This window comes from Vigna unguiculata, chromosome 3 (assembly GCF_037176805.1).
Source record: "Vigna unguiculata cultivar grain cowpea cultivar isolate G323 ecotype 2 chromosome 3, ASM3717680v1, whole genome shotgun sequence".
In the NCBI taxonomy this organism is placed as follows: domain Eukaryota; kingdom Viridiplantae; phylum Streptophyta; class Magnoliopsida; order Fabales; family Fabaceae; genus Vigna; species Vigna unguiculata.
In genome coordinates, this window is record NC_140794.1 from 21,198,712 (window position 1) to 21,342,890 (window position 144,179).

General features: G+C 32.7%; 6 protein-coding genes, 1 non-coding gene and 1 pseudogene across 10 annotated transcripts in view; 2 read left to right on the top strand and 6 right to left on the bottom strand.

Annotated features, from left to right (window-relative positions):
- Positions 1 to 22,492: 22,492 nt before the first annotated feature.
- LOC114177319 (uncharacterized protein At4g18490) lies at positions 22,493 to 30,782 on the bottom strand. 3 transcript variants are annotated; one of them, XM_085670783.1, is made up of 15 exons: positions 30,486 to 30,782; positions 29,986 to 30,072; positions 29,201 to 29,327; positions 28,673 to 28,855; positions 27,700 to 28,539; positions 27,349 to 27,537; positions 27,140 to 27,277; positions 26,845 to 26,982; positions 25,359 to 25,553; positions 25,094 to 25,256; positions 24,664 to 24,731; positions 24,535 to 24,571; positions 23,984 to 24,145; positions 22,875 to 22,987; positions 22,493 to 22,787 (listed from the first exon to the last, which is right to left on the bottom strand). In XM_085670783.1, the coding sequence occupies exons 2-15, from the start codon at positions 30,044 to 30,046 to the stop codon at positions 22,733 to 22,735; spliced, it is 2,469 nt and encodes an 822-aa protein (XP_085526909.1). In that variant the 5' UTR covers positions 30,047 to 30,072; positions 30,486 to 30,782; the 3' UTR covers positions 22,493 to 22,732. The 3 variants fall into 3 exon arrangements, with proteins under 3 accessions (XP_085526909.1, XP_085526908.1, XP_085526910.1); XM_085670782.1 differs by having other exon boundaries at positions 22,493 to 22,987; positions 25,094 to 25,553; XM_085670784.1 differs by lacking the exons at positions 24,535 to 24,571; positions 24,664 to 24,731; positions 25,094 to 25,256 and having other exon boundaries at positions 22,493 to 22,987; positions 25,394 to 25,553.
- A 9,926-nt stretch (positions 30,783 to 40,708) lies between these two features.
- On the top strand, positions 40,709 to 46,098 carry DPMS1 (Nucleotide-diphospho-sugar transferases superfamily protein). The gene is made up of 9 exons (XM_028066075.2): positions 40,709 to 40,850; positions 41,279 to 41,437; positions 41,737 to 41,836; positions 41,950 to 41,983; positions 42,050 to 42,126; positions 42,500 to 42,525; positions 42,604 to 42,768; positions 42,864 to 42,978; positions 45,777 to 46,098. The coding sequence occupies exons 2-9, from the start codon at positions 41,328 to 41,330 to the stop codon at positions 45,879 to 45,881; spliced, it is 732 nt and encodes a 243-aa protein (XP_027921876.1). The 5' UTR covers positions 40,709 to 40,850; positions 41,279 to 41,327; the 3' UTR covers positions 45,882 to 46,098.
- Positions 46,099 to 58,651: 12,553 nt separating this feature from the next.
- Positions 58,652 to 61,440, top strand: LOC114176435 (magnesium-chelatase subunit ChlI, chloroplastic-like). Its single transcript, XM_028061478.2, has 3 exons — positions 58,652 to 58,878; positions 58,960 to 59,072; positions 60,083 to 61,440. The coding sequence occupies exons 1-3, from the start codon at positions 58,803 to 58,805 to the stop codon at positions 61,133 to 61,135; spliced, it is 1,242 nt and encodes a 413-aa protein (XP_027917279.1). The 5' UTR covers positions 58,652 to 58,802; the 3' UTR covers positions 61,136 to 61,440.
- A 1,037-nt stretch (positions 61,441 to 62,477) lies between these two features.
- On the bottom strand, positions 62,478 to 64,727 carry LOC114176293 (nudix hydrolase 15, mitochondrial-like). Its single transcript, XM_028061278.2, has 4 exons — positions 64,274 to 64,727; positions 64,005 to 64,147; positions 62,865 to 62,984; positions 62,478 to 62,783 (listed from the first exon to the last, which is right to left on the bottom strand). Exons 1-4 carry the CDS (start codon positions 64,653 to 64,655, stop codon positions 62,559 to 62,561), a joined length of 870 nt encoding a protein of 289 aa, XP_027917079.1. The 5' UTR covers positions 64,656 to 64,727; the 3' UTR covers positions 62,478 to 62,558.
- A 951-nt stretch (positions 64,728 to 65,678) lies between these two features.
- LOC114179221 (protein IQ-DOMAIN 9-like) lies at positions 65,679 to 70,088 on the bottom strand. 2 transcript variants are annotated; one of them, XM_028065482.2, is made up of 6 exons: positions 69,774 to 70,088; positions 68,588 to 68,700; positions 67,725 to 67,856; positions 67,269 to 67,496; positions 66,429 to 66,542; positions 65,679 to 66,339 (listed from the first exon to the last, which is right to left on the bottom strand). In XM_028065482.2, exons 2-6 carry the CDS (start codon positions 68,660 to 68,662, stop codon positions 66,001 to 66,003), a joined length of 888 nt encoding a protein of 295 aa, XP_027921283.2. In that variant the 5' UTR covers positions 68,663 to 68,700; positions 69,774 to 70,088; the 3' UTR covers positions 65,679 to 66,000. The 2 variants fall into 2 exon arrangements, with proteins under 2 accessions (XP_027921283.2, XP_027921282.2); XM_028065481.2 differs by having other exon boundaries at positions 69,793 to 70,086.
- Positions 70,089 to 70,399: 311 nt separating this feature from the next.
- TRNAI-UAU (transfer RNA isoleucine (anticodon UAU)) lies at positions 70,400 to 70,473 on the bottom strand. Its single transcript has one exon. It is a non-coding gene; the product is annotated as a tRNA-Ile (tRNA).
- Positions 70,474 to 82,091: 11,618 nt separating this feature from the next.
- On the bottom strand, positions 82,092 to 84,611 carry LOC114175143 (zinc finger BED domain-containing protein RICESLEEPER 2-like; annotated as a pseudogene).
- Positions 84,612 to 143,231: 58,620 nt separating this feature from the next.
- Positions 143,232 to 144,179, bottom strand: part of LOC114177852 (Apoptosis inhibitory protein 5 (API5)) — a 12,056-nt gene continuing 11,108 nt past the window's right edge. Inside the window, exon 17 of the mRNA XM_028063430.2 lies at positions 143,232 to 143,764. Within this exon, the coding sequence (XP_027919231.1) occupies positions 143,563 to 143,764 (202 nt within the window). The 3' untranslated portion in view covers positions 143,232 to 143,562. The remainder of the gene's footprint in view (positions 143,765 to 144,179) is intronic.

A 144,179-nucleotide genomic window follows, 5' to 3' on the forward strand; every position in this document is an offset into this window, starting at 1 on the left:
AAAAGGTATAAATAGCACACTGTTCCATGCATTGATTACGCATTAAATATTCTCTGAAACCACTGACATCACTCAGCACTGACTTTGGCATCGGAGTATCTTTTGCAAGCACACATGCGCTATGACTAGAGCCCCTCGAAGCCAGAAGACTCACTCGGCATCCCAGCATCGAGACAGTCCGCAAGACTTGTGAAGTACAACTTGGTCCCATAAGAACAAGTACATTTTCTCTTCTAATTTGAGATTTTGTCTTCTTTTCTTCCTTTCAATGATTCATTTCTGTTTGGGTTTGTGTGTTGATTCAAATTCCATGGGCAACTAATTTCGTATGCATTGATTCCTTACAGAGAATGAAATGAAACCTTAAGATTAATGTTTTGTTCGATTGGATTTTGTTATTTCTCCGTTTTGGATTTGCATTTACGTTTTAATTGAAGAACCCAATCTATTTTTTCTTAATTTTCAAAGTGGGAAATTCATTTTCGTTGACCGTGTTCATGCTTAATGAATTGTCACAAATTCATGAACATGTGAAATACTTAATTGCATGTTGAAGTCGTGGTTAACCTTTACTTAGTTGGTTAATGGCGAGTTTCATGAGGGATAACAAAAGCAATTTAGTTTGTAATCTAGGATGGGTGAAGTTTTATTCAAAGCAAGGAATCAATGTCATTTTCGCTACTGTTTGATCAAACATGCAATTACGTATTAATTTATGTTAAAATTATGAATCTGTCGACCTTCCTCCCACCCCCTTGTGTTGAATGGCAATCTGGAAAGCTTTAAATGAAAGGTTGGTATCTAAGAGACGACCTTGGTTGAACTACTGAGTATTACATTTACATGTTTTATTTGGTTGGGTACGACCTCGATCAATGATATTAAGGTTCCTCTCATCCTTTGAAGACAATTCATGAAAATTGCCAAAGTTATCATAGATGTTGATGGCGACAAGCTCATAATCAGAGATGAAAAGGAGGAGGTAAATTTCAAAATGTCAGAAGGAATTCACAATCTGGAACCAAAGGATATTAATGTTGCTAAAGAAGTATTGTTTGTGACGAGTAAGCCAGCACAAGTTTCTAAACTACTAAAAAATTGTTCCAATTGCTTTTCTCCACAACAAATGAAGGAAGAAGAAAATATTAATTGAACTCAGTCTTCATTTCCACTAATGTAATGATTAATTGAACTAAAATAACATAAACTATTGATTGTTTTACATCCCGATTGTGCATACTGATTGAAATATTTTGTGACATGCTTTGTGTGAGAAACAGTTTAGTATGATGGTATGATAGCTAGTCCTTTTTCAAACATGAGTGTTAAGCCAGAATTTTGAAAAAAATTTAGTATTATTAGCTTGTGTGTAAAGAGTTGTAAGAGAAGTAGTTATAACCATGAAATTGATTTTTGTATGATTCTTGTTAATGAAATCACATAATTGGTTAGAAAGGATAAAGGCATTGTTTGGTATGTTTTGCCACTTAGCCAAATAGCCAACCTGAAAGTTAATTGTTTGTTGTCACCCTCTTTGAGCTAATTGTTTCACTTTTACCCTTACCTTTTAAAGAAAATATATATTTTCACACACCTTAGCACAAACCCTGAAATCTCTAACTTGGCTAGCTTGGAGACCAAGCCAAAAATCATGTCCAAGAGGAGAAGGACAATGTGGTCACTCAAGAAGGTGGGAAATACTCTACATTCCTAAAGTGTCATGTGGTCACTCAAGAAGGTGGAAAAATACTCTCCATTCCTAGAGTGTTATGTGGCCACTCAAGAAGGTGAAAAATGCTCTCCATTCCTAGAGTGTAATTTGGCTTGATCACACCTCCCTTGTTCACCCTATGTGTTTACTATGCAAAGCATCGCTAAACCTAGATGCAACTCGGCTTAGATTTTTGTAATTAAGCCTAATGGATCCAATTGCAAAAGCTAGGTGAAATATGATCCAAAACTACTTCTAGAAATTTATAATTTATTTTGAAAGCATGGCCTAAACAATTAACCCAATTTAAATCTATACTAATGGACTTTTAGGAAGCTTGATGTCTTCCTTGGCGCATGAGATAAGCTTAGTGATTGGCCTTTGATTGGGCCTATGAGGACGATAAATCATCAACTAGAAGGTGAGTTGTTTGATAAAGAGGGAAAAATCCACTATCATTCATAAAAAGCTAGGTTTTACAAAGAATGACCTACCTTGTATAGTGGGAGAAGGCAATCGTGAAAGGGAAGGGACCTAACGACAAAGTTGCTATGTACAAAGGGATGGAAAACGTGAACAAGCAAAAGCCCTAACAACTACAAGGTATGGACGTTCCTTGTGAGCAAGAAACCTTAGCAAAGCCCTTGAGAAGGAATAAGGGTTGGCAATGCATGGGGAGGTTAGAAACCCTAAATGCACAAAGGCCTCCACATTGAAAGGTGACTAATGCAAGAATTGTGCTTCACCACTCATATGGGCTCAATTGACATTAAGGCCCAGTAGCATATGCTAGAAAATGCTGGATGTTGAATACGTAGGCAACGCTTGAAAATGTTGACGTGGTTTTGGCTTGGTCCAAGACATTTCCAAGTGATGGAGATGTTGGCAGTTGCTGTAGAAAAGACATTGGGTTCTCGACCTAAAATGAATTAAAGGAAAGAAAAATTAAAGTTGGGCCTAAATACAAGCCCAAAGAAAAATGCTAATTACACCTAGACATTTAACTAAGTATTTAAAAGCATGTAAACTAAAATGGGCCTAGCCAATGGCCTTTGCAAAAAGCCCTCTCAAGGTGATATTCATCATAAGTGCTTTTTTGGCTCCTTTCTTTGGGTGTTTTGTTTGTTTACCTTTAATATAATCAACACACACGTTCAAATAAGTAAAATATAATACCAGAAAGATTTCGTTCTTTACTAATCTTTGCATCATTTCTTTGGAAATGTGTCCTAAACACTTATACCATAAGTAAGTAGATCTAATGGTTCCTTTTTAAGATTCATGAATATGGTGATGATTTCTTAAGAAAACTAAGTCAAAATCCTCTCTGGACATTAAGATAGCATGATATCTAGATTTGAAGGTTCATTTCACAAAGTTCAAGAGAAGAAGATGATGAATTTATTCAAAACAAAAAGGAAAAGTGGTGCGCATAAATGAGTAAATCTGAGACCAAAATGAAGAAGAAAGAAAGCATCAAATGGCAAGAAAACAAAATGGATGAATGTGAGAAGCACGCCACTACAAAGGATAGGCTAATGCCATGGATTCGTCTTAAGATAAGTAATGGTGCCACCACTTAGTCTAGGCTCAAGATAAGGCTTAAAAATATTCACTTCCTAGGGAGGAAACTCTTACAATGGTTGATACGCAAAGGTATTTAATTATCCAAAATTTCAACTATTGTACAAATAGTAGAGGACCCATATATAGATGTGTTTAGGGGTCTCTAAGCAAAAACACAAAAAATTATTTAAAAATAAAATAAAATAAAAAAATGTTTTTTAGTTAATTGTAAATAAAAAAAGGTGAAATAATTTTTTTTGCAAAGATTTTCAAACCTTAATTTTAGAAAAAAAAAGAAAAGAAAAAGAGATGAAAAAAAGGAAAAGAAGAAAAAAAAAAGAAAAAAAAGGAAGAATTATCACACTCTTTCTCATGAGCCTAACAACCTAACATATTTTCATCCTTACTCTTTGCTTTTCTACCTTTGTTCCTAATAGAGAAAATAGTTATGTGATTCTTATAACTAGAAGCAATATTTCTTCTAATGATTATAATCAATATTATTGATGATGATTGATATTGTACTCTGATCTACTATGATTTGATTCCCGTAATATACTGCTATCATGACCAATTTCTTCCTTATATTGTTCATTACAATTAAAGCTAGGATTACATTAATATTGTAATGTGTAGATATAAATACACAACTATCATATGAAAAAGGATTAAAAAAAATATTTTCTACACTTCTCTCATCCCTTCTCATCAGTGCTTACATGTACAAACCTACTTTTTAATTCTCTTTTGAAAAAAAAAAACATACTGGAAGAGGTAGAAAAAAAAAAGGAAAAAAAAGAAGAGAAAAGCTAGTTGTAATGTAAAGAAGAAGAGAGTGTTTGAGACATTATTTTTTACTATTTACAAATATTTTATTATAAAAATCATTAAAACAATAGTTTTCCTTATTTCTTTTAGAGTTTGGCCGACCACTCACGTCGCATGACACCTATTTTCAAATTTTCTTTCTAAAAATTATAAATATATATATATATATATATATATATATATATATATATATATATGTGTGTGTGTGTGTGTGTGTGTGTGTGTGTGTGTAAAGCACCAAAAATAAAAAATATTTTTTTGTTTACTTCTTGTGTTTGTCGAGCTATTCACGTCGGATGACACTATTTCCAAATAATTCAAAATATCAAAAACAAACATAAAAAAAATCAAAATTATATAAAAAATCAAATCAACAAGTTTCTCAAGTAGTTTTTTTAAATAATTACGTAATCCTGATTCTCTATTGTGAAGGGAGATACGTAACCTTAATTCTCTGAATTTTCTAACTTTTAATTAAAACTCTATTGTTCTAACAATTGTAAAAATGTGTAATTCCTACAAGGCATCTAAATGTGTGATGTGGTATAATAATGAAAGCAAAAGCTACACAACACTACCATCCCAAGAACACAGCAGAACAAACCACATTGGTATGATTCATTGCTAGTTGAACCACAACAAAAGCTAAAATATAACCTCAACAACGTAACACACATAGTTGCAGCAGTCCACAAGGTTTCAGGAAGGGTCAACTACACTACATGTATGGGTTTACGTACCCACTAGGCATCAAAGGAAACATAGCAATAAAAAAAAAAGTGGCACCCAAGCGTCGTGATATGCACATAAATTAGAGAAGAACAAGCAAGCAACATACATCATCATTTCATTACTACATGCAAACACTACCCATTCTCCTACATCAAACTATAAGAGAGGAAATGAATAAAAAGTTCAGTTCCCCCTTACTTGGTTATTTTTCCTCCAATATGTGTTCCCCTTGCAGCCTCAACCTTTGCTCCACCACGGTTTATCTGGGCCCCAGACCGATGTGGCTGCAACCCTTCAACCACCTTCACAGAATAATAACTCTTAAAAAAATCTTCAAATTCAAACAAATTCAAAACAAAATTAAGCCAATCAGAATACAACTTTGTGCAAACTTACAGGAGCACGAATGTGATCACAACATCTGAGAGGAAAAATCGAAAGCCTTGTTCGATGTTGGTGTGCACGATGGTTGCTACGACGAGCTAGTGCGGCAATAACTCAAGGGTGAAAGGAAACCCTTATTCCACGAGGTTTGGTGTGGATGCTAGTGTGCATGACTTCTGGTTTGTTTTGGTGGCTCACTGACGAATAGGGACACTCAGGCCACGAGCGATAGATAACCGTGGGCAACAAAGATAACATGAATCGATCTTAGTGGGCAGTGGAGATGGCACAACAACATTTGGGTTTTAGCTTCGAGGGAGTGGAGAGAAAATGAAATTGGCAGAGAGAAAGAGAAAGTGAAATTGGGGGAGGGAATCTCAATTGAAATTCTGATTTAATCGTCAGTCAATTAATTCAACAATTTCATCACAAACTTTACTGACGAATATATTCGTCAAGAAATTCAACAGCAATATTCGTCGGTAAACTAGGTCAACAATTTCATTGTAGACTTCACCGAGAGATATAGGTCGTCGGTAAAACCAAGAGCTTGATTTGTCGATAATTTCATCGATAATTAGCATTTTTCTTGTAGTGTATACTTCGCGACATTAGTCTACTTAGTGAAACACAATCTATTGATTGAAACTAAATGTAATTAATGTGATAAGATGAACCGGTATAAAAATATCTTGTATATATTTCTCTTTCTCCTAATCCTTTAACATTATATTTTATTAAGTCAAAATCAATTAAGTCATAGTGTTGTGTCTGTTACACTCCACTAGAGACAAAAATCACTAACTAATTTCTTGTCATATAAAACTATTGTTTGAGTATTCTTTATCAAATGATATTTATGAAAAGTTTTAAAAGATAATTAAAACATAATTTAACCCTTACTTCTTAGTGTTTTTCCCATTTTACACATCTACATATCAACAAATTACATGGCACGAGCTAGACAAATGTGGAGATTCTATTCTTCCTATAAATGTGGAGAGTGTCAAAATGAAACAAGTTGGTTCATATTATCAATCCTAGTTATATATATATATATATGTGTGTGTGTGTGTGTGTGTGTGTGTGTGTGTGTGTGTGTGTGTGTGTGTGTGTGTGTGTGTGTGTGTGTGTGTGTGTGTGTGTGTGTGTGTGTGTGTGTGTGTGTGTGTGTGTGTGTGTGTGTGTGTGTGTGTGTGTGTGTGTGTGTGTGTGTGTGTGTGTGTGTGTGTGTGTGTGTGTGTGTGTGTGTGTGTGTGTGTGTGTGTGTGTGTGTGTGTGTGTGTGTGTGTGTGTGTGTGTGTGTGTGTGTGTGTGTGTGTGTGTGTGTGTGTGTGTGTGTGTGTGTGTGTGTGTGTGTGTGTGTGTGTGTGTGTGTGTGTGTGTGTGTGTGTGTGTGTGTGTGTGTGTGTGTGTGTGTGTGTGTGTGTGTGTGTGTGTGTGTGTGTGTGTGTGTGTGTGTGTGTGTGTGTGTGTGTGGAGGAGGGTAAGAGTGAAAAAAAATGAAATCATGTAAGTGAGGATTATATTTAGGTAGATGTACTTTAGTTGCTTAATTATCTTACACTCATCCATAATGATTTAATTTCATTATGCACTCGAAACAAAAACCAATCATTTATTAAGAACTTTGAATTTATTTAAGCTTTTAGTTAATTAACTTAACGAACTATAACGTATTTTTGTTGAAACATATTATAAAAATTAGTTTTCATAATGTAATTTAATATAAATAAGCAGGATTAAGTTTATTTTTAGTCTCTAAATTTTGACACAAAATTAGAATTTATTTCCGTTCGAACCACATTTTGGTCTCGAAACTTTGAAAATGAATTAATATAGTCATTTTAGCTTAATTACCTTCAATTATTTTGACATGGCAAACACGATTTATAACGGTATAAACAACTCAAATACTGGCATGAAACGTATTTGACATGATAAAAAATTTTAATGTAATTGAGTTAAAAAAATTATATCAATTTATTTTAAAAGTTTGAAAACTAAAATATATCAAAATTTTAGATAAAAATAAATTTCAATTTTACGTGAAAATTTAAAAATTAAAAAAATATTTAACCAAAATAAACTACATGACTAGCTCGGAATTGGGCTTAAGGTTTGGACAAAATGACAAACCTGTTACGTAATATTCTACTATTCTCTTTTTTCGGACCAGTCAACACACATAAAATAATTAATGACTAATGTGCCTGTCTGTATTTGAGCAAAATAAAAAGTAGTCAAATCAACTACTTAGTTAAAACTGACCGTTTTATAGTTTTTCTAAACCGAAATATCCGCAGCCAAGTGATATTTGAATTATAGCTTCCGCATAAAAAATATTATAGTGTCATTTTAATCTATTAATTTGACTTGAATATAAAAAATTTAAATGCCAAATTGTTTTATCGTTAGACCCGAATACAGTTAAATTGAAAACAAAGACATGTGCTACCTTTTATTTTAAGAATACTTATGAAAATTAAGAAAATCTTTATAAAATTATATACAAATACGTAAGTTTATAATTTGTAATACTCTTGTGTAATTTTTAATTGTTTTTTAATTCCTTGTCAAGTATCATAGAAAGACCCAAAATCAAATACCATAAAACAATGAGCCCGATCATTAGGATATAAAGAGACTAACCCACACGTGAACTAGCATTAAAATTTTATTATTGCAGAATACTACAATCACTTATTTTTAACACAAAACGAGGATGCATACAATGCAATTGAGAAGTGAAAATGGGAACATATGGAATGTTGATATCAATGATGTTTGGGATCTGGACCGGAAGGACTAAGACGATTCAGCTTATGTTTGATGTTTTCCGTTGCTTTGAGTTTGAATCCTGCAACAACGGTCACAATTCCATCACCATTCAGTGTAAAATCCGAGTTCGTGGTTTGGCTTTCAAAGGACGGAGGGAGAGAACGTTGTTCATACATTGCAACAAATGAACACAAGACCAAGATAATGCAGAACCACAACTTTAACACTGCCATTTTAGATTTTGGAGTTCTAAAATATGAAGTAACTTATAGTCTGGTGCAGAGCCTCTGAGAAAAACTATGCGTATTTATAGGCCGGAATAGTAATCAACAAAAGAATATGATATTGCAAATAGTGTCATTAACAATGTTATTATTATAATTAGCCAATAGGTTAAAAAATTGTTTGTGCTTCATTTGCACATGAAGTAAAGGTTTCGTATCAGTTTTTGTCCATTATGATTTTCCAATAAAGACGTAATGCTTTCTTTTGAGTTAGTCTATGATATGTATTTTCGAACCAAATCCTGTCAAATGTCATCTCTTGCTTCAAATAATAATTTGTGTAATACAACTTTATCAATTAAATACTAAATACTTTCCATATTTAAAACACCAAGATGAGAAGAAAAAAATAATCCTAAAGTCATGACCTAAAACACAGTCTCGTATTTGGATAGCTATGAATCTATAAACCCTAGACTAGCCTACTAGCAAACACAATAGAAACAATTTTTTTAAAGATATAAATTCTATGTTAACCTGTGCGTAAGTTCTTCAATATGCATTTACTAAAAATCAAACTTCTAAAAAATTGAAGTATCTATGAATTGTGTCATACCATGTTTATGAGTTGATCGTGATTCAAATACTTACAAAATTTGTACCTTTTTTAATCCCCACTAAGTACTGGGGGAAAAGGTGTATATATATTTTGGATATATTTTTCTCTTCTCCAATCTCTGCCACCGACCATGGGTTATGGGCTACCTACAAACGGGTCACCCATGACTTGTATATTATGATTTTTCTACTCATTAAATCAAGAATAGTACGGTTAAAGAATCAGAAATACTGAAAGTGTGATCTTTAATGTTAAAAATATATCCCACCAGGTTTTTAATAAAAAATATATATATATATTTATTAACTCTTTAACCCTTATCTTTGAGGTAATGAATCGCAAAACCATACATATTAAAGTCAGAAGCTCTGAAATAGGTTGGCTTGTTTCGTGGTGCACCTAGTGTTTTAGGTCACTCACTACCTTTCATGGTCATTGGACGCTGAAGACAACTTGTTTTCTCTGCCGAGCGTGCTTTTATCAGGCCACACTTCCAATATAGTATGTGACAATATTGCCTTAAGAATTACAACTTTATACACAAATTATACTTGGTTAATCCTTTAGTTGGTGCAGTGGTTAAATTAGGACTTGCATTTAATTATGACGATGCAAGCTTTTTATTGATTAAAAAAATAAAATAAATAAAGAAGGACACTTGAAGCTAGATTGCAAGACAATATTAGATATTAGTAGAGAGTACGTACAAATCCAAATATCTATATATAAATAATACTGCTCGTGGTATAGATTACAAAAAAACATTACATCAAAATGAGAATCATCCAGCCATCATATGGTACTGTGTAAAGAGGGATATTATGAGTCCACAAGTGTCAATTTGGCTTGGCCCATGGCTCGGTGGCCAGGGCCAAAAAAGTTCACAGGGAAAAAAAGTCCTTCGTTAAATAAGTTTACAGGGTCAAAAACTTCATAAAAGTCTCGTGAGTCATAGCTAGACCGTAAATTTTCTTCTTAAACATAAAAAATATATTATTAAACTTTTCGTCTTCGGCTTAAGGTCGAAAGTCCAGGTCCGCCTATGTCATTAGGGCCGTTCGGCCCGCCATGAAAATTCGGGTCGTTTGGCCTGTCTTGGTTGTCGGGACCGTCTGGATTGTCGTGCTTTTCTGTCTCGTCGGCCACGTCAATGTCTATGGACCCATCTAGGTCGTCAAGCTCGCCCGACCCGTTTAGGCTAAAGGCTTGCCCAACCCGTCCAGGTAATTAGGCCCGTCTGGCCTGTCCGGGTTGTTAGGCCAACCCGACCTGTCTAGATTTTCAGGCACGCCCAACCTGTTTAGGTTGTCGAACCCACTAAGCATGTGTAACATCCCTAAGGAATATTACTTTAAAATAAATAATAAAAGAAATAAATCATATCAAAAGACACATTAATAATAATCCCAACGCGGGAAAATTTAAATTTATGAAAATCACGCGCCAAAACTTATAACATAAATAATTAAGCGTTACAAGTTCCCAATATTCGTGCTCATAAATAAAAACATAATGAAATACATGTGAGAAAAAGATCCTAGCTCTAATCCCAAGCTAGCCCTCACTCTGTCGCCTGGACATCCTCATCACCACCTGTATCAACATTTGCTCCCGTGTAACGAATCACACGATCATCGCCATACACAAACAGAAAGGGTGAGCTGAGAAAAAATAAAATAACCGGTATATAAAACACAAGATAAATCATATACCCATCTTATTCATCCTACATAGTTCTTGGCCAAGACCTTAACCCCAAGGCTTTATAGCCTTCAAATCACACAAATGGTTAGCCTTGGACTCGGGAACATGATGCTCACACGAACCTACCCGCTCGTGGTCCTGCCTCTACGAACCTCCCCGCTCGTAGTCCTGCTCTACGGACCTGCCCGCCCGTAGTCCAACACATGTGATCCACCAGCCCCGTACCTCCCCGCACATGGCATCTCTCAACGTGAGCACGGAACATACGAACCTACCTCGCTCGTATCCCCACATGAGAGTAACTGGATATGAACCTCCCCGCTCATATCATCACATGTTATCCACCATCCATGAACCTACCCGCTCATGGCACAGCATCTCCCGATCCAAGCAAAGCATCATCGTTAGAAAACAACACACCAAGAAAGCAAAGAACAACAGCATTTCCGCCTGGCTCGGCCCACACGCCGCCAGGCGAAACTGTTCCAGACCGCCTGGCGGTACCCACTCGCCGCCAGGCGCCAGCGTCCTTCCAATGCTAGTGTTTTCTCGTCACCGCTTGGCGAAGCTCGACGTGCCGCCAGGCGCCCCTCAGTACAGTGCGCTCCCCTGTTAAACCCATCGCCTGGCAGGTATCAGTATACTGCCAGGCGCCATACCAGAATAGTACCTTTCTGATTTATGGCACCTCAGTTAATCCAATTTACTATTTAACTCACTTACATAGACCACATAGGAACTCCAATATCAAACTCCCGCATAGGCTAATCTACAACTATCATATGTAATCCAGTCCTATACTTTGCAATGACCAACCCATCGAATTCAAGTCTCCCAAAATTAATCAAGAACACCCTTCAATATACCACGAAATTTGGTTGATACCACAGTCTCACCAAAGACTTAAACATTCACATCCATTTCCAGCAAAATGATTGTTAAACTCCTAGTTAATTGCTACTGCCTCCCACCTATTTCTTACCTCGTCCAATTTAAAAATCAAACCACTCTAAGGATCCTATTATAATGGTCGCCTCATACCGAATTTCACCACAATTCATCCACAAATACTTTCTCCCAAAACAGACTCGCATACCTTCCCAACAGTCTTGTACATGGCTGGCAGAATTTCACCACATAACCTCTGGACTCGCTATCGCCTGGTGGCAAGCCTAGAGCCGCTAGGCGGCACAACAGCGTCTCCCAAACTCAGAATCCTCCATACCTGTGATTTTGTCAACCCTAACCAATATCCAGTCCTATTCTACAGACACTCCAATACGACAATATATATATATATATATATATATATATATATATATATATATATATATATATATAAACCATGGCTCCACTTCTGTTTGCAAATCCATTCGGAACATATTCCTAGCTTCTACCCTCACGCATATGATCATGCATGATCCATCCCGAGGGGGGTCCGAACCCCACCATTTTACAATTATAATCAGTCCAAGTTAGGATAACACCCAATAGGATGAGCACGTTTGAATTTCATGAATTACACTGACTCTTCACACCCACAACAACAAAAACAGCCAATGATCGCGAACACTGTCGCGCCGCCTGGCGAATATTCATCCCTGCCAGGCGGTTTACGTTAACAAAAGCCAAAATCACACATAGATGGATGAACCGCCTAGAGGGCATGCATGTGCCGCCAGGCGGTTTCTGGGCAGAACCCAGAAAACACGAAAATAGTGCAAACAGGGCAGAGATTCTATATACAGATGATCATACGAGGCACAATGTAATGACTACGATAAAAAGCACGTAAAAACAACTCCCCTTACCTCTGATCCTCGCTCCAAACACGGATTGAACGTGACTTTTAATTCAACCACCACCCTTGTCATTTGCTTGCACTCCACTCCTTGCTCTACACCGTGCCAATTGCCTCAGAAACCTTCTCCCAAACCTTCACACTCAACCCTCAGCCTCTGCCCTCTAATCTCTTTTCCTCTCTCACAATTACTCTCTCTTAATTACCCTTTTAGTGCCTTACACGAATTTTAATAAAAAATCACACTAAGGCTAGTCTAATGTTTAATTATCCCTCTGTTTTCCAGCCCTTAGGTATGGTGTGATATGATTGAGGCATGAGTATGATGAGACATGGTTACACTTGGGTATGAATCTAATGAAATGTAACTTTGAGTGATTATATTGGGGGTGCGCTTGGTCGGGGCTCTCAATATGAGTAATGGAAAGTTGTATACTTCGTTGAGGCTCAATATGAGTAATGAGAAGTTGTATATTTCGCCAAGGCTCAATACGTGTAATGGGCAATTGTGTACTTCATCAAGGCTCAATACGAGTAATGGGATGTTGTATATTTTGCCAAGGCTCAATACGAGTAATAGGCAGTTGTATACTCCGTTGGGGATCTTAACATGAGTAATGGGAAGTAGTACACTTCGTCAGGGCTTGTTATGAGAGTAAGGGAAGTGACATCTTTGGTAAATTGGGTATAATAATTGGTTAAGTGGTTAATTATGTGATAATGTCATTTTGTTTAATATTACTTAGTTGTAATATGTTGATGATTAACATGTTGTGGTTTTGAGAACAAGTGATAGTTATAGCTTGGATGAGTTATGATATATTGTGGTAATACTAGGTGAGTTGTATGTAGATATATATTGTTATGTGATATGTGACAAGGTTAGCTCACCCTTGCATGTTTGTGGTTGTGGTTTCCACCTACGATAATCATACAACTTGTGTTATATGGGAGTAGATGATGGTGCAAATACAATTGTGTATGGATATACATCACTATGTGTCGTCCACAATCATTAACAACATGATTGATATGCAGACAGTCCATTCCTACATGGTTTTGCAACCAAAATGCGACAAGCTCACTACTCAAAGTCCAAAAATCATTTAAAAACCATCATTCTAATAACAAATGTAACATCCCGGTAGGATATTACTGATTTTAATCAAATTAAAATAAATAATAAAGTCACAATTATTTAATTGTCTTTCCCACACTGCAGGAAGTTAAAACTTTATAAAAATGCGATAGAATAAGAAAATCATGAATTAACTTCGAGGTTCTAACATCAAATCAAGTACAAAATCTATTTACAAAGGATAAATGTAAAATAATAACAAAATTTGTAAAAATAATAAACTTTGTAAAAGATTTCCCACGCTAGCCCTTCTTTGGCTTTATGCCTCACCAGCACCACCTGCAACATCATTTACTCCCATGTAACAAATTACACGATCATTGCTAAACATAAGCAGATAGGATGAGCTAACATATAAACATATATATATATATATATATATATATATATATATATATATATATATATATATATAATCACAAAATCAATGTACGCACACTCATCAGAGAACACTATCCTCTGATTCCATAAACCATGGTCACCACCATGTTCATCCACGTTCTACATCTTTAGATGATAATCTTAAGATATCCTTTGTTGCCACCACCTACAAGCCACAACTTGTAGAACACGTGAATCATGCTACAAACCACACTCCGCAATGCCAGGAGGAGTTTCCAATACAAATCACAATTCGTCCTCTCGACACAAGATTAGCACATCACTGGCCACAACCTATGATTGCTCAATCGAGTGGAGACCCTCCGTACAAGCCACAACTCACACACTTACACCAGTAACACACACCATTTTGAGTCACAACTCAAGGAATGTCCAATGTTCATCCTTCATCTCGAGCCACAACTTAAAGGATGTCATTCCGAGCCACAACTCAAGGGATGTCATTCTGAGCCACCACTCAAGGAATGCTCTAGAAAATTCCATCCTTAAGCTATCACCCAAAGCCTTGTAGATCACGCAAATCCAAAGAAACAAGCCATAAGTTATGTAAAACTCTAAATCTCCTCTCGGACATGAAACCACTATTCCAAGCATACCATACAAATACTTAACCATGGACCTAGGATATACATGCTTCCACGAACCTTGCCATTATGACTTCAACAGCTTTTTCACCTACTTCTCTTACTTCCCATTCCATGCAAAACCATCCAATTAGAAACTATTGGCACCAACACTACTTTAGATACTAGTGCAATAAAGAACTTCACCACTCAAAGGTGAAATTCTAGTACCTACCTCAAAACATGTCTAGGACTCTTCCACCATTGAGATCCTCTATGTCTATTCTTCATTGGTCTTTACTAGGTAACTCCTTATTCACGCGACACTCTGCCCTTGTAACATCCCGATCGGATATTACTAATTTTAATCAAATAAAATAAAATAGATAGTAATACATTAATTTAAACTTCCTTTTTCCAAAATGAAGGAAAAATGTAAACCTTTATTAAACGAATTCATCTAAAAACCATAAAGTTCCAATAATCATTACAAGTTCATAAACCAATCAAAATATTGTTTACAAAATATCCAAAATCCATAAAAACAATAAACTCTGTAAAAGCTTTCCCACGCTAGCCCCTCTCCGGCTCTATGCCTCACCAACACCACCTACAACATCATCTGCTCCCGTGTAACGCATTACATGATCATTGCCAAACACAAGCTTATTGGGTGAGCTAACATATAATATAATATATATATATATATATATATATATATATATATATATATACACATCACAATTCAACTATACACACAATCATCAGAGAAACCTCGTCCTCTAATTCCACAAATCATGGCCACCACCATGTTTATCCACGTTCTACATTTTTAGATGATAACCTCAAGATACTCTTTGTTGCCACCACCTATAAGCCACAACTTGTAGAACACGTGAGGGAAAACATGTTACGAACCACACTCCGCAACGCTAGGTGGAATTCCCAATACGAACCACACTTCATACTCTCGACCCAAGATTAGCACATCATTGGCCACAACCTGTGATTGTCCAATCGAGTGGAGACCTTCTATACAAGTCACAACTCACACACTCACACTGGTAACACACACCATTTCGAGCCATAACTCATGGAATGTCCAATGTTCATCCTCCATCTTGAGCCACAACTCAAGGGATGTAATTATGAGTCACAATTCAAGGAATGTCACGTGTTTACCCTTCATCCCGAAACACAACTCAAGGAATGTCATTCCGAGCTACAACTCAAGGAATGCTCCAGCAAAGTTCATCCTTAAGGTATCACCCAAAGCCTTGTAGACCACACACATCCAAAGAAACAAGCCATAAGTCATGTAAAACTCTAAATCTCCTTTTACACATGAAACCATTATTCCAAGCATACCATACAAATACTTGACCATGAACCCAAGTCCTCGCATAATAGCCAAATACTCTTAACCACTTGAGCTAGTCTTGTCCTTTGTCTTCTCTCTCCATATTAATTAACTTAGGGACTCCCGTCTTCATATTTATTAAATAAATATTTATTTATTTATTTCATTTTTCTGGGTCTTACATATTAAGTCTTGTTTTGATGATTTAATCCAATTGGTTGGTTGAACCATATTTTGTTTTGATGAATAAAGTTGTTTCAGATTAATCTTCTAACAAGTGTTATTTTGAGTTAAAATTATTTGGAAAATTCCTATTTAATAGGATGGTATTAGTGTTGTGTTTTAAAGTTTGAAAAAAAAATGTGGCATCTCTAAAGGGGTGTTACACATTACACCAAACTTTGTGAATGAGAGAGTTAGTTACTCCTAGACATACTGAATACAAGACTGATATTGAAATTAAATGTCTCCAGCTTTCAGAATACCCTTCTACCTTCAAGTGTAGAGATATCAAGTTTCTTTTTTTCTAAGTGTGTGTTTTTTACCTATGTCAAACCCTCTATTTATAAACTTTCATAATTGGACTTGGACTTGATTTGGTACTTAAATAAATTGTTAGAGATAATCCTTGATATATATCTTTTAATCTTTAGAGATTCCATATCTTTGAAATATTCTACAATTATTCTGACTTATAATTTGACTAACCAACTTTTTGGATATCTGATATTGTTGATAATCTTTGACTATTCAATATTTCACTCATTCTCTTGATAATCTTTCTAAATCACTGAGATTTCCACTTATTTGAAAATATAATCCACACATTTATATTTTCCTCTTTTATTGAATAAAACCTAAAATACCAAATAAATTTCAAAAATAAAATAACAATTAAACATAAAAATAAATAAAATAAAAACATGATAAGGCCAATTATCAGTCATTATGAAACATTTATGAACTTGTATTTAGGGTCATGTAGTGTAAGGTTTATTTTGAGTCCTTGTATTAAGAGTCAAGTAGTGTAGAATTTTTGAACAATCTTGCTTAAGTTGTAGGGAAATGTTTGCGCCTAGCTTAAGTTAACCTAGGGTGATTAGTTTCATAACCTAGATTGGTGGAGGATTTCCCATACACATGATGCCACATGGCAAGCTCTTAGTGGAGATTTTTCATACAAAGGTAGTGGTCATGTATCATTATCCTAGTGGAGAAACTTTTATTAAAGTGATTTTGCACATGACACTCTAGGAGTTGAGAGTTTTCCTAAAATTGAGAGTGCCACATGTCATGCTCTCCTTCACCGAGATGTGATTTTTAGGGTTTGGTGCGAGATAACATTTTAGAATTTTGGTCCACTTTGGAGACACCTTACTCTATAAATAGAGGTGTCTCCCCATGTATTTTTTTTTTCACTTTGAGATGTGTAATGTTATGTTACCAAAATTATTTTGTGCTATAAACTTGTCTTTTAATCATTCCTAGAGCATCCTATGAGGTCTCTCTAGCCACCTTTCTCTAGAGTTAGTCCAACCTCTCTAAGAGCACCATCAACCACCACCACCACCAAAACCTCCAAACCCGAGACTCGTTTTTCCCATTACTCCATTCCACCTAACTTGAGAAAGAGGCTATCATTTGTCTCCTTGTTTCAAACACATTACTCTTAACATTGATAAATGAAATGAATCAAAGACTCGTAAGGAGGATGTTCAAGACCACATTTGAAAGAAAGCCATGCAAGAAGAAATTTATGCTCTTGAACAAAACAAGACGTGGACTATCACTACTTTGTCCGCTAGCAACACTCCTATAGGATTCAAATGGGTGTACAAACTTAAAACGCAAGGTTGATGGTTCAATAGAAAGCCATAAAGCACGCCTAGCGAAAAAAAGCTAAACACAATTATAGAAGGTATGAATTATCTAAATACTTTTTCTCCAATTGCTAAATTGCCCATTGTCCCGTTCATCTTTACCATTGTTGCATCAAAGAATTTGACTCTGAAGCAACTCGACGTTAATATATAACATCTTTTTGCATGGAGACTTGGATGAGATTATATACATTTAACATTTCTTTGTCCCATGCAAAGCTTCGTCTTTCCTTCAACACTGTGATAAACATGATAAGCAATACCACTTTCAATTTAAAATTTTAAAGAAAATATAAACTACTCGATCTTCTAATTCTTATTCAATGTGACAGCATACATTCACCCTTTCCAACACCAACCCCACATTATTAGTTTGTAAAAGAAAAACATAATCTATTGGAAGTGGTTGCAATTACTGTATTTATTATTGTTGGTCGGCATTGTATAAAAAGACCGACAATTTGGTCCTGTGTGAGAATGATGAATATACGATAGAAGATGAGAGGCCTGCATATATCGATATGATTTTTGAGCAAATTGATGCAACTATAATCTACTGATCAATACTACTGCAGAAGGAACACAACATCTGAATTGAGGAAACCCACTTTGTTACGAGGATATCATTTCAATTATATTCTTTATCTTATCCTCACAGCGTAAATGGCTTTATATGGCTTTTATCTTTTTAACAAACTTGGCATTATCGCAATTGACTTTCATATATACTATTTTAAGGTGCACTTTCATAAACTTTTTCGTAACCACAAAGTATTTTCCACTAAAAAAATGTATTAGCATACCAATTGTAAGGCCATTGCAGTTCTCGCATATACCATTGATTCAGATTCAAAATCTATAATATAACCTGCTTCGAGCATCAAAGTGGGAAAACTAATATTTCTCCCACACACCTTTACGATTGTGAGATAATGAGAGATATATAGTACAATCAAGAAAAGAAGAAAAAAAAAGTAAAAAATGGCACAAAGACGAATATGTAAGAAGGAAGAACAAAGAAAAAGTAGATAAGGAAACAAAAAAAGGAAAAAGGCCATGCATATCCAAATGAACATCAGAATGAATCTTCCAGCTGCTTAAAAAATTATTGTTCACCTAACTTGGATCTTCCTTAGGGACCTCTCAATTGGATAGTTTATCTCCTTTTCAATTAGCACATGTTCCGATAATGTAAAATTTGTGTGGGTGTTGAGATATCCTCAATCTTTTTTAAATATAAATGTTATCTAAATGAAAGATGACAAATTAACTAGTATTTGTAGGTATGAAATGAATAATATACCTTGGTTTTTAAATATAAAGACGAAAATATTTTACACTACTACAAATTCTTATATTACATGATAATTTTCTTGCAAATTTGTTAAAAAAATTTGCAAGAAAAGATTTTTTCCTGTTATTTTTTTTTAAGAATTTTAATTGGCAGGTAATTTCTTCGTGGGTAATTATTTCCTACAAAATTATAAAATTCGCAAGTATTTCTTACAAAATTTGTTGCGAAAAGTGTTTTATACAAAATATTTTGCAAAAAAATTGGCAGCAATTTCCTGCAAATTTTTTTTTCAATTCAAAACAAAATTGGTAGGAAATATGATTTTTTTTTAGTAGTGTTAATATATTAAGTAACTTAATATTTTTATCTTTATTATTATTATTTATAATAAAATATATTATTTAGATAGAGAAGTTTTTTTTAAAAAAAAAAATATCATTTAAAAATTGATTAGAGTAATTCGATTATTTAAAGTTATAGCATTTCGTATTGCATGTAAAAGTACAAATTTGAAATTCTTGATTATTTTTCTCATTTGGATTTATCGTTTATCTTTTTATTTTCTTCTCGATTTAATTTCAAATAGATATTATATATTATTTTTTCAATTAATATTAATAAAAGTCTCTTTTATATTTAAGTTTATTGTTATTTTTTTCATATTTATTACCTATACAAGTTAATATTATTATTAATGTTAGTTAAAACTTTTTAATTAAGTTTAATGATATTAGTCTGGTATTATCACAAATAATTTTATTAGGTTGATGTCGATGTGAACTAGAGTCATTTTTCATTAATATCAAATAAGATTATTTTCAATGAATGTCGACCAAAACGTAAACTGAAATTATTTATTGATAAATGCTAATATAAGTTCTCTTTACTAAAAATTGGTAAAGCTATTTTTCAACAATTATTAATCACGAGGTTGTTTATTGACATTAAGTAAGATTATTATTCAACTTATGTAAGTGAAATTTTGTTTAGTTGATATTCATAGAAGTTATTTTTTAATTAACATTTTTATTAACGTTAGGGAATAATTTGCTGTATTTGTTATCATGGGTCCATAATTTACGCACTCATTAATGCGAAATGGGATCTCAAAATAAAGGAGAAAATGTGTAATTTATTGGGATCAAAGATACTTGTTTCAACTAACAGAGTGCAGTAAAATATTCCTTCGACATTTTTAGAGTAAATGTGTGGAAACTTTGTGGCGTTTGTTTTTATTCTCATGATAATACACGCCACCTTTTTTATTTCTATTATAGATCGTTATTTCATACTAGCAAAACTTAAAAACATACAAGTAGATCTAACTCCTCCATAGCTTGCCCTCCACTAATCATTAATTTCTCAACAGCTTTAAAACAGGGAATAATACGCTAAATTAATTCTTGGAACTATGAGTTTCAAATAATTTAGTTCTTCAAACAACCGAGTCTTTGTTTTGGAATGGATTTGAATATTTAGAAACTAAATATTCTAAAATAAGTTTTCATAAATTATAATTAATTTATGCAGGACTTCAAAAAAATTTAGTAATTTTATTGAAGAGAGATTTATAAATTAACTCATGCATAAATCATCAATTTGATCTTTTAGAAAAACTTATTAAATTTGTGTAGTTATTGAGAAGTGTGTCTAAACACAGTCAAAACAAAGAGTGGTGATTATTTGAAGAGTTAAAGTAAGAGAAACTCGTAGTTTCAAAAAAATTAATTTAGCGTATTACTCCCTGTTTTGAAATGATGGTGTGGATCTGGGCCTCCAGGACTGGCTCGATTGGGTCGGTAGTAGTGGCTTCTTGCTGCATTGCTATTTCTGAACCCATTGGTGTAGGAGGAGACCTTAACACTTTCTTCCATGGCTAGGCTTCTGCCTTCTGATCCTGGATAAAGATAGTGGGAAGAAGAAAATGGGTCATCATTCCTCAAGGGGCGACTCTCCGACATGGAGAATGAGAGTAACAGGAGTAGTAAAGTGCAGAAACAAATACTTAGTCTTGTCATTTTCCCTTCAAGATTCTGAAAAATGCTACACAAATTTGGTGTATATTCTTGCCAAGAGGTAGCATGTATATATATATAGGTATATATGTGCATCAGGTAGGTGTTTACTTCATTATTTTATTTTATAGTGATCCAAGTGGAAGTCCTTATTGCATTTCCTAATTCCTTTTGTATTTATGTGAGCACTTCCCTTTGTACTAATGCTGTGTTTGGACATTTGTGCTTAAAGATACATTTTGGAGGCATGCAACTCCCCAATCTGTTGCCAAGTGAGTGTATAGCTGTGTCGTATACGAAAAAGAAAAGGGCTACTCCCATTTCTTACCATGTTGCCTTTCGACCTTTCAAGGATCCCACTGTGAATGATGACTAATTTCTCTAACTTATTTTTGGAGCTAATTAGAATGCCTGCTTAGCTGTTTCAATTATGTCTTTTTCTGATGTTTATCATGCTTCATCATTTAGTGTTTAGTTATTTGTTTCCTTCCTTGCAGGAGTTTGAGTTCATGGAACAATTAAGTTTCCCCGCCAAAAGAACTTACTTTTGTGAATTAAATTTTGTGCTTAGAAACTATTATATTCAATAAATAATGGCAACACTCTATTTTATCTCAAGAATTGCGAGATTCCTTCTCCCCTGTTCAGACTCTGGACAGAGGAGGAAAATAATAGATGATTCTTGATTATCATGTATAACTTATAATCACTATGCTGTAATTTTGGTTACACACTTTGATTATCGGTAAAACACTAATTGGCAATCGAGTTCTATGAAACTTTGACAACCTCTTCAATTACGGGTCTTCATGTCCAACACTTCCAATCCAATAGCAATACATAAACGACATTTTTATCTCATTATGGTGAAGTGTCAATTTTAGAAAGCATTCTTTTCAATCTCTAGCATAACTTTCACTCGGCTTTTACATGACATTGTCGAAGTCATGTTTTTTAAGGAGTTAGAAAGTCATAAATTTGATCGTCTAAATTTTTAATAAGAAACAGATAATATATTCCTAGATGAACCTTTTCAATATTAATGATCAAACAGAATGAAATATCCCCTTTTTAAATTTTAGATGCATAAATTAGGTTCATTTTTATATTAAACAACATATTCATACTATTATATTAAACTAATCTTTTTATAAATAATTTTGAATATATAAATTTTGATGATCAATTTAAATCATTTATAATAATGCTTAATATATATATATATATATATATATATATATATATACATGCATGTGTATCTCTGTGTACTAGTGTAGTATATTTTCAATATTAAAAATGACTCATCGATGGACGCTTTGCAAATATACTCGTCGTTATGTTCTCTAGGCCAAAAGTCTTGACAATAGAATTTTCAAAGAAATGCAAAAGGATTCAGTTGAAAAAGCTAGTAGTTTCTTTTCTTTTTAATCTTTTTCCCTTTTCCTGTACGTAGTTAAAAAGATAATGAATGTCTAAGGTAAGACGATACATGCATCACAATTGACTTCATACAAATTTAAAACCACAATCAAACAAATGAAATTTTTTCATAATTTCTTATTGTAAGGAAAACAAATGTCAGTTAAGTTCAGATAACGCTGAAGGAATACATGTATTTAGTCCTTAAATTCAGATGATTACTGATACCTGAACATTTTTGTTTAGAATAGGCAACACGTATCAAAGATCTTTCAACATGCATACCTTCGAATGCAATAATTTGTAGCTGATCAAGTTTGGATCTCCTTAGACATCAACTGCGAAGCAAATTTCTGAACCTTCCGAATGTTCACAAAATGTAAGGAAATAACCAGCATTAATCTCTAAAATTAAATGACTAGGAGGAAATGAACAAAAAAATAATGGGAGGATATTTCTTCTTCATAAATGGGGTGATTAAGCATCAGCAAGTTATTGTCGTTTACTATGGCTCGAATTAACAAGTCTTTTGCTTCCTCGTGCTTCTTTTTCAGCATGTTACAAATCTGCAAGAAATCACACTCAGAAGGAAATCCACCATTAAAAATGATGTAATATTCAGGGTGAAAACAATTTGCACCTTGAAAGTGTGCACAGTTATGACTTAAGCAAGCTAATATATAATTTGGTTTTCTTGCATAAAAAATTGAACACAAGAACGGGGAATTTAGGAATAGAAATGGCTTTATAAACAAAGATATATATTATATATTCCCTTGCATGCAGCTTGGTCAGCCTCAGGCCAACATAGTCGTATCTCAAATTCTAAAACGTAAGAAATGACATGCGGTTTTACTTCGGGGAAACAAAAGCCATATTTTATTTTTACACACACCAGTCCGAATTTGGTCCTCAAAGATCTGGTATTCAAAATGGGAGCTTATCTAGTGAGTGTATGAGAGAAGTTAATCCTAGTCATACAACCATGTATAAATGATTAAGATTGTCATAAATTATAATTAGTTTCAGTATTAACTGTTTATATTAATTATAAAAGTTCAGATTTGTTGCTCTTATACTGTCATCTCTCATATGATAACTTCCTTCAAAGTGTCTTAATACGGTGCTTAAAATAAAGTAAATGCAGTGTCACAGTAACTAATTTCAGAAATAGGGTTATTTTGGTGAAATTTATATATATATAACTGTTTGGACACATGCCAATATTGTGTAAATTTTTCCCGCCCTTTTCTTACAGAAATTATGCTGCTTTTTCATTTGTCCACTAACCGTGAAAGCACAGGTGGACTGTTCGAGTGGTACGTTAAACAGAATAAATACAAACTAGCATATTAGCGTGTTTGTTCAGTAGCCAGATCAACTTCTTGAATTCTATGAAACCGTTTTCGTATGCAGATGACAGAAGGTAACCATTCCAGCAGACTATTTTTTTTCAATATCACCCCTATATTGCTAAAATACACTTAGATATTGATAAGATGGTTAGTTGAATAATTTTAACATAACACTAAGATAGATCATAAAATGTTCAGATCACTTACATCTTCAAGTTCTTTCATGTAAGCTTCAGCCTTTTCAACATTGCTGTTATCTTCCATGAGTATAGAATTAGGTATTTCCACTTCCATCACTTTAATCTCTGATGGACTTTTAAGTCCAGGGGTTGAACGATTGTTAAGTAAATTGTTGGGTATACTCTCCACCTGATTTCATAGAAGGATATTTGGGTAATATATAGAGAATAAAACTTTAGTATCTATAATGATCACACTTAAATATTGTCAATAGAGAATTTGTGTCTAACGTTCCCTGTTATATGTGGCATAAAGTCTGTCTATTTATATTAGAAATCTAGGTATTGATTATTTATAATTAGATTGCCCGATTTTAGCAATTAGAATAATTGTGCCATTAGTGCTATTTATGGTTGTAGATATCTATGCAATATGTATAGATGAATGATATCACGATCAATGAAAGACATTAAAACGGAGTTCTTGACAAATATCCGTAAATCGTTGTATTTATCAGTACTACGCAGTAATCAGCAAATATATGACAACACATTAGATATACCAATGCCGTTGTGTACCTCTCCAATAACTTCTTCTGAAGATTCTTTGGAATCTCTGCAGTTAAGAATAGTTAAATGTCCAGTACCAGCTTAAAAATTAGATAATTTTTCATAAATAGAAGTTAAGGCAATCAACTTTCTCAGAACCTGCTTTTACTAAGGGTCTGAGAGATGCGTTTTAGGGACCTCAACGATGTAAAATCAGCTTCTGAAACCTGTGAAATTGATTCTTAGGGTAGCAAACGTAGCATATCTGTAACAATCAGCTTATAAGCATTTCTGTATAATTCTTTGATCACAAAGGTACCAAATCTTCATGTTAGAGTAACATAATTATGAAGTTCTTTTTAGGTTCTACATTTTTTTTTCTTTGAAGGAAAAAAAAAATCATTCCAGCCATGTGAATGGGAGTCAACCAGTGTCCAAGGGGAGGAATGATGCACCCAAAGTAGATAGCAGGAGTCAGTAATGACGACATTTTCAAGTGATATGATGTGGCTTGTGAGTGTCAAATAATTTATGAGATGAATTTTCCCTTCAATCATTCAAACAGTAAAAATCTTTAAAAATGTCAAACCTCAATAGTTTTTCTCTTCAAGAATGTGGTTGAGGGCTTCTGATTGTTACCGATGTCAATAGGATTGTCATTCTTTGATGCTGTATTACCCTGTATCTGAATGCTCTGGCCAGAGCTTACTATGGAGTTTGTTTCTTTTTGGTTTAAAGAAGTTGTTAGAATCCTGTTAGCTCCAAAGTTCCCGATATAAACAAAATTATTTAAACGTTCTCCGCAAGAAATTAAAGAGAACAGAAGAAGGAAGTACAACAACTTAGCACTCAACCTTGAAGTTTTTAAGCTTGAAAGAGCAGGAGTGACCTTGCAATTTTTCGAAGTAAGTTTATTTCCTTCTACGGAAGTTATCCTTGATTTGTGAGAAGATTCCTTGCCTGAAGCTTCTGGTTGAGAATTTACATATACTGCCTGGTTAGTAACTCTCGCTGTCTTCTCTGTTAAGCAGGACAGATTAACTTGAGAACTGCAAAATTCCATAAAGAATGTTACGCTCCAACTTATGATAATCCCAAAGAACTTCAAAGCATAAATTATTACTAGAAACACGCTACACCCAAGCATTAATTTTCGGAAATCAACTAAAACGATGTAAAATATTAGAGTCTAAATACATTGAATGAAAAAATGGTTAGCATTATTAATTAAAAAAAAAGCAAAGAATCTATAGTAAGTAATCTCTAAGAAGTTTATCATAAATGAAACATCCAAGCATCAAAGGAAAGGAAACAAGTTTGATGAAGAATTAGGGACTAATTTTAATGAGAAAATTGGGGTCTACGATCATGGTAAGGACCAAAGCTCATATGAAGAAACATCTTTAGATTCTTTTATCATAGTGAAATAACATTTCTAGAAATAACAAAATTAAGAACCACGTAAGCAACGAGACACAAATACTTGTAAAAAGATCTATCTACTTCATATTCTTCCATCAACAAACTCTTGCCCTTTATTCATCTCATTCTTTAACAATATCTTGGATATTGGATTCATGTACCACTGATCACATGACTCCCCTACCTAAAAATTTGTCCTCCTACAGCAACAAGACAAGGAAAAGTTATAATAAACCAATCCATAACCCTAAAAGATATTCTTCATGTTCCCAAATTATTCGTCACTTTAATTCTTGTTAAGAAGTGGAACTTAAGCCTAACTTAACCCCACAAATGGGTGATTTGTTGTTTAATCCAACAACACACATCCCTCATGCCGAGGTATATACATCTCGAGTGTGATATTTGACATTAATGGGTGATTTGATAGTGGCTGATAGGGCATGAAACAATATGCCTAACAAACAACAAATCTCACTAGGATAGGCTTTAAGCTCAATTTAACAATGGCTCTGATACAATGTTAAGAAATGGACTTTAAGTTTAACTCAATCCTTTGTAAGGTGAAGTTTGCACCCACATATATACTCTAAATTGGCATTATCACAAGTTTACATTTGTTTTTTTCATACAAAATTAGTTGTTTAAGAATTCTTTTTATTTAAGTTTTTTTCGTAAAAGAAAATCAGTTTGAATTAGTATATCATTTTTATCGTATTCTATTTTTTTTTATTTTACTATAAAATTAGTTATTATTTAAAGATTTTGTTCATTTTATCTTTAGATTCATAAGTTTATTTATCATCTTTCTATTCAAAATAAATAAACAATAATTTATGATTCGACTCAATAATCATGGTTGTACATATTTCTCTATTTACTTAGATCAAATCATATCTTTTCCGGAAGTTACCTTACCTCAACATATGAACATCTTGGTTTGGCACGGCCCTTTCTAGAAATGTGATCTTGTTGTTATTTACTTCTTCGCAAAATGATTGTTTATTTCCTGCCAACTTTCCTGAACATGGTGTAACATCAGAAACAATGCCCTCCCTGATCATGATCAGAAGTAACAGCCATGTCACATTCACTACAAGGAAGTAACAAATCTAATTTCTGCCAAAGTATCATTTATGCATATAGTGGAAAAGAGTCACTTTTAAGGTAAGAAACTTATAGCTTTACAGATTTCCAGGAACATACATATTACCTGGTATTGCTACTACTTCTAAGATGATCTTTACTACCAAGCAATGCTGCCGCATCCCTCATTAGTTTGCTCGAATCCGTGATGGAAACACCTGTCATTTTGCTTCCAGATCTTGTGTCTTTTGACCCAAAGTTCTCCCTGTTAAGAGATATAAATCAGACATTCTACCATTGTAGGCAATAACTATAATAGTTTCACAAGCATAACACCGTTTTTGAGTGATGGATCCAAGGACCATGTCAGCATTCTTTTTGTTGCCAAGGGAAATACCCTTGGTCCCAACTGTTGATGACGGTTGTTTTAAAGGTCTGTTGCCCTCTGGTGTGCAAAACACACTTGACTGCATATCATGGAGTTTATTATCTTTAATCAACACCATGTTTTCCACTACAGATTTACTGCATCAAATGAGTGAAATCATGAAAACAGTATATATTTGAAGAAAAAAAAAATGCCTGCTACCTTACAGAACAGAATTGTAAGAAACTCAGCTAATAACAGAAAGAAACTATAACGCTAACATTCGTAATGACAATAGTAAAATGATGTAACAATTTTACCTGCTTGCAAGACCCAAATCACACACTAAAGTTGTTTCTTTATTTTCTTTGCTCCCATTGTCACATGAAATCTTGTTCAAGGCCTCAGCTCTAGAATTATTTTCATAACTTGTATACCTATTTTCTGGCTGAGGGTCATTAGTGACTCCTTGGGCATTTCTTTCTAGAGTAATTGCTTCATCAACACTGTTATCTGACTTAGTGATGTGATGTGGGGAGGAACGCTCCAATTGTAGGTCAACGGTATCAGGCTTCATATTTGTTGCCTTATCATTAATCTCTTGCATGTCATCCGAAACATTGATTTTTCTGGTTCCAGAAGAAAACATTTCCGTACATTGATATGTTGGCCTATGATTAATCTCTTGTTTATCTCCAGATACATTACTGACTCTTGTTCCAGATGAAATAACCTCTGTATGCTGGTCTGAGATAGTGTGCTGTTCTGAATCACTCTGACCTACTGACTGAGAACATGGGACATTGTTAACCTGCTCAGATACTGATTCTGTAAAATTTTCCTTCTCAGGTAAGTCTATTTCTTGCATGTCAAGATTCCCAGAGGATGAAATTCTGGAAACAGGACCATCCTGTCTCAAAACTAGATTTCCTAGGCTACCAACCATAGTCTCAGCCTTAAAAGTTTCAAGCTCCTCTGGTGCATGGGACTTAACAGCCGTGCTATCAACAGATGCATGAGCACCTTCATCATTATTGGTTTTAGGCCTTTTAGCACCTTCTTTATCACTTCCTTCGTTGCTTACAACCTTTTTTCTCGGACTACCGTTGGAAGTAGTATCTACTTGCACGAAGCTTGAATCAAGATTGAAGCTATCCAACCTATGGCATCAAAAGATGCAAAATTTTGAGAATAGATATATATCTTCAAACCACTCAACTGATGCTTCAGAAACCAAAAATAACAAATATGTACATTAAATGATTATAGCCTCAAATATTTTCAACCACTTACTCATTAAAATCAAAGCTGAAATTAAACTCATCTTGCTTTCCTCCTTTTGCACCAGAAATTTCTCCTTTCTTATCCTTAGACTGGGAACTCTTCTTTGGTGGGCATGTAAAATCAAGATCTGACATGTCCAACTTAAATGATGATATCTTATCAAACTCACCATCCAGATTAAAATTAAGGTCCCTAGCAAGGATTATTTGTAACACATCAAATTAGAAACTACAAACTCATAAGTCAAAATTGTACAACATAAGCACATATGTTTATCATGGTAATCTGCTGCTTAAATGAAAATCTCTTTTACATAAAACATCATAATCACAATAGATATGTAAAAAAGATAAAACTTATGAACATGTAATTTACTATATCAACCTTCTCCATTTTAAGTGTAAAATATTGAACCTGTCAAACTAAAGCCTTGTGAAACAGAAGGATTCAGAATGAAACCAATATCAGTACCCTTACCGTCTATATTTCACTTTTTAAAACCTAAATTATTAACTTCAGTATGTTAGGAAGACTTACATTTTTTCAAAATCAAATGGCTTCTTCTTTCCTTTAGAAACAGTGTCAAAGTCAAAGTCAATTGCATCATCATCTGCCATTGACATGGACTTCCAGGAGCTAAGAAATTTCTTTCCAATTTCATCACCTATTTGAATCGAAAAATGCAAAGAAATTGGTAATACTTGCATATATCCTTATTGTTGTTTTTACTCAACCACGAGAAAAGAAAATGTTTGGTTTTCTCATGGACTACGTGAGAATGCAATCTCACAAATTACAAGAAGTTGAAAGCACCTAAGAATGTTGCATCAATATAAAGGATTAAGGAATACATGAATTTAAAATATTTAAATTAGTAGCCCTTAAGTACGGTGTGAAGTTATTTTAGAAAGTTTTTTACTCTACTGAATTTTTTTTTCCCTTTTGTTATTATAATTTTAGTTGAAGATAATCCATGGTCGGATTTGCAGTAAGAGTGTTTCATTTGGACAAACCAAAGTCCTGTTTTCCATCCAAAATGAAATCAAGTTAAGGGAAGAATAAGGACTTCACCCAGAACACTATAAATGAACTGCAATAAATTGCTATGCTTATCTAACTTTTATGAACCATCAACATACTAGTTCCAAAACAGCGGTGACTAGTAAATTCTATTCAAAAAACTTAATGCACTGTCATGCAATCAATTCCAAGATCATCCATTCCTTCCTCTCATACTGTTACCTGTTTCCAATAAAGAACCAGAAAGAATCTACTTCTAATACTCACTACATCATGAAGTAAAAAACATTATAGAGAAAAACCTCGCGATGATTTTTTCTCCTTTGAATCTGCAGGTGAGGATTCCTTGTGTTCTTCAGTCATTCCTTCAGGTTGCTAAAGTTTTTGATCTACACCACAGACATTACAAAATCGCCAAATTCAAATTAAAAAGTAGGGAATAAATATTATCTAACCATACAAGTTCCTTGGCCACTCTTCTCCTAAATCATAAATTTGTTCCGTAATAGATCATCAATCGTAAACATTACCAAAAAGATATAACAACTGCAGTTTGATATATTTGCTAGTGTTCCAATAATCGCATTAGATGAAAATAAACGGAGGCATATGCATGATTGTTACACATAGTTGCTTAAAACTTAAAAGAAACTTATCATAAATCAAGTATACCCTAATCTATGAATGTTCAACAACCGAAATCAGTTGAACTTCATAGACATCAAACTTAATAAAATATTACCGTAATTGCAGCTGAGACATGCACGAAATGTGGAGATTCGCAAAGAAATGCGTGACTTACCTATCCGAGAAGCGTAGAAAACTCAATGGACAAGGAATCCGGAAGATGAAGGGGGTAAGAGAAGGTAGGAATTTTTATTTCCGCGACTGAATGAATGAGAGTGACGATAGACTGTGATAGTGTTTTTGTTAGGTTGTGATGAGGGAGAAAGAAAATACGAGAGAGAATCGTTTGGCTAAAAGAAAATGAACATGGAAATAGGAACTGCTTGATCGAATTAACTTATAAACACTAACGGCTTCTAACTCCAGAGTCCAAACTTAAGAAAGGCGGGAAACACGAAGAACCAAAAATGAAACGAGGATTATAAAAACATAGGTGAAAGAGAAATGAACTGAGACTAACGTAATAGAGGAAAAAATATCTACGGATCAAATCAGGGTATTTTAACTTTTTTTAACCGAGTTACCGCTAAAGGTAAATTAAGGGATTTTGGTTTTGGTTCCTTTTTTAAAGTTTGTTCTATTTAGATTTTCATCTTTTTTAAATCTATGGAATTGTCAAATAGAATATCATATCAGCTGTTCATTTATTACACGTAACAAATTATTTAACTTAAAAAAATTAAATTAAATTTCTAGTTCATCATCTTTCTTCTTTTTTCTTGGTGAACTTATTCATTCTCCACCTTCATCTTCTTCTTTATTAACGAACATCTTCATTATCCAAACAGAGAGCCACAACAATAATCAAAACTCCTTTTCCATTAACATCTATTCTTCATTATCAACCTCACAACCTTCTCGATCCAACCATTCAATTAGCTTCCACTCAAGTCAACTTTAACTTCATCTTCCAAGTATAAAAAATCCATAAAATCACAAATTATGGAATTTCAAACATCACATTCATAGAAAACATAAAATCACTTTAATTACTTTGTTTTTAACGTTTTGAAATCTTTTGAAGGGTTGGTGAAAAATTATAGGGGAAAAAGGATAAAAAACCCAATCATTCCATTATTTCCACTCAACTTTAAATTTTTCAACTATCAAAAATCCCAACCTAAAAATTATTTGGAACAAAAAATTATAGAGAACCCAGAGAAATTAGCAGAAAATTATAGAGAATCCAAATAAATTAATCTTCATACATCGTAGATAAAGGAACCCCACCATCAAAATTATCTTCCTTTTCCGCTCTACTTAATTTTCTTCACTCGTATACACAATCAGAGAACTTGTTACCACCTTCATTCTCTTCTGCAAATCTGATTTAAAAAAAAACATCTTCCAACAGTCACCATTAACACACTCAACACTCACAAAACCCAACCAAAACCCTAATCGCATGTGTTGGTGAAGAAAGTGAAAAGCGGCAACGCAAGTGACGTTTATGGTCGATGTCACACTTCGGCAACCTCTCTTATCGCATTGATGTTAGAAAATGTTGCGGCTGGGTGGTGCTTGGCGTAGGGTGAAAAAGGATGGGGAAACCTCTTGCAATTCGCGTCAAAGGAAGAAAATATGGTCGTCAATGACGACCTCGATAAACGACGCAACGGTGAGCAGCATGGCTTCACTGGCCTCTCATGGTGAATCCAGATCTGAAACACACCAACAAGAAGAAACGAACATCGTCAATCCTAGTTGTTGCGAAGAAGCAAACGACGCCATTTAGAACTTATGGGAGACGGGAGCATCTGTGGTGGGAGGAAGAACGGATGACATGTAATTTAAACATCGACACATGTCTAAAAGTGAATGGATGACGTTGTACTCTGTTTGTCAAGTCTAAAACAATGTTAACGGCGTTAATTTTTTAGGACTAATTCCATAAATTTTAAAAAGATGAGGATCTAAATAGAGCAAACTTTAAAATAGGGACCAAAACCAAAATCGCTTAATAGTTTAGCAACCAAAAACATAATTAACCCAAAATTAAATTACATATATTTTTTTTCATTTGATTAATTAAATTGATTTTTAAAATTAGAAATTTATCTATTAAGTACATGTATAATATAGAAAATGTCCTAAGGACATATTTCAATGACTTGTCTCTATTATCGAAAGGACCTTGTTTATGTATTAAGTGCCGTGAAAGGTAAAAGTAAGGTAAACGTAAGTGTGAGAGACAATGAGGGCTTGATAACTAGGAAGGGTCTAAAAATAAGATAAGATAAAAGTATGTCACTATTATTGGATTTGAGCAAATGAGATCGTGTTATATGAGCTTGTTATTGAAATCAATGAGATTGAATTTGAAACTAGTATGAACAAAGTTGAAGTTGAAGTTGACAAACCAACATGATTATCTTCAAATCATTAAAGTGTTATCAACTTTGATGTCAATATGAGCAAGTTGAAAAATTTTCCTTATTTATGATTGGATCAAATAAATCAAGCTCAAGGTACGCTATTTACCCTTCGTCACATTTTACAAAATGATCAATTGACAATTACACGTGAACGAATCGAAAATAGTTGTCAAATTACTTTACGTGATTTTTCTAAAAATAAAACACAAAATTATTGATCTGAGATTTTTTTTTTCCCTTTCCAAATGGAGATTTAGGCAGAATGCAGACTTAAACGAGTGCAGATTTAAACAAATGTCTACTATATGTAGTTGGATGTGGTAGATGTTGAAAGTGAGTGGAGTAAATGATATGGATAAACAAGAAAGAGTAGTAGATGATATGGATAAACAAGAAATACTAGATGGTATGTGCCACCGAAAGGAAGTTAATGATACAAATGAAACTTGATTTATTATTCAATTACATAAATGTTAAATTATTTGATTAAATAATTATTTAAAAATAAACTTTATATATAAAAGATACTTCAATTAGGTCAAGTTTCACTCTTATGTGCCACTACTCTCTCCAACAACTTTCCTCTTTCTTTCCTCTACAAACATCTATAAATCTCTACAAACTTACCATCTATTTGAACATCTAAGAGCATCGTAGGACTTCTGGTGCTAAGGGATATCTTTTAAATCCATCAGTAGTAAAAGCAAAAGTAGAAAATATGAGAAAATGTTGGTGGTTCGATATCGTGAGTAGAAAATGATTTAAGATAACTAAGGGAAGTTAACTATTATTGTCATTTTAGCTTGTTGATATTTTTATTGTGTGCTTTTGCATTGGATAATGGAAATGTGATAATGTTGCATGTTTAATGGTTGATGATATGAATGTTAAAGAGTTCTTATGATCTTGCGTGTTATTATGTGGATAACTTGTGATTCTACTACTGTTTATGGTTGAAAAAATGGATTGTATTTTGTTGTTGGGTGGATTCTACCAAAATGTATTATTTATAGGATTTTGGAATGAATCGAGACAATGAGGTTTGTAACGTCCTAGTCGAAAATTACTTATTTGCAAATTAAAATAAGAAAATAACAAAAAAATTTACATTCATTATTAAGTACTTTCCCAAAAATGCGGGAAATTTAAATCTATTTCGACATGCCAATTATAAATAAAATTCACGACGTTCATTTATTACAATTATAAACTGTTTATAAAACCATTACAAAATAGTCCATAAAACTTCCATGAAGAAAACTATTAAAACTCTCATAGTTGGCCCCCACTCCGACTCTAGGCATCCACATGCTCACCTGCATCATCATCTTCTCCCATGTAACAAGTTACATGATCATCATCAAACACACACAGATAGGGTGAGCTCAAATACAAGAAAGACAAATACAACATGACATAATTAAAGCATTTCATAACCATGACCCGTGTTAGCAACCCAAATCCTCAATTCTCCCTTCCAAACATTCTGTTGGACGCCTCTTGATTCTACACTCTTTGATGAGTACATCGATCAATCTTTGCTGCACGAGTGTCTATTCGCCCCTCTGACTATAGGCCACCACCTAATAGTCCACAAGCAGGAATAAATTGTCATGGCCATGATCCACGACACCAAGTGGAATTCTCCAATACGAACCATAGTCTGTATTTGTCCCCAAACTACCAAACTCAATCAGTTTCACTAAAGAGGGCAATCTTTCGGAACCCCACCAAGCCACAATCTCGCACACTCCACTAGACTTCTAAAACCACCAGGCTACAACCTCGAGTGGCCACGTGTTACCCCAATATAAGTTACACTCGTAACTGGGCCCCCAACAAAGCATCGCATCATAACCTTCATCCAAAGCAAATCATTGGTGAGTTGGGCACTGAGAAGAGAAAAGATTTCAGAATGGGTAAAGATGGCATCTTGCATTTCAGAGAGAGGGTTTGTGTACCTAGGAGTCCGATATTGAGATAGATGCTCTTGGAAGAAGGGCATAAGAGTCGTCTTAGCATACACACAGGTATGAGTAAGATGTATAAAGATTTGAAAGCAACCTTTTGGTGACTAGTATGAAGACAGATGTGGCAGATTATGTTACTTCTTGCTTGGTATGTCAGAAGGCGAAGATTGAACATCAGAGGTCGGGTGACACGTTGAAGCCTTTTGACATTCCCCAGTGGAAATGGGAAAGCATTTCCATGGACTTTGTTACACATTTGTCGTGGTTAGTGAGGGGGTACGACTCCATCTGGGTAATAGTGGTCAGATTGACAAAATGTGCGCACTTTCTGTCAATTAATCAGAAAATGTCTATAGACAAATTGGTAGAGTTGTATGTCAGAGAGATTGTCAGGTTACATGGAGTACCAACAAGTATAGTGCCAAACCGCGATCCGAGGTTCACATCTAGGTTCTGACAGTCACTACAGGCAGCATTAGGCACTTAGTTGATTGTGTGAAAGGACTTGGGTTCAAGTCCCATGTATGCCAACTATGCGTTATTATTGGGAGTCTCTCAAGATGAAGCAAATTTTGAGTTACCCAGAAATCTTATGCACCGCCTGACGGCACGGGGCTTGCCGCCAGGCGCCATCGCAAAGGTAGCTATCTTGGCGTGGGAGAGGGGTTTATGATGGCTTTGTGATTCTGGAAGGTTTGGGGCTTAATAAGCACAAGGTTGGAAACAGTATTTAGATATAGGCCTCAGAGATAACTTGTATAATTGAAAAGGGGGAATTAAATTCAGTATTTGGTGAAGTGAGGGATTTTATAATGCAGTAGACGTAAGGAATATTGAATGGTATTTGGTGAAGTGTAAATGGTTATTTTGAGTGACTAGTAAGATAATATAGGGAATTCATTGCAAAGGTACTAGTGATATGGGAAGTAGGAGCTCATACAAGTATATATATAATAAATAGGATGAATCCAGGTAAACCTGTTAGACCTTAGAAGAGATTAATATATTTAGGTAAATTTGACCCATGGAGAACTGGGCTGATATCAATAGTGGTTCAATTCTAAGGCAGGTGGGGTTGATATCATTGATAGAAGGCATATGAGGAGTTGGGAATACGTGATACTAATGATGACCATTAACATAATTAGAATTGCAGAACTTTTGGATTGGTAACCTTGTTGGTGATAGAGTATTGTAGGCACTCATGATGTGTGCATTACATGACGAGGGAACTGATTGAGTGAAACTGTGAGAGAGGGTGTGAGAAAGTAATCCAAAACCTAACCTAGAATTCATAATTTATAGACTATTGATATGGCGCCTGGCGGTGGTGTGCGAATCGCCAGGCAATAGCTTAGATTTAGAGAGCAACCTGTATGCGTGATGCTTAGCGGTAGAGAGTGTTCTGCCAAGCGATAGATGCAGGGCTGTGAGGGATGAGGCGCTTGGCGCTTGGTGGTACGTGTTCCCCGCCAAGCGGTCTGGAGGCGAGCAACGCCTAGCGCCTTGTGAGCAACACCAGGTGGTTTTGCTGCAGGGAATTGGTGTTATGCGTGCTATGATGTGCGTGATCTACAAGGCTTCTAAGATACCTTAAAGGTCGGCTTGCTGGTGTTCCTTAAGTTGAGGCTCGAAACGTATCCCTTGAGTTGAGCTCGGGATAGGGGTTAAGCACGTGACATTCCTTGAGTTGTGGCTCGAAATGACATCTCTGGAGTTGAGCTCGGGATGGCGGATGAACATGAGGAATTCTTGAGTTGAGCTCGGGTTGGCGAGTGTTGTTGGTGTGAGTGTGCTGGTTGTGGCCAGTACGAATGGGTCCAGATAGATTGCCCTCCTCAGTAGTTAGCTGACAAGTTTTGTAGTCTTGGGACGTTGCGAACTATGTTCGTATTTGGGAACTCCATCTGACGTTACAGTGTGTAATTCGTAGCATGGTTTCCCGCACGTGCTCTATCGGTTGTGGCCGATAAGTATGACAACAAGACATCTTGAGGTACTCACTAGGAGACGTAGAACACGATTAACATGGTTGTGGCCATGTGGTATGGAATCAAAGGAAGGAATTCCTTTGTTATGATTGTGTAATATATATAACAGTGCTATATATATATATATATGTTTGTTTTGTTAGCTCACCCTATCTGCTTGTGTTTGGCGATGATCGTATACGCGGTACACGGGAGCAGATGATGTTGCAGGTGGATCTGGTGAGACTTAGAGCCGGAGCGGGGCTAGACTTGGGAAGAGTTTTTATCAGTTTTTTCATTATGTTTTGGAACAGTTGTAATAATTTACATTATTAGACTTGGTTTTTATTATAGATTTTATATTGAGTTATAATAGAGATTTTGAGAACATTTATTACTAAATAAAAGTTGAAATTTTCCACGTTTTTGGGAAATGAATTTATAATTAATGAGATTTTATTTTCTTATTTTATTTTATTATTTAAACCCGTAATATCCGGCATGGATGTTACACGACACATCCATGGTTTCACAATTCAAGTTATACTTATTCTTAAATATGATGCAATTCCTTATGTCCTCATTCCTCTACCAGAAAATACAAGCCACATCAAATGTAAATTATCCTCCCAATTGACACGTAATTACAACTCCCATGAGGCAATGAGCAACATCACAGTTAAACACAATATTGCTTTGACACACATAACATCGCCATTACTAACTTATCACACATAGAGTTAATTATGCCACACACAAGATTTCCTTCTCAAACCTTATGCTCAATTACTCACGTTATGTGCCAAATTTATAGATAGCAACACCCAGAAATCCAACGCGAAGCAAAAATTAGCTTGTTATTTGCGCCTGATGTATCGCTTGGTGACAATTCATGTGCCACCAGGCGGTGCATACAAATTATGGGTTCTGTCCAGATTTTCCTGCATCTACGCGAACCCTTAAACTCCCAATTATCAATTCTAGTACGCGTTTTGGTATAATTTTAAATGTTTAACATCACACTAGTTCCTGCCAATCCAATTCAATATTATTTTCATGCAAACAATACATCAATTCTAACCTAATACATATTTCATCGTTTCAAAATCCCATATGAACCCTAATGCCCAATTGAATCTCAATTCTTACCAATTTCATATAAAGTTTAACTCACAGGCAATTTTTCACATTCAACTCACCCACACATGCATATAGAATCAACTCGAGCATCACAATCGTCACAAAAACCACCACAAACCACGAATTGGGCAAAACAGTACACGTCGCCTAGCGGGTCACACTTAGCCGCCAGACGGTTCATAGGGAAACTCAGGAACTTGGTTTCAAACACATGTGTCGCTTAGCGGCAACTCATGTGGCGCCAGGCGGTTTTTGAAAAATTTTAGAAACACGAACTGTTTATTACATTTTTGGCAGAAATTAAGGTGCACATGCATTCCAATCAATCAGAAATGATACATTGCATATAAAACACGTAATAAAACTCCCTTAACCTGGTATTCGTGCTCCAATTGCCAAAACTTTAGCTAGCTTTTTGATCCATAAGGTCTTCTCTTGATCACCCAAAATTCTGCTCTTTTCCCTCTCTCTCTCCCACACCAATGGATGCTTGGAATACTCTTGCCCCAGTGCACACAAAATTCAACAGTGTTTCACTCTCCTAATTACTCTCTTCCCTCACTTACTAACCCAATTTAATCACTTTTAATTAGAAAACAAAAATCTAATTAAAAGTGTCTTCATGGCACTTCAACGAAAATCACAATTATTTTATTCAAAATAACACCTGATAAAAGATTCATCCAAACCTCTTCATTCATCAATATGAAAATATAGTTCATATAAACAATTAACTTAATTCGTTCAACGAGGTTTAATATCAAATCCTTCAAGTGAAAACTCGAAATCACTATGCTATTACATTTTATTTCAAAAGAACCTTTTCAAAGGTCAAAATAAAACTTCCCAAAGCTTCTCCACAGACTCCGCACAATTAAGCTTCTCTAATGATATGTGCATCAACATCTACTCCCTACAACGTAAGTCATACGATCATCGCAGGTGGAAACCACATCCACAAACATGCAAGGGCGAGCTAGCCATGTATCATATCACATAATAGACATATTAACATGTAACTCATGTTATAATGTAACATAACTCATTCACAAAAAAAAAATAACTCCACCAATATATGTTCTCAATACCACAACTTGAACTCATCAGAATATTACCACCAAGTAATATTAATGGTATGTCACTTTCTCATTGCCAACCATTATACCTTTCTTGCGCACCAATGCCTCTTGAAAAAGTCATTTCCTCTGCTTTTTATATACTTACTAGCAACAACTCTACCCGCTCGACAAAGCCTTAGGTGGAACACTATTGCTAAGCTTATGCTAAAGACTTACAAAGAGAAGAAACCCCTTTACCCTGAGTCGACAAAGTCCTTTTGGTAAAGAAACGATCCTGGCTTTACAACTATCATATACATCATACCTCATCACAAAATCAAACATACCTCAACTCATCATGCAATTACATCGTATCATGTCACATCATCTTAAAATTAATCATAAATCATCATCATATCATAACCCAAGCATTATTTCCTTACACTTAAGGATTTTAACATACAACTCACCTAAAAATTTTGCACTAAATAATAAAGAAACAACCACATTTTTAAACCAGCAACAACATCATGTTAAAACAACCCACAACAACAAAACAACAAGTTCCACATATGACCAATGAATTTTTTCACAACATATGGATTTAGCTCTAGAAAACAAAATGCGAACCAACAAGTTTCACAAGTGACTTGTGGATTCTTCCACAACCTGTGGATTTGACTATAAATATACAAGAGTAAAAATAGCGAGTTCCACTTTTAGATTAACTATGTTCATAATTTTTTTTCTGAAAAGAACATAATTGAGACATCTTTTCAAAAGTTGAAACTTAATTGACACATTTTTAAAAACGGGTACCAAACTGACACCTACGAACAAAAGTAGATGCCATCTGACTAATTAAACTAAAAAGAATTATTCCATTCAATTGAATAATACTTATCACATTATGAATTAATCGTTTAAAATGTTAATCACTTAAAAGAAAATAGTGTTTATCAAAGTAAAACAAAACATTTTTTAAAGTCGAAAGCGACACTTACTCTTTCTATTGAATAATTTTTCTCAATCTCTTTTAAATTTTTTTAAAATTTACCGGTTCACAATAAACTGTATTTGGAATCGTCATTTTTTCAATTTATATTAGTTAAAACTTATTCTCTTATATTTTTCATTTAACACTACATATATCTAGTTAAAATATACTTTTCAGTGATATTTCCAAAGCTAAATTTGATAGCCATGTATAACTATACAAAATATTTTCATTTTAATTAATTTTTGCTATTTCTAATATGTTTCGATTCCGAGCCTCGAAACAATGTCTGCTTTAGAGCATTTTAGCTCCGTCAGGGTTTTGTCCTTAAAAGGCACCTCGAAAAGTGGAAGGAGGTAAGAGTATTTAAACTTTGCTTGACCTCAACTTCTAAACAATGTAGAACTTATTGGATGTACCAGAACATAATATAAATCTATTTAGTTAAAGATCACACTGTAGACACAATTATATAAATATATAATAACTTTTTTTTTCAACATAAATTTAATTTTCTAAAATTATTTGTTTAAATAGAAACTTTATATTTTTATATGTTATTTTTTTTATCAGATCTATTAATGTATAACTAAAAAATAATATTTAATCGAATATGTTGCTATAAAAAAAAGTTAATAACAATGTGTTATAATCGAGAAATAAATACATCTTCTATGTTTTCTACAAGAAAGACGTGTTTTTTTTACGATTTGAATACCATAACAATATTTTAATTTTAATTTAATACCATAACAATATGAAGAAGGAGGAGAAATATAACTTTTTGTTTTATTTTTGTTTTATAAAATAAATATTTTCCTTTTAAAAATACTATCAAAATTACAATTATAATTTAAACACAAATAAAAAGTTTGTTGTAGTTGACACGCTGCTTGGTGCCTTTGATTCGTGTAACGCCGTCGCCTGAAGCTGCTGCCCCTCGTGACGTTTTGTTCGACGCCGTCGTTAGGTTAGTTCATCCATTTCACTTTCGATTTATCTTTCTTTGATCACAATTATACTGTGAAGGAGTATGTTCTTGTTAGTGCCAGTCATCGAGGGAACCGTTTACTTGGTTTTAAATTGATTTCTTCTTCTGCCACCGAGATTTTGGATCTTCTCGAAAAAGAGGAGCCTTGTGAAATTTCTGTTCGTTTCGACGAATTTAGAGCCGTTCTTGGCATTTCTGTCTCTGTACTAAGGCGTAGCGATTTGTTAAACACGTGTAATTAATTTTCATCACTTCCCATTAGATCGTTGATTTTATCAATTGATATACCAATTTAATGCTTCCAACAGTGTGATGAATACTTCTTCTCCAAAACATTATAAAACGACCTTCTATTTCTACGCATAAATATGTTGATTGTTCTGTATCTCATATTCTGTGTGTGTTAGTACGTTGAATTCATTGCACTGATTGAATTCGGTCCAAGTTGTGATTGGAATGGATGAGCCACATCAGAAGCAAAAGAACAAATACAGTATAATTGTTCCTACATATAATGAGCGTCTCAACATTGGTCTCATTGTTTACCTAATCTTCAAGCACCTTCGGTAAATTCTCCATCTCATGATTATATCTGCTCCCTTTTAATTGTTTTTTCTTCTCTATTAGTGAATATATAAATCATATCATTTATAAGTGGAATTCTGAGCAAGTATTTTATGATTTGGGCATCATAAGCATGTCTATATGTAGAATGTAAAAAAATAGTAATTATTCTGTATATATGGCTTATCCAAAACATAAAATTTTAGCAAGAAAATGCCTTTTCTCCTGGCAAATTTTTTGTTTATGCCATCTGAATATATGATTAATCATCAATGTGAATACGTTTTCTTGCTTAATTTAGGGATGCTGATTTTGAAATTATCATCGTGGATGATGGGAGTCCTGATGGTACTCAGGATGTTGTAAAACAACTACAGCAAGTTTACGGAGAAGATCGAATCGTAAGCAGTGACTTTTACAAATTTAATTTTGATATAAACACAGTATTCATCCATGATTTATTCTGTTTTTGGGATATTATTTAGAGTAACCATGCTTATTCCTGTGGTTCCAGTTGTTAAGAGCACGGCCTAGGAAGCTGGGTTTAGGTATGTTCCTGACACTTGCACCAAATGTTTTATGATAAATTAGCGTTTGATGTAAATAATCTGCAGGAACTGCTTATATTCATGGCATGAAACATGCATCTGGAAATTTTGTTGTCATCATGGATGCTGATCTGTCACACCATGTAAGTTTTATTAATCAAATGTAGAGGATAGTTTGAATTTATTAATGATAACAGTAGACCTGTTTGTTTTGCTATATGACTGATTGTCGTGCATTTCCCATGTTTCAACGTAAAATTTGTGGTTGAGTTGAACTTGGCTACGTAATCCAAATTATGTTCAGCGGTTGAAAGTCAAGTATACTTAACGTTAAAACAAATGGCACATAATCAATCACAAAGCACTTTCCACCCAGAAACAAACAGGCTTTAGGTTTAAAAAATCAAGGGCTGGATGAAATTCTTTATCGGATTTTTAGTTTGGAGAATTTATTAGTTGCAGAATAATTTTTCTCTTATTTATTTGTCCTTTCTTATTTATTCATTTCTTTTGCAGCCAAAATATTTGCCAAGTTTTATTAGGTAAAGAGAGCTTCTAGTAATTTCTTTCTTGTTTTCCCATTACCTGGCACAATTTAATCCTTCCTTTCTGCACTTCAGCAAGCAGTTGGAGACTGGTGCTGATATAGTTACAGGGACTCGTTATGTTAAAGGTGGTGGTGTGCATGGATGGAATCTTATGCGCAAACTAACTAGCAGGGGAGCAAATGTTCTTGCGCAAACACTTTTATGGCCTGGTGTCTCAGATTTGACTGGATCTTTTAGGTAATAAAGCTTCATAATTGGTATTTGCAATTTCATGAGTTTCATTTGCTCCTCTGTTCCCTGGTTTGAGAGGGATGTATCATTGTTCTTTGTAGACTTTATAGGAAATCAGTGCTTGAAGATATCATTAGTTGCTGTGTTAGTAAAGGATATGTCTTTCAAATGGAAATGATAGTACGAGCATCCAGAAAAGGATACCATATTGAAGAGGTACGGTTTCTCAATTCTTGATTATTATAATCAATATTAACCTGGTTGTTGTGATGACTTTATAGATCTTGGGTTCGATATGTAATTGCATCAATAGGTTTTTCATCAAAGAACAGGCCCAATGCAAACAGCATCTCTTTTTCATTTCTTTCGGTTTTAAGCATTTCAACAAGGGCCTCCTGGAGAACCTAACAAACACTATTTAGGTCTACATTTTCATTGTATGATTTGAGAAGTTTTTTACCTGCTAGTTTTTTTGTCCTTGTCTCTAGTGCCTTAGTGTAGCCATAACAAAGGCCTAGAGCATTTGGTATTTTCATTGCTTCCTCCATGCCTCCCAAACCACCCACCAAAGACCCGGATGAAATCCTTCATGCTATTCAGGATTGCCTCTCTGCCATTCAAACCCACATGGAGTCACAAGACAATCGTGAACATGATATGGAAGCCAAACATGAGAGCTTGCACCCCATCCTTTACCATCCTCGTTGACCAGGTTTCATCTTTGTCCCACCCCTTACTTTTTTTTGACCCTTGAGTTCACATGCTCATATTTCATGGCTCCAATCGACGACCCCTAGATCAAGGGCCACACATCAACATCTCTGCCTTATATCACAACCCAATTGGGTCAGAGTTACCAACATGCCACCACAATGTCCATTGAAGGTCACCGTTATCTCTAACCACTTAGGCCACCCAAACTCCAGGTCGCTTCTTCTAAAGGACCTGACCCCTTAGACTGACTTTTTCGAGCAAACCAATACGTTGCCTTCTACCAAATCCCTCTTGAACAATGTCTATCCATGGTGGCTTTCCATATGAAGGATGATGCCCTAAGTTGGTTCAAATTAATGTGCCAAAGCAACCTCCTTGTAGATCGGGTGTCCTTTACATGTTCCCTCTGTTTTGGTCCATCCTCCTACACAATCACTAGGCAAAACTATTTAAGTTACACAAAATAGGGTTAGTTACAGATTATCAAGTATGTTTTGAAAACTTTGCAATTGTACTGCTGGCCTCTTCCTGGATATTATTCTTAATTATTTTTTATTGTTTCTTTCGCCATATATTTGTGGTGAAATAACCATAATCTTATTCTATATCACAAGCCATTAGCCTTGCTAAATTGGTCAAAGATAAGATTCACAACTCTAAAAAGACACCTTTTCGGCCATTCACACATACTACCTCTACCTAGAATACTTCACCACCCATAACCTGTACACTCATGCATTACCTACTCTCTCTGCCACCCTACCCCTGAAACGCCTCACCCTAGACAAATTGCTAGAATATCAAGTTCAAGGACTTTGTTATAATTTTGATGAGAAGTTCACACCTAGTCATAAATGTACCACCTCTAATTTTTGTACGTCTCTTAGATGACCCAGATTCAGCCACAACCAGACTACTAAGGAACCCCCTTTACCATATCTACTAGACACTATCCATGCTTGTATGTTGTGGCAATTAGCATGCCAAGAAGAGGTGGGTCGGGTTATATGTTCTAAACCCGCGAGCCACTTAACCCGTCCCGCCTGGCCCACCAGCCTGCTGGGCTACAAGACGGGCCAACTTGCTATAACTCGTCAACCTGTTTTCTTTTTTGTTTATACAAATCTTTTCTCTTCCCTTCTTCCTCTTTAGCGGAAAAACCTAGAAAGCCCCACACGATTTTTGATGTTCTTCTTAGCCAAAACAACACATAATCCACACCCACACATGAGGCGAAAACACAAGACAAATTCCCATCCCTCAGCGACGACTATAGCGATTTTCATCATCGGCGACGACACCCACAGTGGCAACCACACCCAAAAGTCCTTTTGCTCATCGAAAACCACGGTCGGCAACTCTGTTGTATTTCTCTTTGTTTATTCTGTTGTAACCTCTTCTTCCATTTCGTTTCTAATAGAAATTGGGGATTTTACGAATTAGGGATTGGGGATTTTGTGATCTAGGGATTGTGCGATTTGGGGATTCCACAAATTGGAAATTTCGATTGCGTTGCGGATTGGAAAACATTGTTGTGAGCACAATTTTACTTCTTTCTTGTTCTCCTTTTACGTGGTTGTGTATGTTGCCAGAGGTGTGGTGCGCGACCAAGAACGTAGTGTTGTAGTCAGCGGACACGCAGGCTAGCCCGCCACCCCGTCCATCGGCGCGACAAGTTGAAGTTCCTAACCCATTTTCATATTTTAGGTTGGCTCGACCCGACCCGATTTTGGTGGGTTAGAAACGGGTCGGTCTTAAATGGGCCGGGTTGGCCCAATTGGCCTGGCTGGCCCAATTTGACATTCCTCTGTGTGTGTGACATGTAACTATCTAATCACGAAAGATTTGTTTGATATTCACATTAAAAATATGAGTGATAAGCGTACACATACAATCCTTGCACTGTATGTAAACTGCTTGAAAATTGAAATGGTAAACTGATCAAATAGTTTAGGAAATGCCTATTCCTTCTACTATTTTGCTGCCTTTATATCTTTGGAACTTTAGTTGATTACAGTGAAATTTATATGCGATTGGTTGGATAAAATTGTTATGATGTTCTAAACTTTAATATTTGAATCTATGTATTCATCTAATTCATGTGGGAAATTTGAATGCTAGTTGATTAGGCCGAGTTTTAATGTTTTAATAATGTGCTTCGGCAATTTAGCATTCATCCCCACCCCATCCTTTTTGTTTTTGCTACACCTCTATCACCTTTCCAAATACTTATCCTGTTAAAGGCTTATCACTTTGTTCATTTTCACTGCATAGCTGACATAAAATTTTATTGTGTATAGGTTCCAATCACATTTGTTGATAGAGTATTTGGAAGTTCAAAGCTTGGTGGATCAGAGATTGTTGAATACCTGAAAGGCCTGGCATATCTTTTGGTGACAACATAAAAAGAAAAATCATAACTCGTGTCGGGGAGGTGGGGGTGGGGGCACTGGGGTATAAATTTTGTTCGATTAACTTTTTGGGGACATCAGCTTGGCTACTAGCTACAGATTCTGTACAATACAATCCTTGTCTTTTGAATTTATCAAAGGACATTATCTGTTTTTATAACTGTTAACCTGGATAATCGAAGGACATTCTGTGTGACCCTTCTTAGATGGACATTGGTATTGGATCTATCTCCTGAATGTGAGTTTATTTGATAATTTTTCAGCCAAAACACGAATGCTAAAAGAGAAAAAGTGTAAGTATAATAGATGATATGGTTGGAAGGAAGGAAGAAAGAAATAGTCTTAATCGAACAATAAAGAGGATTTTTCTTTTTGTGTCCACATTTCATAATACTTGTTTTATCCTTAATTATTTTAAAAATTAATTATTTTATAAATAATTTATTTTTAATCATTTTTCTAGAAATCTCTTGTCTTAAACCATTATTTAAATTTTTTTTACGTATCTTTTTTTTAATTTTATATTTAATAACTATTTTAAAAATTATATATTTATTATTGATTATAACTTAAATTTTTTGAAAATAAAAAAATGCGAATACACATACGCGATAACGCATGTGTGTTTGCTAATATATATATATATATATATATATATATATATATATATATATATATATATATATATATATATATATATATAAAATTCTTTTTCATTGAATAATATTGTGTTATCATATGTAATAAGTTGTTTTAAATAGCTATGTCTCATCCTTATTACATGTTAAAATGTTAAAATATTATGAGTTAAATATATTTTTATTTCTTTATTTTTAATAAAAACTGGAATTAATCATTTTTTAAAATTTTATTCTAATTTAGTTTTCGAATTTTAGAAATGCATGAATTTAATTATGCTAATTAAATTTTATTTAATTTATTTAACATTGAAATAAAAATATGTAAAATAGTGTAAATAATTCAAATATTATTATAAAACATGTTTAAAATATCAAATAAACTTAATATAATTTAGTTAAAAAGATTAAATTTATGCATTTTTAAAATTAAAATTAAATTATGTCAAAATTTCAAATATAAATTAATTTTTATTTTTATAAGATAAATTTTTATAAAAACCAAAAACACATTTATCTCAAATATTTTTTATTTATTAATATTATTTATTCAATATATATTGTTATAAACTTACTTGAAATACTTAATGGCGGCCTAATACAGTAGAAGTGAGTAAACTTCATTAATAGATGATTTTTTAACTATAAAGCAAGAACTGACTAGATATCGTAATCCATAAAACTCCGATTTAACTTGCATTAATGTACCTAATTATTTAATTTAGTAATTAATTAGGTATTTTATTAAAGGACAATGTCGACTCTCCGGAGAGATTACGTAAGTCATACGAAGCTTTATTCATTTGTTTAGAAATACGTTTTGATAATATTCTAATTTAACTATAATTGATCCACTTCTTATTTAATTAATTACTTTGTTAAGGTATTACAATAAACAAAAAAGAAATGAAAGACTTTGAGAAAAGTTAGAAACCGTGATTTTTTATCTACCTTAATATATATATATATATATATATATATATATATATATATATATATATATATATATATATATATATATATATATATATATATATATGTTTACAATAGTTTATGACCTCTTGCTTTCTAGATTTTTAGAAAATGTTTTCTCGCTCAACAATAATTCTATTTGACAGTCGACTTAAACCTATTAAGCATATCAATTTAGTGTTATTGGTTTCTACTAAAGTTTTTCTCTCATTAATCTTTCTAAGTATATTGTTTAGTTTTAAAATAAATTATCTTAAGTCAAAAAATTCCAAACTCACACACTTACCCATCGCCTAAACTATTGTCCAGTGCTTTTTATGCACATTTTTAGAAAACACTTTAGTTATATATAGTGATTCTTTGGTCTATTTAGGTTTTTTTATTATTTATTTATGCTTATAACAAATTCATGTAGTTTGAAATTTACCTACAATACAACCACATGTCTCAGCTGATATAGTATAAAAATTAAAATCATTCTATAGTTCAAACATCCCATAAAAATAATATTTTTGATAGAATACCTTCAAGCCAAAGAAGAATCATCAGTTTCATCAAATCAACTACAACAACAAACAAGAACCATCATTAGATCTCATCATAAACATGTAGTTCTCACAGCGTACATCAACAAATCTTACAAAAAATACAACACAACAATTAGCTTATCTTGCCTGAATTTAAGCTCTTTCCTTTTTCAAGCTCCACCAACTCATGCTCTACTTAGAGCGTTATATTTTACACAATGACAAACTCATAGTAGAGATCTGAACATATCATAATGATCATTAACATGCAAATATTCATCTTAAACTTGAAAAAGTCGCATACATGAAGGTTTTTCCCATTTTTAAGCATATCATCGATCTGACTCAAAAGAAGGGTAGAAGATCAACTTACTCTGATTCCAGCTCTGATTGGTTAGGATGATAGCCCTCTACACCAAAACTCCTATGATGTACTATGATATTCAAACGAATGAGTAAATTTGTTACATATCTAGAGAGAATGCAGAGGAAGAGGCGAGGGACATGTTTTAAAGAGAGATAACAATTTTATAAAATGAAACTCAATTAATTAGTTTTCTATTTTTAGTTTCAAGTTCTTTAATAAAATAGTTGATTGAGTTTCACTCATATCGTCTACTCTACATCGTTTTGCACATATCGTCTACCTTTTCGTCTACTCCTACTCTCACTATTTTTTAGTCCTTACATTCATCCCAACAAAAGAATTTTCATCTTAAAAAATGCACTTATTGAGAAAGTAGATAAGGATAAACCTTCCTCATATTCTTTTCTAACTCCCTATGTAAAACCATCTAATTTATCATCCCACATCACCTTCATCATACTAATAACTTTGCCCCTAAGTTGCTTGGTCTGATGATCCTCGATCCTGACTAGTCTCAAAAGATAACTTCTAGTTGAGTTGCACATCATCCAACTCTATTACAGGGTTAGATAAGGAATATACTTGCTCAGTTGAGACACATGAAACACATATTGAAGATTTACTTACTAAGGAGGTAAAAAAATCTCACAAGGCTTTGGACCAATCTTTCAAATAATTTAATATGGTCCATTGAACTTAGGAGACAACTTCTTGGACCTGATAGCCAACCTCACACCAGTGGCAGGTGTCACTCTGAAGAACATGTGGCTCCCAACATTAAACTCTAGAGGTTTCCTCCTCTGATCAACATACAACCTATATTTACTTTTTGAGAATCCCTCTTGTATATTTTTTACCTTCTCTGTAATTTGCTAAAATAGTTCAAACCCTACAATCATGGTCTCCCTATTTTGATACTAGCATAATGAAATTTTGCACTTTTTTTCCATATAAAGTCTCGTATGGAACCATCCCAATGGTAGTATGGAAGTTATTATTTTGGGTGAACTCCACTTGAGGTAACATTTAATCCCAACATACCTCTACGTCTTTGATTTTCTACTTTGGCCTTCTAACAAGTTAAAACACGTAGTAACGTACTAGGCCACATTTCTTTTCATATCAAACCACCGAAAAGATTCCTTTAGGTTTGTAGAATGTTTTTTTCCAAGATAATAGCACCTCTGATGCAGTTGATCGTAATGATTAACCTTTTGCATGGATGTATAGATGTGAACAAAACTTTCATAAGCTGAATAAAAGGTTGACCAATGCACCAATATTGGTAATTCCTAACATAGAAAAGTCTTTTGAGGTTTACTATGATGTATCACACTAAGGCTTTCGTTGTTTGCTGATGCAAGAGAAGAAAGTAGTGGACTATGCTTTAAGGTAAACTATAGGGTAATGAAAATAACTACCATACTCATGATCTGGAGTTAGTAGTTGTGGTGTTTGCCTTGAAGATATAGAGACATTATCTGTATGGGGCATAGTTTCAAGTATTTAGTGACCACAAGAGCCTTAAGTACATGTTTGATAAAATGAAACTGAATATAAGACAGAGGAGATGGATGGAGCTTTGAAGGACTACGACTTCTAATTAATGTATCATCCAGGGAAACCCAATGTGGTGGTAGAAACTTTAAGTAGGAAGAAGGTTTAGGTGTCAATTATGACAATAAAGGAACTAGAGTGGGTTGAAAAGTTTAAAGATTTGAGTCTAGGTGTTGAGCTACATGTTGATCACATTAGTTTTAGTAAGCTAACTATAACTAATTGTTTCCTTGAAATGATTAAGAAAAAAAAAGTTGTTGGATCCTAGCTTGAGATTTACCATTGAGTTTTTTAGTATAGATAAAGCTAAGGATTTCATGATGGGGGTTAATGGAGTTCTAAGATGCAGGGACAGGATTTGTGCACCAGCATGCGATGAACTGAAAGGAATGATCCTTGAAGATGGGCATAAGTGTCATCTTAGCATACATTCAAGCATGACTAAGATGTAGAACCCGAAAAGCTCCTAGCCTCAGAGGCAAACTTAGGGCATTCCCACTTAAGCATCTAATATCCTTTTAGTTGATATAACATGTCCTACAAACTGCACTTCCCTCAACCAAAACTCATACCCGAACAATTTGACATACAACTATTTCTCCCTTAAACCCCCAACATTGTCCTTAAATGTTCCTCATGCTCCTCAAGAGTTTTAGAATAGATAAGAATGTTGTGTATGAAGACTACATCAAACTCATACAAGAAAACTAATCATGTTATCCATGAATATGATTGGGACATTCATCAATCTAAATGATATCACCACACAGTTATAATGTCTATATCCAAACCACAACTTTATTTTGGAAAACATTGTTGCTCCATGCAACTGGTCCATCAAATTGTTTATCCTCGATAAGAGGTACTTGTTCTTGATTGTGAGCTTATTCAACTGCCAATTATCCACACACAACCTAAAAATCCCTAAATATCTTCTCCATCTCCCTAATCCATGCATAAGCTTGATTAGGAGTAGTGCTCCCATTGAACTTTGGTGGATTGTGCCTCATAAATTCACCCAGTCCAAGCTACTCCTAAGCTTGAATCTTTAAAGGAGGATCAACAACTACTCTGGTAGTCTTCCATCGCTGCTTGTAAACTTGATGGCTCTAAGCCATTGCTACACTCTACTATTGGATAACATTAACCATCATCTTTATGGACCTTGCTATCCCACTCATTTTAATAACAAATGGTTGGGGTGGGATAAGATGTCCATTATATTATCACATAAAAGAAAGGTTCAAAGACTAATTCAAACTCTTAAATGAAATAAGATACTAATAACATGCAAACATGCACAACAAAAGCATAACAAGCCCCACTTTCCACAAGACATGACCCACTCTGATGCAAAAAATGTAACCCCTCACATGGAGTTACGTACCATCGTCTAACAAGTATCGTCTAATAGATCCTCTACTATGTGTTTCATAGATTACAAAAGATTCTATACGTATTAATATATTAATAATCCTCAGGAATTAAATTTTTTCAAAAAAACTTCAAAATAAAATGTGTCTTCTAGAGGAGTATAAACAAAAAGTACATATATTTTTCTTTACAAAATAAGACAACACTAAGCTCTCTCACTGTTACACACCCCAACTGCATTATCATTAACTCCCTGCATCCCACAATAACAATGGAGAAAACCACTAACACATAACACAGAGAAAGCTAACTTTTATAGAGTTATAGAATCACAAAAATAAACTACATTTTCTTCAGACAATCCACATTCAACAATGCACATCATTTACCTAATGACATGAATTTATCAATGACAACATGCTTTACTTTTGGAAGATTTTTGTGTTGAATCAAGCTTAGAGATTTTACACCTATCATATGCCACAACCAATAGATTTTGGCCTCTCGCTCAGGCTTTACATGGACTCAAGAACTAACTCTTTTTCATAGATAATAGATTTTGGCCTCTCACTCCAAGCAAGGTTGTGTAACACCCCAATTTATGATGTCACAAAAAGATATAAATCATACACATTTTAGCTTAAAACAATTATTGCCGAAATCGTAAGTAAAGAAAAGTTTATAATTCAATTTTAAATGCGTAGTTCAAAACATCAATTGTCAAAAATTACCAAGTAACAACAACAAATAAAATAAAATACATCGTCTTTAACATTTATTTTAAAACAACTTAATAGAATAGAATAAAATCTCGAGTTCATTCATCCTCTCGTTAATCTACTCCATGCCATAAACATATGCATCATCACCTGCTCCCGTATAACACACTCTTCATACGATCATCACACACACAACAAACACACAAAACAAACATAGGTAAGCTAACCACATAGAATGATATATAAAATAAATTCAGTGAAATAAGACATTACAAGTAAAACTAAAAATCACATCCAACCAATTAAAATATTTAAGAATGATAACCACAACCATGCTTTGGTTTTTCTATCACATAATCCCTACCACATGATCCGATTTTCTAGAACCCGATGGTTTGAGTCGTTCTGCCCTCGCGGCACCAAACCTGTCTTCCATGCTCCTCAAGGACTTACGAGTAAAAACTTTAGTGAATCTAACATCGGGCACTATACTTAATAACAAGTCGAAACTTAGGCGAAACATCTTTCCCCTCTCCATTATCACGCACAGTTGAAACATCTTTGAGCATTGCATCTTTAATTTGAAATTATTTGGTGATTTGTGCACGTGGGTATTTGACCTTAGAGGTAGATATCCAAAATGTTTGATAATAAGAGATTGACCTCTTCCTATATCCATGTCTCATTTTAGTAGAATTTCTCTTTTTTTATTTTATTTTTTATTTATGTTTATCTATGTGCATAGGATTTTCTTGAAGTTGGGTCGAATTCTCTCTAAACAAGGGAGAATGATAAGGAATCTTCAAGTGATACAAATTTAAGGACAAATTCTCTTTAAAAAGGAAGGTGTGATAGAGGACTATCTCCTCAACTTCAAGCGGTACTAATTTGAGGACAAATTCTTTGAAAGAAGAAGGGTATGGTAGATGACTATCTCTTGAAAATGTATCATAAGAACTTGAGGTAGAACATTTGTAATTCAAAGGATCTATGGTAAGGTCAAAGATAAAAAAACATCTCCTTGAAGCTTATAATGTTCCATGAATGGCGAAACTTAAAGAACATGAAAATCATGATCACATTTGAAGAAAATTATTAGTAAAACTAGTTTATGTTTCTATGTTTTTGGACTTTGATTTTCTTTTAGAAATTATTTATATTTTTATGTTTTTGGGCTTTGGGCTTTCTTTTAGAAATTAATTTATGTTTTTATGTTTTGGGGCTCAAGCCTACTTGTAGGATTCTCATGTTTTCTTAAACTTATGTGCCTATATATAGAGGTACAAAAAACAAATGTATTATTCAACATTGTTCTCTAGATTTTGTTGTGCCTTTGAAAGATTCAAATTCAGAAACAATTGTACTATTTTCTAGATAGGATCATATCACGTACATATATAAATTTAACAATAAACTCTCAATAAATTATGGCATAATCCCTAGCTCTTCTAAGCTCCACATATCTCTCAGTAGATTATGGCCCTTGTCTTGATTCTACCCAACCTCTCTCTCTCTCTCATACACACATTGTTGAGGGGGAGATTATTATAGATGACATCAATCGCCATGTGGCGGAAGTAAGGTGGATTGAGTCATAATCGAATCATGATATTTAGGTTGTTATGCTCTTAACTAGAAAGATTTGTGTCCTCACTCTTAGCTATAAATTTTGTCCTAGTGTTAAGCACTCGATTTAACATGTCTTATGATCATAGTAGGTAATGTATAGCAGATGCGATCATCTAACACTTTATTAATTTTTCTAGTAATGTTTGATACTTTTGAAAGACTATATTACGACTTGTTTATTTTATTGTGGAAATAGTCCATTAAGGCCTCATCCACTTCTTTTGTTTCATGTACCACAATAATGACTTATAATATAAGGAAAGACTCAATCTTGGTCATGATCAAGTATCCTGAAAGGATATGCTTAAACTTGTTATATGTTAGATAAACATATTATACACACACAAAAATCCCTTGTTTATTATCATCAAAATTTAGGTGTCAAAACAAAAAGACTTAAGATATCTAGGAATTCCGTCTTTTGTTTTTTCCTACATGATATATGATATGTACCTACTTAAGCAATACTAATCTAGAGAGCTACACTATAAATTCACACTTAATACAATTTGAGCTCACATAACTCATTTAAACTACCTCAAAATATCAACTACACTTGCAATAATCTCCATAATATTCAATATTCTCATATTCACTTCACATCATTTCAACATTTATATACAAGGCTAAAGCATCCAATTCTCACATGCATATTATTCTAACAGCCACACTCTACTCATATATAAAAGAATGACCAAATTAATTAGATACTAACATCAAGTCCCTTTTATTTGGAGGTAGTGTGCCTATTAGAAATTCAAGCACGCTTACCATTTTAGAAATTCAAGTACGTTTCTTATAAGTTCAAAGTATCAAATCATATACCAACAATATTTCATCTTTACAAAACATCCAAAAAAAAAAAGAAAAAGAAATATTCACTAGTGAAAAAATTATCACTTCATGACTATTATGATGGGTATAATCTACCTGTCATAAATTTTTTTTTTGACTTAAATTAACTTAACTTATTCTCACTCTACCTCTTTCTCAAAAATAGAATCTTATAACACGATAGTATTCAAAAATATCTTTACATCATAGAGAAAATTCAAAGAAAATGAGAAAAAAATTATAATGAAATAAAAAAATAAATATTATATGGGGGAATCGAGAACATCTCGACCCCAGTCAGGGACAAGTACATCTCAGCCTAATCCATGGACGAGTACATCTTGGTTTAGGTGTATAGGCGTACGTCTTGGATGGAATATAAGAATATGATGATGCATTCAAGAGTTTTTGATAATGTAATAATGGGCCAAAGTGAATGTGATGACTGTTACGATAGGGCATTTATAGGATTTATTGGTATTTATGAGAGAATAAAGACGATCCTGAAGGTAATGAAATCAGGTCTCGAGTTCGGTAATATAAAAAAGGGTTCAGTGCCTAAGGTAAGGATCTATTTCTGAGTACATCCATTGCAAATACATACGAGTGAAGCCTTGTTAACTTGAGCGTTGAAGTCCTTGTAGATACCTACCCTCCAGAAGGATCATCAAGAAGCAGTTCAACGGAAGCCCCGCAAAGAAGGATCAAAGATTCTTGAGACAACTTAGTTCCTTACAAGAACAAATATGTAATAGACTTTTATTATTTACGTGTTTAAAATTTATCTCTAATCGAAGTGCTACAATTATTGCCGTTACATTTAAGCGTTTAATTACGACTTAATTAGTGATTTAGTCATCTAATTTGTTAGTTTGGTTCATTTTGATCATCTTATTATTTTTTAGTTAAATTTAGTCCTCTAATTTTTTTTTAAAAAGATTCAATTTGGTCCCCTTATTATGTTTTATTCAATTTAGCCCTCATTTTTTTTAAAATGATCCAATTTTGTCCTCTGCAATCTAAGACCAAATTAGTAATTAAGCTTAATTACAACTTTTATATATATATATAAATTGTAATTAAACTTAATTACTAATTTGGTCTCAAATAAGAGAGCACAAAATTAGATCATTTTAAAAGGAGGGAGGACTATATTGAAGGGAACCAAATTGAACCTTTTAAAAAGAATGGAGGACTAAATTGAACCTAAAAATAATAAAGGAAAAAAAAAAACCAAAGTAAAAAATTAGAAGACTAAATCAATAATTAAGCCATTAATTAAATTATTGTGGTCTTCTTTCATATCTAAACATGCATTTTTGGTTGCTTTATAATGGGTATTTGGGTTAGTTTGTCATGGCTAGGGGGCGAGACGGGATCAGGACGGGTTTTGCTATCCTATACCTATCCCTATAGAAAAAATTTCATCCCATTCTCATATCTAAACTCAACGGGTATCACAATTTTGTCTCATCCTCATCCCATCGGGTAACGAGTATTTACTTGTACCTATACCCGTACCCGCTTTCTTACTATTTCAATATTAATTAATTAATTTTTATAAAATAATAAAAAAATATGGTAAAGGAAATATAATATTATCAAATATTCAATATTAAAAGGAGGGTTGTTTATTCGATATCAAATATTTAGAAAGAAATTATAATTGTATACATTTCAAATTATAATACCAAATAAAATCTGATGAGAATCAAAACATTTATTAAAATTTAGTTGATAAAATTTAAAATAATTTTGAAAAAAATATAAAATTTAATGAATCTCTTTGTTATACACTAATCAAAATTATAATACATCACTTGATCAAAATCACACCAAGAACAAAGATTAAACTAATAATAATAAAATTTTAACATAGATCTTATATCTTTTGAACTTCAATATATGTTGAATGGTGATAAAAAAAATCCTTGACAATTACATTAAATTTTTATATTATGGTAAATAAAATTTATTTATACAATTATAGTGACAAAATTAAAGTATGATTGATAGAGTTAGAAAATAAAAATTAATTATATAAAATATATTAAAATAGTATTCTACATGATAAAAATGTTAAAAAATTATCAAATGTACGTCTTAAAAACAATTTGAAAAAATTATTGCATGAAATCGCACAAAGGAAAAACAAATGTATAATTAAGGATATGATAAGATGAGAAATATCTTAGAGATCTAAGAAAAATTTTCAAATATAAACATAGTTAATGGTTGAGAAATAACTAAAATTGTTTTAGCGAAGCAAAAGAGTTCTTCAAATGAAGCAAAATTAATTATAATAGAGTAATGAAGATAAATTTTTTATATTACCTAGTAAATGGAATGTTTATGTTATTAAGCACTTACATTAAGAGTGTTAAACATTATCATGTTAAAGGAAAATATACAATAAATAGAAAAATATAGAAATATTCAAATGTGAGATATAAAAAAATATTTAATTGACATACATCATTTAAATATAATTGTATAAAAGTTATGATAAGATGAAAATATATTGGAGATGCGAATGAATTTCATGACAAACTAAACAATTAGAAGAAATAAAAAAAAATAGAAAGAGCATAATATATATATATTACTTAATTAACTGTAAATATTTTAATAATTTAAATAGAGACGGAAAATATATAGGGATGGGAGCGTGACCGATATGTACATCCCAATACCTGATCAATGCAAAAATTCACTATTAAAACGAAAATGATTTCAAACTATACTAATAGAATTGATTTATTTGCCTAACCGTGACCTATTGACAAGGTCACCTAATAGGTTGCTAATGTGACGCATGTATAACATTGATTAAGTATAAAAAATAAAGTGTTGTAATAAGAATTCAATCCATGAATTCTAGTGAATGACCCCAGTAGCATTTTCAAAAGAATGACTTGAATAACGGTTATATATATATATATATATATATATATATATATATATATATATATATATATATATATATATATATATATATTTTGAAATTTTGGATCAATTTAGTCTTTTATTTTTAGAAATATGTGAATTTATTCATTTTAATCAAATTTTGTTAGGTTTATTTGATGTTTCGTATGCATTTCAGGATTGCATTTGAGTTGTTTGTACTGTTTGAAACATTTTTTTATTTAATGTTAAGTCAAATACTATTATGAGACGCGCTTGAAATGTCAAATAAATTTAACAAACTAAATCTACATATTTCGAGAGATGAAGGATTAAATTGGTCCAAAGTTTCAAAATGGATTAATTTCAAAATTCACTGAAAGTTAAGAGATAAAAAACATATTTAACATATATATATATATATATATATATATATATATATATATATTTATAAATAAGACAATTTTATTTATCTAATATAAATATTTCTTATTTCTTGAATATAAGTAAAGTTATAGAAAAATAATATATACAGTAAATAAAAATGTATAACTGAAATGAATATATTTATATGTAAAAGACATGTATAAAAATCGCATTAATTTCGTTTATTAGATAAGCATATTTTACATATAAATTTATGTAATATTTTTATTTGTATCATTATAAGAAAAATAGTTTATATAATAAAATATTTTTATATAATAGTTTATGTAAATTATCTAAAAACTAAATATTAAAATTTTTATTTTGTACAATGAGAATATAAAAAGTCATATTTAAAAAATTTATTTATATAAAATAATATTTTTTGTTTATTAATATATTAAAACTAATTAACGCACAAATATAAATAAAATAAATACTACAAATTTGCAAATAGACAAAGATTAAATTTAAAATTTAGTTAATACGTAAAATATTTTATTATAATTATAAAATTATATAAAATTTCACAAATTATTATGTAAAGTATTTATGGAATTTTTTTGTATAGTTTGAACAAAATATGTATCTTATGGTGAGTAAAACTTTCCTTATTCAAGCGCGAAACTAAAGTTAATTTGGAAAATTTTCACTTCAGTTAGTGTACGTGGGTTGTATAGTAAAAAAAGATATAGTTAATAATTTAAATTTAGTTTTATTAAAAATATTATTATGAATTATTTTTAATGAGTAAATTGTGCATATGGTCTGATATTTTTTTTGGTAAATAGGACAAAAGCTAGATATGAAAAGTGACCAACAGAGTATCGAGTAGCATACCGAAAGCAGGGGATACGAGAAAGAGAAACGACCAAAACAGTGAATGAAATCTTCCTTGTTAAGCCAAACCGCTTAGCAACGTGAACAACACAACACAAAAGAAGAAGAAGGTACATACAAACAAAACAATGGCTTCAACGTTTTGCAGTTCTTCAATTGCCCTTCTTCATTCTTCAATCCACTCTTCCCAATCCCTTCCCACTGGTACATATCCCAACCTTTCTTTTTGCGTCTGATTGTGATGTCATTTTCAACGCTTCTCTTCTTTCTATTGTGGCTTTGCAGTGCAGATATATGGGCCCAAGTTTTGCGGAGGATTTGGGTTTCAGGCCGTCAAGGGAAGGTCTCCGTTCCCAGTGCCGAGTGCTGTTGCCGCTCAAGTTAACGCTTCAGAACAGGTATGTTATGGATCTTCCGATTCTACGCCCACAATTTTTAACGGGGTATTCTTCTTCCAAGGAAACTAAATGTTGTGTTCTTCGAGTGATTGTTAGCAAAGCATACATTGGGGACATAGTTTCTCTTCAACTTTCACATACAAGGTGTGATTGGACAATGGATGAAATCTCAAATGAAGAAAATATTAGGGCAATGGGGCTTACACTCTATAAAGCCTTCACTATCTTCAAACACTGTTAGGTTTTACTCGGTCGTTTTTTCTCCTCATCATTAACTTTAGTAGTATAAAATTAAATGAGCTTAATTAAAAATGCATAAGTTTTTTTTTTTTTGTGTGTGTCTTTGTTCAATGATGAAATGCAGTGTAAGGTAACCTTGTTTACTTTTTCAATAATTACTTTAAAAGTCATACCAAGTTTTTTTTCCTAATTGGTTGACTAAAACACACATATACAATAGTATATATATATATATATATATATATATATATATATATATATATATATATATATATATATATATATATATATATAAGTTCGAAAGGTATAATAAATATACAGTTGCAATTATGTAAATCCAAATTAAGAACATTCTTCTCGGACAATGATATTACTCAAACAGAATAAGATCTGTAAATCCTTAACATCATAAATCATTTCGTGTAGTTTATAAATATGCATATTACTAATCTCATTTCTTTCTTGAAGTTATCCATAAAATGGACAATTTCTATTTTTTGTTCAAGGGACAGTGATTTGATGTTTCTATGCTATAAATTCTTTTATGCTAATATATAGTACTGGATTTTCATAACTTTTGTAAAGGGTTGGACACTTCATCAGTATTTATCTCCGAAGCAAGTGAAAGTATCTGTTATTCAAAGTTGGTTGATGATGTAAAATTCTTTACGCTTATGTGTATCAAAATTTGGCCCTTTTACCTCTGTTTGTGGTTCATTTTTTTTGGTTTTCCGTTTTGATGACGTCTCTAGTCTGTAAATTTAATCCAGGCTCAGAAGATTTCCTTTAATGAAAGCCAGAGGCCAGTGTATCCATTTTCTGCTATAGTGGGACAGGACGAAATGAAGCTTTGTCTTCTCCTAAATGTGATTGATCCCACGATTGGAGGTGTAATGATCATGGGGGACAGGGGAACAGGGAAGTCTACAACTGTTAGATCATTGGTTGATTTGCTTCCTGAAATCAAGGTTGTTGCTGGTGACCCATATAATTCAGACCCCGAAGATCCAGAATTCATGGGTGTTGAAGTGAGAGAGCGTGTGTTGAAAGGAGAGCAGCTTCAGGTTGTCTTCTCCAAAATCAACATGGTGGATTTGCCACTGGGAGCTACAGAAGATAGAGTGTGTGGGACAATTGACATTGAGAAGGCTCTCAGCGAGGGTGTAAAGGCCTTTGAACCAGGCCTTCTGGCCAAAGCTAATAGGGGAATTCTGTATGTTGATGAAGTTAACCTTTTGGATGATCACTTAGTTGATGTATTGTTGGATTCTGCTGCATCAGGTTGGAACACGGTTGAGAGAGAGGGCATATCAGTATCTCATCCAGCTAGGTTTATCCTAATTGGTTCAGGCAACCCTGAAGAAGGAGAACTTAGGCCACAGCTGCTGGATAGGTTTGGAATGCATGCTCAAGTAGGGACTGTGAGGGATGCTGAGCTAAGGGTGAAGATTGTAGAGGAGAGAACTTGTTTTGACAAAAACCCAAAAGGATTTCGACACTCTTACAAGGCTCAGCAAGAAAAGCTCCAGCAACAAATTGCCTCAGCGAGGAGTTTTCTTCCTTCTGTTCAAATTGACCGTGATCTCAAGGTAAAAATCTCCCATGTTTGTGCAGAGTTGAATGTGGATGGATTAAGAGGAGACATAGTGATAAACAGAGCTGCAAAAGCTCTTGCTGCCCTCAAGGGGAGTGTCAAAGTAAGTGTAGAGGATATTGCCACTGTCATCCCCAACTGCTTGAGGCACCGTCTTCGAAAGGATCCCTTGGAATCGATAGATTCAGGTTTACTTGTCCTGGAGAAATTTTATGCGGTTTTCCGCTGAACATGGTACAACATGCTCTGCCTTTTCTATGTTCTTTCAATATTTTACCACTTAGGTTTTTACATTTTAGCCTTTTCTTTGGGGATTGTCATTTTCCTTAAAATTAACACGAACGAGATTCAGAAATCCTGTGTACAAATGATACTTGAGGTCTTTTGCGTTGTACGGTGTGTGGATCTATAGTTTCTTCAGAATGTGGAATCTACCGAGTTAGAGTGGTACTTCCCATCAATTTCTGAACCGAACTTTCATAAATAAAATGCAGTTCCTTTTTGTAGCTTTGAATAAAGTAGTATTTTACTAAATGTTTAACATTATGAAATGTTTTGTCCACTTATCTAAATGTGTGCACACCAATATAAATTATCCGACAAGATATTCTGCACATTCTCGAAACACGCCTGTCACACTGAATGTTTCTGTACCGTTGTATGGTACATATGAACATGCATCTATATATTTATTTGCAATTTACTGGACTTTGCAAACAGTAGAATTGCAGGAAGACAAATTCATTTAAACTAAAATTCTATAGATGATCTACTGTATTCAAAAGTAGGCCTTCCAACACTCAGTGATGGTCACGTGGCTCCTCCCTTGAACCATATTAATTCATCAAACTACCAAGTCAAATATGACATCTTTGCTCGAATATATCAGTGGGGGGACCAAACAACTGAGTCCGAGATAATATAACAAAAGACCATTTGTTTTGTTAGGTTCCTACAACTCTGAGAAGGACAGAGGTCAAACTCAGGAAGAGTTCTCAGACAAAGTCTAGACAAGAATCTTAAATTTAGGACACAAATATACAACAGTCTTAAATTTAAGTCACAAGTCTTAACCTTAAAATTTAGATCTTATAATATGCTGATGTGACATGAAAGTTTTAAATTTAAGATGCAAGGCTTTACAAAAAAAAGGTTCTCAATTGAACACGATGAGAATCTTAAAATTAGGAATTGGACCTTATGACTCTGAGTTTTAAGCATAAAATACTTCTTAATATCAACACTATTTTAAGAACACCAATTTTAAAGGAAAAATAATTGTCTAGACATTCAAACGTGACATTGTTGACTTTTGTAAGACTCCATTATTGCTTATATTGATGTGGTACGAGACTCTTTTAAAGTAGATTTTTTTTATCATTCTCTTGTGTTGTAAATGTTCTCAGAGAAAACTAAGAAGAAAACAAGTTACTGATCACTAAGTGCATCTAGGACTATTAGACGCTACTTTAAGTGATTCAATTTCCGAAAGTCTCTCAACTTTATGATGTATTAACAAGCGATGCGATGTACCTTCTTCCTTTCTTAGTAAATATAAACACTTGCTATGGTTTCCAGAACTCTGTTATGATTTTTTTTTTTTGCATTATTAAGAACAGATGTAAAAGACAGAGTTACAGAAAAAAATGAATTCAAGGTAATGTAGTATCATTTGACACATTCTGTGGAACCTTGAATTTAGGATTCTGCTCCACGAAAGCTGGTGGCCGTTGGTACACAACTGATGCAGCTCTAATCAAGATCCCAGCCGTTAAACCCCATATAAGGTATTTTTTATGGCCGACACCATAGTCAAAGAAATGCAACAAAAACTTCTCTCCCATCCACTCCCTCTCTTCCTGCCTCCGATTTTCATCCTGGTTAAAGTGATGACATCAGATACGTGATATAAAGAATGAAGATGACACGATATAAAAATGAAAATAACAAGCATGGACCTTGAGAAACATTTCCAAAGGTGCATCAAATACTGCTTCTACTTCAGCTGGATTTAGAACAGGTTTGAATGCTTTCTTGTCATTAAGTATGCCAATGACGGGAACTACCCTTAGGAGATGCTACAAATAAAACAGTCACAAGTTAAAAGTACTGCAGCAAAATTTCCCATTCAACCCATATAAGATGAAGCACATGCGAAATGAAATAGACTAACAAATGAGAGTTTAAACATTAACACAAATGTGGTTAGAGTTTATGTTTAAACAACCCATATATGTTGTTGTGTCACTCTAATAGGCAACATATACACTTCTGTTCATGTTTATAAGTTTACAATCCTTTTACATATCAAACTATCGCCTAAGATCAAAGAATAATAACAAGTTAAGAACTAATAAGATAATGAAGGGCCCTCAGCCACTTTTTTTAGCATTTACGTAGAAACTGTGGACTCATTGAAAATCTTTACTCACTTCAATGATACAGGCACTCTTTCACAAGTAGGGGCACTCTATATTTCTGCGATTTTCTTCAACGGTGAAGAAGCAAAAGGCCAAAACAAGTCACTCAATGTAACATTCCTTACTAGATAGTCAAAAAAGAAAGCTCATCAGTTTGTCTTTTTCAGATACAAATTCCTAATATAAGAAATGGACACAACTCTGGGTAATAACACTTGAAATATTAACCAAGGGTATTAATTTTAGTGCAAATCCATTACTCACTACATTATGTTACAAAGACGTGTACAATCAACAGACAAAACTAACAATTTGTTAACAAATACTCTATACCTCAACTGAACTTCATTTTTCTGGATAGAGAATTTGAGTTTATTCAAAATTTAGAAGACAAAACTGTGGTACATGGTGATATTAAAAGTCACTTAATTTCAGAGTTCCTTCTAGATCAAACGATCGTTCATAAATCATTAAGCCTCCAGTTATGGTCCTTTCACATAACTATTTCATGAAACAAAAACCACGTAAATTAAAAATCTAACATCAAAATTCCTAATCACAAATAAATGCTGAACACACAATTTTGCTTTCACCCAGAAGCAAGTGAGGACAGAGATGCATCTAAAGTTACACTAATCACTCAAGCTAGTGAAAAGCATCAAATAGAACACAGAATACCTTAGACAAAAATGGTTGAAGAACAGTAACAACATTGACAAGTTCCGGGTCCAACCCAATTTCCTCCTTTGCCTCTCTTTTTGCAGTGTCCCCATCATCCTTATCTCCCTCCTCCGCTTTCCCACCGGGCAACGCCACCTCACCTGCAAAAACAACAAATGAAACAAACAATTCACCCCTCAATCCCCACAACCTAAATTGCATTTATTTTAAAACAAAATTCAACACCATCAAAAGAAAAAAACGATAGAAACTTCGTTCAGACTGACCCGAGTGAGTAGAGAGCTTGGAAGAGCGCTTAGTGAGAATGACTCTTAGATCCCCATCATCACCTTCAAAGAGGCAAATCAAAACAGCAGCTTTTTTGGGTCTGAATTTTTCTGGGTTTTGACCAACTGGGGTTACTGCTTCTGGAAAACCCACCTGCGAAACAACCTTTCCACCACTTTCTTCAATCCGCTGCTCCACAATATCTTCAGGGAAAGACGGGGCCTTGTACTGTCGAAGGTGCTGTGCCAGCGTCAAAAGCCTCTGAGATCCTCCCGTGCCCGCGTTGGAAGAAGAATCCATGATTTTCGAGATAGATGATGATGCTATGGGTAATAAGGATCTTATTGTTGCTGAGGTTTTCACAAAGGAAACCATGTGCATCACAGTTATGAACAGAACCACCAACTACTCAATCTGCTTTAGGCACGCTTTCTCTTAAACTAGGTACAATGCATTTTTTTTTTTAAGAAATCAGTGAAAGTTGAATAACAAATACGTGTCCATCATGAACACATTATTCTTTTATTGAAAATAACTGTTTTTCCTAAAAGCTTCTGCCAATGTTTATTCAATACAAAATCGTTATGATTTATGAAAGGGGATATAAAAGTACTACCAATGTTTATTTGAGTGATAAGTATAATTTTTGTTGAGTGGCATGCATTATGAATAATAAATCAATAACCATTTTCATTTACGATATGGACATAATCTCATGCTGTAAAATTTATCATGAAGTCAGAAGAATATAATGTTTTTATTTTTCCTACAAGAAGACAATAAAAGTAGGCTCCTAATAAGATAAAATGTCAGCATCTTTATGGGTTAAAATTAGTTTATATATTAGAAAAATCATCTAAGATTATTCTCTTTAAATTCTAACTTCATAAATTTTAGTTTATGAAAAAATTAAGTTGATATTTTCTTCTTATAATGATCCTTTATTAACTCCTCCATAAACTAAAATTAATTTATATGTAAACTACATTATATAACCTTTCTAGAATTAATTATATAAATTATTTAAAAAAAAAAATTCTTTGAGGATATTAATTATATAAATGATTTTTTGTTAAAGTCAATGTCCTTTTGCATTGAGGATATTACTTATATGTCTGCATATTGTTTTTCATTTTTTGACGAATTTAATATATCTCTTCCCAACAAATTCCTTCTACATTCATTTAATGGACTAACCTATTTCATTTTTCTTTTCATAAACTATTATGAAAAATAGTGGTGCGGCCACAAACTTATAACAACAAACAGAAAGAAGTTTATTAACTTACAAAACTAGTAATACTGTTGAAAAATGACATGTTACATATGGGATGATGATAAAATTAAGCATCAAGAAATTCGCAAGAGAATCACAGCTTCAAAATCTTTCTACTAAAAACGAAGTGGGGAGAAAGAACTGTCAATCTATCTATAATTCGTCTCAACATTGCACTAAATATACAATATTGAAGATAACAAAAACCAATCAACAAATCACACAAATGCTGGTTTGTTGTCCATTTTTCTATCACTAAGATTGAATTTCACTCGCATTCATATACACAAATTGGAAGCAATCCAATAAACAAAGGAAAACAGATTGCCTTTTCATCTTTATACACACTGTAACTGTAACCACTTAAAAACCAATTTCACTGCTAATGGTAAACGATATATCCTTTATAAAATATGCATGATTCTGTTGTTTGTATCAGCTTGAGTACACTCATTGCTTTTCTTCCTCCACTGTTTTTTTCTCTGTAGCAGGATAAGACAATCTTCTTCTAGCTTTAACAGTTCCTTTTGGATTCCCTAAGGGTTTAGTTCCTTTAGCATTAGATGAAGGAGTTTTAACTGAAACTGGTTGTTTTGATGTTGATGATTTCTTAACCTTTTTAACTTTGCTTGACATCTTATTTTGATCTTTCCTGGGGCTAATGGCAACACTGGTGGGGACACGGCTTTCCCAAGGGCGTGCAGCAATCCAGCGATCCTTCCAGCTCCAACTCCAACTAGCTTTGCCAAGTTCATAATTGCCTAGACCTTGGCTAGAGTTGGCCCTCCACTGCGTTGTTCATAAGATATGCATATGATTTTCAGAAAAACCAAGTGAAACAAGGTTGTGACTATTACTCATTAATAAGATTAACCTACCTGATGAGAGAAAGCATATGCCATGCTTCTTTCCCGTTTAACTGCTGCTTCTTCTCTTAGGTGTAACCTTGCAAGGATTTTCTCCATGGTTTCAGAACCACCACTCCATTCCACCTGTTATTTGTTTAAACTGTTGGTCAACAAAAGGGTGACTCAAGAGGGTTCTATCCATTTCTTGTATCTGATGAAATTATTGCATTGCATTTCAAGCATTTTCATCTTTAATTGAATAGGAAAAACTAATATCTGGAATCTGATTTCAATTAGGTACACATGTTTTAGGATATCTCGATAAGAATTTCAACTTGGTAGTATAGAAAACAGAAGAGGAAGTTTCTACAAAGATAGAAATGCATTCTGTGATATCTAATACAATAAGATAGGAGCCTCTGTATAAACAAAAAGTGTATTTCTTAACTAAAATTCGACCATTGCCTTTCCATAAAATAAACAACTTCATATTGAAGATTCAATCAGAGGAAATGAGGAAAATGTGATCACAGTGGTAAGTAAGGGCATGTTTGTTATGCCCAAAGATTTATATGCATGTGAGAGATTTTGCACAAACTGACTCGTGTGGGGAGACTCTCCACTCATGACACTGTTTCAATCACTTAATGCATTTGGCCATTTACTAATCACATAGAAAACCATAGAGATCTTTAAAATAATATCACATATATACATATTTGAAACAGAGAAGGCAATGAAATCATAAATATACATTTGGCTATTGATGTATAGTCATAGTAGTGGAGAGACTGATCAACAAACTGGCAACAGTTTGAGAAGAAAGCAAATTCATTATAGGATGACTGACAATTATTAGCTGTAGGTTACCTCAAGGTCATGAATCTTGGCCTCTAGTTTTAGTTGAGAATGTAGTTTCTTCCGCTTGAGCCTGTCTTCTGTCACCATACATATTCGACGAGCTCTAATCTCAGCCTGTATCTTGGTCCATGAATGAAGATGAGTGATAGTTGTACTAGTTTGTTTTTGAACAGAGAAACCTTGAGTCAGGGTTCTCAGTTTTGTGAATCCTCTCAAGCGACGTAAATGTTTTCTAGCCTGGTAATTTCAAAAGACAGCATCTCAAAACAGAATCAGAAGACATTAACAGAAGCTTTGCACATAGTAATGCATACATGATTCACACATCTGTCAGCAAAAAATAATGTCAAAATAAATGGTATGCAAGACAGACAACACACATAATGTGCCTGATATGGATGTGCTTAAATCAACGTAGTTAAGTTTGACTTGGTTTGTCTCTTTGAGGTTTTCACTTTGGCATACCTTATAAGCTCGGAATGCTGTTTGGATCCTTGTTGCAGCAATAGTTTCAATTGATACTCCAGCTGACTCTAGATTTTCGCTTTTAATGCCATTTGCTAAACTGCTGGACTTTTTCCCTTTATAAATCTTAGTCTGAAACACAATTAATTCCCATGAATCCCTACGTCAAATGTGAGAATATTTGTGCGGATATTAGGCCAAAACAACCCTCAAACAAAATAAGTACCAATATTTCTAACAAATAACGTTGCAGCAGCCTAAAGAAAAAATAGATAAACAGGACAGTTAAGAGGTCGTTATAAACAATAACACATGCTGCTTCTCATATACATGTTGCCAGACTCAAGATAAAACTTCAATTTCTAGAAGTGCTGTTTGAAAACTAATTATATTGAGCCGAGTGGCATCAACTGATTCAAGTTAACTGACCCCAGAAAGTGAGATAAGGGTTGGTTCTTGCTGTTGTAATTATTTACAGGCATGTTGCTGTCCAAAACTCTGAACTTAATGTAGAACAAATCTAAACTTTGCCTTTCAATTTATATCAACAAAGTATTTTGCATTGACAAAATGTCGGTTATTTCAATTCTTGGACGATGACTAACTAGGGTCTAAAGATAACTTACTCACAGTTCAATCCCTCATAGCAATGAGCAGTCACTCTCCAAATCACAAAACCTTAACTGCTAAAGTAAGACACACGTCATACTGCATGATCAAGATAAATTACCTTCAAAGCATTTAAAGAGATTTATTTTTTTCCTAGAAAATAATGAAAGTGAAGAGGTCTACGATAAATTTTTCAAACTCATTTATCCATGCCAAATTCAAACCAAGAAACTAAGACAGATAATGTATTGTACCTTTACTTTCTTTGACCTTCCTTCTTTTGATTTTCTTGAGCTAATTATTGTCTTAAACCAATCACCTGAACCCATTCTTGATGTCAAGTAGCTTCTTTCAAACTAACATAACCCTGGGAATATTAAAAGATTAGCACAACACTACACATAAAGGTTTGTTCATAAACAGAAGAGGAAGACTGTTAGATACTAGAGTTGCAGTGATCTGTCCCCATTGGTTGCCTTTCTATTTATCCAAATAACTAACCGAAAACATTAGACCTATTTATTCAAACATTTGCCCCTCCAAGATTATATTCTCGTGGAAGTAATTTATAGTCAAGCTCAATATAGATTATTAGTGTAGAATTCTTCATCCATGGAACATCATATCATATTATTTATCATATTGATTCAGAAAGATGGGAATAATTGAACATTGGGATATAGGAAATAGATACTAGGATTTTAAGGTGCATGGTGCAAGTAAAATGTTGGGAATTTAGTATTTTAAGGTTGAAGGGTATTTTTTTACTAATATAATGATTAATAAAGCGTGCTGGGTTTGCCAATTCAAGGATATGGCAGCGTAATAAGTTTTGGACTTAGATTTGAATTGATGCTTGAAATTATTTTAAAGTTCTGTTTCTTCTTCCCCAATCTAATTTTCCTCCAATGATTTATTTCTCCCACTTTCTGTGTCCCTTTCCCTCTATCTCTTCTTCCCTTCCCTAAACACCGAACTACATCCATTAACCAGAATAGAAACAAATTTACCACCACTGGTCTTGATAGTCACTGTACAACTGAATTTTATCAGCAATAACAAGAAGATCAGAGACCAAACATTTTGAACAAAACTTCGGTTACTATTATCATTCCGTTTGTAGAAATAAACAAATCCCAACAATAATGTCCCAACCAACTGAAATTCATAATAAAACAACCCAATGGTATTTCTTCCTTATCAGAGTCACAAGCAGCATCAGAAACAGGGATCAACAACTAAAGTACTAACTAAACTACTTAAAAAATGTATAAATGAAAAAAAGATATATGCTTAGTTACGTAGCAAGCAAATCATAATACCACAACATGTCAAAATCCATCTGGGTCTCATAACATAACCAACACGAATCCCAGAACCAGAATCACGTTTATGAATCCAGAAAATGGAGCAAACAGTGCAAGAACAAACAAAAAGCACCTGGGGATGGATGGCATACCAGAGAACAAGGGGAGAAGTGTCCAAGGCAACCCCTTTTTCCTCGCTTGTGCAACAAGATTTCTGGATGGAAAAAAGAAGTGGGGAACACTAATATCAGGATAGAAGTAAAGAGGAAGGAAATATCAAAGGGAACAAAAGGTAGGTGTTGAATATGGATAATGGAATGCCATGGCCCAATGCAAGCTTTGATTTCACAAGGAGAAAAAGAAAACAAACAAAAAAATATACGAGAGAAAAATCTCTGTTTTCTCTGTCTCACTCAATCAAAGGCTCAACAAACGCATATAAACACCACAAGGCCCACATCTGAAAAAGAAATGAAAAAAATGAACATTGGCGTGCAGTTTAGTCTGACAGACAGAGTAACATAATATTACATGACACGGTAGCATTTTGGAGAAATTCAACAACGGAGGCTACAGCTACAGTTATAACGACAGCAGAACAAACCGTGAAAACAGAATCTCGACGTTGACTGTGTTGCTTTTTTGGCACTTTTTTCTATTGATGAACATGAATTTGTAAAAGTAATTTTTTTCATCTTTTGGGATAAGACGAACCATAGATTAAACGTTGACGCACCTTCCATAAAATATTTTAAGACTTGGTCCCGGCGAGGCTCGAACTCGCGACCTTCGGCTCATAAGACCAACACTATAACCAACTGAGCTACGGGACCACGTTAATTTTATGGAATTTTATGTTATTTGCACAATTAAATCTGTTCATTGGAGGATTCAATTATTATTTTTGGATATTCAAGTGTCAATTCTATGTATTTGCCTAAAATAGTTTCAAAAGGACAGCTGTATTTTGAAATAACTCAATGAAAATACATTTTGTGGACCTTGATGTATAGCTATACTTGCTGCTTTCATGTGATAATGACGCTTAAATGGTCTAATTAAAAGTCTATTCTTTTTATTCAATATAAAACTTCTTCTCCCACACTTGTAAACAAAGTTATCTTTTGTTGATGTGGTTTAAAATGAACATTTTGTTTATTAAAGATTCAGTGCTAGATTTGTCAACATGATTCTTGTTTGGCAAAAAATAAATTATCAATATAAATAATTTGGATTCTTAACGTAATGTTAGATGACATTTTTTTGTGTGGTGTCTGTATCACGGTAAACACTTTGCAAATAAAATATTAGCTGTCTTGTAACTTTTGAACTACTTCTCACTTTTTTTTTCTTTCATTTATTGATTTCTAAATTAGTATCCTAAGGACAGCAACACCAAAACCCATTTTTTCTTTTTGAGTTAGTTGATGAAATAACCGTATATTTAGTGGCCTATTCACTAGCTATTTTATTTTATTTTTTCAGATATTTTACAGTTTAAAACAATTCCTTATAAATACTTTTAGATAGAAAAATAAATAAACTTAGTATTTTAACATAAATAATTTTATACATGTTAAGTTTATTTTCAATTAGTTTTTCAAAAATATATTTTTTAACTCATAAATTAAAATTAAACTCATTTTTTTATCTGTTAGAAATACTTAAAAAAAAATCTCCCAAACGCCTTAGCATTAATATCTATATATTTTCTAAAACATATTTAAATTTATTCCTTATTATTATTAATTAAAATAATGAATTTTTTTTGAAAAGTAAGAATCACAAGTAAAATAGTTAAGATCTACAAAAGTTTAAAACTTCTAATAATGATAATCAATGTTAAAGATTGTATTGTTAGATCTTTTACATTTAATTAGTAAGAAAATAAAATTATGGGCAAAAGATCTTTCTACTCCATCTAAATTCATCTCAATCATTTGGTTGTAACAATTTTTTTCATAACACCTTCAATAAGATGCTTAAAAATAAAATTATCAGTTTTAATAAACTCTTATAGTCCATAAATTAGTTGCAACAATGGACACCCATCTCTACATGAATGGATCCCATGGAATGAAGTTCAATGGGTAACAATGAAGTTGTTGTTAACTAAAGTACACAAAATAATTTGATTAAATTTTTTGTCTCATTCCTATGGCGAGATGTACTATAAATTGTGGCAATAATAAGGTTGAGGTATGTGCATTATTATGCTTATTTTATAAAATACATCTTAATAAACCCAATGGTTGAGGTATGTGCATTATTTTATAAAATACCCCTTAATAAACCCAATGACAATTATTGTAGGGGTGTGAGTCACAAACCATCCTTTGAGGGTTTACCTAGTGAGTGTGATGGTGGGCCGCCATTATGAGACATGGGCAAGTCTCTAAGTGACACTTATGAAACAAGATACATGCACATGGCCGTAACGTGCACCCACTGATTAGAACCTATAGCTCAAGGCAATTAAGTATCTGCATTTTCTCGAGTGGAAGTTTATAAACACTGGGTGTAAGGGTTAGACCCGGAAGGTTCCTTACGCTAAACTACAATATTTTCTTTTAAAAGATAATATATTTTTGTTTTATTTTATTTTTTAAACTATGTAGGGGATTGTTAGAAATATTTTAATATAATTTAAAAAATAAATAATTAAAATAAAAAGCTTACTATTACTCGTGTGTTTATAAACCTTTAATTTATGGGTTAATGTTTTTTTATGGCTAATGACTATATTCTTATTACTATTTACACCTTTAACTCCTTTTTCTACCTATAAATACCACCTAGGTGCATGGGAAAACAACAACAACAGAGACAACAAACACTAGAGTTTTCTCCGAAATGTTCTTCTTTTCTTCTCTATATTATCTTTAAGACAGTGGTGTTCATAAGATCCTTCGCTGCACTCGATCGATCTAATGGGTTGTTGTATCTTGGGAGAGAAACACATATGATTGTGTATTTGTTTAGCCTTGTGCAGTAGGGGCGTTTTCTCTCCAAGGATAGCGATATGCGTGTCTCAACCTAGGCTATTTCTACTCCTTACCTCATTTATTTTTCATCTATTATTTATTATTATTATTATAATTTTATTATTAATAGTATTATATTTCTATTTAATATTCTTTGATTCATATACAACTCAGTATAATTATTGCTCTAATTATTATTATAATAGTTTTATTATTTTTAATATTAATTGAGTAATCATTTTCTAACATAATTTCCATTAATTGAACGTGTTTTTTTCATAAACTTACAAATTTTATATTGGGATGTGGAGCATGATGATGACAAATTCTTAACCAAGGGACCAACCACAAAAGCCATGGTCAGACATATACAAGAAAAGTGATTTCATCTGAAATGGGTGGATCCAAACTTTTATTTTCTTAGGTCAATGTTGAATTTAAATAATTAGAATAGGTTTATTTTGAGCCTTATATTTTAGGTTAAGTGTTGACAAAAAGAAGAAGATGAGCATCTTCCTCCAATAAGGAGTTTTGATGATGATGATGATGACTTATGAAGAAGTATGGAAGACTTGATGATGATGCATGGAAAAATGTTGAAGACTTAAAAGAATGCTTCGATTCAAGAGATTAATTGAAGACTTAAGAGTTTAGTTGTTTAAAGTCTTATAATATGTGTACATTATTTAAGATAGTTAATTAATAGGTCAAAAGTCAAAAGGTAGAACCCAAACAACAGAGCACTAAGAGAAAGTCTTATTTTTACAAAATGCACTACGATAATTGATTATCATAAGTTTTCTTTTAACTTTTTCAGAAACTGCTCTGGAATAATCGATTATTAGCGTGAAACAATGTTTTTCAAAAACTGCTATAGAATAATCGATTATCACTTATGATAATCGATTATCTATGGCAGTTGTGACTTAACTTTTCATATTCTTAACCTAATTCCTAAATAGGCTTTTATAAATAGAGTGGTAGACTTTCATTAGAAAATACAGAAGTTAGAAAGTCTGAGTACTTGAGAACTCTCTGTGGGAAGACTTTGAAAAACCTAGTGTGAGTAGAGCGATAACTTTCATCAAGTGGGATCTTGAGTGATTGAGTGCTGCTACTGTTGCTAGGAGAAGCCGATCATCATTTGTGTGATTCAAAGGAGGTGTTCATTCCTTGTGTGATTCAATGAAGGTGTTTTCATCCCTTGTGGATTTCAAGGGAGGTGTCTTCATCTCTTGTGTGATTCAAGAGAGGTGTTTTCTAAACCCTAATCTTTCTTATCATTGATTGTAACTTTGGTTTATTTTTAGTGATTGAGTTAATCTCATTTTTTAGAGACTAACAACTGGACGTAGGGTCTTTCGATATGAACTAGTATAAATACTTTGTGCAATTTTCTCTTCTCTACTCTCTTTATTTTATTGTGTTTATTAAAATAAAGGAAATATTTTAATTGATCTTTGATATTAAAAGGGAAAATTTTAAAAGCACAATTTTTATTAAGAACCCAATTCACCCTCCTCTTGGTTTTTGTCCAAACGATCAAACATTCCGCTACGCGATACCAACAATTGGTATCAAAGCTTGCTTTGATAGTTCTTCAAAATTTTCGAAAATGGTTAGACAAAATCAAACCTTTGCTGAAGGTGCGTCTATCAACAAACCTCCTCTTTTTACTGGTGAAAATGACCCCTTTTGGAAAGTTAGAATGCAAATATTTTTGGAATCTGTTGATAGGGGTATTTGGGATGTTGTCTTAAATGGTCCATTTGTTCCTGTTGATGTTGTTAATGATGTGCAGGAACCAAAGCCCTTTTCGCAATGGCCTGCGGAAGAAAATAGAAGGTCTCAATATGATGTTAGGGCCAGAAATATAATATCATCTGCACTAACTCTTGATGAATTTTATAGAATTTTAGTTTGTACAGGTGCCCAGGAAATGTGGGAGATTTTACGAGTAACCCATGAAGGAACAGATAATGTTAAGCGTGCAAGGAAGAACTCATTAATTCAAGAATATGAGATGTTCCGAATGCAACAAGGCGAAACCATTTACGATGTGCAGAAGAGATTCACCCACATTGTTAATCATCTCTCTAGGTTAGGTAAAAATTTTGATATTGATGAATTAAATATTAAAATTTTGAAATCTTTGAACAGGACATGGCAGCCAAAGGTTACGACGATCACTGAATCTCAAAATCTTGTAACAATGTCCATGGCCGCTCTTTTTAGTAAGTTGAGAGAGCATGAACTTGAACTTGGGCGTTTTAATGATGAAGAGGACCAAGGAAGGAAAAGGAACATAGCTTTCAAATATGAGATTATAAAAAGCAAAAGCCCCAAAGATGATGATGACTCTGACGATAAGAATATGAGTCTCATGATAAAGAAATTTGCAAAGTTTATGAAAAGCAAAAATAAAGGTCATCACAAAAGGTATAAAAATGAAAACCAAAACTTTGTTTCAAATTTCAATTGCTATGGATGTGGTGAAATAGGTCACGTAAAAGCGGACTGCACAAATGCTAAAAAGGGTAAAGAGAAGATGGGCAAAAAGGTTTTTCAAGAAAAATAAATGGGAGGATAATGATTCAAGTTCTTCTTCAAGCTCATCCAACTCTAGTGAATCCGATGAGGAAACAAATATGTGTTTGATTGCTGACCTTGACTCTTCTGACAGTGAGGTAAGCTCTTGTGGTGAAAATGATTATAATGCTCTATATGATGCATTTCAACAATTGCTCTTTAAATTTAGTAAATTAGATGTTGCTCACAAGAAATTAAAATTTGATTTTAAGGAGTTACAAAGTAAGTTTGAAAAGTCTATTGAGGAAGAAGTCTTGCAAATAAAATTTCAATTTTAGAAAATAAAGAGACTGAAATTATTGAATGTGCATCTTGTAAAAGTTATATGTTTGATTTAAATATTCTAGAAAAACAACTTGAAGATGCATTAGAAAATAAAAGTGTTAAAAAGCCTAATTTTAAGAAAAATAATTTAAGTAACAACAAGCAAGCTCCTAATAAGAATAAAAGAGCCCATAGGGTATGGGTAGAAAAAGGTGAGCCTTATTCTAGGAATATAAATTGTGTAACATGTTTTTATTGTATGCAAAAGGGGCACACTTCAAATAAATGTAAAATCAAACATTTTGATGTCCCTAATGGAAGATGTGTTTGGATTCCTATTATAAAGTGTCGCAACCGAAATCGCGACGGGACAACGAACAAAAAAATAAAAATTTGTAAAAATAGAGTTTAGAGTCGCCACCATAGTTATTATAGGAAACTATGGAAAACCATAAAAAAGAGCAAGGTCTGCGAAAAACCAGATTTTGGGTACAAGAGTCGGTTATGCGTGGGGAAGGTATTAGCGCCTCACAACGCCCATCCTAAGACGGTACCTTTAATTAAATGTGCAAAATTTATGTGGTTCTTCAAAATATTTAATTTTCCCCAAAAATGTTAATAAAAGAATGTACAAAAAAAAAACAAAACTATTTTTTTTGATTTTTTGGGTCCGACGAGGATTAATCCTCGCTCCTACGTATCTCCAGGAGAATGGAGAATTAGGGTTACATAGTTCTTTTTTAAAAAGTTATTTGGAAAAATATTTGAAAAAATGATTTAGTTTTTTTTTTTAAATTTTGAAAAATTTTTCATTCAAATTTTTAGTATTATTTTATTATTGGTGTCATGCGACGCGAGCGGCCGAACAAACACTTGAAATAAATTCTTTTTTCTAATCTTTTATTTATTTTTTAATCATTTATAAATCTGTAATATATATTTTTTAAATTATTTTAAAGTAGGTGTGGATGTTGTTACCAACAAGATAGATATAAAAAAGTAAACAAAGAAAGCTATTTTTTTATTTTTAGATCATCTATATATATATTTTTATGAAAAAACAAAAGTTAAATTGGATGTCATGCGACGCGAGCGGCCAGACAGACACTAAAGAAAGGGGAAAACATATTTTTTATGATTAAAAAAAAGAATGAAAATTGAGAAAAACTAAATCAAAAGATGAAAGAACTAAGAGTGACGTACCTTAAAAAAATTCAATATCTCCTCACCTTTTCTCTTTTCTTTCTTCCTTTTCTAATATGTTTGTGTTTTTTTCCAATAGAAATAAAAATGTGACGTGTCTATGTGGGTGGTGAGTGATGAGAGAAAGAATTAGAAAAGTGTAGAGAATCTCCTTTTTTCTTTTTCTTTTTCATATGACAGACTATGTATTTATATTCACATATTGCAATCTCAATGCAATCCTAGCCTTAATTATAATGAACAATACAAGGAAGGAATTGATTATGATACAAGCACATTATAGAGATCAAATCGTAACAAATCAGAGCACAAAATCAATCAAGATCAGTAATATTGATTCTAACCGTTAACAAATCAAAGCACAAAAATCAATCCCAATTAGTAATATTGATTCTAATTATATGAAGAGATATTGATTTTAATTATTAGAATTATATCACTAATTTCTCTATCAGAACAAAGGTAGAATATATGTTAAGTTGTTGGGCTCATGAAGGGGGTGTGATAACAAATTAGGCTCTTCCTTCTTTTTTCCTTCTTTTTTCATCTCTTTTTTCTTTTCTTTTTTTCTTTCTAAAATTAAAGTTTGAAAATCTTTGAAGAAAATAATGTTTCACATTTTTTAATTTTTTTTGAAAATAAATTTATTTACCCGGACGAAATTGGGTGTTGACAGCTGCCCCTCTTTACTTAGATTTTACTAGATAATATGAAAATTTGATTTTTTTCATATTATCGTAATAAAAGATAAGTAAAGATAAAAACACTAATTTCGTTCGGGTTTCAAAAGAAGACAAACTTGACCATTCAAAAGGAGATGGCCTGCGTCTGAAAGGAACTAGTGACCATTACCAAGTAGAGGGTCCCAATTCGACACACCTTTTTTTTTTTACTTTTTGAAATATAAAAAGACCAATCCAGAGGAGAGTGGCTATATCTAAAGGATTCAACAACCATTACCATGTAGAGGGTCCCAATCCGAAAAACCAAATTCTTTTTGTATTTTGACTTTTTGAAAAAAAAGATTAGACCAATTCTGAGGAGAGGGTCTATATCTAAAAAAAATGATGTCCATTACCATGTAGAGGGTCATCATTTGACAAAAGAAATCAATGACCATTGCCTCACAAAGGGTCTTGATTTAAAGAGATCGATGACCATTGTCTCGCAGAGGGTCTTGATTTAAAGAGATCGATGACCATTGTCTCGTAGAGGGTCTTGATGTGACATAAGAAATCAATGACCATTGCCTCGCAGAGGGTCTTGATGTAAACAAGGAAATCATTGACCATTGCCTCGCAGAGGGTCTTGATGTAAAGAGATCGATGACCATTGCCTTGTAGAGGGCCTTGATGTTGAGAAAAAACCATGACCATTGCTTTGCAGAGGGTGTTGATGTGACATAAGAAAATCAATGACCATTGCCTCGCAGAGGGCCTTGATGTAAAGAGATTGATGACCATTGCCTCGTAGAGGGCCTCAATGTAAACATAAGGAAATCAATGACGATTGTCTCGTAGAGGGTCCTGATGTATAAAAGGAGAACCTGAATTTTGCTTTTGAAGTGTCGACAAACATCGCGTGAATGTCTAACATTAGTGAGACTTACACAAAAATAATCATTGTTGACTTTTTTTTTGGAAATGATTTTCAATGATTTTGTGGAGTATGATGGATGATTTGATGATCCATGACATGTTATGATTTTCTTTTTGAACCTATATGATGATGTGTACATGGATGCGTGGATGCATGGGTGGAGTTTACTTTTTTTCATTTTTTTATTTTTCCTTTATTTTAATTTGAGAGCAAGGAAAATTAGGCTTAAAGGCTAGAAAAAAAACTGTGAGGCCAAAAAGGACTGGATTTAGGGGCCAATGTGGAAACTAGGTTTGGGGGTCAGTGTGGAAACTAGGCTTGGTGACCAGTGTGGAAACTGGGCTTGAGGTTATGTCATTAATTTCTCTATCAGAACAAAGGTAGAATATATGTTGATTTGTTGGGCTCATGAAGAGGGGTGTGATAACAAATTAGGCTCTTCCTTATTTTTTCCTTTTTTTTCATCTCTCTTTTCTTTTCTTTTTTTTCTTCTAAAATTAAAGTTTGAAAATCTTTGAAGAAAATAATGTTTCACATTTTATTTTTATTTTTTTTGAAAATAAATTGATTTACCCGGACGAAATTGGGTGTTGACATAAAGTAACATGTCTCTAACCTCACAAAACCCAAATAAGTTTATTGGGGACCAAAATGTTATTGTTCTCTATCTCGCATGTTATTTCAAAATCAAGAAAGTCTCTTTGAATGTCAATAGCTAGTACATTCATCAAACTTTTGGTATCCTGGTAAGTTCTATGATTTTATAAGGGGTTTATATTATATATGTGTAAAAATGGTAAAAATCTATAATTTTAGTGTTTTCCGAAAACTCCGCTGGGATAATCGATTATCTTAGGTGATAATCAATTATCAGCAAATCTGGAAATTTTTGTTCGTGGGTATGAACCAATAATTGATTATCTTAAGCTAGTAATCGATTATCTTGCATAGTAGGATGCATATTTTCAAATTTTTTACCGTTTGAGTGAGCTTTTCGAAAATTTAGACCATGAGCAACAACTAGGTACTTCATAAATGCAAATTAGTACGTTGGAGTTCATTTTGTTAATATAACATTTCCTTCTTTAAACCCATATTTTTTAATCTTTAGAGTCTCTCTTTCATTTAGGGGGAGTCTTTGATTAAGGGGGAGTATTTAGTTCTTGAAATGTTTGTATCAAAAAGGAGAAATATTACATGTAGGAGGAGTTTTATATCTTGAACAATTTTTTAAGGGGAACTTAAGTTATCTGATTTAGAGGGAGTTGTCTAAAGAGAGGTGTTTTTTAAACCCTAATCTTTCTTATCATTGATTGTAACTTTGGTTTATTTTAGTGATTCAAGGAAGGTGTTTTCATCCCTTGTGGATTTCAAGGGAGGTGCCTTTATCTCTTGTGTGATTCAAGAGAGGTGTTTTCTAAACCCTAATCTTTCTTATCATTGATTTTAACTTTGGTTTATTTTAGTGATTGAGTTAATCTCGTTTTTTAGAGATTAACAATTGGACGTAGGGTCTTTTGATCCGAACCAGTATAAATACTTTGTGCAATTTTTTCTTCTCTACTCTATTTATTTTATTGTGTTTATTAAAATAAAGGAAATATTTTTAATTGATCTTTGATATTAAAAGGGAAAATTTTAAAAGCACAATTTTTATTAAGAACCCAATTCACCCTCCTCTTGGTTTTTGTCCAAACGATCAAACATTTCGCTGTGCGATACCAACATTATGTACTAAAAGATTTTTATGGGCCTTTTTATTAGAGTTATGGGCTTGGTAGTATGTTTTCGGCTTAAAAGGTTGGGCTTGGTGTGAGACGTGAATTAGAGTTTGCTTGGGCTAGCTTGGACCTTGAGCAACCTTGAAACGCGTGGCTTGCTCTCCAAGGGAATGCCTTCTGCGCGCCTAGTGAATTTTGCAATTTTGATTCACCAAGGAGCAATATTGCTTTTAGCCAAACGGTTAAAAGCGCAGAAAAAAATTTCTTTGCAAACTAGTTTCATAAGATGTTGAGAAAGATGTTCTTGGGTGGCTTGGACCCTTAGTTCCTCAAATTTTAGGCCAAAATCAATTTCAAACCTTTTCTCAAATTTTGTTGCTCTATCTTACTGCAAATTTGTTCCAAGTCATTTAAGTCTTGGTAGGGCAACAATTTCACTCTATCTCTAAAGCCTAATTAATCAAAGTAAAGTCTTGACTAATTTTAGTTAGAGTAAATACCTTTAATCAAAATAAAGTCTCAATTATTGTTAAAAACTCATTTAATGACATGAAAGTTTCTAAATAAAATCAAAGTAAAGTCTTAATTAGATTTAAAAACCCTTGGACTCATATGATCAACATGCATATAGATTTAACATTCTTACTTTTTACGTGATTCAAAGATAAATAACATAGATGAATGAAAACCACAACAATAATAAAAAAACAAAGAAATTATTTCATTCTAACCTCAAAATCCATAATGAAATTACATTGGAACCAACCTTTGAAGCTTAGCCCTTCATGGAATCAAAATAAAATAAAAATAAAAGAAAAGAGAGATGGAGAGAGACGACGGACTTAGATCCCCCAAGGGTTCCTAAATTCTGATGTTCTGAATTTTTTTTTCCTTTTCTACTTCCCCTTGGTCTCTTGATATAGGACTTTGACTGAGCTTTTCTATTGCTAAAATCTCTCAAATATCTTTAAAATAAAGATAAATATTATTTATCTTTATAGTGATTATGAATATTTAAAAATATTTGGAGAGACAACCAGTTTTAAATTAAAAATATTTGGCAAATATAGTTCATTATTAATTTATAATATAATTAAATAAATTAATTACTTAAAGAAATCTGATAAATTATCACCAACTAATATTTACATTAATTTTCCAAATTAACCTTTTTCAATCTCCTCCAATCATCTTTTAAATAATCCAATATATTCGATATATCTGTTTGTTGTGGAGATCTAAAAAGATTTAAGAAGATCTTGTATATTTAAAAAGATTTGGTAGTTACTATCTTTTGATATTTTATGATATAATTAAATAAGATGATTATTTAAAAATATCAAATAAAATATCTAAAGATATGTTTTCCCAAATTATCTTTTATCATAAAGATAGAGAAAACCACAAGGTCCAATTTCAATTAAGGGTGGGCATGGATTGGATAATTAGATATCCGCTCCAAATCCAATTTGAATCTAAATATATGGTTCAGATTTTGATCCATATCCACATTTTTGTTGAAAAAACAATTTGGATATTTTAAAATCTATATCAAAATATTAGGATCAAGTTAGATATCCTTATCTAAATATTTGGATCAATTAAGAATCTAGATTTATTTCTAAATCCATTTTTAATGAAACTTAACTTTTTATAAATTTAATTTTAATTTTTAATTTTTAATTTTAATTTTAAATTTATATTTTAAAAATAAAATAATTATTTCATCCAATACATAAATATTTTTTTAAAAAGTAAAATAATATATAAAATAATAAAAATATAAAAATATTATAAATTTAATAGTATTAAAGATTAAAAATAATATATTATTTAAATTCTTAGCATTAAAAAAATTAAAATCATATAATTGTCCATATAAAATCATTTAATCTTTTGGTAATGAAAATGATTATAAAGTCATTACATCCTCATACAATATCACTAACATTAAAAAATAACAAATCTAAAACACTATAGAGTTCATGGGAATTTTAACAGTCTCTTCAAATAGAATGCATCAACACCTATTTGATTACAAAGTTCAAAATCTCTTCCATGGCTCATTAACTCAAACTCATTATCAATATCTCACAACCATCTATATATGAAGCAACTGGAGTTGGCATCAATCCACTTGACTTGTGATTTATCTGAAACATGAACGAATTAATAAAGAAATTTAAATAATCTATTCCAATGATAGATATAATAACAAATTCATATGTCAAGGCAATAACAACATAAGTTAATGCATCACTCAATCATTTTATCTCTACCCACCAATTCTAATAAAACTAACACATTTTTTGTGACTTATAAATGTTGTTCCATCAAAGTGTCATGTTAGAATACAACTTAAGGTTTTAAGAAAATCACTAAACAATAGAATACAAGAAAGAGAAGTTATTCACATGAAAAGGGAAGTCCATTCATTACTTACTAATTGCAAGAGGCATGGGGCGTGAGCTTTAACTCAAAGAAATTATATTGTGGTCATCATCTTGTTGAGAAACCAACTCTTTAAGAAATAAAACAAAAATTATCATTAGTTAATACATATTTAATTATAATATTATTACATAATTTAAACATCAACATACCTTGGTCAACAGATTGAAGCTCTTCAAAATCATAGTCTAATAATGATGGTGAATGTGTGTCTTTCAACCAATCCTGTGTACAAATAAGTGCCTCCACCTTTTGTTGTGATAAAGAACTTCGATATGGATCAAGCACTCTTCCTCCCGTGCTAAATGCAGACTCAGATGCTACCGTAGAAACAGGCATAGCTAATAGCTCTCGTGCTATGTTTGACAAGATTGGAAATCTACATGAATTCATTTTCCACCAATGAAGAATGTTCAAAGTTGTTTCACCAAGCTCTTCCTCTAAATACTTTTGAAGTTTAGATTTGTTTAAAGAGGTTAATCCTGTTGTTTGCAAAAACTTATTTCGACCATATGGATCATGCTTATAATTGGGTACTTCAACATGTGTTTGTTGTGTGTCATTTTCAACTCCCCCGTTTCGACTTTTATATTCATCAAACAACAACTTTAAGGAAGTATCGAGCCGTGACTTTAACACCCATCCATCATTTGTCTTTTCAGGATAAAAAAGTTGATCAATTGCCCAATTCATATAACTCATCTTGTATCTAGGATCTAAGACAACAACAATTAACAACAATATATTGAACTTGTTAGGTTCACCCCAATATTTCTCATATTTTTTTCTCATTTTTTCAGCCATCTTATATGTAGTACTGCTTGTAGCATTGGACTTTAGGAGATGATTGATCCCATTCAAAATTCCTACCACTTCTAACATGTAGATATTACTAGTAACATAAGAGTTACCTGAGATGCACAAAGTAGCTTCATAAAAAATGCTCAAGAAAGGTAGAATAGACTCAACATACTCCCAATCTTCATAAGAAGGCAATCCAATCCCCTTTCCTAACTCATTAGCATATTTTGTATCATAAAACTCAAGCTCAACAAATGCCATTTTATGCTTGAAAGCAGCATCTAACATCAAATATGTTGAATTCCACCTTGTTTCAACATCCAAGCAAATATGACCTTTATATTCAATCTTTTGTCTTTCAACACACTCTTTGAATTTCATAAATCTAGAAGGAGATGATCTAATATATTTCACTGCAGCACGAATTCTTAAAACAAAGTTATCAATCTCTTTTAGATTACTACTCACAATTAAGTTCAAAATATGTGCACAACAACGCATATGAGTATAGTCACATTTCAAAACCAAGTTATTCCAAGACAATAGTCTTTTCTTCAAGTGTTGAACTCCCGTGTCATTTGATGTAGCATTATCTACTGTCAAGGTCAAAACAAGACTCAACCCCCATTCATGCAAGCATGACTCAACAAATTTAGCCATGGCCTCTCCAGTATGACTTATTACTTGACGAAAATTCAAAATCCTTTTATGCAAATTCCAATCATTGTCGATGAAGTGGGCTGTTAAACACATATAACTTTGATTTTGAGGTGAAGTCCATGCATCAGTAGTGAGACAAACTCTTTGACAATGTTGAGAAAGAAAATCCTTCAAATATATCTTTTTTGCATTCCATAATGTCACAATATTCCGTGATATGGTATAACGTGATGAGATCTTAAATCTTGGTTGCAAAGCATTTGAATACCTTCTAAAAGCAACATGCTCTACAAATCGAAAGGGGAGTTCAACTTCCACAAACATTTTTACTAGTTCTTCTTGACAAAGTTCTTGGTCAAATCTACTATAAGAAGGAGAGTTAGTATTTTCATCAATTGTTGAAGATGAACCTACTTTTTATCTCTTGTTTACTTCTTTATTGGGGTTATTTGGACATCTCAACACATGATTACGCATTGCAGTTGTTCCTTTCTCATATCGAATAAGGATATCACAATACTTGCATTGAGCCCTTTTATCCGATTTTGGTTCTAGTTGAATGAAATGATTCCAAGCTTCTGATCGATTTTTTCGTCCCTCATGAGAAGGGGGTCCCATATTTGTAGAGCCACTAACAATTGATGGAGTAGAAAGTGCATGTTCAATGTGTTTTGAGACGGAACAATCATCTTCATCCATAGTTACCACTGTATCTGATAAGAAAAGATAATCAAGTTACTATCAATAGTTTGAAAGTCTCCTATCCTACAAAAAAATAAAAGCGTAAAATATAAATAATAAGAGTAATACATCTTAAAATTAAAGACGTAAAATAAAAATAGAAATACTAAAACAATGCTTTGTATTTACGGACCAACTAGAATTTATTTTCAATGAACTTAAACTTAAGAAACTAGATTTGGTACATTGAAAAAAAAAAGTTTTCATTATTATTTAATCCCATCTCATGTCAATAGGAGTAGGTAGTGGGGAGTGGTTCCTTAAGTACATGGACTTTAACACAAATAATAAACCTTTCTTTTGAACCCTATAACTATAGCCAAATTAATCAGTATTGAAGTTCACAGACAATTTGTTTACAAATATAGAAAAAAAAACTTTTCAAATAAAATATAGATTATTGATTTTCGTATTAAACATTATAAAAACAATTGTTATTTTTTTAATAGGCCATTAACATATGTATTAGCAATTACGAATAGAAAAGTTGGAATAAATGAGTGAAACTGGTAACAACATAGGCCATACGTACGTGATTTGAGTGATTGATTGAGTTCATGAATGAGTGAGTGATTCATTGTGAGTTTTTAAGATTGAGGTTGAGTGGGTGAGTGAACATCAAAATCATATCATGTACAAAAGAAAGGCCCCAACAAGAGTTTGTGCATCAGGAGTGCTTCACTCAAACTCTTAAAAACAAAACAAAACATAGTTGCAATCATGTTGACATATAATAAGTCTTGAATTTAGTCAAATGAGTACCTCCTAAAGTACTTAAGATCATGAATGGTTAGAATATATTCAGAAATAGGATATTTACAGTGAATGAGACTGCACTCACGAGCATCCACTGTAGACTTAAGAAAAAGACATCTAATAGCCTGAATCGATATTTGTAAGAATATACATGTGTTATAAACAAACGAGTCTGGTAAGCACAAACTGCAATAACCACAAGTATACAAAAGAAACGAATCAGACTTTAACACCATGATTCAAATAAAAAAAAAGTGCAGTTATGAATATGCCAGTGAGATCAAGCATGTATTGTATTTTTAAGCACAAGATGAGAGTACAACCATAAATACTAGTCAAATAAGTGAGAGAACCTCAAGGCTTTTTAAAGTACTTTATCCTACTTAATGTGAGGTAGTCCTTTCTGTGACCCAACCCTCAACAAGAGCACTAATTGTTGGGACTAAAACAAAAGAGGAGAATCCAATCCAAAATTTGGAAATTGTTCATTCATCTATTCAATTGTTTTTTAAAGGCATTGTTGTGTTTATTTTGGTACAAGGCCACAGGTATCTTCCTAAAAGACAATCCCATTCGAGTAGGATAAAAACATAGTCAAGTGTGAATTCGTCCAAACATAACAAAATCTGAATAAAACTTCTTCAGTAAAATACAATGGGAGCAAAAGGAAGGGACACAAAGTACTTACAAAGCAGAAGAAAACCACCACTGCTAAAGCACAAACCCCTCCAAGTAAGATATGAAGACCACTTCTAGCAGTTTTCTGGACAACAAACAACGGTTGTATTATCCATATGCCTCTAACAAAATCAATAGGGAAGAAGAAACATATAGATACACACACAACACAAGGAAGTGTAACAAAACGAAAAGAAAGTAATAAAGTTGTTTGATCACTTTATGCATGAATCGACAATCAAAACAAATTTTAGAGACCAAAGCACCCTATACAAGCATTACGTTTGAATCACACAAGCTGAAGACTAGCAAAATAGGCCCTCATAATATTTTAGTCTCAATATACTTGCTGGTCTTTATAGTTAAGAAACCATAAAAAAAATTTCTAGCCTGCATACACCCAGTGCTGTTTTAATGCTAAAAATAGTTGTCCAAAAGGAATATATCCACCTTGTTGTGCAAAGACAAGTGACATACTTTTTTCTTAGATGTGCACACATCAAGTCTTACAATAACAAACAACCATAAAATGAACACACTTCACAGTATACACCACATCGATAAATGACTGACCATTCAATTTTAATAATTAACAACTTGGGATGCAGTATACACTTCACAGTATAAAAAAATCTTTTATACTCAAGTATTATAAAACAAGTTGTCCTACCAAATTTGAGTTGTGAAAGTGCAGAAAATAGACCTGGGATGCAGTCAGTGTTGGGTACCAATTCTCGATCAAAATGCAGTGTGGATCAAAACGCAGCAATATGATTCTTTCTCTAAAACCAAATCAAACAAATGAATGAATAAACTTAAAACTAGATAAAATAGAAGAGAAACAGGAATTATTGGAATGGATAAGAGAGAAACGCAGCAATATGATTCTTTCTCTAAAATCAAATCAAACAAATGAATGAATAGACTTAAAATAGATAAAACAGAGGAGAAACTAGCAACATTATTGAAATGGAGAAGAGATTCAAATACCTTCAATCAATCAACCGTAGTGTTTTCAAAATTTTGAGGGTGAAGCACAGAAGAAGCAAGAAGAAGCAGAGGAAGAGAGGGTTTAGGGTTCTCAAAATTTTGGGGGTGAAGCATAGAAGAAGCTAGAAGAAGCAAAGGAAGAGAGGGTTCTCGAAATTTTGGGGGTGAGCAAAGAAGAAGAAGAGAAGAGGATTTAGGGTTCTCAAAAATTTTTAATCTGGAACATTGAAATTAGGTTCAGATTATTATTTTTATCTGAATATAATCTAATTTAAATTTTGGATTCTTTTTATTTTTAGTTTATATAACTAAAACAGAAATCCAATCTGAAAAAATTTATAAAATACAGATAAAAGAAAAATTCATATCTGATTAAATGGATTAATAATGGAGCAAAACAGATTAAAAAGAGAGCAGATTAGAAAAACAAAATTTTTTGCCCACCCCTAATTTCAGTTGTTCGTTTCCTCTTCTTGGATTTATCTTTAAGGTGTCATGAAACTTTAATCAATTTATTTTACCACCTCCATGAGTGTTTTTACTTCAAAATGTTCAACCCTTGTACAAGTGGTAGAGCACCCCTTAAATAGAAGAGTTTAGGGGCCTTTAAGAAAATAAAAGATACCTAAGGATGTCTCAACAAAAACCTAACCTTAGCATCTAGAAACTAGGTCAAAAAAGGTTACAAAAATGAGAGACAAAAAGCTAACTATGGTGTGTGCAAGGCTAATTTCGTTCTAGCACTAAAGGAGACAAAGAAGGTGCCTCATATGTCTCCAAAATGTGGCCGAAATGTGATAAAAACAAAGGAGACCAAAGGTACATAGGTACACTTGCTTTATGCCTTTTACTTCATGATTTTTGCCCTTTCTCTTTCTTCCACCTATTAAGGTTGTGCCACATCACCTACCATAATTAACCTTACTTAAACCTACAAAACACATAAATAAGGATTAACATGTTGGCTTAAGTCAAGTCAACTCTAGTCAACAAGTCAAACCTAGTCAAAGGTTAACAAGTCAACTAAGGTTGATTCAACTAAGTCAACTTAGGGAATTTCAAATATAATGACAAAAGTGAACATGGATGAAGGATTAGTGAACTTAGTTTCTAAACATGCTTAGTCTTCTTAAGCATGTGCCTCCATCCTTAGTTGGAGTCAATCCTTCATCAGAAACCTCCATGATGCCATCCACAAAGGACCTATGATAGGGGCAAGGAGAAAGAAATGTATTTTGTGGTGTATTCCCTTCTCAGTCATTGGTGTGAATACTAACCGTATTCCCCGACAACGACACCAAATTTGATATCGCTGTCGTTAAACGATCAAATTACTACTACTTAACTTTAGCAACTTCAATATTGCCAAGTTAGTAGTGAACAAACTAGTTAGGGTTAAGCTAACCCTAAGTCATCTCTCAATGAATACGGAATTGAGTTCAAATATTTGAGTTTTATAAAAAATCTATCCTAAATGCAATTAAAACTAGTAACTATAAAAATATGAGGTTTTTATATGCAAAGAATAAATGACACACAAATAAAAGATTGTAAACATAGTAATAGTAAATAGGTCAATTCCACTGCTCTTTCAAAATAGGATTCATCATTGGTTTTTTAAAGATTATTGTTATTGATTTCTTGTTGAAGATTTCAAATTAATCAATGTAACTTCTTAATTAATTTGTTGACGTCCTCACTTTTAACCGAAGTAACTTCTCAATTAAAAGCAAGAACTTTATAGATTAATCCTAGTAAATTTAACCAAAGTAACTTCTCAATTAAACATTACTAGTCTTAATCATGTCTATTCTTTTACCCCTTATATCTAGTAAAAGGTTAATCAATCAAAGTAACTTCTTGATTAATTCTAATATAAGTTTTTTACCTCTAATCAAAGTAACTTCTCAATTATTAGCAAAAACTCATGTAATCATATGAAAGTTTTTAAATTAATCAAAGTAACTTCTTAATCAAAATTTAAAAACCCTTAGACTCATACGATTGTTATGTTATGTAGATTTAACACTATGCTAACTTGCTATAATGTAAAAATCATTACTTTTACTAGATTAAGAATCAAAAGACATAGATGAAAAATAAATCTCAACAAGAATCAAAATAACAAATACATTAATTCATCTAACCTTAGAATCTAATTGAGAAATTATAGTGGAATCAACCCTAAAAGCTTAGCGCTCCATAGGTTGGATGGAATACATGATAATATGATGAAGAGAAGAAAAATAAAAGGAAAGGAAGAATGAGAGATGTGGTGGATGATGGTATCTGCCAAAACTAGAGAGTTGCTAAGTGTCATTCTTCTGCTCCCTTGGATCTCTTTATATAGGATTCGATTGAACTTGGACTTTATCTGTTTGGTTGCTGAAATCTTTTATCTTTATTTAATTAATTAGCAACTTAATTTCTGTCCAATTTCCAATTCCGCCCCTCTTGTTTAACCATTTTTGCAATATTGACTAGAATTTGACCAGAGTTGACTGATGCTTTAACCATTTGACTTGTTTCACCAAATATGACCAGTTGATTGCCCTATGAGAGGTTGTCAGGTGGTACACTCTCTCTCTAGAATTAGGGTTTTCGTTGGTTGGAGGTGTAGATGGCAATGATGGCTGCTACTGTTGCAATCGTGGAGTGTGGGATTTGGAGACTTTGCTGCACCAAGAATACTCATCAATGGTGTTCAACTTCACGCAACAGAATATTTAAGCATTTGGATAAAAACCAAGAGGGAGGGGGTGAATTGGTTTTTAGTATTAAAATTAATACTTTAAAATTTTTCCAAAATTTTACTGATTAATTTAAATATCAATTCCTTTAAAAGCAATAGTAGATAAAAAGAGATAGAGAAGAGGAAATGACACAGAAATTTATACTGGTTCAGATCAAAAGATCCTACGTCCAGTTGTTAATCTATTCAAATAAAGAGATTAACTCAATCACTAACAAATATCATATTACAATCAGATAACAAAAGAATAGGGAAAGAAAATACCTCTCTTGAAGACACAAGAGATGAACACCTTTCTCTGAATCACACAAAGAACCTACACCTTAACTTTCCTAACAACAGCAACAGCACTCAATCTCCTAGAAAACCCTCACAGCAAAAGTTATCGCTCTACTCACACAAGGTTTTTCAAAGCTCTTTTGAGAACACTCATAGAACTCTCTTTGCAGTCACAACACTTAGCACTCTAACTTCTCAAAAGGGTATTTTCGAAGTTGAACTGTAGTTCCTTAAATAGGGTTTTCGAAAATTAGGTTAAAAACTGAAACGTCATGTTCCAACTGCCAAGGATAATCGATTATCACTTAGGATAATCGATTATTCTAGTAGGTTTTCTGAAAAACAAATTTTGAACAAGAAAATCATTTATTACAGGAGATAATTGATTATTCTAGTAGGATTTCAAAAAAATAAAAGTTTTACATAGATAATCAATTATTATTAGTGATAATTGATTATCACTGCAGTTTTTCAAAAAATAAGAAGCTTTAGAGAGACGAAGGCTATGCTGCTGATTCTAAGTTTAATTAAACTATTCGACAACACACTTATTTTATTTTACAAGATAAACATCTAAACATTTAAACATTTTGTCTTCATTCTTGCTTGATCATCATTCAATTCTTGATCATCATTCAAAATCAATAGGCTTCCTTCTTTTTGCCAACAATCTCCCTCTTTTTGATGATGATCAAAATATGTTTAAAGTACCTATTGCTTCCTGCAATTGAGAGACTTACAAAGAGAATGGTTAAGATAAAATAATGTATTCTTTTAAACTTATTCTTCCCCTTTTTGATCATTTGAGAAAATGCTAAAGCTCCCCATAAATTGGATAACCTTTATATCACACAAGAAAAATGAAACACTTAATCATTCATTATTCATAAATTAAAAAAGGGTACAAACAGTGGCAAATCATAAGTTAGAAAGAAATCCTCCCCCTAAAATTCTGCACTTATGTCATCATCATGAGTGAATTCCTCATGAAACCTATGTTCTAGATGGGAAATTCTAGTATCAATCCCCCTAATTAAGCCGACAACCTCTTCATGACGTGAGTTAGAGAGAAGAAATAATTCTTCTAGCCTTTTGTTCATGTTTGCTATGTTGTCTTCTATGGAGAAGGATGATCCGGCACCACTGGAAGATCCAACATTTGGTGCAGCAGGACACAAAATCCAAACAATTAAATAATGGATGAGTCTTTCATCCATTTTGAGTCCTCCAGTCAATAATTGTCCGCCAACATCCTGTGCTGGGTTGCGTAAGAAGGATTGATAGGCTAAGATTCGATTGAAGCCAGCAATCCCATTAAGAATGGATTCAACAACATCATTGATGGGAAATTTTGCCACATTTTCCCAAATATCATTATCAATGATAATGTCTACTCCTTTTACCCTTGAATAAGCCACTTCATCTCTAATTTTGAGATTGTAGTAGAAGACTCGAACAAGATCAGGATAATATTTTCCCTGCATTTCCACAAACTATTGGATGCCTTGGAAATTAAATAGAGCAGGAAATTCAAAACCTGTAGTTGTGAATTTTCGAGAATTGATGTACTCTAGAGAGATGATTGCCTTGTTTTTCCAGATTTGAATGAATTCATATCTTCATTCTTCATCAAAGATCCAGCCTTCAATGGATGCAGATTGAGTAGAAGGTTGAGTTGGACGTGGCATTGATTTTTGAGAGTGAGAGATAACACTGAATGGGTCTTTAGGGTTTCAAAAAAGGGCAAATGATGAGAAGCTTACTTATCTGCGTGAATAGTTAAAATTGGGGGTGACAATTTATAGGGAGAAGGCTGCCAACGGTTATAATGATAGAATCAAAGCAAATCTAGCCGTTACAACGACTACTTTTTGAAAATTTCTCGCCCAACGTCGTGCAATAATCAATTATTCTAGGTGATAATCTATTATTGTTTCATGATATGGATTCTAGAAAATATTTTTATGAGCAGATAATCGATTATTATAAGTAATAATCAATTATTCCAAAATGAATTTGAGTAATTTGGGCAGGGTCATGATAATCGATTATCCCACATGATAATTGATTATTCCAGGAGTCTGGAACTTATTCCAGAGCTGTTATGGTGGATGCGTGAAGGTTTCGCTGTTGCAGATTGGCGGTGGTGCTGCCATTGAAGGTGTCAAGCATGGTGACTTCGTGTTTTCTACAGGTGCGAAGATGGTGATGGTTGCCTTGTTGTAGTGGTCCGTGAGAGAAGATGGAGCAATGGAGGTTGACGGAACCCACGATCTGTGTGCTCTTGAGGGAGAAGATTGGCGTCGAAAACTACAGGTGTCGTTGCCATGGAGGTCTGCTTTGGCTGCTGCATGGTGTTGTTCATGACGTAAAGGTTCTGCATGTGATGAAGTTGATGGCGCGATTTTAAATGGGGAGTTACAGTGGTGGTTCTGGCTGACGGTGATGTTGGATCACGCGGTGGCTGTCGGCGCAGTGCAAGTGCTGCAACTTGAAGAGATGGAAACCAGGGTTTTTGTTTTGGAGATGGTGACATGGCAAGCTCTGATTGGTCAATTTAGTGAGTAGAGGATCATAACACGTGTCATCATGTGGTTGGACAGATTAATTAATGGAGGATTGTTACATGGCATGATCTGGTTGAGTGGAGTTTAAGTGGTAGGAGGGGTGCAACTTAGTAAACACTAGGGGTGCAGAACAGGTTTTTAGGTGGTCCACTTGCAAGAAGAGTGTGTAAAATAAAAACTGGGGGTGCATTTAGCTCCTAAATTATTCATTTCCAGAATTTTTTGATTTTGAACTTATTTTGCAACTTTAAATATTTCAAATCCACACTTTTAATGACCCAAATTAAATTCCAGCTGCATTAACAAACGTTAGAATATCCAATAATATTTTATACAACTAAAATCAATTTTTACGCCATTTTTAACTTACATACTCAATAAATCCAATAATCACAAATCCTAATTAAATCAATCCTTAAGTACAAAAATCCTATTAAATCCCCAAATTTTAATATTAAATGAGGGCAAAAGTTTGAACTCATCAAGGGGCAAGGAGCAAAAAATGTATTCTATGATGTATTCCCTTCTCAGTCATTGGTGTGACATTTTGCATAGAAAATGTATTGTGTGGATTCTCCTTCACTTTCTCACCTTTTTCTACCTTCCTCCCCAACTTGGCATTTTTCTACCTTTGGGCATTCATATGCTCAACACTTCTTTTCTTAAACTCAACAAACTCCTACTGCATTTTCATTTGCATCTTAAACATAGCGACTATGTTAGCCTGAGATTTTTCTACTTCTCTTGCTCCAACCATCTTTCTTCTTGTAGATACCATAAAGCTTTCATTTGCCTTTGTCTTTGTCTTAAACAAACTCCTACTGCATTTTCATTTGCCTTTGTCTTAACTTAATCTCATTTTGCCAAAGTTAAAGACATGATCGATATGATGTCGCTTTGATCGGATATAGTTAGGTCGAGTACATCTCAACCCAGGTGACCGACATGTTCATAGACATGTATGATACAAAAGAATATGTAATAGAAAATTATAAAGTTCTTACATTTGTATTGTACTTTAATTCACAAAGAGAAAAATAAAAATTTAATATGCGACTTATATGATTCCATTAAGCGTTCCATTTACCACGCTACATACCAATCCCATACTAAAAAATCTATAATAATGGTAATATACACAACTTTATGTAAAGATGTCAAAATATATTATAACCTGCGAGTCAACCTGTCTTACCATGAGTTCAGGTCGAGTTAGGTTAAAAGAAAATTAGAAATTTTGTTACGAGCAAAAATTTGACCCGGTCCATTAAGAACTTGGCTCACTCGGATTGAACCCGTGGTGAGCCGGATTGGCTCACCAACCCACCATAAATTTTAAATATTAAATTATATTAAAGAGAATGAAAACCCTAAATGTTCTTCTCTCCCTAATTCTCTCTCTAAACTAGTATAACTCATCATTTTTTACGTAAAATTAGTTATACAACTTTATATAAATATTTAGAATAAATACAATTGTGTAAAAGTGTATAAAATAAAAATTCAAAAAGTAAAATGGCACACCAAAGTCACATTTATCAACTTAATGTCACTTTATTTTGGCTTTTAGTACCTTTTCTTTCGGTTGAATGTAGTTTCTCTAAACCTATGAACTTATAATATGCTTTAACTTTATTTAGATTTTAATCAAAATTATAATTTTGTTTTTTTAAGATTGAAGAATTTTTTTTAATTAAGTGAGTCAACCCGTTTAATCCACTAACTCGTGGTGTATCGAGCCATGTTCGAAATTTTTAGGTTCGTTAATAAGCTGGGTTGGGTTAACTCATTAAATAGCCAACTCGTTGTGAGTTAGACCGGCAGATGATCTGTTTTGACGACTCTAACTTTATGCATGATGTTTAATAAAGTGATTCATTTCAATGTAATAAAGAAAAAGTAATATGGAACCAGAAAAGAAGTATGCATTTCGATATTAAGTGAGCTAAAGCTTTCGGTTATGTACTAAGAAAGAAAAGTACCGCGCGTTTCATTAATTTCTTCAAACAATTCAAAGATCTAAACTACTATACTGTCTATGGATTTTATCTTTTTTGGCGTTTTTGTGTAAATTAATTTCTAATGATATTAAAAGGTGATACGTAATGGGAATATGATTTTTTTTAATTCTTTTAAATTTAAGCATTGTACTTTTTTTTCAACTTTAGGTCAACTTAATATAGAATTATTAGGATTTGTATATATTATGTACTTTGAAAGTTTATATTTATATCATAATTTTATTTTTAAAAGGCATTTGAATGAATTAAACGAATTATGTATCATTGAAATTAAGATGTCGTTTGATTTTAAAAAGATATTTTCTATTTTGAATTGATTATTATTTTGAGCCATGATAAATCTCGCAAGACAGTAAAATAACAAATAACAACTTATTTGTTGTTTATGTGATATTGAGTAAAACCATTAAATAGATCGTATTAAACGTTCAAAATCATTTCAATATTTTATTTTCATAAAAACTTTTACTTGACTTTTTGTTGTTTGCTGGGCATGACTTGATGGACAAGTGAAAAAGACAAACTCAATGCTTGAACTTTCATTGATTTATATTCATTAACGTTTGTTACGTACCAAACTGTGTTCGAAATATGTTGTCATGAAAACTAGTAATAATTTTGTTGAAGAGAATTGTATATTAGGTACTATTGCTATGAACTAATGTGCCTCATAAACGTGGACACATCGATACCATAGTTGGTCGTTGCTACTTTACTTTTATAAAACCGCGTTGTTGGAATGAGTCAAATGAAAAAATCAGTACATGTTTTTAATTAATAGGAGTTAAATCAGTACATTGGGTAGGATCTTTTGTGAAATAACGACTAATAATTTTTATATGTTTAAGTATATTTTCAGCTGATTCAGTATGATTTTTTTGTTTTAGTTTCTTTAAAATGTTAAATCATTTAGTTTCTTAATAACATTTTCAGTCTAGTTATTATAATTTATTAAAATTAAAATTATTACTTAAATTACTTTTAATAAATTATAATAATTCAATTAACAAATATATTTATAATTTAATATAAAGAAGACGAAATTACTTTTACTTTTTTATTCTACACGACTTGTTTGAGAACAAAAATAATAGAAATGAAAGATAAACATGTTTTAGGATCAAATAAAGTATAATATAATATGCACAATAAACAATACATAACTTAGTCAGCAGAATTAGACAAAAAAAAAATAAAACATGCTCTCCTGGTGTCTAAGTAGCGTTAAAAACTTTAACGATGATTATAATATATTTATAAACATGCGGCGGATATTGACATATGAAACTCTTTTCTTACATCTGTAACTTTTATAATTTTAATAAAGGATTTTTTAATTCAACAATTATATTTTTAATATTATGTTTCAGTCGAATTTTTTTATAATTTTTAAAAATGAATTTATTTTTTATCAATATATTTGTTTAAAAATAATTCAAAAATAAAAAATAATTTATCAAAACGTAATGAAAAAGAAAAAATTTAATACTAAAAGAAATCGATAATAATATAAAAAATATTATGACAAAACACATGATACATAACTTTTATTTCTATATTTATAAAAAAAATATAAAAAATTTATAAGACAAAAAAATTACTAATTATTAAAAAAATAAATATACAAAAGTTCATGAAATGAAAAAATATTAACTAATAAACTAATGTTTTATAATCAAATGGGACAAAAGTTTCATTTTTTTTTATCTTCAATAATGGACGAGGAGTAGGAATAAATCCATGTGAAGGAGGGATTATTATGATGCAGTAAGTGCAGGGGAATTAGGGATGATAGTCAATGAAGTATAAATTGTAGTTAAGTGTGACTAGGCAGACAATGCAGGGAATGCACTGAAAAATGCTAGTAAAAGGAGAAGTAGGAGCTCGTATAAATATATATAATAAATGGGATGAATCCATGAAAATTTGATAAGCGTCGGAAGAGGTTAATAACTTGAGGAAAATCTGACACATTGAGATTGGAGGTGTTATCAATAGTGATTCAATTTCATGGCAAGTGGTGCTTATATCAGATGTAGCAGGCATATAAGTGATTGGGAATAAGTGATACCAATGATGACTAAGAACACGATTTGAATTGAGAAACTCTTGGGTTGGTAATTCGATTGGTGGTAGCATGTTGTAGGCATTCTGGGTGTGGAAAAGAAATGGCAATTGAACTGGTGAAGTGAGAGTGTGAGGAAGGAAGTTATAACCTAAACCAGTTGCATATTGTGCAACTACTGATATAGCCTCTGGCAGTAAAATGGGAACTGCCAGGCGATAGCTTGGATTCAAAGAGCAACATGTACGCGTGGTGCCTGGCAGTAGAGAGTGTTCCGCTAGGTTATAGATGCAGGGCAGTGAGGGATGAGGCGCTTGGCGCCTGGCGGCACGTGTCCCCGGCCAGGCGGTTTGGAAGCGTTGTGTGTCTGGCGCCTAGTGTGTTGCGCCAGGCAATATCGAGAAGCAAAGGAGTTTTGCTTGTTTGAATGTGCGTGATCTACAAGGCTTTGGTGGTATCTTCCGCCTGGCGGGTCTATTCTGCACTACCAAGCGCCACACTAGTAAAAGTTACCTTTATTGGTTCATCTAGCAAAACTAATTTCAATTTATTCCTTCACAATACAAATACTATTTAATCACCAAATTTATCGTTTATAATTAACATCCAATAATCATAGCAGGACTCAAAATGCACCATCACACACCATATGTATCAATCATATACATCTATGCTTTCACATGTATTCACACAACCCATCAACAACAAGTGTTATACCCGACAATTCTACACTAAATAATACATAAACAACACATTTTTAAACTAGCAACAACATCATGTTAAAACAAACCACAACAACAAAATAGTAAATTCCACGTGTGACCAGTGCAGTTTTCCACAACTTATGGATTTAACTCTAGAAAACAAAAATGTGAACCAACGAGCTCCACAAAAGACTTGTGAATTCTTCCACAACCTGTGGATTTAACTTTGAATGCACGAGAGTCAAAACAGCGAGTTCCACAAGTGACCAGTGGATTTCCCACAACATGTAGATTTGGCTTCGAATGCGCAAGAGTCAAAACAGTGAATTCCACAATTGACTAGGGTAGTTTACCACAACTTGTTGATTTGGCTTTGAAAATGAAAGAGGAAAACCAAGAACTAAAATTCACCCAAGCATTGACACAATTGATGAATTCTTAATAAACTCATAAAATCTTACTACACCTGAACCAAAATTAACAGTACCCTTAGGAACCATACTCACTCCACTAACTTTATCCAAGACCCCAAATTTAACCAATTCATAGTACTCCAACACAAATCATAATTTCATCATCATAAGGAAATATCTCCAATTGCTATTACACCGTGGATTTTCCCATATGCTCAAGAACAAAAACAAAATAATTTTATTCCATACAACATTCCACCTTTACTTTTCTAAATGATAAATTCAGTTCATCAAATACTTTAAACAAAATTTCTAATCAACTTAGCACTAACGTCCCGCAGTTCACAAAATTTCGTAGCCTCAACCAAAAACCCATTATAAAATCATGCTTACTTCAACCATAATTAACACTCCAAAGGAAAATAAGTTATATTTACAACCATTGCCCCAACCTCAAATAAATTCACATGGTAACAAGATGAAGATCAAAATCCCTAATTTTCCCATTGATTCATCCAAACCAAAATTTAAAGTAATTAGATTAAACATCTTAACCTTACCATCAAAGTGAATTTTTCATCTATCTCATCTCATATTCACAACAATAACAACAACAAAAAATTGACAACAATCATAGACACAAAAAAATTATCTTTTCTTATCAATAAACTTAATCACAAACAACACTACCACCATCAATTCAAGCATTAAAGAAACTTGTTATCATCTTCATCTATAAGAACGAAATTACCCCTTTATAATTCCATATTTTCAAATGCAACCAACTCTCCATACATAATCACAAACATAATGAGAACAAGACATAACACCTCCTTACACCAAAGTATAACCCAAATATGCATTTCACAATTCCTTAATTCCATAAATAAATTTACAATCATTTCTCTACACACAATCATGTAATATCAAGAAAATGGTTTAGCATCCCTCACACCAAAAACCCAACATTCTTTTACCACAAGGATAAAGACTTCTTATCTCATATACAAGACATTCATCATATAAACAAATAACCATAGATATAAGGTGTAGCTCCCCTAACCTGGATTTCCTGCTCCGAGTGCTCTTTTAAAGACTTTTCTTGCTTCCAAAAAACTCCACACTGGCTTCTACTCAACAGCCTTCTCTAGCCTTCCAAGTACTCTCCAAAACTCAATTGCAGTGCTCTCCTCTACACCCTTACGCTTCCACACAGTGACCCTCTCTTTCTAACTTAATTTCCTCCTTCTACCTCTCTTTCCCCACTCTTAAAAATTCATTAAAAGAATGAAAATTTTAATGACAAGGTTAAGAGTCTTCAATTACCATTAACTTGATGGTTTCTCCACCCTTCTGGCTTCTCACATTGATGGCTAAGGTTTTTTGAGTATCTCCCATTGATCCATATGCAAAAAGAAATTATTTTTGATCCACATGATCCATATGCAAAAAAAAAGAAATTATTTTTACGCCAACAAAGGTTTGAACCCACATCCACATAATGACTAACAAATCTACAACCAACAAGCCAATTTGTGTTTCTTGCTATTTTGAGTGCCTACACACTTATCAATATACTTCAAGCGTTCATGCATAAATGCAAAATAATTAATTAATTAAATTATAATACTAATGGCATACATAAGACTCGAACTCAAGTCCTCTCATCACAACCAAGTACTTTAAACCACTTGAGCTAGCACTATTACTTGTCTTCTCTCTCTGCATTAATTAAATTACAGATTCCGGCCCTCGCATTTATTAAATAAATATTTATTTATTTATTTATTTTTCTCGGGTCTTACAAGTTGCATGTATGAGTTGTTGAATTAAATAGAGGGAAATGTATTAGAATTTTGGGAGGCTTTGACATGTGTATCAAAAACTAGGTTTTTTCCCAGAACTAATGCACCGCCTGGCGGTGGGCAACTTGTTGCCAGGAGACAGCGGAGAACATAGTGGTTGTTTTGCGTTCTGGGTGTTGTGGGTGTGGGAGTGGATTCCATTGGATGGTTGAGAGAAATAGGGTCGTGAAACTAAAGCAGAAATATGCTATTGTGAATACCTTGGAGGTTAGAAAGAAAAGCATGATTAAAGGAAGTGGAAAGGAATTTCATGTTTTAGTGTATTAATGTTGCAATGAGATTAGGGTTGAGTTATAAAAGGATGCAGTGGCGGGTTTGAGAGAAGTATAGGTAGGGTACCTTAGTTCTTGTTTTAACTTGTAAGCAATTTGATCTTATTTGTGAATGAATGAGTATGTGAAATATTATAGGGTAACGCATTGTGTTATAACAGAGGTTAAGAAACGAAAGTACTACTAGGATCATGGAAGAAGTAGGAATCAATGGGGAATTATTGTATGAGCCTTATATGTGGTGGTATTTTAATGAAATTAGGCACTAAACCAAGAATTGGATGAATACGGGGAGGTGAGAAATGAATGTAATCCATGTAGGGAAGGAACTTCCAATTGTAAAAGATATTTGGAGATTCATCAGAGATTGAGCAACGTGATGTGGTGTGTATAGGAGTTGGAAAACTGATCTGTTGAAGTGTGAAAAACCAGTACTGCGCAAGTACCGGTGTTTTGCCTGGCGGCTCTGTAGTAGTGCCAAGCGATAATGCAGAGGCAGGACTTGTGTTTTGTCTGCTTGGATATGCGTGATCTACAAGGCTTTGGTGATACCTTAAAGGTTGGCTTGCTGGAGTGTTCCTTGAGTTGTCGCTCAAAACATATCCCTTGTGTTGTAGCTTAGGATAGGGGTTAAATACGTGGCATTCCTTGAGTTGTGGCTCAGAATGACATCTCTTGAGTTGTGGCTTGAGATGGCGGATGAACACAAGGATCTCTTGAGTTGTTGCTCAGGTTGGCGAGTGTACAAGTTGTGGCTTGTACATATGGGTCCAGATAGATTCCCCTCCTTAGTATTTGGCTGACGAGTTTGGTAGTCTTGGGACGTTACGAACTATGTTCGTATTAGGAACTCCCCTTGACGTTATGGAGTGTGGTCCGTAGCAGGTTTCCCGCACGTGTTCTACAAGTTATGACTTGTAGGTGTGGCAGCAAGACATCTTGAGGTATTCATCTAAAGACGTAGATCATGGATGACATGGTGTTGGCCATGTGGTGTGGAATCAAAGGATAATGTTCCTTTGATGTATTTGTGCTGATATATTTGAATTATATATATGTTTTATACTTATAGCTCACCTTATCTGCTTGTGTTTGACGATGATCGTGTATTGCATTACACGTGAGCAGATGATGTTGCAGGTGGATCTGGTGAGACATAGAGCCGGAACGGGGCTAGATTGGGATAAAAGTTTTATTATAGTTTTTATTAATTTATGGATTTTAAAGACTTTGTAATCGTTTGAATTATTGAACTTTGCTATTGTATTTTGAGTTCTATAAATTTTGGTTTTTGAGTTATTTTACGATGTAATAAAATTTTAAATTTCTTGCGTTTTTGGAAAATGAAATTATAATAAATGTCGTTTGTCTTTTATTTCTTTATTTTATTATCCGATTGGGATGTTACATAGACCAGACAAAGAAAGAATAATTTTGTTTGAAACTCATGTTACATTATAAGTATTTAATCCCATCAAACATCACAAAAGATAATATTGATTAGACATTGTAAAATAATGTTTAAAGGCATATTGCCATTCATAGTCTAATACTTATATATGAATGTACCAAATAAATTTATATTTTATCTAACGTGTGCTCATAAGTTGAAATAACTCTTTCCAGTTGTATTGATAGTGACCAAACAATACAAGTCAAAAACCATTAGATGATGAAAGCTCAAAGTAACATTTGTCAAACGAAACAGAGATAATGTCACTCATCAAACAACTCAAGTATGTGTTGATAGTAAGAACAAAAAAGGTCAAAACTAGTTAGAATGATAAAGTTCATCAAATGAATGAATTTAGTAGACCATACAGTAAAAAACTACATGGATGAATCTAACGCTTTATGATTTAACTTCTTTATTAAGTATTCTTAATCTGATGTACGATATTTTCATAACAACAACGATCATGTCTCTTCTGAATAATTTAAATAAGAAAAGAAAAGATTTAGTAAACAAATCATATTTTGAAATTGAAATTAATTGTCAAGCAATCATATTTATTGAAATATCTTGCATGCTCAAATATTATGTTCAAGCAAAATATTGCATATTACATTTTACATGTGATGAAGACCTGACCACACAAGATGTCATGGAAGTTCTCCCAAGAAGGACCACAAGGAGCATGTCTAGAAAGGAGACTTCTAGTCTTTCATCTTTATCCTTGTTTTGTATTTCATTATGTGATTTCCCTAAGTTTACTTAGTTGACTCAACCTTAGTTGACTTGTTCACCTTTGATTAGGTTTGACTTGTTGACTAGAGTTGACTTGACTTAAGCCAACATGTTAATCTATGTTTAATGTATTTTGTAAGTTTAATTAGGTTAAGAAGGCTTGATTTAAAACACTCCAACATGGAAAAATATCATTGGACCGCATGGAAAGGGGATGAGAGAGGAAAGGGAAAAGTATAAAGAAAAAGAAAAAGAAATTTGTACTGTGGTAGTACAAGTGGACCACATGGAGGCGTCATCCTTCTATAGGCTGAGAATCAACATTGGAATGCTCATTTCGTTCCTTTTGTTCCATCTTATTAACCTACCTTCTAGAATGTTGGGTTTTGTATTTGCTAAGTAGCCCTTTTTCACTTTTGTTTATTTCACTTTTAAAAGGGTTGAACCACAAAATAATGAACTCTACTCTAAGGAGTGGAGTCTCCACCTTTTGCCTTATCTTGCATAGCAAGTGGCATCTTCCTCACTCATCTCTAGGAAAAAGTTGGCCTTTTGGTCCTCACTTATGAGTGACATGCTAAATCTTCTATTACTATCTTCTATTTCTTTCATTTTTATCTTATGTTCGCTTATTTCCATTTGACTTTATTGTTATTTTGTCCATTTTGTTTTGTTTCTTGATTCAAATCATCACTCTCCTTCTTCGGAACCTTTAGAAGTGAACTTTCATATCTAGATAGCTTGTTATCTTAATGTCCAGTGGGGATCTTTTCTAGGTTTTCTTAAGAACTCAAACACCATATTTTATAAAAGGTAAAATGAACCTACATCAATATGTTTCCTATGATAGAGAAAATATGAGTGATGGAAGAGAATATCACATCAACAACTCCTATATCAAGCACATATTGGATACGACATAAGACTTGAAGGAAAAATTTATTGATTGAAGATTTGATGAGATTGAAAATCCAAAGAAGAAGATTTGAAGATCATATTGAAGTTTGAAGAAGAAAATCTAAAAAGTGAAAGAAACAGAAAATCAAGAATGGAAGAAACAAAAAGTGTTGAATATAACATCATGACTTTCCTTACTAAGAAAATAAAAATAAAGAAGATTGGTATGACGAAAATATTGAAGAAGATTCAAAAGAGAAAAAGCGATGAAGGATTAAGTTGGTTCCTTTTAAGATCATGAACATGTTGAGAGTTGCTTAAGAAATTTTAGTGAAGATTCCCACGAGACATTAAGATAACAAGCTATATAGATGTGAATGTGCACTTCAAAAGATTCTAGATAAGAAGATAATTGGATTGATACAAAAATAAAGACATGGTAACACATAACACATAAAAGCCAAAGCAAAGGAAGAAGAAATAAAGCATGAAAATGGAAAGGCAAGGAATGAAAGTTATGAGTGAAGCACGCCATTACAAGGTTAGGCAAAAGCCATGGATCCTTGAAGATGAGTGGATGTGTGCCGTCACTTGAGTCTAGATTAAGATAAGGCTTAAAAGTCTCACTCCTAAAGGAGGATACTCTCACAAAGGTTGAACACAAGGTGTATATTAAATTCCAAAATGATCAACCCTTTTACATATAGTAGAGTACCCCTTATATAGAAAGGTTTTGGGGTCTCTTAGCAATAAACATAAGTTTGGAAAACCCTACATTATAGAAGGTAGGTTAAAATGGTGCAACAAATGGACTCCTAAAGTGGATTTTCGTTCAAGACATGCGGTCCTCTATTTTAGATGCTTCTAGAACCCCCCAAGGTGGATTGTTGACCAAGTCATGTGGTCCCCCATTCTAGAAGTTTCTAGAAGGTTTTGCTTTCTCTCTCTCTCTTCCACATGGCCTACACATCATCTCTACTCCTCCACTAAGGTTGCGCATTTCATCCAACTAAATTAAACCTACAAAACAGATAAAAAAGGATTAACATGTTGGCTTAAGTCATATCAATTGTAGTTAACAAGTGAAACCTAGTTAAATGTCACAAGTCAACTAAGGTTGAGTCAACTAAGTTAGGGAAATTCAAATATAATGAAAAGAAAACAATGAAAGGGATTAAGGAACTTCCTTTTTCCTAACCATATGACATGGGCCATCATCCTTGGTAGGGTCAAACCTTCATCAAAAAGCCTCGACAGTCATAATCCTAGTATGCCTATAAATAAAGGAGCAAGGTCATAAAGAAGAAATGAAAAACATATCAACAACAAGAACAATAAAACACTAAAAACTAAAAGACCAAGCTAATCATGTGTGTTGAAATAGTCTAGTCAAATCCAATGTTTGTGGGATAAACCAGTGTAATATTCTTCACACTGTGAAGTTTATCCTAGTGAGCTTTATTTGTACTTTTTATATTTAAGAATGTTTCCCATTATTGTATTAAGAATTCTTATCTCAAGGGGTGATTAAGATGGTTGTCTGGAGAGGTTGAACTAACCTTGAAAATTTTATACTTATGATACCTGGAGAGTTTGATACTTATAACCTGGAGAGGTTTGTGTACCCAAAGTAATAAAAACCTTTTGAGGGAGAACAAAAAATATGTCAAGCAATCTATGTCTTTATAAGTAAGCAATCTGTCAAAAAAAAAAGGAAGAAGCTCTACACCTTTTTGAGGGAGAACAAAAAAAAACATAGAGAAAAAGGCATAGAGGAAAAGAAAAAAGAAAAAAGAGAGAGGAGAAAATGATATGGAATGAAAGAATGTGATCGACAAAGAAGGTATGTCATTGCCAAATTTTTCCTGTTGATTGATTTATGGTATGCATTTTCGTTTTTACACCTAACTTTGGCATATTTAATTAAAGGGAATTGTCTTAGGACGGACGTTGTGGAGTGCTAGTACCCTCACCACACATAACTGACTCCCGAACCCAAATTTGGTTTCAAAGACTATTTGTTTTTTTTAAGGTTTTTCTATAGTTTTTCATAATAAACTTTGGTGGAGACTCCTCTCTATCTTTTAAATTATTTTCAGCATCCCACTACGATCTTGGTTGCAACATGTCTACAAACTCTACTCAACCCCCTTTTCTAAATCCATTTTGCACCAACATTGATTGACGAATCCAAGGAAAGGGTAAGTCAACTTAGATAGTTGATAACCACTTTCGTTAGAGTAATAGGAATGTTGATTGAAATATCTTAATTTTATGCTATGATTAACTCCTACACACCCACATTTGTAGGGATTTTTGGTTTGTAAGACTAACTATACACCATGATGAGGTTAGATTCTTCAAGCACCAAAGGTATGCACCAACTCTTTGTAAAGGTCCAGCAGGCATATCTGAATCATGTTGCTCATCATCGTTTGAAGAGACTTCTTCATCATTTTCTTCTTCTTGATCTTCCAAATGAAGGGTTAACCCATAGTGCCTATGGAAGACAACTTTAGAATGCATGCTTTAGAAAAAAATATAGTTTATGTCTGAGTTGATGATATAATAAGAAGTATTCCTTGTGCTTCAATCCTCCAAAGATCATGATGAGGCCTTCTGGAAGTGCCACTGCCAGAGGTAGTTAGATTGTTAAGACTACCATCTTCGGCAACAACCAACAAATAGTGAACCACAAAGATAACAACATACATATTTGGGATTTAGAAACCTAGGCAACCAATCCTCTCTAAAAGATAACAACAACAGAGAGTGCCTACATGGAGCATGTTCTTATTCATCATCTAAAGTAGATTCCAACAACACAAGGATCTTCATCAAGCTTTAAGGTTGTGTTTGGATTAAAGAGTGAATTTGAGGGTGTGGAAATGAGTGGATTTAAGAAGAAAGGTATGTGAGAAAGAAGTTATTTGGTAAAGGATTTGAGAAGAAAGTTTATAAAAGTTAATGAATAATGTGATAGATTTAATAGATTAAAAAATGTTTTAATTGATAAAAATGAAAGATTATTATTATTAACATTTATTATTATTATTATATTTATTTTATTAACATTATTATATTTATATTATTGTTATAATTATTTTTTTATTAATTTTATTAATATTCTTATTATTTATTTTATTATATTATTATTATTATTTGATTTATTATATTCTATTTGATTTTAATGAAATAGATTTATTTATTTCATAACTATGAAATTCATTTTTAATATAAAAGTTAAAAGAAAAAAAAAAGTACTTTCCTATTGAATCTTTGCATATGAACGAATAAAGTTGAATGAGAAAATTTATCTTGATTTTCGTAAAATTTTGCCTTGATTATCTAACTTTTGTTCAAATTCTACACCTCCAAGCTCTCCGTCCGTAGAACCAAACACGCCATAAACCTTCTTTAGCAGCTAATGGAAAAGTAATCATTTGTACATTGATTATCTCTGTGTTAATGTCATCAAAGCACACCATGAACAAGTGCTTGGCATCAATCACCATATCATCAATAGTGATATTATTTGCATCTAAAGCATCTTCATCATCAGATGAATAAATGACAATTATTTCGGGCATGGAAGCACCACAATTAGGGATGACAATGACAATGGAGCGGAGACGGATTTCGCTATCCCATACCTAAACTCAACGGGTATTAAATTTTTGTCCTATCCCCATCTCCATCGGGTAACAAGTATAATCTCGTACCCATACTCATACCCGTTTTTTAACTACTTCAATATTAATTTTTATAAAAAAACATATTACGGTGAATGAAACATAATATTATCAAATATTCAATATTAGGAGGATGATTGTTTTATCCATATCAAATACTTTGAAATAAATTATAATTGTTTACATTTTATATCAGAATAGCAAATAAAATCTCATGGGAACCAAAACATTTATTAGATTTGCAAACTACAAACATTAATGAAACTTAGTTGATAAAATTAAAAAATATTTAAAAAAATATAAAAGGAAAACAAATATTCAAATTAAAATATATTTTAAATGTTTGTTTACTTCAATTTTTTTAATTCTAATGAATCTCTTTTTTATACATTAATAAAAGTTATAATACATCAATTGATCAAAATGACACAAAGAACGAATAATAAACATAATAATACAATTTTGACATAAATTTTGTATCTTTTGAACTCTAATATATGTTGGATAGTGACAAAAAAATATTCATGGCAATTACACTAAATTTTTATATTGTAGTAAATAAAAGTTATTTATACAATAAAGTGAAAAAATTATAGTATGATTGATAATGAGTTAGAAAATAAAAAATAATTAGATAGAATATATCGAAATATTATTCTACATGATGAAAATAAACAATAAATAAAAATATTAAAAAATTAACAAATGTGTGTCTTAGAAATAATTTGAGAGACTATTGAAAGAAATCGCACAAAGGAAATCAAATGTATAATTAAGGGTATGATAAGATGAAAAATACTTGATCTAAGAAAACTTTTCAAATATCAACATATATACTCAATGGTTGAAAAATAATGAAAATTATTTTAACAAAACGAAAGAGTTCTTCAAATTAAACAAAAATTAAGAATAATAAGTAAAGATTTTTTTATATTACTTAAATTGAGAGTATTAAACATTCTCATGTGAAAGGAAAATATATAATAACTAAAAATATTAAAAAATAATACAAATATTCAAATGTGAGGCATAAATTTTTTTTAATTGACATAAATCATTTTAACATAATTACATAAAGGTTATGATAAGATGAAAAAGATATTGGAGATGCGAATGAGTTTCATGACAAACCAAATAATTAGAAGAAATAAAAAATAAAAGTATATATATATATATATAGGGTTACTTAATTAATTGTAAATATTTTAATAATTTAAACGGAGAAGGAGATATGGCGGGGACGAGTATTATGACGGGGATATGTATATCCTCATACCCATCCCCATACCCAATTGAAAAAGTCGGGGATTCCCCATACCCATACCTAGTCAATGCGGGAATTCCCCGTCAAAACGGAGACGGGTTCGGACAATATCCACGAGGCGAGTTTATTTGCCATCTCTAAACACAATAGAAGGTTAGGGTTGGTCAGCTGATGGTTGAAGCGCCAAAAGAATATTAAGAATCACTACAAGAACGTGACACATTAGTTGCCATAAAAAAAATGAGAGCCAAATATGGGACATTATAACAATCGACTGGTAAATTCTAACTCAATATTAAAATGTAACATACTCTTGAGTGGGTTAAGCCCACTCTAATGTGACATTAATAATTTTTAAAATAAAAAATAAGTTTCATAAGAATTTAAACAAATATAAATGTTAGATGAAGATCAAATAATATTATCAAAATGTTGATTAAATTGACGCAGAATTGCAAACTTTAATAAAAAAATTATTAAAGGTTTAGCAAGGGTCTAACCCGCGTTAGTAGCAATATTTTTTTAAATAAAAATCAAATCTATTTGTCCTCCTCCATCAAATGGATCGCGTGGTAACATTTGGAGCAGAGGTTCATGGTAGGGAAGCTATAGAAGAAGCTGCAATTGTTGACTTGGGGATGGTCACCTTCTGAAGAATAGGTGTTCTTCTACCATGGTTTTATGATTGAATCTGTCGATTTAGGTTTTTTAATTTTTCTTTCTCCTTCAAGGAATCGAAGGGCTTTGTTATGAATGTCGTTATACATAAAAGTGGTAAAGAGTGTTGATGGTGGGGCAGTAGTACAAAACTCAAGAGTGATCAAGTCAGTGGAGTGATGCTTAAAGGAAAGAACAAAGTGATGTGAAGTGATAACTACATGCTTTAGTTTGAGACTTGAAGTCATCTGAGACTTTGATAAAAACCTACAAGAGGTAGTGCAGAGCATATGGTAGACGAGTCGGTATATCAGATACAAGTTGGTTGGGCAGGTAAGAAGGAGCATCCCAATTTTAAGGTTGTAGGGTCGAAGTTACTTTGAGAGTAGTGACTAAACCAATCTACACAATTGAACACATATTGCTTAGCACATAGGCAAAGTTTTCAGTGACTATAGGTGTTGGAGTCGTTTTATTAGTCATGTCTAAGTGGTGGTTGTCAAATGAAATGAGAAAAACGTAGTTTTCATCCCATCTCATAGTGAATTGTCAAGGTCGAAAATTTTTGTTGTTGGGGAGAATGTAAGACCCACTTTAATTTTGTCCTAAAATTTAAGGGTCTCTTTTAGTTAGTTGGGCCTAAGGCTTGCCCATAGGACATCCCAAAACCCCTAAATCAGCCTAACCCTTTCATGTTCTGTCCACTTTGCAAAATCAACCACCTTACTCCTCTTCTCTTTTCCTCTCAAACTGTGCTCAGCTAGGGTTCGAAGCTCATTCTGATTCAAGTCAGCTCAACCTTATTCTCTGCTTCATCTCTTGAGTATGCTCCTAGAGTTGTTGGGTTCGTTGCCATAGGTGCATGTGCTTTCCACTAGCATCTGTCCAAGTGAGGGAAGCTAGGATTTTTCATTCTTTTATAAATAATGTGTCTGTTTTGGTTCTGTTGGGTGCTCTTGATGATTTGATGTGCTTTTTATGGTGTGAAAATAATCTGTGTACTGTTTTTGGATGGATTTTTGGCTTTGCATGCGTGAAAGCAAATGAGATTTGCTATGCTCACCTAAGCTAGTTATTTCTCGCCCAAACGGGAAGCTCTCGCCTAAGCGAGGAGCTCTCGCCTAAGCGAGAATGGCAGTAACTCGTCCCCCTTTGGTTTCGAGTGCTCGCTTGAGCGAAGGCCTCTCGCTTGAGCGAGATGGGCTAGCTTGAGCAAGAACTCGAAGTACTCTCTGTTTTCAATTTCGCTTAAGCGAAAACTTTTTGCTTGAGCGAGAGACCCCTGTCGCCTGAGCGAGAGCTCCTTAGCTTGTGCGAGATTAACAGCAGAGTTGTTTAAATGCTTGTATGCTCCCATGAGTGATTTGTTTACCCTTTTAAAGCATGAAATATGATGGCTGCCAACATTTTATACAACGTGCTTGAGTTTTCTTAAATTTTTGTTGTTTAGGATTTTGTGTTTTTACATGTTGAAACTAGTGAAAATCTGTCAGTTTAGCTTAAGCGAGATCAGTGTAGCTTAAGCAAAAATTTCTAGCTTAAGCAAGACCAGTCTAGGTTAAACGAGATTAGTCTAGCTTAAGCGAGAATTGCTGCAAAATTTTAATTCCTTACTTTAACTTTAACTTGTGGATTGATTCAATTACTTTTAAAATCATGAATTGGGCGAATGGGTATTAGTAGAATGGTTTATGTCCTGTGATAGATAAGTTTAACATGACCTTGGCATGTGACTTGTACGGGATGGTTGGTTATGAAAGTGGCATGGTTTTGGCATGATAAATGATTCAATATTGATTGTTGGAAGCATGATGATTGGGTTGGCTAGGATATAATTCGACAATAGTTTCGTGGTGGTGCCTCATTTGGTTAGGACGTAATTCCATGAGCCTCTAGGTGAGACTTAATGGTGGTGCCTCAGTTGGTTGTGACGTAATTCCATAACCCCTGTTAGTGGGAGTTCATGGTGGTGCCTCATCTATATAATTTAGTACGGATTCAAGGTAAGGTTGCATCCTGACACTCTAAAGAGTCAGTTAGTCTCACAAAGAGCGTACAGACTCTAGTGGTGAGAGTAGTAGGAGGCTTGAAACTCATTAAGGGCTAACCTTGTGTGTGGGGGATGAAACATTGTACCCTTTAGCTCGGGGTCAACAACTCGGTAGAGCAGGGAAGTCCACTATAAATGCAAGCATCCGCTGAATCCGACTAATTATATGTATCCGGATGAGTTGTGTCTGAGTCTTAGTGTATTGTTTGAAGAGTCATAACAAGCTTGGTTGACATATATTCCTTGGACTGTGAAATAGCATGTAACTATATGACAAACTGTTTTCTACTCTAGCTTACCCTTTTTGCTTGTTGTATGCTCTGTGTGTGGTGTTCTCTTTTTGCGATGATCATCAATTTATTGATGTGAGCATATGCGAAAACTCCTCGTGGTCAACAGGATAATGGAGACTCCGCTGCTTAGCTCTGGGTTGGATTCTGCCGTCCAAGTTTCTTTTAGGGTTGTAGCCCATGTACTTGTCTACCCCTCGGGCAATTATTTTGAATATTGTAGACTCTTACTCCACTTTGGTCATTGGCAACTTGGTGTGCCTAAATTTCTATTCAGGTTTCTCTTGGTTAAATGTTAGGAGTAGTGTCTATACTTCAGACCTTTGTTTCCGATATTATCATGTGTGACATTTCCTTTAATTAGCGTTATTAATTAAATGGGGTGTTACAAAGTTGAAATCAAATTTAATTTTTATATTAATGTACACAAATATTTCTATCAAAATTGATATTTCAAGTAAATAATTTTGACAAAATTAAGTTAATTTAATTAATATTTTACATTGAACTTTATTTAAATTTTTTTTAAAGTTGTTAATAGAAAAAAAATCATAAATTAACTAGTTCATGTAACAATAAAAAACATATAAATTTAAAATTTGAAAACAATTTTAAGTAAAGTTGAATGTGAAACACAAATTTAAATAAACTTAGCTATGTTAAAAATATATAATAAAAATATCAATTTGAATAAAAATATCAAATTTAAGAAAAAATATTTGTATAACATTTACATAAAAAATAATTTTTGTTTCAATTTGCAGAGGGACAAAATTGCACTGTTTTTACAAAAATAGGGACTAAATTGAGACAAAAATTAGAATACAGGGACCAAATTAAGACTAAGGAAATGACACCTGGCAAAATACTGACACCTGTCGTTGTTACTGCCACATCACTCTGTCACTGTAACGTGCACAATGACATCTTGGCACGTGGCAATTTTTTTTATTTTTTAAAAAAAAAATCAAAAATAAAAAATAAATTCAAATTTTTTTAAAAAAAGAATAAAATAAATTCAAAAAGTCGAGGAACTGACACGTGGCACCCCATTTAACGTTGTTACTGTACCACTAACAGAAAGGACTACATTGAGATCAAATTTCCAAAATAGGAACCAAATTGAGATGAAAAAAAATAGAGGGAGCAAATTGAGATTTTGCTACGAAAATAGGAACCAAAGGCATGATTAAACCTAAGCGACACATGGGAGTTAGTGTAGGACTGTATGCGTGGAAACCAACATTGGCACTAGGTGCTAATTAATTACCAACAAAGATTTTGTTTAAATCATTTCCATTAGTGAGGGCCAAACCTTCTCTAACTATAATATTTATTAAAAAAAACACTACTATGATATTTAAAAAGAAAAATAGTTAGCAAGCGTTATACCATCTCTAACTATCATATTTATGTTAAAAAAAACAATAAGTGAGGGATTATCAATCTTTAACTATGACATTTATTTAAAAAAAAAACAATAAGCGAGGGTCAGACCCTCAATACCTATGATATTAGTTTAAAAATAAAACAATCAGTGACGTTAAAGAGTCCATTTCTAGTGATAACACTTTCTTCAAACATGTTGATTTATGTAGACAAATTGACAACATTTGACATTTGTTGTTAAAGATTTTCATATCCCAAACTTCACATTAACTAAACTTAAGATGCATCTTATCAACATATGCATCATGTTGTGCTTTGACAACATATTTATCAGATCGAATAAGATCAATCACCATCAAATCCTCCATTTCAAAGGTTTTCTCGGTGTGGGGTTTTCTTTAATGGTTTAGGTTTGAGAGGTGATGAGTTCATATTTATGCCCTCATTTGGTATTAAATATTGGATTTTTAATTGAATTTTGTTCTTAAAAGATTGATTTAATTGGAATTTCTTATAATTGGGTTTATTGAGCATGAGATACAAAGAGATGTTAAAAATAGTTTTTTAGCTGCATAAAAGTTTTTTGGATATTTTGAGGTGTGTTAGTGCATCTGTAGCTAAGTTGAGCTCATGGAGGTGCAGAAATAAATGGCTTAAAGCTTCATGACACCTTATAGATAAATCCAAGAATAGGAAATTACCAAATCACAAAAATCCAAGCCAAGCATTGCATGAAGACGGCAAGAAAAGCTTGAAAAGTGAAGAAATTTGGCTAAGCCAAGAATAGGGAATGGGCAACAAAAATTGGACCTTGCGTGTTTTCTCTATCTTTTTTCAGAGGAAGTATTAGGGGATACTAACCTGGAGTTGTTATTGGGTTCAGGCCATTCAGATGTTGCTTTGTTGCTTCGTCTGATCCTTGACTTTCATTATCAGGTACAACTTCATTGTCCTTATCTTCATCTTCTTGGGAATCCCCAAGGCCTTGTATTTGCTTACCCGATCTTAAAGTAATATCACTTACATTTTGTAGGTTGAATACAGTTTGTGTGGGCAGATTGCTCGAGCCTTGTTGGGACTTCATTTGGTTCAACTACTTAGCCATTTGTCCAATCTGGTTCTTCAGATTTTGGTTGGTTGTTTTCATCGTCTGCTTCAACTCATTGATTTGTCCCTTTATTAATTCAGCCATCATTTTCATCATTGTTTCCATGTTTGAGTCACCAGATGTTGCAGGTGATTGTGGTTGTTGCCTCTATTAAGGTGGAACATAGACTTGTTGGTATTGAGACTGTTGATTTCCCCATTTTAGGTTGGGATGTTCCGTTCAACATGGGTTGTACCTGTTGGAGGACAAATCATGGTTGTATTGCTACTGAGGTGGTCTATTATTTCCATAGATATTTGCAGCATAAGCTTGAGGTTGTTCAACGTCTAGCGTCCCTATTTCCTTTAACATAGAACACACCTCGATAGGATGATTAGTAAAAGCACAAATTCTATATAAGGTAGCAGGGGTAACAGTTTTATGTAAATCTGTCAAGGTCCTTACCATGGCAGCTAAGTAATCCACCTTCCCTTCTATTTTCTTGTGATCAGCAACATATGAAGCTTCTACTCCATGGATTCCCTTTACTAGAGTTGCAGAATTACTCTTGGTGGTAAATTGTTGATGGTTCGATGCCATATTCTCAATCAATTGTCTCGCATTTGTTGGCGTTTTGTCCATCAATGCCCTTCACTTGCAACATCTATCATTTGTCTATCCATGATACTCAATCCCTCATAAAAGTACTGAATGAGGAGATGCACATTTATTTGGTGATGAGGGCAAGAAGCACATAACTTCTTGAATCTTTTCCAATACTCGTGAAGACTTTCTCATTCTTGCTACCTTATCCCATAAATATATTTGCGAATAACAACTTTAGATGCTGAAAAAAAAATTTCCAAAAATAATCTTTTCATAGTCTCCCAAGTATTAATTGATCTTAGTGGAAGGTAGTATAACCAATTCTAAGCGGCATCTTACAATGAAAATGGAAAAGCCTTGAGCTTTAGGTGTTCCTTAGTCACTGTTGTAGGTCTCATGGATGAACAAACAACATGAAATTGCTTCAAGTGCTGGTACGGATCTTCTCCTACTATTCTATGGAATTTAGGTAAAAGATGGATTAATCCAGACTTTAGCTCACATTCTCCGTTTGGATATTGGATGCACATGTTTTGTGTAGCCGCTGCATCTGGTGTAACCAACTCTCTTATTGTTCTTTCTTCCATCCTATCTTCTTCAATTTTCGGTTCAGATGATGGATCAGAAGATATGTCAATCACCAGAGGTGATTCTAGCGGTACACAGTAACATCCCAACTTTTAATAAACTGTATTATTTACTTTAAATAAAACACTTAGAAAATCTTATATATTTACTAATGTTTCGTATTTTATTTTGATGTAGTTTAAACATTAAAAATATATTTTATCATGATGTAGTTTTTACTTATTAAAAATAACAATAAGAAGAAAACAAAACTAATAAAATATGTATATATATATATATATATAAATATGAGGTAAAAATATATTAATTAAAATATTACTAAATAGGTGTGTGTAATATCCCTAAGGAATATTACTTAATTAAATAAATAAATATACAAAATGAAGTTCAAACGTCCCAATATTATTATTCCCAAACGCGGGAAATTTAAGATGTTTAAACAACGCGTCAAAATTTATAAAATAGTAGTAGTAACATCATTACAATTTCCAAATTCCATTAACATAAATAAAAGCATAGTAAAATCCCCTAGCTCTAATCTCAAGCTAGCTCTCACTCCGTCGTCTACGCATCCACAGCATCACCTCTATCATCATCTGCTCCCGTGTAACGAATCACACAATCATCGCCAATCACAAATAGAAAGGGTGAGCTGATAAAATTAGAAATAATATATAAATTAACAGAATATATAAATACGACACACATCTTATTCATTCTACTTAGTTCTTAGCCAAGACCTTATCCCCAAGGCTTTTTAGCCTTCACAACATACAATTAGTTAGTCTTGGACTCACGATTTATGATGCTCACACGAACCTGCTAGCTCGTGGTCCTGCCTCTACGAACCTCCATGCTCGTAGTCCTGCTCTACGAACCTCCCCACTCGTAGTCCTGCTCTACGGACCTGCCCGCCTATAGTCTAACACATGTTATCCACCAACCATGTACCTCCTCGCACGTAGCATCTCTCAAGTGTGAGCATGGAACATACGAACCTACCTCGCTCGTATCCCCACACGAGAGTAACTGAATATGAACCTACCTGCTCATATCATCACATGTTCACCACCATCTATGAACCTACCCGCTCATGGCACAACATCCCCTAATCCAAATATAGCATCACTGCTTAGAATCAACACACGTAAGTCACAGATACATGCAGCATTCTCGCATGGCGTAGACCAAAGCCCTGCCAGGCGAAACCTGCGTAGACCGCCTGGCAGTTCAGACAACGTCGCCAGGCGCCAGGTCCACGAATAGAACACCTGCTTCTCCGCTATCGCTTGGTGGATCGCCAATTACCGCCAGGTGCCAGTCTCTCGCAGACCCTATTTTGCAAGTCTATCGCCTGGTGGAACCTACCCCACCGCCAGGCGCCGTTCGTTGTAGAACCCTCCTTGGAACTCCTATCGCATGTGCACATGCTCTAGCCACCAGGCGCTATATCAGTAGCGTACCAGTTGCTGGTTTCGAAACTCCAACCAGATTATCTCATATTCCCTTAACTCCTCCAAGGTAGTAATGCACTCTCATCCATCCAAGTCTTATTCTTGATTCACTGGCACCCCACAAGTGATTTCGTTACCTATAATTCCCATTCCCAATCTCATAACAAAACCTAGGATTTACCAAGTTCTTCCATCATTATCCAATGACTCAACCTAACTCAAAAGGATGCCACACAGCACAGTACCTCATAGCACATACCTGCCTAAATCACATTATAATAGTAATACGTTTTCCAGTCAATTAGCTTCCAATCCATATTACACAATTCATAACTAATACCTTAACCCACTAAGGCATACTATCTCGTGTGCCAATTGTACACCCCCAAGCCAACTTATGCTTTCCAAACCAGAAAATTTTAATTAGAATTATCATTCTCCCTTTCTTTCCTTAACATTCCTATAAACACACCATAATATAATCATACTTTCAAACCTCTTACCATTCACATACTTGATTACTATAAGTATATTGTCTCTTCCAGTTTCACCAATTAATTTCCAGTACCACTCACTCACCTAGGTTTCTCCCTCATTTTCTACTACCTAAACTCGCAAACCAGTACCTGTGCCTCGCCATCGCCTGGCGGCAAGCAAGGCGCTGCCAAGCGGTGTATCAGTACCCAGCCTAAACCTAGGCTTCTCCATACCTGCAAGTAATTCAGCCCCTTTCTAATATCCATCTCTGTTACTAAACGTGCCAAGATACAACAATGCATATATAATAGACTAGACTTTCCATTCCCAATTCAATTCTTAAATTTTTCTTGACCTTTACTCTCTGGAACCAATCCAATTTTCACTCCCTACCACCATTACACATATGATCATGAAGTATCATGCACGGGTATGTCTAAAACTCTGCCATACCCACAATTCCAATCAGTTTCATATCAACAGGGCACCCAATAGGGTATACACACATCAATTCCAAAAATTCACATTGATTTTCGCACAGACAGCATCAAAACAACCAAAAGAAACGTGAACAGCGTCGTGCCGCCTGGCAGCCATTCATCCCTACCAGGCGGTTCATGACAAAAATGCAGAAATACAATACAATTTGTTGCGTCGTTTGGTGGCTCGAGTTATACCACCAGGCAGTTTCTTAGCAGAAACCCAGAAACCTCGAAAAATAGTGCGAAAGTGTAGGGTTTTCATGCAGTTTGATTCACACATGGCACCATACATTATATACGAATAAAATCACATGAAAGCAGCTCCCCTTACCTAGAATCATTGCTCTAAATTTGAATTTTGGTGTGTGTCTCTAACCCAAAATCTCTCCTAGCCTTTTCTTGCACCCAACGATATCTTCCACACTCAACCTCTCAGCAACTAGAACGAAAATACCTCTGGAAACTTTTGCCTAACCCTGACACGAAAATGCAACACCCTTTTCTTCTCCAATTCTCTTCTCTCTCACAATTACTACCCTAATTAAGTGAGATTACTCTAAAAAATGAAAATGCCATTAAGTTTTAGGTTTAATGGTTAATCAAGAACCATTATTGGTTTGTCTCTAGCCCCCTAAGTTGTCTCCCTTGGTAGCTAGGGTTTTCTGCCTTTTTGTCTCCATGCCAAAAACAAAATTAAGCAAAAATGAAGTTTAGTTTTGTTCTTAACTCACATTCAAATATATCATTAAAATAATACACAAGTCAAAATAACATACAATTGGCATACATATGACTTGAACCTAAGTCCTCTCACACAATTAAAATACTTTGAACTACTTGAGCTGGTACTTTTCCACATCATAGCACTCTGCATTAAATGCCTTCAAGGCTCTTATTACCCGCATTTATTAAATAATTATTTACTTAATTATTTAAATTTCTCGGGTCTTATAGTTTGTGTATAAAAAAAACTTCTAAAGAGATAAGAAGATAAAGAGAGAAAATAAGAAGAAGAAAAAAATAGAAAAGATAAAAGAAAAGAAAAAGGAAAAAAAGAGAAGGAGAGAGAGAAAGAAAGGAGAGAGAGAGACAAAGAGAAAATAGAGAGAGAAAGTTTAGAGCAAAGATTCAAAGAGATCTTAATCCTCTACAAATATTATTAGTGTGCCCTTCAATCAATCAGGTAAGGGGGAGTGAGGTTAAGCTTTTTTTTATTAATCTCTTATTTATTTTGAATCATATATTATTTTATTTACTTTCATTTAACTTATTTTTATTTACTATACTCTTATATTTATTTATTTTATTTTATTTATCTCCAATTATGCACTAGTTCTGTTTATTTATTTTATTTAATTTCTAGTTATGCATTCATCATGTTTATTTATTTTATTTTATTTATCTCCAGTTATGCATTGTCCTATTTATTTATTTTATTTTATTTCCAATTATACACCGGTCTTGTTTATTTATTTTATTTTATTTATCTCCAGTTATGCACTGATCTTATTTATTTCTTTTATTTAATTTATCTCTAGTTATGAACTAGTCTTTTTTTATTTATTTCATTTAATATGTCTTGTTTAATTTATATTTTTATTATTATATTTATTTATAACATTTTAATCCTTATCTAAATATTTATTTAAAGTTCTTGCTTTGATTCTTATTTATCATTATTTTATAATTAATAAATAAATAAATGTAAAGTAAAAGTAAATATTATTTTATTCAATAAGCTTAGATAGAAGAAAATTACATGTAAATTTTATTTTATTTTATATTCCTTGTGTATAGTTTATACAATGACATGATTTGATAGTCATCACATTTTATGACTTTTGACAATATCTAAAAGTGTGTCAATTAAGTTTGGTTTCAATAAGTTGAGATTAAACCAGTGTCAGGATGTTTGTATTTGGGAAGTCACAGTTTGGTACACTACGGGATGAAAGGCAAGGACCATGGTGGGGTCTAAGGAAGTTTTACCAAGTAAGTGAGTATTTGGATAGTTCAGAATAGCGCACTGGAATAGGATATTCGTAGGCCAAACTTGGGACTATCTGATACCTGCTCGGCATCGCCAAGGTTAAGTAGTGAGTATATATATATATATATATATATATATATATATATATATATATATATATATATATATATATATATATATATATATATATATATATATATATATCTTTATGGGCCTATAAATGACTAATATTCTCGAGAAAGAAATAATTATGATTGTACCAATGTTTTATGAGAAATACTCAACTATCTAATCACTTCCCAAAGTAACTTTTGATGTTCATAATGGATCATCAGAACTGGAATATGGATCCATATGTCTGGTAAAATAAGATCAAGTTTCATGGTTGTAGGTCATATTCTAGGCCCCCAATGTTTGTATTGTTTGTTGATTTTTTTAAGATTGATATTTAAGGCTTATAAAGACCTCACTCCTTTCATATTTTTCTTTCCTATGTACATGTTGCATGAGTAGAAGGGGAACTTGCTCAGTGAGAGTTGTTTGGGATATTATTGGTGGATATTCGGAAGATTTATTCGTGGATAAATTATATTAATATCTTGATGAAATATTAAAAATATAGATCATCTTCTATTCTGATGTAGAACTCTTAATATTATACAAATATATATATTTTTGTAATATTTTATGAACAATTACAAAGATGTAAATTATATATATATATATATATATGGATATGAAGTTATGTTATTGTTAGTGTCCTCTTAAAGAAAATCTTATTGTAAAAAAAATTAATTTAATCTTTTTATCAAATAATAATTATTTAATATAGTAGTCGATGCGTCACATTTTGTGGTATCAGAGCAGTTCCTTCTGTCAAGACCTTGGGTATGGTGTTTTCCATGTTTGTAGTCTCTACTAATAAGTAGAGGTACAAGTTGTTTGTTCTTACATTTTTCTTAGAAAAGAGAAATGCAAGATAGTAGACTAATAAAAGTAAGTAATAACAACAATTAATACTTGTAGTAAGGATAAGTTTTAACAATAGTTAAAAAAAATATAAAGAAAACTAAGGAAATTGTTCATTCTTTCAAGAAAAGATGGATAACGGACCAAACATTACCAATGAATTATTGGAAAGAATAACATTGTCCTGGAAAATATGAGTAGAAAACAAAATGTTGAACCCATGGAAAATCAAGGATTTAAAACCTTTCGCAGGAACAATCCACAAAAATTTAAAGGAGGATTTAATCTTAAAGGTGCTCAATCGTGGATAACATAAATTGAGAAAATTTTCATCGTAATGATGTGTGCGGATGCAAATAGAGTCACATTTGCTACATTTATGCTCGTTGAAGAAGCTGAAAAGTGGTGAAAATTTACAAAACAATAATTGGAGGATGAAGGGAGACAAATTACTTGGGAAGTATTCAAACAAAAGTTTCTGGAAAAATATTTTCTAAAGGATCTTCGAAGGAGGAAGGAAGTTGAATTCCTTAATCTTTGTCAAGGAGTCTTATTTGTAGGAGAATATGCAGCAAAGTTTGACGACTTTTCCAAATTTTGTCCTTACTCTCATGATAGAGTTTATGAACGTTACCGTTGTTCCAAGTTTGAAAGTGGACTGAGACTTGATATTAAACAAGCAATTGGTTATTTAGATATTTCTTCCTTTCCTACTCTTGTAAATTGTTGTAGGATTTATGAGGATGATACTAAGGCAAGGCAAACTCAGTGGAGGCAATGAGGGCCTTTGAGGCACAAAAGAAATTATTTTAATAATAAGAAACCCTGTCAACATCCATCTAATAGTTCGTGGAATTCTTCAAGACAAAAACATTCCTCTCCTACTAATAATTCAGGCATAATCAACCCTATCAAATGTTTCCACTGTGGAGGATCTTATCTGTCAAGAAACTACACCACAAGGACTGTAACTTGCTTCAATTTTGGGAAGTTGCGTCATTATCATAATGAATGCAAAGAGTTAATTAAGGAGCAAGGAAGTGGGGAAAGCAGCAACAGAGGAAAGAATCAACTTGGAAGACCAAAGACAATCGGGAGAGTCTTCACGATGAATGGTACTGAAGTTGTTCAATCTGAAGATCTAATTCAAGGTAAATGCATCATAAATGGTCACCTCGTTAATGTACTATATGATTTAGGTGCTACTCATTCTTTCATATCACATGAATGTGTCAAACATTTAAAGTTACTTGTCTCTTTATTGCCATATGACTTAATTGTATCTACTCCTACCAATGTTTCAGTCACCACTTCACTTACATGCAAAAATTGTCATATTTCTATAGGGAATAGAAAATCTTTTGTAAATCTTATATGTCTACCCTTGTCTCATTTGGATATTGTTCTTGGAATGAATTGGTTATCTTCCAACCATGTTCTCCTAAACTATCACGATAAGACTTTTATTTTTGTATCACACATAGGTGAAACTTTTGACTCAAAAGAATTAAAAGAGAGTACTATCAACCACAATGAAATCCCAAAAGGATCTCAAGTATACATGATCTTAACTTCTTTAAAAGTCAAGGAAATTTCAGGCATTAATAAGTTTCCTGTGTTTGTGAGTATCTTGATGTTTTCCCTGAGAAAGTTCCTGGGTTACCTCCACAAAGAGAAATAAAATTCACTATAGACTTGGTACTAGGATCAAGACCTGTGTCGGTAGCCCCTTACAGGATGTCACCTCTAGAGTTAGTAGAGTTGAAAAACCAAATAGAAGAATTTTTGGATAAACAATTCATCAGACCTAGTGTTTCTCCCTCAGGTGCACCAATATTGTTAGTCAAGAAAAAAGATGGCATTATGAGGTTGTGTGTGGATTACCGTCAGCCTAAAAAAATCACCATTAAGAACAAATACCCTTTACCAAGGATTGATGATTTGATGGAACAATTGAGATGTGTTGTGGTATATTCCAAAATTGACTTAAAATCTGGCTATCACCAAATTCGAGTCAATGAAGAAGATATTCAAAAGACAACATTTAGGACAAGATATAGTCATTATGAGTACTTGGTAATGCCTTTTGGTGTGACCAATGCTCCTACCATTTTCATGGATTATATGAACCGTATTTTTCATGAATTTTTGGATAAATTTATGGTTGTTTTCATTGATGACATTTTAATTTATTCCAAAAATCATGAAGAATATGAGAGACATTTGAGGATTGTGTTACAAATTCTCAAAGAGAGACAATCATTTGGAAAATGGTCAAAGTGTGAATTCTGGTTGAAAGAAGTTCAATTTTTAGGACATGTGTGATGAGTGCGTATTTTTGCCCTCATTCAATGTTTAATTCTAGGTATTTAATTGAATTTGTGTGTTTAAGGGGTGATTTAATTGACAATTCTAATAATTAGGCTATTTGAGCTTGTGTGATAAAAATGTGTTAAAAAGTGATTTTTAGCTGCATAAATTATTTTTGGATATTTTAACGTTTGTTGATGCAGCTGAAGTTAAGATTAAGCTCATTCAAGGTGGGAAAATAAATTGATTAAAGTTACAAACTACTTTTAAAAGGCTGAAATTAGCAAGTTTTGGAAAAATCACTTCTGCACCCCTAGTTTTTACTTATACACTCCCCTCTTTCTAAATGGGTCTCACCAAAAACCTATTCAGCACCCCCTAATATGTCTATTTACACTCCTTCTACCACTTAAACCCAACTCACTCAAATCATGCCATGTGGTAATCCCCACCTTTCAAATCAGGCCAACCATATGTTGTCATGTGGCATTAATCCTTGCAAACACATATGCACCAATTAGACACTGCAACGTCATCATCTCCTCCATCTCACACATGAAACCCTAACCCTAATTTCAGCCACCATGACCACCCTCCGCGGCAGCGATCACCGTTCACCATCAAAGCCCCGTGAGCTGGGCTCCACCATGCCAGAAATCGCGCACCATTCACGCATCCTACCTTGCGGACACCACCACGCAAATGTCGTGAACAACCTGCAGTTGCATTCCTCTGTTCCATCATCGCCGGCCACCATTCACGTTACCGGAGCCACCATAGAGTCAGCATCTCCGCCACCAAGCTTGCGAATCTGCACCATCGTGACCATCACAACAACATCACACCTGCACTTCGAGGTTCCACGCAGGAGCAACCACCGCACCACCATCTTCTCGCCACCATGAACCAAAGCAGTTCGAACAACCAGAACAGCAGCGAAAACTTTCCATGGCAGCACCTGTTCGAAACAGCACCTGCGTCTCCAACAGCAGTCCGTGAGCTAGCAACCACCTCGCCGAAGTCCATCAACCGCCGAAAACCCTTCATGCCATCACCTGTAGCCAAGAGAGGAAGGAGGAGCAAACCCTAATTTTGGAGAGTATGTCTTTGCGCCACGTGTCAGCATTTGATAGGACAATCAAACTGGTCAACACTAGTCAAATGGTCAAATCTTCAAAGACTGGTCAAACGAGGAGGGGTTTAATTGCAAATATTGATATTTTTGGATGTCTCTGCAAATTTTGACTACAGGATTAAAAATGGCTTATTGAGAAAATTAATGCAAATATTATTTGTTAATAATTTATTAGATATCTTTAAATAATTAATTAATTTAATTATATCATAAATTATTAACCAAACTATATTTGTCAAATAGTTTAGATCTCTCCAAATATCTTTGAATATTTATCTTTATCTTTATTTTAAAACATATTTGAGAGGTTTTAGCAACCGAAAAGCCGAGTTCAAGTCCTATATAAAGAGACCAAGGGAGAAGCAGAAAAGGGGAAGAAGCTCGGCACGTCAGAATTGAGGAACCCTTAGGGGGACCTAATTTCTTTCTCTCTCTTTTATTCTCTTTATTCTTCTCTCTTTATTTTGCATTCTTGGAGTTCTAAACTTCTTGGGTTGATTCCATTGTAATTTCTTAATTGGATTCTGAGGTTAGATCAATTAATTTCTTTGTTCTTTTTATTATTGTTGAGGTTTTCATTCATCTATGTCTTTTATCTTTAAATCACGTAAGAAGTAATGATTTTAAATCTATATGCATGTTGGTCATATGAGTCCAAGGGTTTTTAAATTGAATTGAGACTTTACTTTGATTTTATTTAGAAACTTTCATATGATTAAATGAGTTTTTACCAATAATTGAGACTTTACTTTGGTTATAGGTATTTACTCTAACTACAATTAATTGAGACTTTACTTTGATTAATTAAGCTTTTTATTTGGTGAGAAGATAAAAGAATAGACATGATTAGGCATAGTAAATTTGATTGAGACTGTACTTTGGTTGAATTTACTATGGATAATCTAAAAGTTCTCACTTTTAATTGAGATTGTACTTTGGTTAAAAGTGAGAACGCCAACACATTAATTGAGACTTTACATTGATTAATTTGTAAATCTATAACAATAATTAATTGAGCAATAATCTTTAGATAACCGATGATGAATCTATTTTGAAAAAGCAATGGAATCAATATATTTTCTTTATTATTGTTTTTATTTCTTTTTATCTTTTAAATTTATTTCTATCTTTGTTTATCTTAATCCCCTATATTTTTTATTTTATTTGACTAACTCTTTTGTATAGTTTTATAAGAACTAATTTGTTAAAAATCAATTTTGTGTTCGTTGGGAGACGACTTAGGGTTACTTTACCCTTTCTATTTTCTTGACTACTATCTTAGCAATACTGAAGTTGCTATAGTTTAGTAGTATTAATTTGATCACGTCAACGACAGCGTTATCAATGTGATATCACAAAATGGCATTGCAGTTAACCCCTCAAAGGTTCAAGTGGTACTGCTTTGGGAACAACTAAAGAATATCACAGAAATACGTAGTTTCTTAGGATTGGCAGACTACTATAGAAAATTCATTGAAGGATTTTCTAAATTAGCATTGCCTTTGACTAAGTTAACACGTAAGGGATAACCTTTCGAATGGAATGAAGCATGTGAGTTTAGTTTTCAAGAGTTGAAGAAAAAATTAACATTTGAACCTATTTTAATCCTTCCTGACTCTAAAAATATTTTGAGGTATATTGTGATGCATGTGGACAAGGATTAGGATGTGTGTTGATGCAAGAAAGAAAAACTGCAACTTATGCTTCACGACAACTCAAACAACATGAGCTTAATTATCCTACACATGATTTGGAATTAGCTGTAGTGGTGTTTGCGTTGAAAATATGGAGACATTACTTGTATGGAGCAAGGTTTGAAGTTTTCAGTGACCATAAAAGTTTGAAATACTTTTTTTATCAAAAAGAGATAAACATGAGACAACATAGATGGATGGGATTTCTTAAGGATTACGACTTTGAGCTGCAATATCACCCTGGGAAAGCAAATGTTGTGGTCGATACTTTGAGTCGAAAGTCTATACATGCATCCATGATGATGGTGAAGGAATTGGATTCGATAGAATCATTCAGAGACTTGAACTTAGCTGTAAAACTTAGACCCAATAGCATATGCTTAGGAATGTTAAAAATATCAAGTGAATTCTTATAAGAAATAAAGAGAGCTCAAGAAAGAGATCAATTTTTGCAAGAAAAGTTGATTGCAAAAGTTGAAGGAAAGGTATCTAAATACCACAAGGATTCAAATGGAATCATTAAGTTTAGAGATAGAACTTGCATACCTGCAAAAGAAGAGTTGAGAAAGCTGATAATAGAGGAAGCTCATAAGAATAGCTTAAGTATTCATCCGGGTGCTGCAAAGATGTATCAAGACTTGAAGAAAATGTTTTGGTGGTCTGGGATGAAGAAAGCAGTGGTGGAGTTTGTCGCACTTTGTCTAGTGTGTCAGAAAACAAAAGTTGAACATAAAAAGCCTTTTGGGGAACTACAATCCTTAGATGTTCCAGATTGGAAATGGGAAAGAGTAACACCCCCAATTTAGGATGTCACAAGAACCTATAATTCATGTTTCATTAAAAAGTAAAACGATTATTTCCAAATACGTACTTATGCAAAAATTTATAATTTAAATATAAATGACTAATTCAGAACTTCCATTGATAATAATAAATATGAAAAACCAATGTTCCAATTAACAACTAGAAAACAAAAGAAATTTTCATAGTTTTCAACATTTGATTGAAATCAACTAAATAAATAATAAACCCCCGAGTTCATTCCATCCTCTCTAGGATCTACTTTGTGCTAAATACGTCTGCATTACCATATGTTCATGTATAACACACACGTTATACGATCATCGCACATACAACAAACACACAAACAAACAAATAGGGGTAAGCTAACCATAAACAATGATATATATAAAATAATTCATAAATAAAACATGACAAATAATACTCAACATTGCATTCAAGTAACACTTAAGAATTATGATCACAATCAATCTTTGGTTTGAACACACAACCCCCAAAATCCAAACAACCATACTAAACTAAATAGACTATCACATTCATCTAGAATTTTTAAACATAGTGATCATAATCAAGCTTTGGTTTTCCGCGACCTTTTACCCCACAACAACATCTAGTTTCCTAGAAATAAATGGTTTGATGTGTCCCGCTATTGCAGCCAGACTATCTCTCTTATTCCTCAAGGAATTATGAGTAAAATCATTGATACATCGCACACTGGGTACTATACTCGCAACGAGCCGAAATAAGGTGAAACATTTTTTCTCTCCACTCTGCTTCGCACAGGCAAGAGAGTACAACACTCGGACCAATCCTCTACCACTGCTTCATACAAGCGGAGATGACCATTTTCCACTGCTTCACACAGGCGAAAGAGTCATCATTGGGTCCCTAGGTGCAGAAAACCTCACACAACATTTAATTCCACCAAGACTCTTCAAACAAGACAAACACTCCCAACATGCAACATGAGAATTATAGATTGTCAACAAAATACACATCATCACATCATGCATGAAAAATAAAGTTTCATCAAAAACCCATCAATACATTCAAGTAACAAAATCAACGAGTGACATTCATTCAAACACAAGTATAACATCACACACCAGTAACTATCCACAAACCACCACTTAAACTCCATAACCATGCAACTCATGAAAACGTATGGCATTCAAATCATTCGAATTCACATTGTCACATCATGCCCAAGAATTAAAAGCTTTACCGAAAATCATCCCAATGTATACACCCTCACGTCAACCCCATAAAGGACAAACAAGCAACCAAAGAAGAAGAGAGGAAAAATATACACCATGCACTGCATTCAAACGTGAAAGCAAAGCTTTGAAGGTTTTAAACACTAGATAAATAGACCACTAACTAGTGTCCCCTGTTGCACCAAAAATTACGTTAAGGATCAAAGAAAATGCATGTCAAAAAAACACAAAAAATTCAAAGTTGCGTCACGTCCTATCCCATAACTCAATTATTTTAACTCACCCCAATATTCATGGCCAAACCATAAGAATGAAAATGCACACAAAACTTAAGGAAATATAAAAGTAAATTTATAAGTGGAATACATTCTAAGAGAGAGATGAACAATGCATTCAAGTTTGGTCTGCACCCAAAATTCAAAGAAAGAGAAAAACAAAGCAAGTGGGATCCATGGTCTTCAACCAATAAATACATGTGAAAAGAAACAACAAAAATGCTTGGCCAAATAATTAAACCCCTACTATGCATTGTGAACATAAAGTGAAAAGGAACCAAAAACTACCACAATTATGCAAAAGTCACATCACCACTAAGTCTAAAATAAAGAATGGGTTAGGCCAATGGGAAACCAAAAGAAAATGTGAAGGCTATGTTGCATGTAAAACCATTCATGCAAAGAACCAAAACTAACTAAAAACTATTTTAAAGAACCAAGTGAACAAGAAAATAGACTCGAGGAGTGTAAGGCTGCTGTAACAAGAAAGGAAGAGGAAACGTTTGTTAGTCGTGTGGAGGATGATTATGGAGTAGTAGGAAATAGAAAAAGTGCACACGTCAGAAAAGAATGTGTTTTATTAAAAGACTATGCAAAATAAGGAGAGGCGTGTGTGGCATGACTCTCTTTCTGAATTCTCTGTCTCATTCCCTTCTGAATATTCCTCTACTCCAATTTTACCATAAGTGTTCTTATCTCTTTTTCAGGTTGACTCATGTTATTGCGAGGCCCAAAATTTCATAGACATTGTTATTGTCTTAAATTTCAATTATGTTGATTTCATATTGTTTAGACTTCTCTATTAAATACCTTCATTATAATATTCAAGTGCCCTAGTTAGAAATTCTTATTAGGTTATTGTTTCAACTACACTCAAAAACCAAGGGAAGAACTAGAATGTTTGCATGTGAAACCCATGGTCTTTCCCAAGCACCACTGAAACTGCACCGTGAACCCACGTAGAACCATTGTTGCACCATATTGGAAACAAACCAAAACCGCACTCACATCAAATCCTTCCAACCAAAACTCCTCACCTTTTGAACGTGAAACCCCACTACACCAATCTTACACCAACTACTCACCATGGTTTGTGAATGAAACATAAATGAAAACCAACGTTGTGATACCTAATAATACTAAGATGAATGAATTTTTTTAAAAAAAACAAAGAAACATCACCCAAGCTATCAAGGACTTTGAGCCATAAGGAGGGTTTTGGTTTGCTTATCCATCTTCTCAACTAACGATTTAGGGAAAACGAACATGAGAAAACAATGTGCCAAGCTACCAAGTGAATGCACCTAAGACCACCCTAGAACTCATGCACGTCTAATAATCACCCAACTAACAAAGCTTCATGAAAGATTGAAAGGAGAACCACACCATGCAAACATGAAACCATCCCACCACCACGAATGCTAACAGTGCACCAGATATGAAATGAAACTAGAAACGCATCCATTGCCAGGTTCTCGACCAACATCACAAAAATACACTCCTATTCCAATAACGAAAACGCATGGGAAACATACATACTTTACCGTTCATGATAGGTTTGAAATTCAGAAAAACAAATAATATCATTAATAGAATAATAAAGAATTGAAACTCCATTACAACATAATAATGTATTGGATATTGCAGCAACTAAAAAATAATAAAATGCAAACTCACGTGACCCAACATAAAAGGAGAGAGAAAATTAAAAAGAAAAAACATAAAACAACTAAATGCACCTACTTTTATTAGATAGACAAGATTCAAAGATAAGACCTTGCACTCATCAACGCTTACACCAACCACTAAGCTATAAGTTTCTAAACACATATATTCCAATTTAAATATAATATTAATAATAAAAATAAATAAATCAATAACTTAAATCACTCAAATAATTTTTTTCATATTTCATAATTCAATAAAATAATTAAATTAAATTAAACAAATCAACAATCTTAATCAAGCCATCACTTTTTTCATGTGTTTCTCTTTATTCTAAATTTTTCAGGGTCTTATAGTCAAGATAACGCATACCATTAGACGATTCAAGTCAGCAATTGAAGTTTAAAGTCAAATATCCCTACTAGACCAATATTTTAATTAAACAACTCAATCGAAAGATTGACTAGATGAGTAAAAGTCAACCATACATTAGACAAGTATAATGACCATTAGATGAGTCAAGATGAATTGAATAGACTACATAAAAAGTCAACAAATCACTAGATGGATGATACAAGAATCAAGCATGATATGATGAAGGAAATCTAAATGTTGAAATTGATGATTGAATCAACAAAGAGAACATCAAGATCACAAATTGCAAATCAAGAATTATAAGATCAACACTAGTTGAAGATTTGATTGAAGAAATATTTGAAGAAGATTGATGTTGAACATTTGATTGAAGAAGAATATATGAAGAAAATATTCTTTCATTGAAGAAAGTGAATTTTGATAAAATATGTTAAACCAAACGAGTAAGGAAATACTATGAAAACCAAATATTATAAGAGAATATATTGAAGATCAAAGCCATAAAGGTAATATGACTGAAAATTGAAGAAATACAGAAAATGAGTAGATAGATAATTCGAGGAAGAAAATACTCTGAATGACATATAAAACACTTTTGAATATACATTAGCAATCAAATTACACAGCATAATTATAAATGTCGAGACCTAGATGGAGAAAAGAAGAAGAGTGGATGTGAAAATAGATAAACGTGAAAGAATAAAGAACAAACAAAATTGTCAAATACTCTAGAAGATTCAAAGACAAAAGATATTACGAGCTTAGAGTCAAATCCAAATTGTTGAGTGATAAACCATTATAACATCCTTCACATTGTGAAATATACCATGTGAGTTTTATTGTTCTCTTTTATTTGAGAGATTGTTGTTGTTATATCAATTGAGTTATATTTTTCTCAGTGGTCATTAAGAAGGACACCTGAAGAGCTTTATACTCATAACTTGAAGAGATTGATACTTGTGATACCTAAAGAGGTTGATAGAGGTTGATACTCGTTGCAATCTAGAGAGGTTAATACTTGTGCTAGTCAAGGGATTTGATTAGTGAAATATCTTAAACAAATTGCTTGAAAGAATGGGCGTGGCATTAACGTTTGTGCTGAAATAATATAAATTTGTGTATGCATTCTCTTCCTTATACTATTATTTTGATTATTTGACTACTGCACAAAACGCTTTTATAATCTCTATAAACCTATCATCCCCTTATAAAGCCACCTTGCACTAACAAGTGGTGGATTTGTTATGGATTGCCCTCGTATGTTCAACACTAGAAAGGTTAATTTGTGGAGCTTAAGAATGATGGCTTACATTAAAAGTGTTGACTAGATTTTCCATAAGTCATTAAGAATAACATTCTGATATTGTTGATGAAAATGGAAAATTGATTCCATGAAGAACATGGAATGAAAATCAAATATTTGCATTTCATCATAACACAACAGTCTAACATATGTTGATGTGTGTTATGTATGAAGAGGATGTCAACAGAAGTACTGGGATTGATTCTATTCTTTTTGTAATAAATTGAATGTCCTTATGAGTTAAATGTTCAGAAATTATGTTTCTCTTATGTGTTGTTTTAGTTTAGTTTTCTTAGTGCTTGAAATCTAACATTATGTTTGCATAAATGATTTTAGTAATTCTAAAAAAATGAAATACATAATATTTAAATTAATTATAATTAAATCTTCTTATTTTTAAATAATTAATTTGGATAAAGTAATTGAAATGTCAATTTTTTGTTTGAATAAAATAATTTAATTTCTCACTTAAGTATTTCATTATATTTTAATTATCTTTATTTCATTTTTTTTTAATTTTAACATCTTCGTATTAAAATTTGACATTTATGCTTGTGAATATTTATTTTATATATACTAGCGTAAATACAAGCGCGATATGTGTATGATTTTTAAATATGTGTGATATTATATTAGTAGGTGATAATATTGTAATGTTATTAAGTTAATATATAAACTAAAATTATATTTATTAAAGATAAAGTGAAATATATCAGAACAGATGAAAGAATAACAATTGATAGATAAAGAAGAAGAGAAAAAGCAGAGATCATCGATTTTATAAAAAACTTGTAAAAGTAACGGTCAATTTTTAAAAATTTAATAAATTATTATATTTAAAGGATAAAATTGGTATTTTGAAATGTGGACACAAAAAGAAAAGTTTTCTTTATATATACTAGCGAAAACACAAGCGTTGTCGCGCCTGTGTGTTCACTTTTTTTATGTATCTCTATGTATAATATTAAGAATAATCGATGACAATTTATTATGGGTATACGTAGATTGGTTGAAAAAGAAAGCAGTAAATTACTAATTTGTAAGATTATGTATCAACTAATATTTAATAAATTTGATCAAGATTTGGGGTTAATGAGCTATATGTAATGGAGTCAATGGTAGTTGTCTATAAATATACCAGAAACTGACATTTAGAAAGGGAATTTGGAACTTATTTCTATTATATTATTTTCTATTATACATAGATTGCTTGTTGTTAAGAATAATCGATGACAATTTAACTATTGATGAATAAAGTTGACTAACAATGTTCAATGTCAGTAATGTGCGTATTACTTGATCCTGCTTTATTGTCATTACGTCCTGGAAACCTTTGTGGGGCAAAACCATAACATAATATTTAAAAAATAAGATAAATTATATTTGAATCAAATATATACTTTACGGGAAAGGACTAAAAAGAATGTAAGCATACTCGGAAGGATTTTCTCGGCTAATGACATACAGTAGTGATGAGGTAGGTTTAAACCTAAACAAAGAAGTTGTATTCTACTTTTTTGTATAGAGTTATATATAAGTTTTTTGTTTAAGCGCAAGTAAATGTAATTATTTATGAAGTATTTTTAAGATTGTTAGAATACATTATTGTTTATGTACATTTTTTTACTATTGTACATAATACAAAGGATATAGTGTACTGACCACAATCTATGTTACTAATAGGTGAAGTACTTGACAATGCTTTATATACATTATATTCTTCAAACCTTTGCGGTGCATGAGTAGAACCTGTTATGTGAAAGCATGGAGCATAATAAATAAAAATATGTAAATATTTCATAAAATGGTGAGTAAATAACATGGATTAAATATTGATGAATAAAATTGACTGACCATGTTGAGTGTCAGTAATGTGTGTATTACTTGGTCCTGCTTCATTATCATTACGTTCTGCAAACCTTTGTGGGACCAAACCATAATATAATATTTAAAAAATAAGTTAAATTTGATTTAAAACAAATATATAGTTTACAGGAAATAACAAAAAAGAATGTGAGGATACTCGAAAGGACATTCTCGGCCAATGACATACAATAATGATGAGGAAAAATGTGGTGTTACCTGCATAGTTACTGATCGAGCCATTTGTCGAATAGATGTCATTCTCAATCAAGGAGCTCTGTTTGGCATTTGGACAATGTTGGTTGTGTTTTCAGGATTATTTTTCCTTCTTTTAGATTGTTCAATAAGTCTTTGTTGGGGGATCATTCTACGTCATGTATTTGCAGCATTTATTCTCCATCTTTGTCTTTGTTGTTCTGATGTCGATTTATTAGAAGGAATATTTTCCATTTAGGTATGATGTCTATTTAAACCAAAAACAATAAATAATAAATCCAAAATTAATATAATTTAAAAATGTATTACTTGGAAGAAAGTAATGAATGAAAAGAAGGACAATGAAAGTAGTACATAATATGTACAACAAATAAAACTAAAAGAAGATAATGATATAGGAAGAAGTACCTAAATGTGTTAGTAGAAAGAGTACAAAATTTGATTTGATGTAACAATGAAGAGTAACAAATGCAGATGATGACAGACTAGTTAGCAAATTACTGAAGAAAAAAAAAGATTTGTAGTTAAAAAAATTAATTTGTCAGTTTTAAAATAATATAGCATGTTAAAAAATTGCAAAGTTCTAAAAAAACACTGAATAAAAAATTGCTAAGTTCTAAAAAAAACATTGAATTGTAATGATAAAATAAAGTGATGTGGTGTATAAATGTTATAAACTTGTAAAATGATTATTAATTAAAAACATTGTTGTATAATTAAAAATAAAAAATACTAATCCTGTAAACTTATAAAGTGTTTAAAAATTAAAAATAGTTATAATGAAAAATATTTATGAAAAAAATTCATGTAAACTAGTAAATTAAGAAAAAAATTTTAAAGTATTTTGAATGAAAAATATTCATGTTATAAACTTTGAAACTTATAATAAAAAATATCTTTATTGTAAAGTTATTAAATAATTTAAAGTTTTAAACAGTTACAGTGAAAACTATTTGTGTTGTAAACTTATAAATAAATTAGAAATTAGAAATACTTATCAGGTAAAGTTATTATAACGTCCCAATTAATTGATAAGCATAATTAAAAGAAAACGTCACACAATTATAATATAGTAGCGCAGTCCTAGAGTTTAACATAACGCCTTACAACCAAGGCACACCACGGTGCCACAAAAAAAAACATGATAAATAGTCTGCTGGAACCATAGAGAAATGTAAATACTGACAAGTACATAGGTCATAGCCCCAAAGATATCCCGAGAAGACTAACCAGCAGAGTCGTCTTCCCCTTGATGACCACGATTATCCCTCGCATCTGCTCCCATCAATAAATTGATGATCATCGCAAAGATAGAAACACAACATACAAAGCAACCAACGAGAAAGGGTAAGCTAGAGCCAACAAAGTTTTTATCATGCAATCAAATTTACTTTCACCAACCAATATGCATACATCATCCAAGCATGTTAGGACTTTTCAATCAATACACTAAGACTCGACATGACTCATCCGGATACGTATAACCTGGTCGGATTCAGCGGATGCTTGCACTTGTGGTGGATATCTCTACTCACCCCCGAGCTATGTGTTACAAGTGGTACAATGAATCAATTTTCCCTCACCACAATGTTAGCCTTTAATGAATTTCAGGCCTCCTGCTACTCTCACCACAGGAGTCAGTCCGCTCTAGGTGAGACTAACTGACTCCTTAGAGTGTCAGGATGCAACCTTACCTTGAATCTTTACCTAGTTATACAGATGGGGCACCACCATGAACACCCACTAACAGGGGCCATGGAATTACGTCCCGACCACTAAAGCACGACCCTGAGAATCTCACCTAGAGATCCTAAGGGATTACGCACTGACACGGACCCAACTTCCTTAATCAATCAAACAGATTCGGCATACATACACATACATCATATATAGTTTCTCATAATTCACCTCTTTCGTATTCCCAGCCAAACCATACCAATTCATTTTTCTCGAACTCGGAATATGGAACTTCGTCTCATAACATCACCATGCCACATTAATACCAACTCTTTCATGTCTCATGTCGAACTCATATCAAACCCATCATTTCAATTTCATGTATCATCTCATACAATTATCATACTCACATCATGTTAAAACTCACAATACACAACTCATACACCATCCCACCCATGCATAATCCTTTCCCTCATACCATCATAAAATAAACAGATTGAATGCAAGCCGTAAGTTCAATAATAGAGAAATTGCCAAACCAACATGCAGTCTCGCCCAGCTTGTCGCTCAGGCTGAAGGGCCTCGCTCAGGCGAGACAGACTCTCGCTCAGACGAGCTCCTTCTCCTAAGCGAGAGCTCGACACAAAAAATAGGGGCCATTTGCGCATTCTCGCTTAAGCGAGACTTCCCTCGCCTGAGCGAGACGTTCGCTCGCTCAAAACCTGAACGGGTCGCCTGGGCGACCCTTCACGCAAAAAGGTTGGGCGAACCTCCGCTCATCTCGCCTAGGCGAGATAGACTCGCTTGGGCGAGACTATCAGACCTCGCCGCTGTTCCCTGCGACAGCCACTCATACCAAACCAAACCACACACTAGAACCAATCAAACATTTAGAACATCACATCAACCATAAGTTCACAGCACAAGAGCGAAAACAGCCGCAAAATGCATTACACGAGTGGGTTCTAGCTTTCCTTACCTGGAAAGGGTTTAAAAAGGGGCTTTGGCAGCCAAGTGTGGAAAACATAGTAGCTCGAGGAACGAACGGAGGAGCTGAAAGAATAAAGGAGCAGAAACACGATATGGGTTACTTGGAAACCCTAACTGGAAAACGCGAAAAGGAACAATGAAGACTAGTACGGGCTAGCAACAGTACTTACATGGAGTAGAAATCGGCTTTGAGCTAGCTTGAAGATGGCAGAATCCTAACCCCTAGCAGAGCTTTCTGTGAGAGGGAAAAGAGAGGTGACGGTTGGATCTGTGAGAGAGTGAGAGTGGAAACGTTAGGGCAACTTCGAATCAGCTATATCCTTTGGGCCAGTTCTTTGGCCCATCAGATTTGGGGCAGCCCTTTTATTAAAGGGTTATAAAAGGAATAGGGTCTTACAATTATAAAATAATTAAAAATTAAAAATATTAATGTTGTAAACTTATAAAGTGATTAAAAATTACATATACTTATAATGAAAAATATTACACTGCAAACTTAAAAAATAAAGTAAAATTTGAAAAACTTATAATAAAAAATATTTAAAAAAATAGAAATACTTATCAAGTAAAATTATAAAATGATTAAAAATTAAAAACATTAATGTATAATTAAAAATTATAAATATTAATCTTGTAAACTTATAAAGTGATTAAAAATTAAAAATACTTACAATTAAAAATATTTATGTTGTAAACTTAAAAAATAATGAAAAAATTGAAACACTTATAATAAAAAATATTTATGTTAAAATATATTTATGTTGTAAACTTGTAAAATTATTAAAAATTTAAAATACTTATCAGGTAAACCTATAAAAATAATGAAAAATTTGAAACACTTATAATAAAAAATATTTATGTTGTAAATTTATAAATTAATTAGAAATTAGAAATACTGATAAACTTAAAAAATGATTAAAAATTTAAAATATTGATGTATAATTAAAAATTAAAAATATTAATGTTATAAATTTATAAAGTGATTAAAAATTACAAATACTAATGAAAAATATTACACTGTAAACTTAAAAAGTAAAGTTAAATTTAAAAGATTTATAATAAAAAATATTTATGTAATAAACTTTTAAGATTAGTAAAAAAAATAGAAATACTTATCAAGTAAACTTATAAAATGATTAAAAATTATAAACATTGATGTATAATTAAAAATTATAAATAGTAAACTTATAAAGTGATTAAAAATAAAAAATATTTATAATGAAAAATATTTATATTGTAAACTTAAAAAAGAATAAAAAATTAAAAAAAAACTTATAATGAAACTTCTTCATTCCGTCTGTTGCTGGAGCAAATTACAAATACTTATAATGAAAAATATTACACTGAAAACTAAAAAAATAAAGTAAAATTTAAAAAACTTATAATAAAAAATATTTAAAAAAATAGAAATACTTATCAAGTAAAATTATAAAATGATTAAAAATTAAAAACATTAATGTATAATTAAAAATTATAAATATTAATCTTGTAAACTTATAAAATGATTAAAAATTAAAAATACTTACAATTAAAAATATTTATGCTGTAAACTTAAAAAATAATGAAAAATTTGAAACACTTATAATAAAAAATATTTATGTTAAAATATAGATATTGAAGATTACAAATTTGAACTTTGCCTATATATAGATATTGAAGATTAAAATAATCAAATCGCAGAGACAGAAGAACACACTCTTTCTCTCTGAATCCTATTGCTTTTCGCGTATTATGACTTTCCTTGCTACCGTCTGTTGCGTCCAAACTGTGTGAACACTGTGCAAATTGCACATTAATCTTCAATATCCTAACAATAAGCAAACCCTAACAATAAAAAAACTCTCATCTCACAATTTTCCACCTCCTTAACGAAATCTATCATAAAACAATAGTAAAGAAGATGCGTACAGAAAATTAATTGTGATTATAAAAGATTTAAATTTTCATTTTTCATCGTTGACACAGGAAAAAGATTTGAAACATCAGAAAAAATAAAAAAACATGAAAAGCGAATAATCATAAATCGGACAATTGGGCATTCAATAGTAAGCATACACACCGATAATCATAAATGAAAAGAAACAATAAAAAATACCTTTTTTTTAATGTAATGAAGATAAATAGCATCAGCAAGCAAGACAAGACAACTTCACAAGATGAACAATAATGAAATAATGTTATTGCAGAGAAAACAAACAGTAAAATAACGGTTATATGTTAAATTATTTTAAAATAATAAATAACTTATTATATTTGAAAGGGTAGAATAGAAATTAAAAAAAGTGAACAAAAATGAAAGAATTTCCTTTATTATTGTTATAGATAAATAATACACTCTTACCAAAATGAGAACAATTTGAGTAATTAAATCTTTAAAATATCTCTAACAAAACTACTGGCGGGTTTATAGATAAAAGAATTTAATAATTACATCCGATGATTACAAAATATGAAAAAATATCAACTACCTAATAATAAAATGGGGGAAACCCTGTACATGATGATTGATTATATACTGCAGGGATGAAGAAAGGATCGTGCACACTAAAACCATTTTGGCTATCGTTGCTGTTTTTGTTCGTTTACCCCACAATGTACGGCGCAAAAAAATGAAGCTTGGACAATAATATGATAAGCCGAAAACGAAAAGAAAAAAATACATCAGTCTGTATATGTTTAAGAATCGGCAACATCTAAAGTAGTAACGATGGAAGTCAGCAGCAATAGTACCTTGCGAAAATCATTGCTTGATCGAACGAAGTTCCCAATTACCCTCGCCATCAATCAGACGTTAAAATATTATTTTTAAAATAATAAATAATTTATTATATTTGAACGGGTAAAATAAGAATTAAAAAAAGTGAACACAAATGAGAGAATTTCCGTTATCGTGCGAATGTGTGTATGATTTTTTAAATATACGTGATATTATATTAGTAGGTAATAATATTGTAATGTTATTAAGTTAATATATAAACTAAAATTATATTTATTAAAAATAAATTGAAATATATAAGAACAGATGAAAGAATAATCATTAATAAATAAAAAAGAAGTAGAAATAGTCAATTTTATAAAATACTTGAAAAAGTAACAGTCAATTTTTAAAAATTTAATAAATTATTATATTTAAAGGGTAAAATTGGTATTTTGAAATGTAGACACAAATAAGAGAATCCCTTTATATATTGTTATGGATGTATATGTATTAATGCGGGATGCTGAGAGGACAGAAGAAAAAACAAATGATAAAATAACGGTTATATGTTAAATTATTTTTAAAATAATAAATAACTTATTATATTCGAAAGGGTAGAATAGGAATTAAAAAAAATGGACACAAATGAGGGAATCCCCTTTATTTAAAAAAAGTGGACACAAATGAGAGAATCCCCTTTATTATTATTGTAGATTATTTTTAAAATAATAAATAACTTATTATATTCGAAAGGGTAGAATAGGAATTTAAAAAAATGGACACAAATGAGGGAATCCCTTTTATTATTGTTATATATATATATATATATATATATATATATATATATATATATATATATATATATATATATATATATATATATATATATATATATATATATATATATATATATATATAGGTTAAATTATTCATTCGGTTCCAATTTTCGTATGTAAATTTGAATTTGGTCCTTCAATTTTTAAAAGTGTTAACTAGGTCCCTAATTTTGATAATTTGTTTCAATGAAGCTCCTTCCGTTAAAATGGCAGAAACGGCGTTAAGAGCACAGTGACGTGGAAATGTTAGACTGAAACGTGTCATCGTGTCATTTATATTTAAATGCATTGAAAAACAATTAAGAATTGCAATATATAAGTGTAATGAATCATCCATAAACCCCATTATTCATCATTCTGCGTGTGGGAAGCTAAAAATTGAAGAAAAAGTTGGTCTGAGTATAAAGAATGTTGAAGGTTGTGGTGGGAATATGAATGTAGAATACACTGCTGCAGTGAGGTCTGTGGTGGCAGAAGAAATGGAGAAATGTATGAAGTCAATTGAACACTCTCTTCTTGAAAGGAAGAAATGAACAGTGTTTTGAGATAATAAGTTTGAAGGGGTTGAAAAAATGAGACTTTGAAACAAAACCTACATATTTTAAGTGATTTACTTTTTCTCCGTGATGACAGTGTGTTTGGAGACTCTCATTCCACTACAACCTTTAGGTCACTGCACTAAATTCAAACCTACTCAATTCAATTTCAATGCAAACAAAACTTTTGAAACAAAAGATTATTGTGCATTTATATATTAAAATTAGTTAGGTTAAGAAATTAACCAGTAGAGAAAGGCATGACTGACCTAGAAGGAGGAGGTGAGGAACCAAGTGCTTCAAGTGGTTTCTTTTGGGTAGCAGCAGACTTTTTAAGGGATGGCTTTGCAGATATTCCAGAAGCATTTGATGGAATCTGAGAGCTTAGCTGATTAATTTCAGAAGCAGACTTAAGAAATTAAACCGAGATCGCAATTCCACTAAGAACACTCTGATTCCAGCTGTTCGAACGCCAACTTTCTAGCAATGTGATCTCACACCCTCGCGATTCTTCTGCAAACCCCTCCTTCCTCCAATTTCGGCCACGAACGCAAACCCTAGAATAAACCCCAATTTGAAGCCTAACAAAGACGCTCATTCTGTTTTCTTACGTATTAAATGCACACCATTTTTCGTTTTTTCGAAATTAATTATTTATTACAGCATTTAAAATTTCATGTGTACCACTTTACTGTTCAGTTCCGTCTAACATCTCCACGTCACTGTGCTCTTAACGTCGTTTTTGCCATTTTAACGGAAGGGGCTTCATTAAAACAAATTATCAAAATTAGGGACCTAGTTAACACTTTTTACAAATTGAGGGACCAAATTCAAATTTACATACGAAAATTGGGACCAAATTAATAATTTAACCATATATATATATATATATATATATATATATATATATATATATATATATATATATATATTAAAATCTCAGTAATATCAGCCAGGTTCGTTTGAATTTGATAATCCTATTTATCATTGTTTACTGCACACATTCACTAATAACGTAATCTTAATCCTTATAAAACTATATTTTTTAAGCTATTTCTATTTTTAGTAATACCAATAGATATCTAAATATGTTCATAAAGATTGCTGAATGTTCAAACATCTATTGCATTGGGTATTTGAAGCAGCAAGAGATATGTTCTTATTCCGTTAGCAGCGGCGGAGGTCGGAAGGTGCAGGGGCCACGGCCTCCCTCCCCCAATTTTTTTTATTTTTTTCATTATTTTATATTTAATTTTTTTAAATTATATAAAATTTTAAAATTTTAAATTATTTATATTTTTTTAAATTAAATAATATTATTTTTAAAATTAATAAAAATTAAATTAAGTATTTTTTTATTTATTTTATAAAATACAACAATAAATAATAAAATATAAAATCAAATATATAAAGAAATAAAATTATTAAAATATTTTTTATTTTCTTTTTTATTATCTTTTGAGTTTTTCATATGTTTTATTCTTGTCTCATGCTTTTTTTTGTTACTAAAAAAAGTTAGACATAAACTTATTATTTTTATCTTCATTTTTTCATATTTTTTCTTCTATTATTAAATAAATAAATAAATAAGATTCATTTCTCTTGTCTCACTCGATAGTGAACTATTTGTTTAATTTAGCATTATTTTTTATCTCATGACCTTTTTGTATATTCATTTTTTATTAATATAGAAGATAAAACAATGTACTATGTGATTTTTCATAGTCGATTTCTAATTGTAACTTGATTATCATAGTTTTTTTTAGTAATTATGTTTCTCAACTTTTGATTAGATAAATTATTTTTTAGTCTTAAACTTATTTTTTAAATAGGTATATTAATGAAAAGCAAATAAATTTATTTTTTAAAAATTGATAGAGAAACTACCGGTGAAGATGAAAATATGATAATATGGTTGCTTATTCCATAAAAATGAAATGAAAGCTTGTAAATATTTTTTGAATCAAATGCACATTAATAAAATGGAAGATGAATATTTTGTAGATAATATGGTTATTTACATCAAAAAAAGTTAACTGAAAATTTAATTATAATTTAATTACTATGAGTTCAAAAATATAAAAAAACGATAAACATTCTTTTAGATATGTATAATTTCTTTAATAATTATAAATATATTAGATTATATATTATTTTTATTGAATTAGTCACAATAATATTATATAAATTTTAAGTATATTATTTTAATTTTCAAAAACTTTTCATGAAAATCCGCATTATCGGTGAGTTAATCGTCAAAGACGACACTATCTCTCCTCACCACTTTCACTATCAATTCTATCAATTCTATTGAAGGATCTTTTTCTGACATTATTTCTTTCAACAAAACTTAAATTCAAAATCTTACTAATCTAGTTTAGTACTCCAACAAATTAATGTTGAAATATCTTGTTTTTATATAAACCACAAATATTTGTTCAGCTCCGATAAAATCTGTCGATTGATTCATTCTCATTCTTTTTTTCTTTCTATTTTTCAATTTTTATAAATGAATTTTGAACTTTTTTATTTGAATTTTGAACGGGTCTATACGTAAATTAGAACTGGTAATCAATAATATGTAAGAGTCTAGATCCCATAAAAGTCTGAAATTTACGAAAGTGCAGAGCAATTTGCAAAATATTTTCCATTCTCCTGTTCAAGTTTTTGCTTCGTATCGTCAAGAATCTATTATTGGTTTCCACACCCTTGTTTCCATCTTATAAACACAAGTTGGTCCGAAGTTACGTGGACCTAAAGCAAATGTTAAAACTGAGTACTCCTTAAAATATGCATATTAAAACTAATGTAAAATTTATGTTTTGAACTTCTAGAAAACAAAAATACTTATTGCGTCATACTTTTTTTTTTTTGTAGCCAGATAATTAATTTAACTTAACAATTAAATCAATCTATTTAATTATTTTAGACATTTTCTTATTAGTAATGCATCCCTTGTTTTAAAAAGTGTAGTCTTTTTTGTATAATTATGTTAGCAAGTATTTTCCATTATTGAAATGCCTACTGTTGCTATGTTTTTCACTTATTATTACGATAGTTGTGCTATTAAAGAGACAAATAAACTATTGAAAAGAATAATAAAATTAGACAAAGACCGCTTCAATACTATTTTATTACAGTCTGAGAATATTTGTAAGGCTCATAATAAGCGTATATATTCTTCAAGTTTACCATTAAAAAAGCTTAGCAATAAAAAGATGTTTTGTATTTCAATCAAGATACTAACCATCAAGATTATTTTTAGTACTAAAAATTCAATTAAATAAATAAAATAATTACTAATTATAAAGGGGAAAAAATCTTTACTTTAAATGTTATTTTTAACCGATGAATAATATTTTATTTAATAAAATATATTGAGGCAAGGAATCGACGCGTGTATACTATCGCTCTTCCCACACCCAATTTTGTCTGCAAGTGTGTGTAGTCAAAAAACTGCATAATTGACCAAATCAAACTCAATGGGTAGGAAATGAATACATTAAGATTAATTGGCATTGATAAGGACAACTGTACAAAGAATCTAGATCATTAAATTTCTGATTGCTTCAAAGGGGTAACATACGGTCTTCATATGATTGCACTCGTCATTAAATTAAATGCATACATACCAACGAACATAGGTTCCGTCAGTTGGTCCTCATCTGCTGCTTGCAACTAATCGATTCGAAAATGATCAATAACTCAGAATTCTACATAAACAACCTTTGTAAAAAGTACCACTACATTAAAATTTCACGTCCTCTATAATCAAAACTTCCTCTGAGAAAGAATTTTAGTACATTAACAACAGGTCCTATTCGTATTCTGGTACAGTCGTGAAATCTGATATTTTCTACATCACATGCAACGAAGTTACCGATACCCTCCTCCTCCTCTTCCTCTTCCTCTACCACCCCAGCCCCGGCCTCTGCCCCTCATACCCCCTCTCCCACCAGCAGATAATCCTTCCAGTGCTCTATTGACAAGTTGATTTTGCAAACCCCCACCACCTCCTCGACCTTTCTTTGATGCAATATTGTTGGACCCGTTAGCAGCATTAGAAGGCCGTTTTGCTCTGCAGAAGTTTAAACTAAATTATTAAGTTTATAAATTTCAATTACTACTGTTGTCCCAACGCCCAGTGCAAATTATATCTTTAAAAAAATCATTTTATTCCATGAACAGTGCAAATTAGGCCAAAGATTAACACTTTCGAGAGAATAATGAAACAAATTACTCACTCTCAAGGGAAAAAGAACAAAGTACTGTTTTTAGATTAGATAAATTTTGTTAAAATGCGTTATGATATTAACTAATATAACTTTTCAGAACTACTTTTTGTTAGCATCTGGAAAATATTCTAAAGCAGTCCTTCTATTAGGTTTCGCTCTATTTCCACAGAAAAAAAATTCTATTTTAAAAATTAAGTACTTCAATTTTATTTAAAAAAGAAACAAATAAACAAGCTATAAATGATCTTTTAGAGCAAA

Bases quoted from the DNA above. Each gene is read 5' to 3' on its own strand.
- LOC114177319 (XM_085670782.1), bottom strand. From the start codon at position 30,046: ATGACTGAAGAACACAAGGAATCCTCACCTGCAGATTCAAAGGAGAAA. The intron at 25,554-26,844 runs GTAAGGTAACTT...GGAATTTTGCAG, and splicing joins CAAGATGTTCATATGTTGAG to TTCTCAAGTTAATCTGTCCT. The intron at 24,146-24,534 runs GTACACAACGGC...CTATGAAATCAG, and splicing joins CAGAAGAAGTTATTGGAGAG to GTGGAGAGTATACCCAACAA.
- DPMS1 (XM_028066075.2), top strand. From the start codon at position 41,328: ATGGATGAGCCACATCAGAAGCAAAAGAACAAATACAGTATAATTGTT. The intron at 42,127-42,499 runs GTAAGTTTTATT...TTTCTTTTGCAG, and splicing joins ATGCTGATCTGTCACACCAT to CCAAAATATTTGCCAAGTTT. The intron at 42,769-42,863 runs GTAATAAAGCTT...TGTTCTTTGTAG, and splicing joins GATTTGACTGGATCTTTTAG to ACTTTATAGGAAATCAGTGC.
- LOC114176435 (XM_028061478.2), top strand. From the start codon at position 58,803: ATGGCTTCAACGTTTTGCAGTTCTTCAATTGCCCTTCTTCATTCTTCA. The intron at 58,879-58,959 runs GTACATATCCCA...GTGGCTTTGCAG, and splicing joins TTCCCAATCCCTTCCCACTG to TGCAGATATATGGGCCCAAG. The intron at 59,073-60,082 runs GTATGTTATGGA...AATTTAATCCAG, and splicing joins AAGTTAACGCTTCAGAACAG to GCTCAGAAGATTTCCTTTAA.
- LOC114176293 (XM_028061278.2), bottom strand. From the start codon at position 64,655: ATGCACATGGTTTCCTTTGTGAAAACCTCAGCAACAATAAGATCCTTA. The intron at 62,985-64,004 runs GTATTCTGTGTT...TTTTATTTGTAG, and splicing joins TTCAACCATTTTTGTCTAAG to CATCTCCTAAGGGTAGTTCC. The intron at 62,784-62,864 runs GTCCATGCTTGT...CACTTTAACCAG, and splicing joins CTTTGGAAATGTTTCTCAAG to GATGAAAATCGGAGGCAGGA.
- LOC114179221 (XM_028065482.2), bottom strand. From the start codon at position 68,662: ATGGGTTCAGGTGATTGGTTTAAGACAATAATTAGCTCAAGAAAATCA. The intron at 67,857-68,587 runs GTACAATACATT...ATTGTGTTTCAG, and splicing joins GAAGGTCAAAGAAAGTAAAG to ACTAAGATTTATAAAGGGAA. The intron at 67,497-67,724 runs GTATGCCAAAGT...TGAAATTACCAG, and splicing joins CAGCATTCCGAGCTTATAAG to GCTAGAAAACATTTACGTCG.